Raw genomic sequence first — 144179 nt, 5'->3', positions numbered from 1 at the left:
TATTTTTTATTTATTTCAACTTTATTTAACTGGGTAAGCCAGTTGAGAACAAGTTCTCATTTACAACTGCGACCTGGCCAAGATAAGGCAAAGCAGTGCGACAAAAACAACAGCAAAGGGTTACACATCGGATAAAACAACCATACAGTCAATAACAGAATAGAAAAATCTATATACAGTGTATGCAAATGTAGTAAGATTAGGGAGGTAAACTAATAAATAGGCCATAGTGGTGAAATAATTACAATTTAGCTTTAACACTGCAGTGATAGATGTGCAGATGATGTGCAAGTAGAGATACTGGGGTGCAAAAGAGCAAAAGAAATAGCAATATGGGGATGAGGTAGTTTGGTGGGCTATTTACAGATCGATTGTGTACAGGTGAAGTGATCGGTAAGCTGCTCTGACAGGTGATGCTTAAAGTTAGTGAGGGAGATAAGTCTCCAGCTTCAGTGATTTTTTGCAATTTGTTCCAGTCATTGGCAGCAGAGAACTGGAAGGAAAGGCCGCTAAAGTAGGGGTTGGCTTTGGGGATGACCAGTGAAATATACCTGCTGGAGCGCGTGCTACGGGTGGGTCCCAAAACCAAAACTTTTTGGAATTTGTGCTACAGGATGCAAATTTCTGTTTGAAAAAGCTAGCCTTTGCTTTCCTTAGTGACTGTGGATATTGGTTCCTAACTTCCCAGGAAAGTTGCATATTGCTGGGGCTATTCGATTCTAATGCAGAACACCACAGGATGTTTTTGTGCTGGTCAAGGGCAATCAAGTCTGGAGTGAACCAAGGGCTATATCTGTTCTTAGTTCTACATTTTTTGAATGGGGCATGCTTATTTAAGATGGTGAGGAAATCACTTTTAAAGAATAACCAAGCATCATCTACTGATGGGATAAGGTCAATATCCTTCCAGGATACCCGGGCCAGGCGATTAGAAAGGCCTGCTCGCTGAAGTGTTTTAGGGAGCGTTTGACAGCGATGAGGGGTGGTCGTTTGACCACGGAATCATTACGGACGCAGTCAATGAGGCAGTGATCGCTGAGATCCTGGTTGAAGACAGCAGAGGTGTATTTAGAGTGCAAGTTGGTCAGGATGTTATCTATGAGGGTGCCCATGTTTACAGATTTAGGGTTGTACCTGGTAGGTTCCTTGATCATTTGTGTGAGATTGAGGGCATCTAGCTTAGATTGTAGGATGGCCCGGGGTGTTAAGCATATCCCAGTTTAGGTCACCTAACAGTACGAACTCTGAAGAGAAATGGGGGGCAATCAATTCACATATGGAGTCCAGGGCACAGCTGGGGGCTGAGGGTGGTCAATAACAATATGAAGGAGAGTCTCAATTCGTTAATACTGTAGGTGAACGGAGGAGTTTGTCCTCTCCTTAATTGCCTCCTCCAGCGGATGATACACAGGTGTATCCTACTGCAAGAGTTTTGAAATCTGCCACACCCCCTTTGAATCAGATGTGGTTTTCACAGAGGAGAAAAGTATGCACACATAAAAAAATGATAGGCTACTAATCCTTTGATCTATACAATGTCTAGTATAACTATCTGCATTTCTTTTAAACACTTGTACAGTATTTTGGGATTCCTCCTCCGTAAACATAAATTGCCTGATAAAAAGCTAGTGGACAAGGAGAGTCATTTGTTTCTTCTCCTCGCCTCCTCTCCTCATTTACCTTAGACCTTTTTCAAAAGGAGGCAACAAGAGGACACAAGGAATCAAGCAAATCCAACTGAGATTTCCCCTAAACTAGTATCTTGACTCAACACTGTCTTTGATCAAATTCCAGAGTCGATTGATCTTCTGCAGTCCTTTGATTGGATATGGATTTTGGAGGATTTAATGCTGACATTGCCAAAGAATACCCTCAACTTCCCCTCTTCAAGATCGAGGCTTGTTTAGTATTTTTTTGTGTGTGGTCTTTAAAAAATTGTTTTTATTCTTTGGGATTCTTTCATTATGCAATTTCTGTGTACATTTTTATTTCGATTTTTGACTTGGCAATGAAAATATGGAATAAGGGTATACCGACATTTGATCGTTAAGTTCCCTTACAATATTGCCTTCCACAAATGTTTGGACTTTCAATAAGTGCAAGCCAGAAGATTCTGGACATTGCTAAATAATCAGATAATGTTTTGTACAAATCTAACTATCCCTTTAAACTAGAATAAAATAATAATAATACTTCCACCTGAACAAGAAGTTGGAGAATCATAGGAACGTATGTGGAATTAAAGATTAGCACCTTAATTATCAATAAACTATGATTAGTTTGGGTTTGTGAGTAACTGCTTTGACCTTGTCGTGTTGCTCAATAAATGACAATAAGTTCATCTTTGCATCTATTTTTGACAATGCGTGAATCTACAGTGGGTATCAAAAGTATCCCACACCCGCCCACCCTTGGATTTCTTCACATTTATTGTATTACAAAGTGGGATTAAAAGTTATTTCATTGTAACTGTTTGTCAATGATCTACACAAAAATACACACCAATAAAGATTTAGGAAAAATAAAACAATGTCAAACACATTTGGCAGTGATTACAGCTGTGAGTATTTCTGGGTAAATATCTAAGAGCTTTACACACATGGATTGTGCAATATTTCCCCATTATTCTTTTCAAAATTCTTCAGTCGGTCAAGGTGTTGGGGATTCATGGCTGGACAGCTATTTTCAAGTCTTGCCATAGATTTCCAAGCAGATTTAAGTCAAAACCAACTTGGCCACTCAGGAACATTCACTGTCTTCTTGGTAAGCACGTCCAATGTAAATCTGGGCATGTGTTGTAGCTTATTGTCCTGCTCAAAGGTGAATTCCTCTCCCAGTGTCTGGTGTAAAGCAAACTGAAGTAGGTTTTCCTCTAGGATTTAGCTTGTGCTTAGCGCCTTCCCATTTCTTGGTATCCTGAAAAACACCCCAGTCTTTGCCAATGTCAAGCATACTGTACACATACAGTTCTTCATAAATGTGGTGTATTTGCCAAAAAACACAAGGCTCTGCATTTAGACAAAAAAGTATATTCCTTTGCCTTGTTTTTTTGCAGTATTACTTCAGTGTTTTATTGCATACAGGATGCATGTTTTGGAATCTTTTTATTCTGTACATCTGTATTCTTCCTTTCACGCTGTCATGCAGGTCATTATTTTGGAATCACCACAATGTTGTTGATCCATCCTCAGTTTTCTCCCATCATAGCTAGTTAACTGGCTTCATGAAGACATTCCTGAGCAGTTTTCTTCATGTCCTGCAGCTCAGTTCAGAAGGATGACTATCTTTGATGTGTGTGTGGGTGGTTTAATACTTCACACACAGCATAATTATTAACTTGACCATGCTTAAAGAGATATTCAATGTCTGATTTGTTATTGTTACCAATCACTGCCCTTATTTAAGAGGCTTTCGAAATGCTCCCTGGTGTTTGTAGTTGAATCTGGGCTTGAAATGTGATACTTGACTGAGGAACCTTACAGATGTATGTATGTATGTATGTATGTATGTGTGTGTGTGTGTGTGTGTGTGTGTGTGTGTGTGTGTGTGTGTGTGTATGTATGTACTGTATGTGTGTACTGTATGTACTGTATGTATGTATGTATGTATTGTATGTATGTATGTGGGACAGAGGAAAGGGTAGTCATAAAAAAATCATGACAACCCCTATTATTTCACAGAGTGAGGCCATGTAACTTCCTGTATTAAGTGATTTGTAAAGCCACATTTTACTCCAGAACAACTTTAGGCTTACCTAAAAAAAGGGGATGAATACATATACAACTATATTTTAGTTATTAAATTAGTTCCACACTCGCAAATCTGCTCTCTTCACACAACGGTTGTCGAAGGTTAAATTAGTACCACTCACGCCGAGTTTCCATCTATCGAAATGGCCTTCATTTTGAAACGCTAAATACAGTGGGTATCATAAGTATTCACCCCCCTTGGATTTTTTTCACATTTTGTTGCGTTGCAAAAGTGGGATTGAAATATATGTAAATGTGATTTTTTTTTGTCAGTGATCTGCACTAAATACTCCATAATGTCAAAGTGAAATTACGTTTTTTTTTCTTCAAATTAATATTTTTTTAACCTTCGGCAACCGTTGTGTGAAGGGAGCGGATTTGCGAGTGTGGTACTAATTTTAAACCTTCAACAACCGTTGTGTGAAGAGAGCGGATTTGCGAGTGTAAATGAGTGCGATAAAGGAACCGTGAGAAGGGGGGGGGGGGGGGGGGGGAGCAAAGAAGAAGGCGCAAAAGGGTGTGAGTGGTTGGAACCATGTAGAACTGAGTGTAAGAGAGAGTGGGAACTCTGCCAAGCTCAATGGAATAAATGACATCACTCAAGAGGAGCTGTGCCCACCTGCTGCGGTAGAAAGGGGTGAGGCACGACATCAGACAGACTCATTACACGTTTAAATTGTGTTATTTTTCCATTAATCAGTTTGAGGGGCAAGATAAAGTCTATTTTGTGTGAGAAAATGTCTATTACTGTCAATATATTAGCAATCTTTGGTAAAATTAGGATTTTACAGGACTAACTGTGGAGTGGATAGTGTTTTATGTCATTATGAAATATCCAGCTGTTGCATTATTGATGTGATAGGATGGTTCTATATTCATTGTCCAGGATTCAGCTCACACACCTTCTGTTCTTCGATGATATTTGATTCATGGTCCTCATGTTGTAAGAATGTATTTCTGGAATCTTCACTCACCAACAATCTAATAACTCTCCATTATAAGCCCCCCCCCCCCCCACACACACAACAGTAAAAAATAAAATAAAAAATACGCACTCCCGACAAAAGGCCCCCGTTACCATGGAAACCTGGCTCCACTGCTGAGCTTTGCACTAGAGGTGGTTGCCGTGGTTGCGAGACGAGGGAGCCACAGTTCCTCTAAAATGTGTCAGCTGCATAATGTAAAAATCAAACAAACCATAAAACCCAAGGAGCTTTACAATCTAGAAATGCATTACCCTTAATGTGACCCCAATAGGTGATGCAAGGTCACATACATAAAGGACATCATGATTAAACAAATAGAAATTGTTGGCCTATGGGCCTTTTTTGGGCCTTTCTAGTAGAGCAAATCCTTTCTGTGTACATTACCAGCAACACCTGGATAGCAGTTTTGATTGAATAGGGAGAACCCTAATGTGAAATCAAATACAGGGAAGACCATACACTTCCACTGTTGGTTTCCAACGTTAAGAATGTGTCAATGTGGCTGCCGTTCAAGTTTCTGGGGTGCAACGTAGTCTAATAGTGTGTAGCTCAACAGGCCCAGTGGATAAGTGGGCTTTACCTGAAAATAATCAATACCGAAGAACACAGCACACTTTTTCCCCATGACTTCATTCCTCAACTGATAAGAAAATACATCAGTCAGCAGCATTTGCTGCTCAATCAATACCAATAGCCTTAGCGTGGAGGAGTTAGAATGCTGCCACTGACTGACTAGTGTTCCATCAGCAACCTTTTAGGATAAACTATCCATCTCCTCTAGCAACCAGCCTCTGTCAGTACTAAGGACGCTCACTTACAGTGTAATGCATGTACTTTAGGGTGCATCTTAATAGTCGACAGTGGCTTCCTTTCCTTATCTCCTTTACACTCATTTGGAGTCACAGGATAGGTGGAAATATTGTGGATGCCTATCAGGAAATAGCTTTCACTTAAATCTGCTTTCACCATCTTTCATCATTACAGATGAAGGAGATGAGAGGGAGCAACCGAGACGACTTGCATCCTCTGTGTTTGAATGGGTTGAAAGACATTACAGAAAGATGGGAGTAAGGTATATCTAACCAGGAGTGCATGCAAGCTTGCCCCCTAGTGATCATGTTTGTGCTTCACATCATGAGAGGAGCAAGCCAGGCATTTCATAAAAACATGACCATTTTAGGCTCTCTTTTAAATCAGAGAAATAAGAGTTTAAACCATTTTCAAATACAGAAACACAAAATACAACTATTAAAAGGGAAAAGATAACTTTGTGTACTTGTATCCTGTATGCCATTTAGCCTACAGCATTTGTTTGTATACTAACATTCCCTTTCACAAATGGGCTAGTACCTTATAACTTGCTATGAAAGATACATTACATTTATTTTAGGTTAAATACACTGAAAGCTACATCCAATGTTTATCTTTTAAAGAATTATACATTGCCTTCAGAAAGTATTCACAATTTTCTTTGTGTTACAAAGTGGAATTAAAATGGATTTAATTGTTTAAATCTATACTAAATACTCTAATGTCAAAGTGGAAAAAAAAATTATACTACTATAGCTTGATAAGATACAGTAAAACACACATTTGGCAGTGATTACAGCTGTGAGTCTTTCTCTAAGAGGTTTCCACACCTGGGTTGTGCAACAATTGGCCATAATTATTTTTAAACATTCTTCAAGCTCTGTCATATTGGTCGTGGATAATATTGAAATATAATATTTTTTTAACCACTTACTATATAGGGCGTTAATGTATTCTTTTGTATAGATTTTTTAAACTGTTGTCTAAACAAGCTAGGAATATACATACAGTCCCTTCAGAAGGTATTCATAGCCCTTGACTTACATTTGTGTTACAGCCGGAATTCAAAATGGGTTAAACCTATTTTTTTCTCACCCATCTACACACAATACCCCATAATGGCAAAGTTTTAAATTTCTGCAAATTCATTGAAAATGAAATACAGAAATATTTAATTTACTCAAGAATTCACACTCCCGAGTCAATACATATTAGAATCACCTTTGGCAGCGATTACAGCTGTGAGTCTTTCTGGGTAAGTCTAAGAGATTTGCACATCTGGATAGTACAACATTTGCACATTTATAATTTTTTTCATTCCTCAAGCTCCGTCAAGTTCGTTGTTGATCATTGATAGACAGCCATTTTGAAGTCTTGCCATAGATTTTCAAGACGATTTTGTCAAAACTGTAACTCGGCCACTCAGGAACATTCACGGTCTTCTTGGTAAGCAACTCGTGTAGATTTGGCCTTGTGTTTTAAGTTATTCTCCTGGTGAAAGGTGAATTAATGTCCCAGTATCTGGTGGAAAGCAGACTGAACCAGGTTACCCTCTAGTATTTTGCTGGGCTTAACTCCATTCCGTTTATTTTTTTTTATCCTGAAAAACTCCCCAATCCTTAACGATTACAAGCATACCCATAGCATGATGCATCCACCACCATGTTTGAAAATATTGAGTGGTACTCAGTAATGTGTTGTATTGGATTTGCCCCAAACATTAAACTTTGTATTCAGTACAAAAAGTGAATTGCTTTGCCCCAACTTCACCATACTCAAAGTGATATGCAATGTCTGCTTTTAAAATGGTTTAATTCACTGCTCGACTGAGAGGTCTTACAGATAATTGTATGTGTGGGGTATAGGGATGAGATAGTCATTCAAAAATGTTAATGTTTATTATTGCACACAGTGTGAGTCCTTGCAACATATTGTGACTTGTTAAGCAAATGTTTCCTCCAGGAACTTATTTAGGCTTGTCATAAGGGGTTGAATACTCAGGCTCAAGACATTTCAGATTTTCATTTAATTTGTACATTTTTCCAAAAACATAATTCCACTTTGACATTAAAGGGGTATTGTGTGCAGGCCAGTGACCAAAACATCTCAATTTAATAAATTTAAAAATCCGGCTGTAAACAACAAAATGCGGAGAAAGTCAAGGGGTGTGAACACTTTCTGAAGGCATTTATTCTTGAAGAATACAACCTATGCACTTGTTGGATTCAATTGTTTGTAAACAATGGCATTGTAAGCAAACAATTTATAGCTTCAGAACTGTCAGTCCTTGCATCTGGAGCACTGTCTATGCATTCAAGTGGGGTTATATTTTCCCATTCCTTGGCTGTATACCAAAATAAGTGGCAGGATGGATTTTGTAGTTTTCCAATTGCAGATTGTAGCTTTAAAAAAGTTGTAAGATGACTTTGTTAATATATTTGTTTTATCTATGTACATTTCTTGAGTAATTTTGAAATCCACCATTCTCTAATATGTTTAAGAACCTTTGTTTAGCATTGATAAAGCATATTCGGAAATTGAACCTATTGCAAAGCAAAGTGTTCATCTCTCAAATGACACACAGTGATACTTTGCAATATCTTCTGATGGGCGTTTTACACCAAAAGCGACAAGCCAGGTCATGGAAGGTTAAAGGGACACTTCACCACTTTTTAACCAGAATATAGTATGCTGATAAAAAGTAGAGAAGTGCCCCTTTAAAACATGTTTACAGAGTCATATGGATGTGTCCCAAATGCCTCTCTATATAGGTAACTGTCCTATGGGCCCTGGTCAAAAGTAGTGCAATACATAGGGAATAGCGTGCCACTTGGGACCCATCCATAGTGTTAACCTTCAGACTCAGGGAGGCTATCAAGTCTAGCTACAAATAAATCCCGCATTGAGAAACAGCAGTAATAATTATAAAACATGAGACTTGTAAAGACACTGTAGCCCAGCCCATAGGATTTAATGAACCCACATGTCTATGGACAATACAGTTTCAGTCCATTTATCAGGTGCCCAAAAAGGGCTGTAACATTCAAAGGCCTATATTACCTCACTTCACCATTAACCAGTACACACAAGGCAGATCTTTGTTTTTATTTAAGCAGTATGTCAGTTGGTGACCAACTGCTCGTGTGTTCGTCACGAAACCACACCCACACTACTCACGCTAGAAGTTCAGAATGAGAATGTACGGCTGCATGCGATTTATACTAATGCGAGTATGTGCAGCCAATGGCAATGTCCACGATAGGTATAATCCTGGGAGACCCTTGTGGATTTGACAGCTCTAACCCAGTTCTACCTCCGACACCTTAAAAACAACAGCTATGAGGGAGTCGGCTAGCGTGAATCTGATTGAATCTAGCCTGAAGTCTAGTTAAAGCATAATACAAAACACCATTCCAAAAGACTAACATATTCTTTGTTTCTTCATATTATTTCCAGTCAATATGACAGTGCCGGCACACGTTATGAGGACTTCAGTGCATTTACACCGGAAGTCATGTACCTGGTGTAAAATGGTTGGAGATGACAAGAAAAATAAGCTGTGAATAAGCTTCTAGAATTGAACTAGAACCATTTGGCATTTAACCATAAGGAAAAAATGTAACCAGTGTTGGTAATGTTTCCTAGGTACTTTTCAAACCAATTACAGACAGAAAACTGTGGATCTTGTTCAAATAAAAAAGAAAGGTATTAAATTGATCAAATATTCAGTTGGAAAGGTTACACCAAAATCTGCCACACTTGTATTAACAGCAGTAGCAGTAGCAGTGGGGGGAGTTTGTTTTGGGTGGGTAGTGATTTCATCAGGACCAATGGAATGGTCTAAAATGAGAAAAAAAAACTGCCTACCAGGGGAACCGGTGTGGTGATACTGATGGTTTCTATGGTTAGAGTAGCGCATTTTTGCTCAGCCTAACCTTAACCTAACTGTCCTAACATTTCACATTTTAGTAATTTAGCAGACGCTCTTATCCAGAGGCACTTACAGGAGCAATTCGAGTTAAGTGCCTTGCTCAAGGGCACGTCGGCAGATGTTTCACCTAGTCGCTCGGGGATTCAAACCACCGACCTTTCAGTTCCAGTGCCAACATTCTTAGCCACTAGGCTACCTGCCGCTAACCTGTAAAGTTAATTATCCTAACCTACTACTAACTATCCTAACGCAACCGTAGAAGCCATCAGTTCCGAGAAACCATTAGTGTACCACACTGGGCCATGCAAAACTAACTCGCCCATTGTTAATGGACATAAGTCACCTAGACAAACCCAGAGCATGTATAATGCTGATAAAATATCAAATACATAAAAAAATATAGATGTTTGCATCTATTGATAATGACAAAGTTTGGAATGTAATGTTATTTTTGATGATAGAATGGAATGCAATGTTTTATACAAATAATTTGTTTGACAATTCAAATGTCATTTTCCCTAAGCTGCTGTGCATCTAAAGTTGCATGACATTTCGCATTCTGATTTTAAAGCCACGTTTATACCTTGCGCTAACATGCGGACACTGGACGCATACAGTGGACGGATAAGAGACCAGTTTTAATACCATGTGTGTACACCACGAACCTTGATCAGATAGTGATCTGATCATCTTGATTGGATGACGCCCACATGTTAATGCAAGGTGTAACCAGGCCTTAAGAGGACTTGCATGTCCATTGAGTCCAACTGTCAAAGACAAGTACTCATTAAGAGATGCCTAAAAGGTTTCTCAACAGCAGCTGTTTGGTTTGGTTTAAGAAACATCACTAATTCAAAAGGACAGAAAAAAGACATTACGATAATCAGTAGCAGAAAAACCTGGCTAAAAGTTCATAAAATATACCATGAGAACGCCTTATTTCTTCAAACATTGAATTATAGTGACATCTTTTCAGCTGCAGTTGTTGGAGAAAGTAACATCATCAGTGTTGTTGATGAAATGGCAAAGTTGAAAGGGGCGAGGTTATGCCTAAAATGGCTGCCGTTCACATAATTTTGGACATCACACATACTCTGTCATAGATGACCTGACGAGCACACACACATTCATAGATGCAGTGAACACGCATGCATTCTTTCTCACAGTCGTAGATTCACAGACATGTACACATAGTGCTCACACACACCTTTTCGAAGCGATGGATTGTAGGCTATTCTGGGGCTTAGCTACTGTTCCTTATCCTGGGCATGAGCTAGGGCTTTCTCGTCACTGGACGAGCACTCGAAGCGCTGTGAGGCGATGGCCGCTTGGAGGGACATGCTCTTCCTCACTACGTCCCCCCTCCTCCACAGAGTGATCTCCTAGAACAAGGCAACAAAACAGGGTAGCGTTAATGAGGCATCAAATGGACAAAAACAGAAGGAAACAGGGAGAGACTACCTGAACTTGTCCAGTAAGAATGTTTAATATTAATTTTCTGTTGCGCTAATCAACACATCCCAGGTAACACACAACCAACTAATATATAGTGGTGTACACCTCATGTTACGATGCAGCATGGTGTGATACAGGTATGATAGGACCTCCATTTGGTTTCCTTTCGTTACATCCATTATACAAAATCAATGAATTGTTACAGTCTTACTCTTACACAGCACCCATGCACAGAGTTGAAATGAGCAATGTGCCGACCTTGACTATTGAGATGTACCACAAATTAGACACCAATCAGACCAAATAGAACAACCGTGTAGAGCATTATGAACCAACACCTACCCATCTTCCATTCTGTCTCTACCACGGATCTAGTGTTTGTACTGTCTCTACCGTGTGTCTGCATGTACCTGCTGTTTGAAGTAACGCCTCTCCTCCTCGTCTATGAGCACCAGATTGAGGTAGTACCGCACAGAGTACTTCTTGTTGATGTCCCTCATCGTAGGAGTGATCTCATAGCCAGCCAGAAAAAGTCGAATAGGGATGGACTCCCCTGAAAGAGACAAAACCCATATTATTAAAGTGATAGTTCACTGTAAAATCCAAAAACGTTGTTTAGATGCTTTCTGTCCACATCCCATGCCCAGTGTGTAAATCCAGCCTTGTCAACTGTGCAGGTTGGTAGAAGAGGAAATCGGAGGACGGGCTCATTGTAATGGCTGGAATGAAGTGAATGGAAAATTATCAAAACATAGTTACATTCCAGCCATTACAATGAGCCCATCCTCCGATTTCCCCTTCTACCAGCCTCCACTGGTTGTCAATGCCACTGACCTCTCACTGGTGCTCCATCCATAATCTCGTACTTGGCTATGGTGTCGTTCTCATGGTACACGTTTGTGCCCGTGCCAGTCGTCTCTCGCTTGATGATATTAATCTCCATGTGTCTGATCTTGATCCGTACCAACAGGAAGTAAATCTTCCCCACGATGACATCTTTTAGGTGGTACCTGCATTAAAATGACAGTTCTACGGTCTATGGACAAGGACAGACTGAAACCCAAACTGGTTTTGTTTAACTAGTCACTTCAATCAAACGCTAATAAACAGTGCTGAAAGAAGTTGTCATAAAAACAAGAACTACGACATTGTTTCACTCCCCTCAAACCGGTCAGTGTTTATATAGAATTGCGACAAAAGCTACTTCAAAATGTTCTATTATGTTCAGGTGGTTTTTCCCTCACAAATCATATGATTTATTATCATGGGAGTTTAGGGAAGATCAACCAGGGAGACTGAGGTTTCACTAAAGCTCTGCTATCTCGCCCGCCATTCAAAAACAGGAATATCGCAAGCCTTCCAATCAATGTATATGATAAACCATGGTAATAGGAGTCATACTTAGACTTGTTGTACTCAAACTCGATGTGCAGGCAGTCTTCGATTCCCACTTCCATCTTGATAGACGAGTTGAGTTCTGGGAACATACTGAGCGTGTGCACAACAATGTCCATTTCTTTACTGATGTCGTTCAGTCTCCGGCTTACAGTTACCCGCAGAAAGTAGCTGCAATATTTTTAAAAAAGAAAGAAAAAAGAAAAGAGTCAGAATATCAACTAATCTATTGGGTAATAATACAGGATGCACAAAAAACAATTCAGAAGGTGTCCAATAACGCTGATAGGAGTCACATTCTCTCCATAAAGACCACAAATAGTTGGTGAGACATAGTAGAAATCAAGTGAAGTCTGAGCAATGATGCATATACAGTAATATCAAGGCAAAGACCAACAGACTCTTAAAGGGATACATCGGGATTTTGGCAATAAGGCCCTTTATCTGTATTCCTAGAGTCATATGAACTCATGGATACCATTTTTATGTCTCTGTGTCCAGTATGAAGGAAGTTAAGAGATAGCTTCAGAGCCAATGCTAATTAGCATAAGCGCAGTGACTGGAAGTCATTGAATCCCGAAGAATCCCTTTAAAAACAGCTTTCATCCCATGGCCATAAGACTGTTACATAGCTAACAACTACTGCTCCCCCTCACAACTACCCTGCTGCTAAAATGATTTGATTTATTACTACCACTATGCTGCTGTTCATTCATTGCAATTACCATTAGTACCCATTTAATTATCCTGCTACGGTCACTATTACTCCTGTTTACACTAGTATATTACCATAGGTATGTATATATTCCTGCTACCAGTCACTTTTCAGCCCTGTTCACACTTATTTATTCTGCCATCAGTCACTTTTTCCTAATCCCCACCTACATATCTACCTCAAATACTGAAGTATCCCTGCACATTGTACATTTGAGAATAACTCAGTGCCACAGACTCTGCCCGCTCCCAAGGACTGGCTCTCATTCTCTGTGGCCGAGTAGACATTTAAGCGTGTTAACCCTCGTAAGGCTGCCAGCCCAGACGGCATCCCTAGCCACATTCTCAGAGCATGCGCAGATCAGCTGGCTGGAGTTTTTACGGACATATTCAATCTCTCCCTATCCCAGTCTGCGGTCCCCACTTGCTTCAATATGTCCACAATTGTTCCTGTACCCAAAGGTAACTGAACTAAATGACTATCGCCCTGTTGCACTCATTTCTGTCACCATGAAGTGCTTTGAGAGGCTAGTTAAGGATCATTTTCCCTCTACCTTACCGGACACCCTAGACCCACTTCAATTTGCATGCCACCCCAATAGATCTACAGATGATGCAATCGCACTGCACACTGCCCTATCCCATCTGGACAAGAGGAATTCCTATGTAAGAATGCTGTTCATTGACTATAGCTCAGTCCTCAAAACCATAGTACCCTCCAAGCTCATCATTAAGCTCGGGACCCTGGGTCTGTACCCCTTCCTGTACAACTGGGTCCTGGATATCCTGACGGGTCGCCCCCAGGGGTGTAGATAGGAAACAGAACCATCCCGCTGATCCTCAACACAGGGGCCCCACAAGGGTGGTTGCTCAGCCCCCTCCTGTACTCCCTATACACCCATTACTGGGCCGACTCTTTTCTCTGTATATATCAACGATTCCCTGATCCACCTCTACGCAGACGACACCATTCTGTATACTTCCGGCCCGTCCTTGGACACTGTGCTATCTAACCTCCAAACAAGCGTCAATGCCATACAACACTCCTTCCGTGGCCTCCAACTGCTCTTAAACGCTAGTAAAACCAAATGCATGCTTTTCAACCGTTCGCTGCCTGCACCCGCACGCCCGACTAGCATCACCACCCTGGATGGTTCCGTCCTAGAATATGTGGACGTCTATAAGTACCTAGGTGTCTGGCTAGACTGTAAACTCTCCTTCCAGACTCATATCAAACATCTCCAATCTAAAATCAAATCTAGAGTCGGCTTTCTATTCCGCAACAAAGCCTCCTTCACTCACGCCGCCAAACTTACTCTAGTAAAACTGACTATCCTACCGATCCTCGACTTCGGTGATGTCATCTACAAAATGGCTTCCAATACTCTACTCAGCAAACTGGATGCATTATATCACAGTGCCATCCGTTTAGTTACTAAAGCACCTTATACCACCCACCACTGCGACCTGTATGCTCTAGTCGGCTGGCCCTCGCTACATATTCGTGGCCAGACCCACTGGCTCCAGGTCATCTACAAGTCCATGCTAGGTAAAGCTCCGCCTTATCTCAGTTCACTGGTCACGATGGAAACACCCACCCGTAGCACGTGCTCCAGCAGGTGTATCTCACTGATCATCCCTAAAGCCAACACCTCATTTGGCCGCCTTTCGTTCCAGTTCTCTGCTGCCTGTGACTGGAACAAATTGCAAATTTTATTTTATTTTTAATGTTTTGCTGAAGTTGGAGACTTTTATCGCCCTCACCAACTTCAAACAGGTGCTATCTGAGCAGCTAACCGATCGCTGCAGCTGTACATAGTCCATCGGTAAATAGCCCACCCATTTTTACCTACCGCATCCCCATACTGTTTTTATTTATTTACTTTTCTGCTCTTTTGCACACCAATATCTCTACCTGTACATGACCATCTGATCATTTATCACTCCAGTGTTAATCTGCAAAATTGTAAATATTCGCCTACCTCCTCATGCCTTTTGCACACAATGTATATAGACTCTTTTTTCTACTGTGTTATTGACTTGTTGTTTACTCCATGTGTAACTCTGTGTTGTCTGTTCACACTGCTATACTTTATCTTGGCCAGGTCGCAGTTGCAAATGAGAACTTGTTCTCAACTAGCCTACCTGGTTAAATAAAGGTGAAATAAAAAATAAATAAAAAAAAACTGAGTGGTCACGCAAGCCTTGAACTCAATCATCAAGCTTGCAGACGACAAGTGGTAGGCCTGATTACTAACAATGACGAGACAGCCTACAGGGAGGCTGCAGGCCCAGACGGCATCCCCAGCCGCGCCCTCAGAGCATGCGCAGACCAGCTGGCTGGTGTGTTTACGGACATATTCAATCAATCCCTATCCCAGTCTGTTGTTCCCACATGCTTCAAGAGGGCCACCATTGTTCCTGTTCCCAAGAAAGCTAAGGTAACTGAGCTAAACGACTACCGCCCCGTAGCACTCACTTCCGTCATCATGAAGTGCTTTGAGAGACTAGTCAAGGACCATATCACCTCCACCCTACATGACACCCTAGACCCACTCCAATTTGCTTACCGCCCAAATAGGTCCACAGACGATGCAATCTCAACCACACTGCACACTGCCCTAACCCATCTGGACAAGAGGAATACCTATGTGAGAATGCTGTTCATCGACTACAGCTCGGCATTTAACACCATAGTGCCCTCCAAGCTCGTCATCAAGCTCGAGACCCTGGGTCTCGACCCCGCCCTGTGCAACTGGGTACTGGACTTCCTGACGGGCCGCCCCCAGGTGGTGAGGGTAGGCAACAACATCTCCACCCCGCTGATCCTCAACACTGGGGCCCCACAAGGGTGCGTTCTGAGCCCTCTCCTGTACTCCCTGTTCACCCACGACTGCATGGCCACGCACGCCTCCAACTCTATCATCAAGTTTGCGGACGACACAACAGTGGTAGGCTTGATTACCAACAACGACGAGACAGCCTACAGGGAGGAGGTGAGGGCCCTCGGAGTGTGGTGTCAGGAAAATAACCTCACACTCAACGTCAACAACAAAGGAGATGATTGTGGACTTCAGGAAACAGCAGAGGGAACACCCCCCTATCCACATCGATGGAACAGTAGTGGAGAGGGTAGTAAGTTTTAAGTTCCTCGGCATACACATCACAGACAAACTGAATTGGTCCACCCACACAGACAGCATCGTGAAGAAGGCGCAGCAGCGCCTCTTCAACCTCAGGAGGCTGAAGAAATTCGGCTTGTCACCAAAAGCACTCACAAACTTCTACAGATGCACAATCGAGAGCATCACCGCCTGGTACGGCAACTGCTCCGCCCACAACCGTAAGGCTCTCCAGAGGGTAGTGAGGTCTGCACAACGCATCACCGGGGGCAAACTACCTGCCCTCCAGGACACCTACACCACCCGATGTCACAGGAAGGCCATAAAGATCATCAAGGACAACAACCACCCGAGCCACTGCCTGTTCACCCCGCTATCATCCAGAAGGCGAGGTCAGTACAGGTGCATCAAAGCTGGGACCGAGAGACTGAAAAACAGCTTCTATCTCAAGGCCATCAGACTGTTAAACAGCCACCACTAACATTGAGTGGCTGCTGCCAACACACTGACTCAACTCCAGCCACTTTAATAATGGGAATTGATTGGAAATTATGTAAAATATATCACTAGCAACTTTAAACAATGCTATCTAATATAATGTTTACATACCCTACATTATTAATCTCATATGTATACGTATATACTGTACTCTATATCATCTACTGCATCCTTATGTAATACATGTATCACTAGCCACTTTAACTATGCCACTTTGTTTACATACTCATCTCATATGTATATACTGCACTCAATACCATCTACTGTATCTTGCCTATGCCGCTCTGTACCATCACTCATTCATATATCTTTATGTACATATTCTTTATCCCCTTACACTTGTGTCTATAAGGTAGTCGTTTTGGAATTGTTAGCTAGATTACTTGTTGGTTATTACTGCATTGTCGGAACTAGAAGCACAAGCATTTCGCTACACTCGCACTAACATCTGCTAACCATGTGTATGTGACAAATAAAATTGGATTTGATTTGATTCACACCACTTGACTTTTTCCAAATGTTGTTGTTACAGCCAGGATTTAAAATTGATTCATTTGAGATCGTGTCACTGATCTACACACAATACCAAATAATGTCAATGTGGAATTTTGTTTGGAATTGTTTTAGAAATTTATTTTTTTAAATGAAAGCTGAAATGTCTTGAGTCAATAAGTATTCAACCCCTTTGTCATGGCAAGCCTAAATAAGTTCCGGAGTAAAAATGTGCTTAACATATCGAAAAATAAGTTGCATGGACTCATTCCATGTTCAAGGATAATGGTTAACATGATTTTTTCAATGACAACCACAGCTCTGTACCCCACACAATACAAGTATCTGTAAAAGGTCCCTCAATAGAGTAGTGAATATCAAGTACAGATTCAACTACAAAAACCTAGGAGGTTTTTCAATGCCTCGCAAAGAAGGTCACCGATTGGTAAACGTGTCAAAATAAAAAAGCAGACGCTGAATATCCCTTTGAGCATGGTGAAGTTATTATTAGGCTTTGGATGGTGTATCAATACACTAAATCCAGGCTGCAACAAGAAATTGTAGATTCAGTCAAGGGGTTTGAATACTTTCTGAAGGCAATGTATATTTTTTCCATATAGATATTTTAATAGTGTGTTATATTGTAGCATTGTATTGATGTTAATTGTTTTCTGCCCAGGGAATACAGATGAAAATGAGCCATCTAATTAAATCTGATGCAATGGATTGACCATGGTACATGGTCCCTGACAAATAAATAAAAAATATGCACTTCACTTAAAAGACAAATACTTCTCTAGAGTTAACATATTTTATGTATGTACAGCAGTTAAGAGACTGTAGATATGCACTGTACTGGATACATGGAAAGTGGCAACTCTCTAGACTAGGCTCTAGTCTAGTCTGTCTATTTTCAGTTTCTATTAATCCTGTTTCTACTTCCTTACTTCTGTTTCTATTTGTCAAGGCAACAATTCTGTTTTGTTGAATGCAAAACTCTTAAAATGGCACTCTGGAGGTGAATCCATTCAGACCCAGGCATTTTTACCACAGACAATCAGCTTTACGATGCTTTAAATGGTTACGTTTTACGAAATGGCCTAGAATCACATGCAATCCATTGACAATTACCTGTTACCAAAGACAACAACTAGAATGCACTATTATTAGGCGATAGAAATGTCGTGGCTGAATCAGAATTAGTTCGGTAACATTCATAAATAAGATGTTTTATTTACATAATAATGCTTGTGAGATATTTGTCATTAGGATGTTTTCTTTTGGATAATACTGTTGGCAGTTTGCAGTTATCCCTTCTCTGCTAGGGCTTAGTCACTAGGGGCCCAGAGAGGGGAGAGGTCAGGCTCGTCTTCATATGTCAATGTATCTGTTAAACTATGTGAACCACTATGAAGAATATCAGAAGGGGAGGACAGAATGGAGGCTTGTCTTTTTATGGGAATGTGTCTAACTATCACATGTCCCCTCTGAGGTTGCCCTTATCTTGATCTAGTACATGACCTAAGAGGCTCACTGTCTTTTCTGATCTTGTCCAGGAGGAGGTGTATTTGAGATGGAAGTATCTAGAATTGACAATTGATATATGCCATTGGATGAGGTAATGGTTTGGTACTATGTTGTACCAACAATGAGATAAGAACTTCGTTTAGGAAACCAAACTGAACTATAATTTATAGCTAATGCTATCTAGCTATGGGATAGTCCTCTTTCAAGTAAAAGGTTCTTTGTGTAATGTTCATAAGATCTGTTATTCGTCATGTGAGTTGAGATGGGTGTGTCTTGGCTATAAATGATACTAAGAACTGTTTTGTAAGCACTCAGAGAATTCATTTATAGACACTGAATTGATCTGAGAGTCACAGGGCTATGGTGAAGCTCATATATAATTAAAGTTGACTTGATAAAATAACTGAGTTGTGTGTGGTTTGCTGTCTCAATGTTTAGTAATACAGGACATTTCCATGACAGTCTTCTGCCTCAGTTTGTATGATCGCAATTTGCATATACTCCAGAATGTTATGAAGAGTGATCAGATGAATTGCAATTAATTGCAAAGTCCCTATTTGCCATGCAAATGAACTGAATAAAAAAATCCTCTGCATTTCAGCCCTGCCACAAAAGGACCAGCTGACATGTCAGTGATTCTCTCATTAACACAGGTGTGAGTGTTGACGAGGACAAGGCTGGAGATCCCTCTGTCATGCTGATTGAGTTTGAATAACAGACTGGAAGCTTCAAAAGGAGGGTGGTGCTTGCATTAATACGTGTCACATATCAGTTTGCAAACAATTTTTAAATATATATAATTGTGTTAATATAGCTGCATACAAACATGGTCTCTTTGTTTTCTTGAGTAAGGCAGCTCCAAAATGCTGGTGTTTCAGCCTTGCTCAGTGCTTTCTGTGGTGGTGGGGCAAGCCAGCAGAAAATAAGGAGCGTTAGGCCGTGATTGGCTCAGTGTTCTGTCACTCATGGGGACACTACGTCACCACCAAATCTAAGGGTAGACCTCAAATTTGAGCCCCTTGGGTGCTGCCATAGAGTTACATTAGAAGTGCCCATCCAAGAAGGCTCAAGGTCATTGGCCACAGATAAATATACGTCAAATCACTCGTAGCTTTGATTGGACTGATCATGTCAACATCATACTTTCAAAATCTTAGCTAGCAAGCTAGCATTCATAATCATGAATCAAGTCAACAATCTACTGGCAAATACTTTTCAATCCTTGTCATATGAAGAGAAATTATAGATAAAACGTATCAGTGCTAATCAGCCATTGGACATAAACATTACACAACAAGTTGGAAATCACAAATTCAACAATTGAGTGGTGTGGAAGGAATCAGTGACAGTGGCTGTGTGGTCACAAATCTGGGATTAAGGGGCTATTTTCCAAGTTTAAAATGATAAACATTCAAGCTAGGCCATGCTATCAATGAAGCATGATTTGTGCCACGCTCAAAACAACTTAACTCGGAACTGCGAAAACTTGACTTCAGTGAGTTCAAGACAACTGGGAAGTCGGGAATAAACGAGCTCCGACTGGGAAAATACATTTTGAACTGTCATCCAACTCCGGTCTCTTTCTAGAGTTACGACCTGAAGATCAATGATGTCATCATGATTCAACCTTGTTTTTCCCCCCCAAGAGTTCTCAGTTGTTTTGAAAGCACCATAAATCCAGAGAAGAGAGAATTCCTGATTTTGATGACAAAATGTGCACACAAAGGACTGCCGCGCCAAATTCCTGTGAGCACAGCACAACAGGGGAGTTCAAAAATGTATTGTATGCTGCTGCATAAATTATGTAATATGCTAGGGAGATATATATACTGTAGCAAAGAAAGTAGTACTAAGTGTATGTTGTGTAGTAAGACTAATAATTTGATCCATTTACCCCTCTTAATTTCACCTACATGTGGTGCACATGTAGCCTATAACCTGTTTTAGAGAAATGTAATCATTGAATATTGTAAGAGCTTATATGCCCACTTTATTTATCCTACGGTTCTGACTTGGTGTACAGGGAGAACACTAAGAACGACCCATGTTCTGGATTCTGTCGCTGTACATTTCAAAAGTGATAAACAAATGGCTATATTGACTATGTCCATCCTAGCTCCTTCATTACTGTCTTAATCGAAATTGCCTCTTATCCGCTTGTCGTCCCCTTATGATATAGTTTGTACATCTCTAGTGTCAGTAGAAACCACATTTGTTAAGGCAAGTCAGCCAGATCACCTATGTTTTTTAAAAAGCAGTAAATGAGGCTGGATGAACTGTTTCGCTGCCAGACAAGGCTCCACTGATGACCAGGTGTAGCAGTGGTAAGATGTTGAGACTGCTGTATGTAGGCACCATTTGTCACCCGTATAGCACAATTCATGTATTGTTTAGTGATGTGTTGGGGCTTTGCTGGCATGCATCCCACTTTTATAATTTTTTGCCCCACCAAGATTTACATGCTAAAATCGCCAATGTATGTAACAGTCCTATTGTGCTGTGAAAATGTTTCATGCATGGTTTGTTTAGTCTTGCCAGATGCTTACCGTAATTTGACATTCTGGCCCGTGTAGGCCTCGTATGGTTTCTCCACATTTGTGAACTCAAAGTCGAAGGTCCGGGACTGCGTTAGCTCTCCCGGTTGGGCCAAGTCTTTAACCAGAGACACAAACTCATAGTTGTTTCCCCTGTCGTAGTAGAGCTCTAAAAAGAGAGAAATGGTTGTTGGTATCACCAGTTTACAGATTACTTTCTAATCTATCCCTTTAAAAAGGCATTACAAGTACTATAGAGAGAGATTCAAGGTAATGCAACAAAATTACAACTGGTTACTGCATCTTACAAGGGTGTAAAAAATGTACATTTTATTAGTCACAAACACATTTTTAGCAGATGTTATTGAGGGTGTAGCAAAATACTTATCTAACAAGTTATCTAGTAGTATCTAACAATTCACAACAATACAGACAAATCTAAAAGTAAAAGCTCAGTCCGATGATGCTGTGACACACCAACCCAGACCAAATCAATCCCGCTCTAGAGTACAGGCCTCGGTGTAATGCTCATTCGTTCGACAATAAGCGCGAATCCGAACATCACCCCTGGTGAGACAAAACCACGACTCGTCAGTGAAGAGCACTTTTGCCAGTCCTGTGTTCCACAGGTATGATGTTCGGATGTACCGATCCTGTGCAGGTGTTATTACACATGGTCCGTGGTTCACGCGGATTGTTACACATGGTTCACGCAGATGAGCAGGGACCCTGGGCATCTTTCTTTTGGTGTTTTTCAGAATCAGTAGAAAGGCCTCTTTAGTGTCCTAAGTTTTCACAACTGTGACCTTAATTGCCTACCGTCTTTAAGCTGTTAATGTCTTAACGACCGTTCCACAGGTGCATGTTCATTAATTGTTTATGGGTCATAGAACAAGCATGGGAAACAGTGTTTAAACCCTTTACAATGAAGATTTTTACTAATTATCTTTGAAAGACAGGGTCCTGAAAAAGAGATGTTTCTTTTTTTGCTGAGTTTAGTTGGTTTAGCCAAGGAATAAGAAAGGGAACCTTCCCGCTAGCCATGATTGGCTGAGATAGAGGATCAGCTGGACATGCCGGGAGATGAGTTTGGATTGGTCTGCCTCGCCGTTTTTGAAAGATATAACAACATTAGCCATCGAGAACTACAAAAGTTGCAACTTCTCAACAACATTGATGCCCTGAATTTAACAGGCGTTATCGACAGATCAGTTGGAAAAAATTATGGGCTACGTTCTGCACACGCCACGGTCAGTGTGAACCAGAGTGCTTGAAACAACACTGGCCAAACAAGATGTAGCCACAAACAAAACGGAGTTAAATAGTTCCAGTCTGACGTGAAGCATTCATCCATGTAAGAGTCTAGCTATAGTTTCAGATATAAGTAACTCATTTTGTCAGAATGTCATTCACATTGTAAGTTAAAGCGTACTGTTAGCTAGCTGGCTCACTAGTTAATGTTACGTGTATGATCTGTGTAGTAATATTATTTGAATCAGAAACCCATTTGTATTACTAGTTATAGCCTAATGTTAGCTAGCTAAAATTTAATCTAATTTGTTAGCTTTAGCTACCTGCAGATTCATACTACAGCTATGATAATGTTTGCATTGGTGGTAGTAGTAAGAGTTGGGATTATGCCGGTCCATTGTTTAGCTAGCTACATGTCTAAACAAAAGACTCCACTTCGGCCGGATTAATACATGACCCATCAAAGTAACCAGGTGTGTCTGGGGGTGATTACGGCCATCTATTGTATTTCATGAACATGTGTACATGTCTAGAGAATAGTGACCCATTCACTAAGCTAGATGTGGCTTGGGGGGTGGTTATAGCATTTCCTTCACATGACCCATCAATTTAGTCAAGTGTCGGGTAAGCGTCTTCTAATAATGACAAAAATATTGTATCTGGACACTTTCTGTTTTTGATATTGCTACCATGCAAGTAACTACTTCACTGTACTGTTTACATCTTCTGTATCCTGTGCATGTAACAAATAAACTTAAATTTGATTTGATACAGGGTGTGTTTTCCACATGGCCTCGCATGTGAATACTTGAAGAGATGGGTAGGGCTAAAGCTTAAGAGGGTGTGAACGATGCTGAATGGGTGTAGACAAAGAGCTCTCCAGTAAGTGTACCAAAACATCCAAGGGCCTTTTTCTCAAAAGTGGAATTTATCAACTTTCAAAGCAGAATCTCTTTCTCGTTGTTCCGCAACTGCAGTGTATGATATAAGATTTTCTAGCGCCGAGTCGCTACTTTTAGCCAATGTAAAAATTTAAAATAAACATTCAAATGTTGCTACACAAGACCGAATCGAGGTAGTGGACACATATGTGGTTTCCAGTTTGCATAAAGTTCAGTGAAGGCCGTCGTGATTTTGGCTTGAGGGGGAATATACACAGCTGTGACGATAACCGAAGATGATTATCTTGGGAGGTAATCAGGTCGGCATTTGGTTGTGAGGTATTCTAGGTCGGGGGGACAAAAAGACTTGAGGTTCTGTATGTTATCACAATCACACCATGAGTAGTTAATGAAACATTACACCACCAGAGAGTTCTTTATTCCTGTCTGTGCGATACGGATAACGTTTATTACAATGTAGGCCTAACTATAAAAGGGCATGATACAGACCAAGTGTAACTGACAGGTGAAGTTAGTCTCATGATTTTCATATCTTAACTTCTGACTGGTTAAGTTAACCTCATGATTCTCACACTTTTTTTACCAGGTAGAATATACTGCAGGAGAGTTTCTGTGGCACAATGGGTCTTCTGTTGATCACTTCCAGTATATCACATAGCCCACCACAGGTCACAACGCTTTAACCATGCAGTGCAGTGAATGAGCATGGCATGGCTACGTGTTGCGTCACTGTTCAATCAATGGACACAAATAGCTAATTTGATCAGCCTGGCAATTAATTAGGATTACAATATCATTCATAGAGACGTGTTAATGTTTTGCACCATGGATAATTGTGTAGCTTATTTAGTTATTTGGGCAGTGACAACACAAAGATGGGTCTGTGTCACACTTACCAATTTTCCCAATAAACTGGATTTTGATGCCTTGATGCTCGAGTCTTTTCCCTGGATTCTTCAGTGTTACGTTGACTTTTCCAGATACTGTATCGCCATCATAAAACAGAAAATATTGGTCCTTTTTCCCATCTTCGGTCTTATGTTCGGCTTTCTTTCTTGTCTCAGCGTCATTCAAAACTATATCGATTTGTGCACTTTGACCAAAACTAAAAAAGCTCATCACTGCACCTTGATTCAGAGCCTTTGTAGATTCTGCATGTACAACAACAATCCTACGTTACTGTATTTCAAATCCTTGCTACAGTAACGAGTGATTTCTTCCGAAATTTAGTTTGTGCTGTACTATGCCACTACCTAAACTAAATAGGGCAACTGTTGATGAAGCAATGTCCAATGTTGAGCTTCCTCTTTAAATGCGCATGCGTGTAAATGCAGGGTGCGTTAGAAAAACAGATATTCAACAGATAGAAAAGAGAGTGCCAGAAAAGTATGATATTCTAAATAAATGAAATAAGATAGATATGTCAGCTTCAGCCAAAGCTGTCAGTAGAGACCGAAGTAGTGACACATCCCACTACCTCGTTTTTTCTGGTTCAAATACTCATATACTGGTTCATATACAGTCAACGCACTTAGTAGACAAGTCCCCGCTGCCTTCGAGAGAGCCACCCCTTAAGTAGAACGGAATCAATGGTAAACGGCCTGAGTGGAACATTTTTAATTTATCCAATATCTTTGCTGTCAACGTCAGATTTTGCGCGATTTCAACCCAACATTTCTGGTGCGAAAAAAACCCGCTGGTGACGTAAAACAAGTGATCAGCGCCGCGCCTGCAGAGTTGGGTCACAGATTTTTTATAACTAATTCAAGATAGACCACAGGCTGTCGTTTCCAATGGGAACATATGGGCAGAGCCAAATACGAGCGAGCGAGGTCCTATTGGCCCGTTCTAGCATACATTTGCATATTTCTGTTTGGGAACGCATACTGTGAAATGCACGTGTGCAATAACTCAAACAATTTTGCACTCCTAAACAACGCGGTTTTTAAATACTTTGACGAAGGCTAAAGTCTACAAAACGTAGTCCACTCAGTTCATAACATATTCTAGTTTTGGGAACATAAAACTGTATTGAGATCAAATGTTTCATACGTGCGTTGACTGTATATGAACCAGTACATTACTATTTGAAACAGACAAAATGAGGAAGTGGGATGTCACTTCTTCGGTCTCTGCTGACAGCTTTGGCCGAAGCTACATATCTATCTTGTTTCAATTTGCAGAATGAAGGCCAAAATCTCCTTCCACCTTCTCCCAAAATCAAATCAAATTGTATTTGTCACATGCGCCGAATACAACAGTTCTAGACCTTACAGTGAAATGCTTACTTACAATCCCTTAACTAACAATGCAGTTTTAACAAAATGCAAAAAAGTAAGAATAACAAGTAAAATAAAAGAATAACAAATAATTAAACAATAGAGGGGCCATATACATTGGGTACTGGTACAGAGTCAATGTGCGGGGGCACTGGTGTCAATGTAATTGAGGTAATATGTACATGTAGGTGGAGTTATTAAAGTGACTATGCATAGATAATAACAGAGAGTAGCAGCAGCGTAGAAGGGGGGGGGGCAATGCAAATAGTCAGGGTAGCCATTTGATTAGATGTTCAGGACTCTTATGGCTTGGGGGTAAAAACTGTTTAGAAGCCTATTGGACCTAGACTTGGCGCTCCGGTACCGCTTGAGAGTGGTAGCAGAGAGAACCGTCTATGACTAGGGTGGCTGGAGTCTTTGACAATTTTTAGGGCCAACCTCTGACGCAGCCTGGTATAGAGGTCCTGGATGGCAGGAAGCTTGGCCCGGGGATGTACTGGGCCGTACACACTACCATCTGCTCTCGATGGTGGAGTTGTAAAAACTTCTGAGAATCTGAGGACCCATGCCAAATCTTTTCAGTCTCCGGAGTGGGAATAGGTTTTGTCGTGACCTCTTCACGACAGTCTTGGTGTGCGTGGACCATGTTAGTTTGTTGGTGATGTGGACGTCAATGAACTTGAAGCTCTCAACCTGCTCCACTACAGCCCCGTCGCTGAGAATGGGGGAGTGCTCGGTCCTTTTCCTGTAGTCCACAATCATCTCTTTTGTCTTGATCACATTGAGGGAGAGGTTGTTGTCCAGGCACCACACAGTCAGGTCTCTGACCTCCTCCCTATAGGCTGCCTCATCGTTGTCGGTGATCAGGCTACCACTGTTGTGTCATCAGCAAACTTAATGATGATGTTGGAGTCGTGCCTGGCCGAGCAGTCATGGGTGAACAGGGAGTACAGGAGGGGAATGAGCACGCAACCCTGAGGGACCGCCGTGTTGAAGATCAGCGTGGCGGATGTGTTGTTACCTACCCTTACCGCCTGGGGTCAGCCTTTCAGAAAGTCCAGGATCCAGTTGCAGAGGGAGGTATTTAGTCCCAGTGTCCTTAGCTTAGTGATGAGCATTGAGGGCACTCTGGTGTTGAACGCTGAGCTGTAGTCAATGAATAGCATTCTCACATAGGTGTTCCTTTTGTCCAGGTGTGAAAGGGCAGTGTGGAGTGCACTAGAGATTGCATCATCTGTGGATCTGTTGGGCGGTATGCAAATTGGAGTGGTTCTAGGGTTTCTGAGATAATGGTGTTGATGTGAGCCCTTACCAGTCTTTCAAAGCATTTCATGGCTACAGACGGGTCGATAGTCATTTAGGCACAGGCACTATGGTGGTCTGCTTGAAACATGTTGGTATTACAGACTCAGACAGAGAGAGGTTGAAAATGTCAGTGAAGACACTTGCCAGTTGGTCAATGCATGCTCGGAGTACATGTCCTGGTAATCCGTCTGTGAATGTTGACCTGTTTAAAGGTCTTGCTCACATCGGCTGCGGAGAGCATGATCACACAGTCGTCCGGAACAGCTGATGTTCTCATGCATGTTTCAGTGTTACTTGTCTCAAAGCGAGCATAGAAGTTATTTAGCTTGTCTAGTAGGCTCGTGTCACTGGGCAGCTCTCTTGATCTTAGTTCTGTATTGACGCTTTGCCTGTTTGATGGTTCGTCAGAGGGCATAGCGGTATTTCTTATAAGTTTCCAGGTTAGCGTCCCACTCCTTGAAAGCAGCAGCTCTAGCTTTTAGCTCAGTGGAAATGTTGCATGTAATCCATGGCTTCTGGTTGGGGCATGTATGTACAGTCACTGTGGCGACGACGTCATCAATGCACTTATTGATGAAGCCAGTGACTGATGTGGTGTACTCTTCAATGCCAGCAAAATAATCCCAGAACATATTCCAGTCTGTGCTCGCAAAACAGTCCTGTAGTTTAGCATCTGCTTAATCTGATCACTTTTTTATAGACCGAGTCACTGGTGCATCCTGCTTTAATTTTTGTTTGTAAGCAGGAATCAGGAGGATAGAATTATGGTCAGATTTGCCAAATGGAGGGTGAGAGAGAGCTTTGTATGCATCTCTGTGTGTGGAGTAAAGGTGGTCTAGAGTTTTTTTCACTCTGGTTTCACATTTAACTTGCAGATAGAAATGAGGTAAAACTGATTTATGTTTTCTTGCATTAAATTCCCCGGCCACTAGGAGCGTCGCCTCTGGATGAGCGTTTTTCTGTTTGCTTATGGCGGAATACAGCTCATTGAGTGAGATTTTAGTGCCAGCATCAGTCTGTGGTGGTATGTAGACAGCTAAAATAGAGATAGTTTGGTCTACAGCTTATCATGAGATACTCCACCTCAAGCGAGCAAACCTAGGGACTTCCTTAGATATCTTGCACCAGCTGTTTGTTTACAAAAATACATCGGCCCCACCCTTTGTCTTACCAGAGGCTGCTGTTCTATCCTGCCGATAGAGTGTATAACCCGCTACCTGTATGTTATTAATGTTGTCGTTCATCCACTATTTCACAGCCTTTAATGTCCCGTTGGTAGGATATATACGTGCTTTCAGTTCGTCCCATTTATTTTCCAGCGATTGAACATTGGCTAACAGTACGGATGGCAAAGGCAGATTAGCCACTCATCGCCTGATCCTCACAAGGCACCGCAATCTCTTCCCGAGAAATCTCAGTTTCTTTCTCCAGCGAATGACGGGGATGAGGGCCTGTTCAGGTGTTTGAAGTATATCCTTCACGTCCGACTCATTAAAGAAAAATTCTTCGTCCAATTCTATGTGAGTAATCACTGTTCTGATGTCCAGAAGCTCTTTTTGGTCATAAGAGACGGTAGAAACAACATTAGATACAAAATAAGTTACAAACAATGCAAAATATCTAAAAAAAACAGCACAGTTGGTTAAGAGCCCATATTTGGTAGTGAGTGGAAATGTCAAGCGGATGCTACATATTTATACATCCAGTGAAATATATGTCTCATTCTTCTATCGGTTGTTGGGTCGTCACTAGTTACATATGTTTTGTGGCAACGGAAAAACATAATCTAGCAACTTTTAGCGACAATTCAAGGAACCAAGGAAAAATCAAGTCAGTCAGTCTTGAATTCATTGTTCAAAAGAGTTGGGGTCAAGTAACTTGCTAAAGAGTTGAAATGTGTTCATTGTTGGTGTTTTTGTGCAAGGGTGGGATTTTGAATTCACTGAAACTGGATACTGCCATTGTCATAAAAAATGGATCCGAGGAATTGAAAATGTTGTTACCCTATGTGACTGAACCTGAGGTGTCCACTGTAAGAACTGATCGCACATCACAAGTAAGAACTGTTTTATGAAGAGTGTAACTTGCAAATTGCATCGTCTTTTCTGTTTAGCTGACCTTAACCTCATGTACTTGTTTGACACAAGTAGCATACCCCTTTAAAGCTGGAATCCTTAATGGTGAAACAGCCACGTCCATTTGGGAAATTACAACAACAAAGAAGTTACTGCAAACAACGAAACACTGTTTTTTCCCTCGGACATCATTGCATGAGTGATAGAAAAGCACAAAATGTACAGTTTCGTCCATAAAATATAACAGTGCTGCGGGCAGCTGAGTGAAAATGGAGGAAAACTAAACTTCCAGGGGTCCTATCATCCTTTCACTCCCTCTCCTCACCCTTATTTCCCTCTGTATCCACAGCTAAAGCTACTTTCTACCACTCTAAATTTCAAGCTTCTGCCTCTAAACCTAGGAAACAATTTTCCACCTTCTCCTCCCTCCTTAATCCTCCACTCCCTCCCTCCCTGTGGGTGACTTTGAAAACAAGTTGTCATCTTTCTCCTTTCTTTCTCCAGATGACATCCTGCGACTAGTGAGGTCTGGCCACCCGGTAACCTGCCCACTCGACCCCATGCCCTCCTCCCTTCTCCAGACTATCTCTGGAGACTTCCTCACTAACCTCATTAACTCATCCCTAACCACTGGCTGCGTACCCTCTGACTTATAAATGGCTGGAGTTTCTCCCCTCCTCAAGAAAACAATACTCTACTCATCTGACGTCAAACTATAGACCTGTATCCTTTCTTTTCTTTCCAAAACACTTGAGTGTGCTATCTCTGCTCAACTTTCTCGTTATCTCTCTCAGAACGATCTTCTTGACCCTAACCACTCAGGCTTCAAGACGGGTCACTCAACCGAGACTGCTCTTCTCTGTGTCACGGAGGCTCTCCGCACTGCCAAAGCTGACTTTCTCTCCTCTGTTCTCATCCTCCTAGATCTTTGACACTGTGAAATATCAGATCCTCATCTCCACCCTCTCAGGGCTGGACGTCTCAGGCACTGCACACTCTTGGATTGCATCCTGCCTGGCAGGCCGCTCCTACCAGGTGACGTGGAGAGGATCTGTGTCTACACCATGTACTCTCACTGCTGGTGTCCCCCAGAGCTCGGTTCTAGGCTTTCTTCACTCTATACACCAAGTCACTCGACTCCGTCATATCCTCACATGTTCAAATGCTACACTCAACCCGATCACTCTGTTCTGCCACCTCAGGTCTCTTGGCCCTCCCACCCATATGGGAGGGCAGCTCCCGCTCAGACCAGTCCAAGCTCTTCTCTGTTCTGGCACCCCAATGGTGGAACCAGCTTCTCCCTGCCCATCTTCCCGAAAATATCTGAAACCCTTCAAACAGTATCTTAAATAATCCTCCTCCTCAACTTGAATGTACTTTCTATGCCTGTGATATGTAGTTGTCCCACTTAGCGATCTTACGGTGAATGCACTAACTGTAAACCGTTCTGGAAAATAGTTCAATGCTAAATGACTCAAATGTAAACCTAGTGGCCGAAGGAAAATAAACAAACTGAAAATGAGTAGAAGTGACACTACTATGCTACTATGACTGGATTGTGATATGATTCAAATGTATCAATACCATCTTCTTGAAAATGACTGTGCCTTCCTAAATGTTATTAATGGCCAATGTAACCCTGGAAATACACTGCCGTTCAAAGTTTGGGGTCACTTAGAAATGTCCTTGTTTTTGAAAGAAAAGCACATGTTCTTGTCCATTAAAATAACATCAAATTGATCAGAAATGCAGTGTAGACATTGCTAATGTTATAAACGACTATTGTAGCTGGAAACGGCAGATTATTTATGGAATATCTACATTGGCGTACAGAGGCCCATTATCAGCAACCATCACTACTGTGTTCCAATGGCACGTTTTAGCTAATTCAAGTTTATAATTTTAAAAGGCTAAGTGATCATTAGAAAATCATTTTGCAATTATGTTAGCACAGCTGAAAACTGTTATTCTGATTAAAGAAGCAATAGAACTGGCCTTCTTTAGACTAGATGGGTATCTGGAGGATCAGCATTTGTGGGTTTGATTACAGGCTCAAACTGGCCAGAAACAAATAACTTTCTTCTGAAACTCGTCAGTCTATTCTTGTTTTGAGAAATCAAGGCTATTCCATGCGAGAAATTGCCAAGAAACTGAAGCTCTCATACAACGCTGTGTACTACTCCCTTCACAGAACAGCACAAATTGGCTCTAACAAGAATAGAAAGAGGAGTGGGAGGCCCCGCTGCATAACTGAGCAAGTACATTTGAGTGTCTAGTTTGAGCAACAGAAGCCTCACAAGTCCTCTACTGGCAGCTTCATTAAATAGTACCCACAAAACACCCGTCTCAACATCAACAGTGAAGAGGCGACTCCGGGATGCTGGCCTTCTAGGCAGAGTTGCAAAGAAAAAGCCATATCTCAGACTGGCCAATAAAAAGAAAAGATTAAGATGGGCAAAATAACACAGACACTGGACAGAGGAAGATTGGAAAAGTGTTATGGACAGACGAATCTTAGTTGAGGTGTTCGGATCACAAAGAACATTCGTGAGATGCAGAAAAAATGAAAAGATGCTGGAGGAGTGATTGAGGCCATCTGTTAAGCACGGTTGAGACAATGTGGTGGTCTGGGGGTGCTTTGGTGGTGGCAAAGTGGGGGATTTGTACAGTGTAAAAGGGATCTTGAAGAAGGAAGGCTATCACTCCATTTTGCAATGCCATGCCATACCCTGTGGACAGAGCTTAATTGGAGCCAATTTCCTCCTACAACAGGACAATGACCCAAAGCACAGCTCCAAACTATGCAATAACTATTTAGGAAAGAAGCGGTCAGCTGGTATTCTGTCTATAATGGAGTGGCCAACACAGTCACCGGATCTCAACCATATTGAGCTGTTGTGGGAGTAGCTTGACCGTAAGGTACGTAAGAAGTGCCCATCAAGCAATCCAATTTGTGGGAGGTGCTTCAGGAAGCGTGGGGTGAAATCTCTTCAGATTACCTCAACAGATTACCTTTGATGAAAGCAACGTTTGAAGGACACAATTATTATATCAATGAAAAATCATTATTTATAACCTTGTCAACGTCTTGCAAAATGAATTGGAAATATAGTCAACTAATTTCATGTATATTTTCATGGAAAACAAGGACATTTCTAAGTGATCCCAAACCTTTGAACGGTAGTGTCAATATACTTGGGATTCCTATTCAATGCATAGGACTGTCTAATCCTATTTCTAATCCTATTTTCTGTCTAATCCTCCCAAATGGCGCAGCGCTCTATAGCACTGCATCTCAGTGCTAGAGGTGTCACTACAGATCCTGGTTCGATTACAGGCTGTATCACAACCGGCCGTGATTGGGAGTTGCATAGGGCGGCGCACAATTGGCCCAGCGTCGTCCGGGTTAGGGTTTGGCCGTGGTAGGCCGTCATTGTAAATAAGAATTTGTTCTTAATTGACTTGCCTAGTTAAATAAATAAAATAAAACAATTCCTACACCTAAATTCAACTTGCCAAAGCCACAATGTAAAAATGTTCCCAATAAACCTGTCACTGTGAGAAAGAGTGTAAAGAGTGTAATGATGAATCCTGCCTATCGCTGTTTGTAGGAGTTTGTCAAATGGAAGGGCTCGCTGTTCTTCCGTTTCGTTGCCGTGCTAGTGGATCCTGACCCTATTATCGCTAGGTAAGTGATGATCATTCATCAGTCACCAGTTCCAATAAAGAAATAACCTAATTAACTGAGGGAACTGTTAAATAAATCCCATCCCCGGTCCAACTCCTGCTCCAGAAGAACCCAGTGAGATTCTCGCAGCACTTCATCGAGTGCATCTTCCACTTCAACTACTATGAGAAATACAAGACCTACAACTAATTCCCTCAAAAGACCAGGTATGATTATGCTCCTATTTTGGGTTTAAAGAAGTTTCATACTTGGTACCAATTGCTTTCTACAAGGAAGGTAATAAGGACTATTCGAAGTCTGTGATTTTCAACCTGCACGCTGTCTTTGGGATATTGCTGACCAGCCCTTCATGGTTAGATGGTCAGAGATTTGCGCAGTGAAAATGTTTTATATTCAGTGTATGAGTAGTATAAATGGGTTGGTTGCTCAAGAAGCCAGTGTTTGGAGGATATATTGGCACGGGTGTTGTTAAGCCGAGACAAAGTTGATATATACTCCAAACACCGGCTTCGAGGGCATTATCACTTTTATACAACGGGTTACCAACATATTCAAATAATAATTGACATATTTTCATTAAAATTATTTTGATTATTTTATTCATACTATTTCATCCTTCCACAAGATATAGTCCAGACACAAATCTAGGGTTGCTATCCAAGCCGGCTGGTCATTTGTTCTATTGGTTCTGTTGCCAGAGACGCGACCCAGTCCATAAGTCTTTTTATTCTGTATCTATGGACGCGACCCAGTCATTCGTTTTTAATATTCCATTGTCATACTGGCTGGCAACGTTCTTATCCCTTGCTTGCTAGCTAGCCAACTACGGCTAACTTACAGTCACGTCAAACGTCAAAAAGAATAACAATAGCCGCATTTGCATTTGTTTAAGCTGTTTTCTAGTGACATGTATTCGGATACATCCATAACAATGCGCTAATGAGGCCTCCTGAGTGGCGCAGTGGTCTAAGGCACTGCATCGCAGTGCTAGCTGTGCCACTAGAGATCTTGGTTAAGGTCCAGGTTCTGTCGCAGCCAGTCGCGAACGGGAGACCCATGGTGCGGTGCACAATTGGCCCAGTGTCCTCCGGGTTAGAGGAGGGTTTGGCCGCGAGGGATGTTCTTGTCCCATCGCACACTAGCGACTCGTAGCGGGCCGGACGCAATCAATGCTGACACGTTCGCCAGGTGTACAGTGTTTCCTCCTTCACATTGGTGTGGCTGGCTTCCGGGTTAAGCGGGCGTTGTGTCAAGAAGCAGCGCGGCTTGGCTGGGTTGTGTTTCGGAGGACTCACGGCTCTCGACCTTCGTCTCTCCCGAGTCCGTACGGGAGTTGCAATGATGGGACAAGACTAACTACCAATTGGATACCACGCAATTGGGGAGAAAAATTGGTAAATAAAAAATGTATTAAAAAAAGAAAGAAAATGTCCTTACTCGTCAGGACTGACACTGTTGGTCAGAGGCGCTAACCTAATCACTTCAAACTGAAGCTGGAAAGACTGCAAACTAGCTGCACTTCATTTCACCTTTTTTTAAAGTACATTTCTTTGTGTATGTATATGTATATATATTTTATTATTATTTATTTTATTTATTGATTTAAAAAAACAAATATATATTCTTTTTGGATATATCCATAAAAATGATGCCAGCTGATTCATGATTTCGACTTGCTGACAAACGCTGCCTGCCCTGCTGTCTGTCTCGTCCCGACGTCCCGATACGTTCATTACTATTGGACAGCTGGAGATCGAATTTGAATATTAAAACAAAGTTGCAAATGTCAGAGAGACAGATGGCAAGGTTTATACAAATCTCTGCTGTTGAAAACGAAATGTTAGTCTAAAAGAAATGTGAGATAATGTCTAGATGCTTTTTATAGTGGAGATCAAATGTATCATTTGCCTGGCAGGGTTAATGAGACAGTGGATTGCGCAGTCAGATGGAACAGAGTAAATAGGCATTTTAACGTCATACATTTAGCCGGTGGTAATTTGTGGAATAGACACTGGCTGGAATGCGCTTTTAACCAATCAGCATTCAGGATTAGACACACCCGTTATATAATTCGCAACAAAACTGAAGTGTGCGCAGTTTTGGGGCCAAACAGACGGGTTTGGTTTAGATTGTTGACAACATGTAAGATATATTTAGTCACCAATGTTTATTGAAAACAAATACATTTGCACAATGAGCACGTGTCTGTCAAATGCATCGTTACAGTTGTTGGTTAGCTAACTAACTAATTTTTGCCATATTAGCATTGACATGAAATCAGTCAAAACAAGGCATGGTATCAAGAACAAGATGAAACGAGCCACTTACGTTTCCCCACGCGCCATGTGTTACAGAGTACATATGGGTGCCATTATGTTCAATAGCAATTATGTTGCTAGCCAGTACCTGGTCCTTAACAGGTTGGAAAACACTGTTGTAAATGTCTGATTATTTGTTCTCCCCGAAAGGAGACCAGAACAAAGAGAGGAGGGTAAGGATCTATAAGTTCCTGCTGGAGCACTTTAGACACCTAGGGCTTTAACATCACCATCAAGATCAGCTAGAACATCCTAGGTAAGAGCAACAACTGTGGTACATTGCAGGGTTCTCTCCAAAGAATGTAAGAGGGGCGATGTGCCACCTTCTGGACTGGCTGCATCACTATGTAAATACAAATATATATATATATATATAAATATAGCATTTTTTACTTGATTTGTTATCATTTAAGGACATTTTGTTTCCTCTACATTGCAGGAAATGGCAGTTAGTTGCAAAATACGAGTTCAAATTTATGCTTTGTGGATGGGGAGCTGCCCAGTGGAGGGGCGGTGGTGCCTGCCAAGACCTTTGGGATCCTCAGCCTCAAGGAGATCAAGCCGCCAGCGCTGAGTGGGGCAGCAGGGGCTGGTGGCGACGAGTAGATTGCCATGGCCAAGGTGGACCAGAAGAAGATAGTTTCATAGGTACGTTAAACTTTGAATATTGGTACTAGTAAAAATAGATTATGATAATTGTACTTGTAAATAATACAAAAGGGTACCACTTGGTTGCAATTGAAGCTTTGTTTAATTATTTACTTTTACAAGCAACATGTATTAATAGTACACACACTGTTTTATTATAAAACAATTGTTGTAGTAGTGATAATATCACTCTTTATGTCATTTATATCCAGTGACTTACAATAAACATGCACTTGTACCACACAGTACTTAAAACCACAACTTGTGTTCCAAGCCACTAGAGGGCGCCAACGGCTAACTAACAAACCCCCATCCATCCTTTCGTCCACCCACATCCAGAAGAAAGATTTGATCGATAACATGATTCCCATCATCATCAATCTGAAGAGCATGCTGAAACAGAAGCGCTGGCCAGTTCTGAAGGACATCATGGGCTCCCTCCAGGTAAGGGAGAGAGAGAGAGAGGACAGCCACCATCATGACATGGAGTCCATTGTCAAGGATAATGTCCCTGATAATGACCTTAGAAATTATACTGAACAAAAATATAAAAGAGCAATTTCAAAGATTTTACTGAGTTACAATTCATATAAGGAAATCAGTCAATTGAAATAAATAACTGAGGCTCTAATCTACAGATTTCATTCACATGACTGGGAGTACAGTTATGCATCTGTTGGTCACAGATACCTTAAAAAAGGTAGGGAGACATCGGTGGCATTGTGTTGTGTGACAACTACATATTTTAGTGGCCTTTTGTTCCCAGCACAAGATGCACCTGTATAATGATCATGCTCTTTAATCAGCTTCTTGATATGACACACCCATCAGGTGTATGGATTATCTTTATAAAGGTGAAGTGCTCACTAACAGGTATTTAAACACATTGAGCGAGAAATAAGCCCCCCCCCCCCCCCCCCCACACACTTTGAGCTATGCAGTCTGCAATCCCCATTCTGTTCGCCTCACATAACTCATGCTGTATTTGAACAACTATACATTCTAAAAACATTTAACAAGACTAGCTAGGCCAACGAAAGAGGACATGGACATTAACATTTTAAATGTGGCATTTTAAGAATATTTAGCTCTTCCAGCTGACGGACCTCCACATGGGGTCTGTGGTGTACACCACCGTTGGGTTCTCAGAATAGCAGTGGATACCTCTCCTAGAAACTGGACAGGAACATCAACTAGGCTATACTCGGATTCAGGTTGATCACTGTAGGTTTTAGCCTGATTCATTACGTAGAATAGAGGAGCACGTTGTGTTTACAAACACTGATAAAGCTTAGCTAATCAATTTGCATGTCCAAGAACACGCTACAACGCGCAGGGCGTTCTGTTCACAAACGCCGGGGAGAAGGCTTGCACTCCTAGCAACCCCACTATCTTACCTGGTTACCCAAATCCCTCCGCACTACCTGTTTTTGTTGCAGGCTGCTTCACCCAGCAGCGAACAGCAACCTCCCCCTTTTAAGGTGAGTGCAGTGCGGATACTCGCGAAGCCTATAAGCCTAACATTCATCAAGACCTGCCTGAGCTCTCTGCTGTGCCTTATCAGTTTGAGTCTTGCAAGCAAAAAGTTCATGATTTAGTGACATCATCCCTTACAGCTTCCCACAGCTTCACCACAATATTTTGGTTGTTTTTATGTGTTCTAAACCCAGAGGCACAACATCGCCATACTTACAGGAACGCTTTCGAAATAGACCAAACAGACCAGGCCAAGGTTTTAGGTTTGAGAAGTCAGTGAGAGAAGTGAAAGGTTCTTCCTTAGTTGTTAATTTTCTCAATCTAAAAGCACAACCTAGATTCAAGCCCATGTCTGAAGTAGTTGAACATGTTACTACTCCAACCTCGTGAAAGTGACAACCTGACGTTTTAATTTGTCAAAAACAATACATTTATGGATTCTTTCAACCCGACTGCCACCCACACAAGGTTTCAATCCAGACAACGTTGCATGACCCTAAACCTGCCTGGGGCTGCAGGCTATGAGTCAACATGTGCATCACTAATACATCCTAAACAGGGCTGAACAGTGACTGGTAGCAGGAATATATAACTACTTATGGTAATATATACATGTGAACAGGAGTAATATTGACCAGTAGCAGGATAAATACTAATGTTAATGGAAATCAATTAATGAACAGCAGTGTAATGGAGTAATACATCTAATCAATTACCATTTTAGCAGCAGGACAGTTGTGTCTGAGTGGGTAGAGACCTGTGGATGGGCATAGAATCTGTTTGGATAGTCTGAGGGAGAGCAGTAGTTTTGATCCATTTAAGTCTGTTTGTCTAGCTGAACCTTGATGCACCGGTACCGCCTGCTGGACAGGAGTATGGAGAACATACAAGGGTCACCAGCATCATCTCATCTCTCGTTTCATGATAAGCATATGGACACATGTAGCCCACGTGGAGGGTTTTTTATGTACATCCAAAACGGAAGCTGGCGAAAATCATGTAGGCCTACACAATACCTAGATAAAAAAAGCACTGTTTTGCTGCTTCCAAATTTGATCTTTTAATAAAGCTTGGGTGAATTTTCAAAGCAGTCTCAAGAGTCAAAATGTTTATTGCTAGGCTTGGCTACTTGTCGAACGCAAGTAGCCTTCATTGAGGGAGGGGTTTTAATCAAATGAAAGCAAATGGTGAAAAACATGATTTTTTTCTGTTTCTTAATACTTAATAGTATATGGGGCTTTGGTGACAAAACAGATGGCACTGTGATAGACTGCATCCAATTTGTTGAGTAGAGTGTTGGAGGCGATTTTATCAATTACATCGCCGAAGTCGAGGATCGGTAGGATGGTCAGTTTTACGAGGGTATGTTTGGCAGCATCAGTGAAGGATTCTTTGTTGCGAAATACGAAGCCGTTTGAGCGGTTGTTGGGAGCTAATCATAACTTCTGTTTAATTTTCACTTGGGGATTTATTTTCAGCTGCTGCTACAGCGGCACAAGTGCCAAACACACATTGTTTATTCCATGTGTAACTCTGTGTTGTATGTGTCGAACTGCTATGCTTTATCTTGGCCAGGTCGCAGTTGCAAACGAGAACTTGTTCTCAACTAGCCTACCTGGTGAAAAATAAATACACAAAAAAATGCTGTTTTTATTCAAATATAGAAGTATCTATCCCAACAATGCAGTTTTAAGAAGAAAAATAAATAAGTAAAAAATAGAAAATAAAAGTAACAAATAATTAAAGAGCAGCAGTAAAATAACAATAGTGAGGCTATATACAGGGGGTACCGTTACAGAGTCAATGTGCGGTGGCACCGGTTAGTTGAGGTACTATGTACATGTAGGAGTTAGTGACCATGCATAAATAATAAACAGAGTAGCAGCAGCGTAAAAGGGGGGATGCAAATAGTCTGGGTAGCCATCTGATTAGCTATTCAGGAAGCTGTTCAGGAATCTTATGGCTTGGGGGTAGAAGCTGTTAACAAGTCTTTTGGACCTAGACTTGGCGCTCCAGTACTGCTTGCCATACGGAACACGAGAGAACAGTCTGTGACTAAGGTGGCTGGAGTCTTTGACAATTTTTAGGGCCTTCCACTAACCCCACCTGGTATAGAGGTTCTGGATGGCAGGAAGCTTGGCCCCAGTTATGTACTGGGTCATACGCACTACCCTCTGTAGTGCCATTCGGTTGGAGGCTGAGCAGTTGCCATACCAGGCAGTGATGCAACCAGTCAGGATGCTCTCGATGTTGCAGCTGTGGAACCTTTTGAGGATCTGAGGACCCATGTCAAATCTTTTCAGTCTCCTGAGGGGGAATAGGCTTTGTCGTACCATCTTCACGACTGTCATGGTGTGTTTGGACCATGATAGTTTGTTGGTGACGTGGACACCAAGGAACTTGAAGCTCTCAACCTGCTCCACTACAGCCCTGTCGATGAGAATGGGGGTGTGCTCGGTCCTCCTTTTCGTGTAGTCCACAATCATCATCTTAGTCTTGATCACGTTGAGGGAGAGGTTGTTGTCCTGGCACCACACGGCCAGGTCTCTGACCACCTCCTTGTAGTTAAAGACCAAAAAGCTAATTTCCCAACATAATATCCTTGTTACATGTTACACAGGTAACATAAACTAAGTTACATTCGGGAAAGGAGTCAGCACCATCTTCAGTGACCGGAGAACAGGTATGCTACATTTTGATCTTTCGACAGATGCCATTTGATCATAAGAACATTGTGATAATGTGTTTGGTTTGACTGTTTTTTTCTTCTTCAAATCAAATCAAATCAAATTTTATTTGTCACATACACATGGTTAGCAGATGTTAATGTGAGTGTAGCGAAATGCTTGTGCTTCTAGTTCCGACAATGCAGTAATAACGAACAAGTAATCTAACTAACAATTCCAAAAAACGACTGTCTTATACACAGTGTAAGGGGATAAAGAATATGTACATAAGGATATATGAATGAGTGATGGTACAGAGCAGCATAGGCAAGATACAGTAGATGATATCGAGTACAGTATAACATATGAGATGAGTATGTAAACAAAGTGGCATAGTTAAAGTGGCTAGTGATACATGTATTACATAAGGATGTAGTCGATGATATAGAGTACAGTATATACGTATGCATATGAGATGAATAATGTAGGGTAAGTAACATTATATAAGGTAGCATTGTTTAAAGTGGCTAGTGATATATTTACATCATTTCCCATCAATTCCCATTATTAAAGTGGCTGGAGTTGAGTCAGTGTCATTGACAGTGTGTTGGCAGCAGCCACTCAATGTTAGTGGTGGCTGTTTAACAGTCTGATGGCCTTGAGATAGAAGCTGTTTTTCAGTCTCTCGGTCCCAGCTTTGATGCACCTGTACTGACCTCGCCTTCTGGATGACAGCGGGGTGAACAGGCAGTGGCTCGGGTGGTTGATGTCCTTGATGATCTTTATGGCCTTCCTGTAGCATCGGGTGGTGTAGGTGTCCTGGAGGGCAGGTAGTTTGCCCCCGGTGATGCGTTGTGCAGACCTCACTACCCTCTGGAGAGCCTTACGGTTGAGGGCGGTGCAGTTGCCATACCAGGCGGTGATACAGGATGCTCTCGATTGTGCATCTGTAGAAGTTTGTGAGTGCTTTTGGTGACAAGCCGAATTTCTTCAGCCTCCTGAGGTTGAAGAGGCGCTGCTGCGCCTTCTTCACGATGCTGTCTGTGTGAGTGGACCAATTCAGTTTGTCTGTGATGTGTATGCCGAGGAACTTAAAACTTGCTACCCTCTCCACTACTGTTCCATCGATGTGGATAGGGGGGTGTTCCCTCTGCTGTTTCCTGAAGTCCACAATCATCTCCTTAGTTTTGTTGACGTTGAGTGTGAGGTTATTTTCCTGACACCACACTCCGAGGGCCCTCACCTCCTCCCTGTAGGCCGTCTCGTCGTTGTTGGTAATCAAGCCTACCACTGTTGTGTCGTCCGCAAACTTGATGATTGAGTTGGAGGCGTGCGTGGCCACGCAGTTGTGGGTGAACAGGGAGTACAGGAGAGGGCTCAGAACGCACCCTTGTGGGGCCACAGTGTTGAGGATCAGCGGGGAGATGTTGTTGCCTACCCTCACCACCTGGGGGCGGCCCGTCAGGAAGTCCAGTACCCAGTTGCACAGGGCGGGGTCGAGACCCAGGGTCTCGAGCTTGATGACGAGCTTGGAGGGTACTATGGTGTTGAATGCCGAGCTGTAGTCGATGAACAGCATTCTCACATAGGTATTCCTCTTGTCCAGATGGGTTAGGGCAGTGTGCAGTGTGGTTGAGATTGCATCGTCTGTGGACCTATTTGGGCGGTAAGAAAATTGGAGTGGGTCTAGGGTGTCAGGTAGGGTGGAGGTGATATGGTCCTTGACTAGTCTCTCAAAGCACTTCATGATGACGGATGTGAGTGCTACGGGGCGGTAGTCGTTTAGCTCAGTTACCTTAGCTTTCTTGGGATCAGGAACAATGGTGGCCCTCTTGAAGCATGTGGGAACAGCAGACTGGTATAGGGATTGATTGAATATGTCCGTAAACACACCGGCCAGCTGGTCTGCGCATGCTCTGAGGGCGCGGCTGGGGATGCCGTCTGGGCCTGCAGCCTTGCGAGGGTTAACACGTTTAAATGTCTTACTCACCTCGGCTGCAGTGAAGGAGAGACCGCATGTTTTCGTTGCAGGCCGTGTCAGTGGCACTGTATTGTCCTCAAAGCGGGCAAAAAAGTTATTTAGTCTGCCTGGGAGCAAGAAATCCTGGTCCGTGACTGGGCTGGATTTCTTCATGTAGTCTGTGATTGACTGTAGACCCTGCCACATACCTCTTGTGTCTGAGCCGTTGAATTGAGATTCTACTTTGTCTCTGTACTGGCGCTTAGCTTGTTTGATAGCCTTGCGGAGGGAATAGCTGCACTGTTTGTATTCGGTCATGTTACCAGACACCTTGCCCTGATTAAAAGCAGTGGTTCGCGCTTTCAGTTTCACACGAATGCTGCCATCAATCCACGGTTTCTGGTTAGGGAATGTTTTAATCGTTGCTATGGGAACGACATCTTCAACGCACGTTCTAATGAACTCGCACACCGAATCAGCGTATTCGTCAATGTTGTTATCTGACGCAATACGAAACATCTCCCAGTCCACGTGATGGAAGCAGTCTTGGAGTGTGGAGTCAGCTTGGTCGGACCAGCGTTGGACAGACCTCAGCATGGGAGCCTCTTGTTTTAGTTTCTGTCTGTAGGCAGGGATCAACAAAATGGAGTCGTGGTCAGCTTTTCCGAAAGGGGGGCGGGGCAGGGCCTTATATGCGTCGCGGAAGTTAGAGTAACAATGATCCAAGGTCTTTCCACCCCTGGTTGCGCAATCGATATGCTGATAAAATTTAGGGAGTCTTGTTTTCAGATTAGCCTTGTTAAAATCCCCAGCTACAATGAATGCAGCCTCCGGATAAATCGTTTCCAGTTTGCAGAGTTAAATAAAGTTCGTTCAGAGCCATCGATGTGTCTGCTTGGGGGGGGATATATACGGCTGTGATTATAATCGAAGAGAATTCTCTTGGTAGATAATGCGGTCTACATTTGATTGTGAGGAATTCTAAATCAGGTGAACAGAAGGATTTGAGTTCCTGTATGTTTCTTTCATCACACCATGTCACGTTGGCCATAAGGCATACGCCCCCGCCCCTCTTCTTACCAGAAAGATGTTTGTTTCTGTCGGCGCGATGCGTGGAGAAACCCGTTGGCTGCACCGCTTCGGATAGCGTCTCTCCAGTTAGCCATGTTTCCGTGAAGCAAAGAACGTTAGTCTCTGATGTCCCTCTGGAATGCTACCCTTGCTCGGATTTCATCAACCTTGTTGTCAAGAGACTGGACATTGGCAAGAAGAATGCTAGGGAGTGGTGCACGGTGTGCCAGTCTCCGGAGTCTGACCAGAAGACCGCCTCGTTTCCCTCTCTTTCGGAGTCGTTTTTTTGGGTCGCTGCATGGAATCCACTCCGTTGTCCTGTTTGTAAGGCAGAACACAGGATCCGCGTCGCGAAAAACATATTCTTGGTCGTACTGATGGTGAGTTGACGCTGATCTTATATTCAGTAGTTCTTCTCGACTGTATGTAATGAAACCTAAGATGACCTGGGGTACTAATGTAAGAAATAACAAAAAACTGCATAGTTTCCTAGGAACGCGAAGAGAGGCGGCCATCTCTGTCGGCGCCGGAAGTATTCACAGGTTCAAAGACTGGGGAAGATGTCACCTGATCAGCAGCAAGTAAAAAATGTAAAGCGTTAAACCATTTTAAATGGGTTGAATGTTTCACCTGATTATTCTCTTGTATTTTCAGAACTCGTGTCAAGGTAATGGAACTTGCAGTCCCCACTCAATAATAAAACAAGACAAATCCAGCAAAAGTTGTTTATTTTTCTCTTTTTCATGTTCTCTTCTGTCCGCACTGAACACACTCAATGTCCTATCTAATATTTTCTGCTTTTATTTTTGTAAATGAAAATCCACTGCACATGTCAGAATATTAGAAGTGAGTTTTATTATTCATAGACATACGGTTTAAGAATTCTCAGAGGATTTGTACCTGGCCTGAGATGGGTGTTACATGAGTTTGGTTCAGAAAATGTCATCAATAAATTAAACATGTGAACACTTGAAAAGCTTGAACCTTGACATGACTTCAATGCCAACATCCAGCATTGGAGAAATTAGAGGAAGATTTTCAACACACTGATTTTCATGATCTTTGGATTGGAGGAAACGTGATTGGCAGTTAGTACACAGAACATGTATTGGAATACATCTTTCACTGTGTATTTACAACTAAATTGTAGGTTTTAAAGAAAGGGCTTGTAAATAACATCTATTTTCAATGCCTTCGAAGTTGCAGGTGTTTTCTGGCTTTATGGTAAATGTAGGCCACATGCTTTTGTGTTTCTCCATCCATTTAGTCTGTTCAACTTTGTATATGTTCTGTTTGTGTACTAGTGCTGTGTCTACTCTTTACCAAAAATAATTCCCACTATATTTAGGCACTAATACATCTCTATTTCTACTCCAATGGAAACGAGTTTAATCCTTCAAAGAATGTAAAACGAGAATCTATTTACAAAGCAAAGCAGATATGTACAAATTATTTGGGTGGGAAAATGTTACACTATGCCTTAAGAATAGGTGGCAATGTCATCATTCCTCTCAAACGCTGTTTGTAGAGTTAATGCCATTAAAGTTTGTTTAAAAAAAGTGTTGAAGCTGATCTATTGTTGTAATGGCAGAAGGCACTTAAAAGGAATGATCTTTATCAATGTACAAATGAAAAACTTCAGTACCTGTTTTGTGAAAAACTATTTGTGTATCAGGCAATTGTTGTGTATCTCAGAATGTTTTGTAACTCTTGGAAATGTCTGAAATGAATCTGGGAAAATGTCAAATACCATTTGTCTAAGTCGTTTACTTCAATTTTCTATTTCAAATGGAGTTTTCAGTTATTTTTGCCTGGAGTAGAGATGATTGAACAGTATTGATATCTTCCTGTGTAAACATTAGGCAGATCAGCTCTACCATGACCATGTCTTTTTCAAACCATGGAAAGAGTTTCATATTGCCTCCTTTTGGTAGTTTTATATCTGATTATTCTCCAATGTTTTTCACCATAGTCTCGATTGGTGGGGGTGGGAGGGAACAAACTATTATCTATATACAATCAGTACAATTGTTAGCCAACATCAACCCTGTATTATTACAAATACTGAACATGTTCCTCACATACAGCAAAAAAAACAACCTAGACAGTATATTCAAAATATACAAGATAAACAGAAAGCACAGAAGGACACTTAAAATCAAGGATATGCACCACTGATTGTGTACAGTGTTTCCTAGCTTTTGGCTGGTACTCTTTGAAGCCTCCTACTGTCTAAGACTATATCTACAATACAAACATCAACATGTAACTTTCTTTCAATATTAACATGGAAATCCCAGCAGTGAATAAAATATCTAAGACCATTCTAGAGGAAAACCTTGATATGCTAGGTTTTGTAATTACATATTTTTTTCATGATCAGGAAAGGTGACTGTTTACAGCTGAATATTGAGTGGTTGAAACTTAGATATTTTTCCCAAAACCAAATTTAAAAAAACGGTTAGTATTTTACAAATATTTTAAAAAGTAAACCTTTATCTATAGGCGTTTCAAAATATATTCCATCAAAAATAGTCTGACATTTTGCTGGTAGAAAAAAAAAGCTATAAATGACAAAGGTTTTTGAAGCAAATGTTTACAGTAGAAATGTGTTATGTTAGATTTACTTCAGAACTTAGCTAAATACTTTTTTCCCTCCTAGCAGAAGATCCTACATAAATGTTTTTTCCCCCCCGCAGATGATGTTAAATACCTTTTAAAACATGCAATAACTAACTTAACTCCATAATTTAGCAAAATAAGTTGATTGGTGATGAAAGCAGTCAACAAGTTGGTTTCAAAACTTGTCTGTAACAATGGCTAACAGTTCTATATAGATGTGAAAACTTGTCTGTAACAATGGCTAACAGTTCTATATAGATGTGAAAACGTGTCTGTAACAATGGCTAACAGTTCTATATAGATGTGAAAACTTGTTTGTAACAATGGTTAACAGTTCTATATAGATGTGAAAACGTGTCTGTAACAATGGTTAACAGTTCTATATAGATGTGAAAACTTGTCTGTAACAATGGTTAACAGTTCTATATAGATGTGAAAACTTGTCATCTTTGGCAAACTTGAATCATTTCAGACATGCTGAGAGCTCAAGGCACGTACTGTGGCAGCTCACTGGTCATCTCACACACTTAATGAGTTCCTTCCAAAGTACCACACCTTTCACTTCCATGCCCTTCGTCTTTCTCTTCAGATGACAAACGAAGATTTGTGTCGGAAGTCGCCCTGGAATAAAAAGGAAGAGCAAGTAAGCTAAAGTTGAAGGACTGCCTAGTTGAACTTTTTGGAGTTAAAAAAAATGTTCTTTACGCACCTCGTCCTCGGCTCTGACGTAGTCCACTCCTTCTCCTTTGGCTGGTGCTTTGTAACTGTGAAACACAACGGAGACATGATCAGAAGGCATTATGCTGTTGCAAAAACAACACATTTCTAGAAAGAATTGTTCCATGCATGTTATAAAACCTTGGGCTGTAAGTTAACCAGGTCAAGTTGTGAGGTCAAGTTTGTTCATAAAGTCTAAATTGGCAAATGTTAAACCTCAATGAGCCATGACCCATCCCTATTGCCGCTCAAGAGGAAGTTTCACTCACTTGTTTCCAGTCTGTTTCTGGCTGGCGAAGTAGCCACGCTTGTACGCAAAGCAGAGGCCCACTGTTATGCACAATAGCACCACCACCAGCACTCCCAGGATGATCCTGGCGATATTGATATCATCTGGGGAAGAACAACAGGAAGAATGAAGAATTGATGTTGAGATACCTTCAACTGGCTCTTCATGAATTGAACACGGGACTACTGGGATGACATGCTTCAACAAACAACATGTGTCTTGTGTACAAATTTGTCAGCTGTCAGACAGACTTACAGATTTCCATTGTCTGCGGTCCACACTCTGAGTGGCCCGCGTCGTTCTTTGCTCGGCAGAAGTACTCTGCTGAGTCGTTCATTCTGACAGCACTGAATTTCTGCAGAGGAAAAACCAACAGCAGCAAGTCTCAATTACACTCCGTATAAACGGAGTCCTTTCATTCTGGTGTATTTACTGCATGTGGGAAAGTGCAGGCTTTATAACGAGGTTCAATTTGAATTACATTGGGGGGTGGAACTGTCCTGAAAATGAGTTGCTTTACTGTTCAACAGATATCCCTTCAGTTCTCGTTGTATGCTGTCTCCCATCGGATTTTAACCCACGTTAATGAAGGTCTTGTCCTCTAATTCTAGTCCTGTTACTAATTAGTTAGCTTTCAGTTGGATATGAAAAGCAGATTTGGCAGCATGTGCTGGTGGTCTTCAAGGACAAGCGGCCAATATGAACAGTAGTAGGGTGTGACTCCCTGGAAGTAAAGTATGTCAGTGACAGCCAGGCCAAACTTTAGAAGCCAGTGTAAAGGTTGAGTGGAGTGAAAAGGCCGAGCCACTGACTATCTGGCTGAGCAGGGGAGAGAGAGTTCAGGAATGTACCAATGAGGACAGCAGATTCCCCTAATGGCTCAAGCCCCCTCACACCATCAACTGTCACCCCAAAATATCTGCCCCTACCGCTGGGGGCAAGGCCACCACCCCCGCAGCCTTGCCTTGCACTACAGTGGCCCCTTCCCTCCCAGTCACCGCATACAAACAAACACTCACCAGGGTGCCTGTTTCGGCATTGAGCGTGTAGGAGGAGTTGATGAACTTAGGGCTGGTCTTGGGGTCATCTGGGATTTCCTCCTTGTTGCGGAACCATTGGTACTGAGACTTGGGGAAACCTTGATCCTCCACGCATCGCAGCTCTGCCGCCGTCCCTACAGGCACCGATTTGGGGACAGCACATTTCGGCACCACTGGCTTCACTGTGGACACAATCACACATTTAGCAATGGCAACATTCAGCATCTGATTGTGTCAAAAACAGCATAGCCTATGATGCACACTGAATTGTAGTTACTAAGCCAATGAATGATCTCGGAGGGTGGGTATGTGTTTTTTGCCCCGTGCCAAACCCTGCCAACACTTTCCATCTTTAGCACTGCGATTTAGCGAGGGTGCAGTTTCAGAGGTTTCCCCATATAGCTCAGAACACGCCTTTGGGGCAGGGACGGGCCTGTCAAAAAGCATCCTCATACAGTACGTGTGCCAAAAGGTTGGCGTGACCTAAAACACGGTTTCAGCTTACAGCATCGATAGTTGTAACCACTAATGCAGCTCCGTTTTAGTAAAACAGGAAAAACGAGTCCCTGTAAACTGATATGGCTGTTTTAGGTACAAAGACTACATGTTCATTGTGTTTTGTATGTTATGTTTCATAGCAACTTTCAAAGCTTCAAGGTTTAAGACTAACGGCAAACATTTTAGCAGGGAAATTATGAGATGCATTAAATCATGATGAGATGATGAGATGCATTATTGCAACGCAAATGACTGATGGCAAGGTAGCAGCAATGCTCCATTCCCCAAACATGTCATTTCAGTCATAGCCACAAGGTGATGCATCTTCGTGTGGGTGTATATTCTTGAATTTATTCTGGTTTCAATATTATACCACAGTTTACTGTAGTAATACAACTAATGATGTGCTTCTGGTGCAAGAGGCTGATGATGATGTGTTGAGCAGATGTGAAGAAATGTGGCTGGGTGGGATGATAGACCTACCTCTTACGACGAGGTTGATCAAAATCTCATCAAAGGATTTAAGGTCAGTCTGGGCGCTGACCTCGCAACGGTAACTGGCTGAGTCTGATCTTGTGGCGTTGGTTATCACCAATGTCGCAGGCTCTCTGATCATAGCTCTGCCCTCCAAATCTCCTGCAGGATTAAAAAACATGCTTTAAGTTGACATTGATTTAATACAGGAATAATTCATGATGAATATAAAACAGAATGTCGTTCCCTCATTAGTCCAAGTTGTTTGTGTCTGTAAGAAGATTTGAACATTTTTGGGGGGGTTTTGTCACTTTGATATTGATGTTGAAGATATTAGTGAAGAAGCCATTATGACAAAGCACTCTGTTGAGTCTGTTACCTGAGATTTTCTTCTCAAAGTAGACATAACTGGGCTCCCCATCCTTAATTTTCTTCCATTCGATTCTTGGGTTTTTTGTGGAGATGGACTCTATCAAACAGGACAATTCGATAGCTGCCAGAGGAGACAAGAGGGAATTAGATTTAAGGTTTTTTTTAAAGGAAAAAGCGTCGATGTTATCTACTTCTGGTTCCTTAGTGTCATGTCAAGGTCAAGCAGGAAATGTCTGTAACTGATTGTCATGTTGGTGTATATATTACGACATCTCTATTGGCTCTTACATTCAAACTCATTGGCCCATGGCGCATCATTCGTTGTTTTCAGTATTACTGCCAATACGTTGAAGTAGCCTGCAAAACAGGAAAGGAAAAAATATGAGCCTTACTAACAAACGTTGCTATTACACACACGTGCAATGTCCATTGGTAGCTGTTTGCAGTGCTGTGGTACGTCAGCTGGCTGTTATGCCTGCATTAGGGATGTTTCTAACCAGTCAGTTCATCTAAAATTCCAGAAACTCAATTAACATCAACCCCTCCATCCCCTTGCCCCCAGTCTACCACCCCACCCAGACGCATTCTTCATTCTTTCCAGCGTACCATGACCTGGATCTGTTACCTTCCATTTTTAGTCTGGCGGGGCGAACCAATGCGGACATACGCAAGGCGAGCTCAGTTTCTGCGCACGGTGGGTAATTGTGCAGGGAGACGGGCGCCCTTCTCGGTGCGAGCTCTCCCGTGCCAGTGGCAGCCTAGCCGCCTGCCCGACCCCTCTCTTTCTTTCTCTCTCTCTCTCTGCTCCTGACACGTGTGCCCATGTAGCAGTAATGGGCCATGAGTGCCCTGGAAACACGCCCGCTTTGGTCTATGACAGAGGGATGTACTATAACAAGTTTAATTGAAGCCATCTTAAATGTGTTTTCTTCTGAACAAACTAAATTATTTAACATCAATGGCAGATAATTTCACTTCTTTTAACGAAAAAAATACACAGGGTTTTCACATATGTAGACACTGGTTTGGTCCTGGAAATAATGAATATGAGGTTGAAAAGTGATGGAGTTGCAAGTCATTTATCTTACATGTATTTCAAGATATTTTACCTTAAATCGTCTTATCTTTAAATGAGATAAATTACTTGCAACTCCATCACTTTTCAACCTCATATTCATTATTTCCAGCACCACACCAGTGTCTACATATGTGAAAAGGCCGGGCTTCTATGATCTGTGGTTAAAAAGATAAAGAGTCCTAAAAAATGCTTCTCTGTGACATCACAGGGTGGGATTAAAAGTTTTTTTTAAATGATTTTCAAAACCTGCAACAAGTTTTTAGCCAGAGGGGGGTTATTTTCTTGCTCCCTACATCACCGTGAATCTCATAGTGTTTGAAAATCACAGTTTAGAACTTTTTAACATTATTGTTTTCTACCAAACATACAAATGTAGAGACACTGGTTTGGTGCTGGCATTTTTTAGGTAAAAAAAGTATCTGCCAATGATAGTAGATAATTTAGCTTGGTAAGAAAAAAACACTCATTTTAATAAAAGAATTATCACTCATTATTAGATATTCATGCTTGATTAGATTTCACTTTTTGCCGTGTGCTCTTCAGAATCATACAGAAAGGCCATGCTCCCACACATGCATCCCAACCCAGTCATACACCCATGAATAGTCTCCCTGAGACTAAAGCTTAGGCTCAAGTAGCTGCTAGAGGCCTAAGCCCCCCAATCCATTAAAAAGACAGGAGCCCGTTTAGAGTCTTTTACTGTTTTAGAGTTCACCAGGCCTCTGCTGACACAGTGAATTAGCAAAGCACCACACAGTTCTTTCACACAGTAAGGCAAGTCGGTGACCTGAAGAGACAAGTCTTTCTGAAAGTGTAAGGTCACGGATCCTTTGGTAGACCATTCCCCAGGAAATTCTACTCACACCCAGGCATTAAAGTAGGTGTGTTTTCTGTGACACTCAGTTCCCACACCCAGTTCCTAGAAAGTCAAGGTCAGCTTGCTTTGGTATCATACCAGTTGCCTGCTATCCAATGCACTATCCAATGCACGCATGGTTGAGGGAGCTGGCTGGGGTTGCCTTCTAAAGCAGACAGGGTAAGCTGCTTACCCTAATGTCTCTGAGATCATTACTAGATCACAGCTTGTTTACCTTATGTCGTCAGTTTAAACACCATGCTATACATTGTCCCACGTTTTGAAAAAGGTGATTATCCGCCCTCTTACATTCATCTTATATTGAACAATTAATGAGATGTAGTAAGGGAGTGATCCGTTTACCCTCACTTCTTGGACAGACCAGAGCCTTAGATATGCAGTTTTAGAAACTGTTCTTCGTCCTGTCAGCATTACATGGCAATACAGGAATTTTGATAGTGCACAGGGCTGCGGGCCAGAAGGTTGTAGGTTGGCATACCAATGTAGACAAGAGTAGAGGTGGAAAGATCGCCTTTATGGTAAAAACATTGCATGAATCTATCATCGTATTTGCAGGTCAGAGAAAAAAATGGCCTTTTAGAAACATTTCACGCAATTGTACTTAATTTGACATATTAGGAGATTATTTTTTAATACCACACAAATGACTGAAATTGCAGGCTAATGATGGACAGAGCAATAGGCCTATGTTTTTATCTTATCATATTTCTGCAATTCCAAATCAGTGTGTCTTGTTTGCAACAAACCTGTCACTGTTTGTAAACATTTTGATCTGAGCGTGGTACTTTCAAAAGTTAGGCCTACCTTTCCACCATAGGCCGACCAACACAGAAAAATGTAAGCTTTAACTGCTGGCTACTCTTCTTCTGTGGCTTAACCCAACAAAAAAAGGTCACAAGTGTTTACCGAAAAGCTGTCTGGGATTAAACAAAAACATTATATTGTACCGAAAGTGAATAGCTTAATCAATTGATAGTGACAGAATTAGATTACTTCTCAAGCAGTCTATTTTTTGTCTCCTTGGTTAAAGGTTGTAGCTCAGCCTCTGAATGTCAAAGAAAATTAAACAATGAAATCCCCATATCCATCGGAGTCACATCTTTCCCTGTCACGCCCTGACCTTAGTATTCTTTGTTTTCTTTATTGTTTTGGTTAGGTCAGGGTGTGACATGGGTGATGTATGTGTTTTTTTGTACTGTCTAGGGGTTTTTGTAGGTTTATGGGGTTGTTTATCATCTAGGTGTTTACATATGTCTATGGTTGCCTAGATTGGTTCTCAATTAGAGGCAGGTGTTTATCGTTGTCTCTGATTGGGAACCATATTTAGGCAGCCATCTTCTTTGGGTATTTCGTGGGTTATTATCTATGTCTAGTTGCATGTGTCTGCACATTTAGATTATAGAGCGTCACGTCCGTTTGTTATTTTGTATAGTTTGTTTAGTGTCCGTCTTCATTCATGAATAGAACATATATTCATATCACGCTGGCCTTGGTCTCCTCTTTACGACGATCGTGACATTCCCAGTATTTTACAACTTGTTTCTAGCGTAAAGCATCGCCGACCAAAGCACTGTTATAGATCAGTTTATATAATCGGGTTCCATTTTATTTTCTTCAAAATGTTTAGCTAACAAGGGGTAGGCCTGTGCTTTTTGACATACTTATTTTCCACCATAATTTGCAAATAAATTCATTAAGAATCCTACAATGTGATTTTCTGGAATTTTTTTCTCTCATTTAGTCTGTCATAGTTGAAGTGTACCTATGATGGAAATTACAGGCCTCTCTCATCTTTTTAAGTGGGAGAACTTGCACAATTGATGGCTGACTAAATACTTTTTTGCCCCACTGTATAGCCGGATGTGGCAGGGGCTACAGTCCATTACGGATTACCAAGGAATACCCAAACATGATCTGCCTAACGATGCCTCTCTACCAGATGAACTGAATGCATTGTATGCATGCTTTGACAACAACTATCGAGCCAGGTGTGAGGGCCGTCAACGACCCAAAGGATTGGGTGATCGTGCCATCTCTGAGGCCGACGTGAGAATAGTCTTTAAATCAGGTCAACACCCGCAAGGCCGGGGACTCCGACGGTATTCCAGGGAGCATTCTCAGAGTATGCGCAGAATAGCTGGCAGGCATATTCACGGTAATTTCTAACCTCTCCTGGTCCTAGTCTGTAATCTCCACATGTTTTAAGATAACCACAATCATTCCAGTTCCTAAGAACTCTAAGGCTTCATGCCACAATGACTACCACCCTGTAGCTCCGGAGCAACAACTTATCCCTCACATCAGCAAGACCAAGGAGCTGATTGTGGGTGGGGCGACGGGGCAGCAGTGGAGCAGGTAGACGGCTTCATGTTCCTCTGTGTTCAAATCACTGAAGACTTGAAATGGTCCAAACACACACGCACATTTGTGAAGGCACGACAGTGCCTCTTCCCCCTCAGAAGGTTGAAAAAAAATTGTTTTTTTTTCAAAAGGTTCTATAGATGTACCATTGAGAGCATATTGACTGGCTGCATCACTGCTTGGTATGGAAATAGCCCTGCCCTCCTTCGCATGGCGCTACAGAGGGTTGTGCGGACAGCCCATAACATCATTTGGGGCCGAACTCCCTGCCATCCAGCGCCTCTATATCAGGCGGTGTGAAAAGAAGGCCCAGAAAATGGTCAAAGAAATCAACCACCCAAGCCATAGATTATTATTTCTGCTGCAGCACGGCAATTGATCACTCCAGTATGTAAATGTGGTATTGGACCTGACTTTTTAAATATTTCCGGTATATAGTATGCTTCGTTACTTATAAAGTTTTTTATATTTCTTAATCTTATTTCTTGTGTTTTTTTTCTAGTACATTGTCATTGATTATTGCACTGTTGGGTTTTGAGTTAGCAAGAAACACATTTTACTGTACTTGTCCATGTGACATTAAAACTTGAAACTTAATAAGCAACTAATTCTAAAACACTGAAAAATACAGAAATGGAATCAATTACAAATTACATGATCCTCCCATGGACTATGTTTAAAAAATACTTAACCCTCCCCTTGACTGAAATTGAAAAAGCATGACCCTCCTCCATTTTCCTCCAGGTAACCATTATGTAAATGTCGATCCATTGCTAAAGTTGAGGAGTGGGAGCGATGGAAAGGAAGGACTATGAGTAATTCTTTAGTGTAGGCCTTTGAAACTTTAATGTTCCCCACATTGCTAATGTTAATGGCTATGAATCTTTAATAACAGTATTTTGGGCTTTGTCTCTCGAGATGTGATCCATTTAATACAGTTCTAGTTCAGACAGACAACAAAAGTTAGGCCCTGAGAGGAAAAAGTTATTCAGTTTGCCTTTTAAAAAACACACAAGCATAAGAAGTGACAAGGCATAAAAGCAGTATAAAATACAGTATTTTGTTAATACTGTAACAATGCTTGACTGAAAAGCTAATTTACTATATTTCTAAACTGAAACATCAAATTGTTTTATCAAAGCCTGAAACATATTCACATATTCCTCTATTCCAGAATATCAAGGGACAAGAAGACATGCCCTTGGTTATGAAAATAGAGCTCTTTGGCCATGCACACCAGTGGTGGGTTTAGCATCGAAAGAAGGATGCATATCCAATAAGGAACCTCATACCTACTGTAAAATATAGAAGGGGAAAAGGGATACCTAGTCAGTTGCACAACTGAATGCATTCAACCAAAATGTCTCTTCCATATTTAACCAAACCCCTCTGAATCTCTGAAGGGGGGCTGCCTTAATCGACATCCACGTCATCGTCACCCAGGGAGCAGTTGTTGTGGGGGTCAACTGCTTTGCTCAAGGGCAGAACGGAAGATTATTCCAACTTGTCAGCTCGGGGATTTGAACAAGTAACAAACCGCTAGGCTACCTGCCGCCCCAGGTAGTTGTGAATCTTTGAAATTATGGGGCTATTTTGCATCCACTATTTTGCTTCCATCTTTAAGACAATAAACACATATCAGCTTGCCTAAATATATTACTAAACACAATAGTATTTTGTCTTTGATTTCACCAAACAGCTTTATTAAAAGAAATTACTTGCTAAAATAGTAGCTAAGACTGTAAATAAGACAGTATTAGTGCATATTTAGTGCTTAAGTTAGCTTGAAACTCCAATAAAAGTTTGTGAGGTCTGGCCTAGAAACAACTGTCCAGGACAAAAATTGCAAAAACTCCAGGAATAAATTCCCATCTACATCCAGAGCATACTCTTTGGGAGTGCAGAAGGCAGCTTTTTAAACAACATACTAAATACTGTGAAAATATACTGTCCTCAACGAGTCCCGACGTTTGGTAATTTACACACAAAATAGTCTAGTCTGCAGGCAGGAAGTCTGAATTCCTAATCATTTCCCTGGTTTGGCAGGCGAGGCTAGCTGAACAATACAAGAGATAGAGCGGACCGAGCAGGCCAGGCCCTTGCTTGAACATACATCCTCTTAACAATGACATCCTCCTTAGCATTTGCACAGCAACAGATGGAGCTTTCCTGATGGGGGGCATTAGCGGAACGGCGGCACTGGCCAGTAAAGCATTCGGAGTCTAGGCGGCAATGAGGAAGTGATGACTGTGCACTGTGGGACAGGTATCTCCCGTCTCTCTTTCCCTGTCTGCCACATCCTGCCCAATGACGCCTGTCTTCCTGTCTATTCTCTCTCCGCCTTGCTCTGGGAGAGACTCTTCCCAGTGCCATGACGCAGCCCCTGACACCTGGGCCTGAGAGGCTGCTCTAGTGTTTCCCACTGGGTTCATATACAGTGGACGGACAGATCTTTGCAGTGTGTGTGCCTTTGTGTGTGTAGTTTAAGCCCTCAAACCATAAAGGTGCTCTGTGACCTATATTAACCTGTCTTTCCTTCTCTCTTTCCCGTCTTCCTGGCAGGGCACATCTGTGTGCGATCTGGCAATTTACATTCATGTTTTTTTTTTTATATCCCTCGCCCACCTCGAGAGGGAAGGCTGGTTCTTCTTGATAATCTTAGTGTAATGCCATGATAAAATCCCAGGCGTAGCAGTGCTGAATAAAACAATAGCAGAGCAACTGGAGAAAAAAGCCATCCCTTAGCTTCATTTCAAATTATACATGCAGATGACATGGAGCGATGGTGATTGAACTGATGACTAGAGAAAGGATGCCTGCATGTGAATTGGATCCTAGCTTTCTATGGTGTTTTCCTATTGGGAATGGCACAAATATTTCCCCTTCTGGTAGTAAAAGAAAATTATAGAGGAGTGTGAAGTCATAAATGGAGGGTTCCAATTAAGCTTCCCAGTGAAATCCCTAAGTGACAATGCTGCCTAGCACCTCAGCAAGATACTCCCATGCCCCTTTGAAAACCCCAGACATTTAAGTACCTAGTTTGCGAAGTATCTTCTAGTTGCTGTCTTCAAATATTTTTTTGAGTAGTGCACACAAACACGTGATTAGAAATTTGACACATCTCCTCAGTGAACATTCAACAGCACGTGAAGCGGATAATATTCCTCGTTATTTTTAAACTGCTCCATTGGTTCAGTTCACCCAGGAGGAGGAGGCTGTGTTCGCTGAGCAAGTGGTGCCCACAGAGCAATTCATTATCCTCCTTAGTTAGCGATGGCATTGGATGGGATGTGTTTCTGTGCTCTGCTACTTCCACTCCATATGTGGATTGTGTTAAACTAGGCTCTACCCCAGTGCGAAGAAATACTGTCCAGTACAACACTCCTCAAGACTTAAGCTCTCTTCTCCCTCTACTGCTCTTAAAAGTTCTGCATGGCTCCCTGTTGGCCAAGGTGTGGAAAAGGTCACACATTCTCCAATTCAGCCACTCGGGTAACTGCACTTCTGTACCGCCACAGTGTCTTGGCCTGCAGAGAGTTTAACTTGTAGCCGAGGGAGGCTATGTGAACACTCGGAATACCCCAAAGAGAGTAAATATTTATCTTCGCAAGCAAAACTAGGTTACAGATTTTGTCACCACGTACAGTGAACTACAAAAGTATTGGCACAGTGACACATTTTTTGTTGTTTTGGCTCTGTACTCCAGCACTTTGGATTTGAAATGATGCAATGACTATGAGGTTGAAGTGTAGACTGATTATGGATAATGCTGAATGTATCATGAATAATAATGAGTGAGAAATTTACAGAGGGTATTTTCATCCATATCGGTTGAATCGTTGAACCACTTTTTGTACAGAAGTAAGTAGCCTTGCACAAGCCTTGGCGTGTGCAAGCTGGAATGGATCATAGGAGCATGAGCCTATCTCCAGTTTCTGTAGTGTGAGGCAGCTTGAAGTACAAGTACAACCCCTGGACAGGACCCTCGTCTATCGCTGGCCTTACCCCCAATCTATCTACGTAATGCTGCGTGCCAAGCAGAGACGCATCGGTTTCCCAGAGATGCATCTGGTTGGCATCAGATCTCATTTTTACAGTCTCTGGTATGATTCGGCCGGATCGAACTCACAACCTTCCAATCTCAGGGTGGACACTAACCACAAGGCCACTGAGTTGGTCATAGTCCCCCCATTTTAAGGAACCAAAAGTATTAGGACACAATTCACTTATATGTGTATTAAAGTAGTAAAAAGTGAAGTATTTGGTCCCATATTCATAGCACGCAATGACTACATCAAGTTTGGGAATCTCCACATTTTTTGGATGTATATGCTGTTTGTTTAGCTTGCGTTTCAGATGATTTTGTGCCCAATAGAAATTAATGGTAAATCATTTATTGTGTCATTTAGGAGTCCCTTTCATTGTAAATTAGAATATAATATGTTTCTAAACACTGGATGCTACCATGATTACGGAATAATGAATAATGATGAGGCATAAATACCCCCCCCCCCCAAAAAAAGAAAATATTAAAAAACCATTTGCTAACCTCCTTATTGTAATGGTGAGAGGCTAGCATCTTGGGGGAATGTTTATTCACAATTCATTCAGCATTATCCATAATCATGGTAGCATCCACATTAATGTAGAAGTGTTTAGAAACATATTCTATTCATATTTACAATAAATGTGACCCCAAAATGACACAATACTCTATTTACCATTAATTTCTATTGGACACAAAATAATCTGAAACAACCAAAACAAACAGAAAATGTATCACATTTGTAGAGTAACAAGCTTGATGTAGTCATTATGTGCTATGAATATGGGACCAAATATACATTTTTGACTACTTTAATACACATAAGTGAATTTGTCCAAATACTTTTGGTCCCCTAAAATGGGAGGACTACATGTATGTACAAAAAGTGCTGTAATTTCTAAACGGTTAATTCGATATGGATGTAAATACCTTCAATTTAAAGCTGACAGTCTGCACTTTAATGTATAATTAATGTGTATAATTAATGTATAAGTCAATGTATAATTTCAGTTCCCAAGTGCTGGAGTACAGAGACAAAACAAAATTGTCATTGTCCCAATACTTTTGGAGCTCACTGTACTTGACCACTAGCTAGGTTTCCATTCAATTGGTGACAGGTTTTTATGTGAATATTCAAAAAAGTGCATAAAACAATATGTACATTTACACACCAGAGATGTGTTTTCATCAAACTGATTTATTGCGGATAAAAGGCTGTGCGTGATGACGTAGTGTACGTAAAAAAAAACTTGTTTTATGTACCGAATAAAAAATACATAAATGGGTTTCCATCACATTTTCAACTATACTGATGGTTTAGTCAGAAAAACTGTTGCATTACAGTATATAGCCAATGTGCCCACTCTGGTCTTGGCACGTACTCTAGCCAACAGCTCGCAGATACAGCGCGGGTAAACTACCTACACGATGAGATTATATTTTTTTATTTGTCAAACGGCAGCCAAGCATCGATCAACATGTCACCATAATAAGACCCTTGATTTTATTGGAAAGGAGCATCAAGCTCATCACCATGCACTTTGACCACCCTGTGAAGTTCATCATCAATTATTTAATCTGTAGCCTAATAAATTGCAGGGTATCCTAGTGGTTAGAGCGTTGGACTAGTAACCGGAAGGTTGCAAATTCAAACCACCGGCTGACAAGGTAAAAATCTGTCTTTCTGCCCCTGAACAGGCAGTTAACCCACTGTTCCTAGGCCATCATTGAAAATAAGAATTTGTTCTTAACTGATTTGCCTAGTTAAATAAAGGTAAAAAATACAAATTCGTAGGTGGAGGACCACACATCAATCACTTAACTCCAAGTTTACTTTGATATGATGGTAATTGTATCAATATTTGCGCATAAAGGTGTTTCCACCGCCATTTCTCGAATAATTAATTTTACTGACACAAAAAGATCCAACCATGTTGAACAAATTGTCGACATTTATAAAATTGTCCCAGCATTTCCTGTTTCTGTCTGTCCGGTCGTGACTTTTTTCATATGTCAGGTAATTCATTCGCATGGAATGGTTGGCTAAAAACCTGGTTACAGAGAGGCTGTTTTCTTTGGTCGGTGCTGTGAGAAATTTACTGGGAGGCCCTTCATGAAATGTGCAGGCTAAACCACATTGTGTTTTGAGTTACTTTTATCCCACTAAAACCAAATGCTTTCACAATACTGTTAGACAGGATAGTGTTCAACAGAAGTAAAATGAAAATAGCCTATAATCTCAGTGGCATGCTTTGCTTTCTCTCAAAAATACAGATCTGATTTGTTTTACCCCTAGCAGATGCCAATTCCCACTTAGCTTAGCTGCAAATATATACACTGTGTCTGGACTCAGCCAGACTAATGAATTCATGAATTGACATTTATATTCCATATAGAATAAACTCGTTTCTAAGAAAGGATTAGCCCTGACCCCAAAACAAAGCATGTTCCAGTTTCCACAGTTTCTATATCAAAGCATGCAAATATCCCTTCCCCCACCAGTAACCAGGAGCTCTGGTTGTCAGGGTTGGGGAGTAACTGAATACAGTTCATCTCTTACATGTAATCTGATTACAAAACAACTGTAAATTGAATCTGTTACCAGAAAAAAAAGCATTGTAATCAGATAACAGATACTTTTGAATACTTTTAAAATTCAGAAAGAATGTTTGCGAAAAAAGACAGACACATTTCTGTTTTCTCAATGACTTTAAATTAGGCATTGAAAAAAGGTGCAAGTTTAAGTTTGTTCCACCTGAGGGAATCTGACCACAAGTCAAATGCGTTTGATGGATAATTTGTGTTCTTTCCTGCCTCTTGTGGGGAAAGTAATCAGATTACATTACTGAGTTTGGGTAATCCAAAAATTACGTTACTTACTGATTACTACACAAGGTAAAAATCTGTCGTTCTGCCCCTGAACAAGGCAGTTAACCCACTGTTACTAGGCCGTCATTGTAAATAAGAATTTGTTCTCAACTGACTTGCCTAGTTAAAGAAAAGGGGAAAAGAAAAAAAAGAAAAAAATACAGACTACATTTAGAAAGTAACCTACCCCCAACCCTGCTGGTGGTGGCCCACCTTTTTTATGAGCTGGGGGGAAGTGGCTAAATGGGGGTTTTCCATTACAGCACCATTGTGTTGCCAGTGATTATGTTAATATTTTATATAAAAAAATATTTTACATTTATTTAACTAGGCAAGTCAGTTAAGAACAAATTCTTATTTTCAAAAGTACCAGTGGCCTGGGCTTGGCCCCAGGTTAGACCAGGCCCGCCGAAGCAATGGCCCATAAGATGGAAACAGCCTTTTGGGGAAAACACTGGTGGTAAGTCCTTAGTAGAAATGTGCCAAACTGACCTCAAGTGTTCAGTGAAAATAACAACAACAATAGTTGGGATCGGTTTTAGGGCAAAGCTTGCAGGCCGTGTGACCGCAGGTTGTGTTGTCACAGCTAAGGTCATCCAGCAGTGTCAGTGACCTCCAGTTCCTCAGTGGAGGTCACTCTCGACAGCTGACTTGACCAGGTCAAACACAGTTTAACATTGTTGTGGGGATACATAGTGGCGAGGGCACACTGAAGCCTCTTTATATAAGAAGTGAAGATTACCACCATGGGCCGACTAACACCATTACCAGAGGTATTTAGTTGAATTTTCATCCTGTTTCGTGGACGATAAGCAAAATCGCCCACCATTTGCTTTCGTAAAGTGCCACTTCTCTTCTTATTGGATGATAGAAATAACCTCTGGTTTCAATCAAACACTGGATCCATCTGTTCATCCTCCAAGCTTCAGCTCTGACAAGATATTCTGAAACGAAAGGTTTGTCTGCTGTCACAGATGGGCACAAATGAAACCCGAGGAGCAATATAAGCATCTGCGCGTAGGCGGCAATGAAATACAATGAACAAAAATATAAACGCAACATGTAAAGTGTTGGACCCATGTTTCGTGAGCTAAAATATAAGATACCAGAAATGATCCAAAAGCTTATTTCTCTCCAATGAAATACACTCCGTGTTAGTGAGCATATATCCTTTGTCAAGATAATCATTCACCTGACAGGTGTGGCATATCAAGAAGCTGATTAAACAGCATGATCATTACACAGGTGCACCTTGTGCTGTGGACAATAAAAGGCTACTCTAAAAGGTGCAGTTCTGTCCCACAACAGAATGCCACAGATGTCTCAAGTTGAGGGAACGTGTAACTGGCATGCTGACTGCAGGAATGTCCACCAGAGCTGTTGCCAGTGAATTGAATATGCATTTCTTTAGCCGCCTCCAACATCGTTTTAGAGAATTTGGCAGTATGTCCAACCAGCCTCACAACCGCAGACCACATGTAACCACGCCAGTCCAGGACCTCCAGATCTGGCTTCTTCACCTGTGGGATCGTCTGAGACCAACCACCCGGACAGCTGATGAAACTGTGTTTGCACAACCAAAGAATTTCTGCACAAACTGTCAGAAACGGTCTCAGGGAAGATCATCTGCTTGCTCGTCGTCCTCACCAGGATTTTGACCTGACTGCAGTTCGGCATTGTAATCGTCTTCAGTGGGCAAATGCTCACCTTCAATGGCCACTGGCACGCTGGAGAAGTGTGCTCTTCACGGATGAATAGCGGTTTCAGCTGTACCAGGCAGATGGCAGACAGCGTGTATGGCTTCGTGTGGGCGAGCGGTTTGCTGATGTCAACGTTGTGAACAGAGTGCCCCATGGTCTAGGTGGGGTTATGTTATTGGCAGACATAAGCTACAGACAACTAACACAATTGCATTTTATCGATGGCAATTTGAATGCACAGAGATAACGTGACGAGATCCTTATGCCCATTGTCGTGCCATTCATCCCATCACCTCATGTTTCAGCATGATAATGCTGTCGCAAGGATCTGTACACAATTCCTGGCAGCTGATGTGTCACACTGCATGAGGCAAATGGTGGTCACACCAGATACTGACTAGTTTTCTGATCCACGCCCCTACCTTTAAAAAATTATCTGTGACCAACAGATGCCAGTCATGTGAAATCCATAGATTAGGGCCTAATTTCTTCCGTGTAATTAACCCTAGGCAACTTTAACATTTGACCACTATTGCTATGCTTGTGATTGCACAATATGTTGTGATAGTACCCTAAGAGTCACACATCATTTTTGTGCCTCATCTCCTCGAATCACAGGGTGTCGCTGGACTTGCCTTGCCATTGCTGTTTTCCTCTCTCTTTTCAGTATTGGGTAACAACTGAATATGGCACCAGAAGAAAGTCCTTTTGTATCCAGGATGCTGGGGTTGCTAGTGGATACCAGATCAGGGAAAGTCCTTTTGTATCCAGGATGCTGGGGTTGATAGTGGATACCAGATCAGGGAATGACGTCACATTGGTTGCATCTATATGATGATTGAAATAGTCACGGGAGGAATGTTAACTCCTGTCATAAAAGGATTTGATATCTAATGGTAATGCATACAGGCAATCAAATTCCAAGTTCAGAAATGTACATGGGCTTTGTGGTCTTCCCTCATTCCATTGCGACTAAATATAGTGCAGTTCAAGCAAAGATAACGCAAGCCTCTCAAAGAAAATACCTCGGAGTCCTTCAGCTGCCGAGCAAATGTCACCAGGCTTGATATGGGAGAGGAGGGCTGAGTGTTGTAACAGTGCAACAGAGCAGCAAACTTCAATTGTGTATGCAATCTTTAAATGATAATGCCCAAGAAGTCCGTGTTTGGAGGATATATTGTCATGGGTGTTGTTGCAAACCGTGCCATGCAAGGGGTTACCAACATATTTCCATTAAAAACATTGCTAGCTAGCCAACTATAGCTAACTTAGTACATCAAACTGTGCAGCCAGAAAAACAGTAGTAAGTAAAGACAGAAAGCTAGCTGCATTTCATTTCATTTTACCTGTATATATATCTATAAAAATGATGCCAGCTGATTCATGATTTCAACTGTCAGAGAAAAGCTGCCTGCCTGTCTGTTTTGTCCAGACTCCCGACATGTTTATTACTATGGGACAGCTGTATATCGAATTTCAATATTGAAACAATGTTGCAAATGTCAGAGAGACAGACAACAAAGTTTATCCAAGTCTCCGCTGTTGAAAACCAAATGCTAGTGTAAAAGAAATGGGAGATAATGTCTGGATGCTTTTTATAGTGGAGATCAAGTTTATAAAGTGCCTGGCTGGGCTGATGAGACAGTGGATTGCGCAGTGCCAGTGAGATGGAACAGAATAAATAGGCATTTCAACATCATAGATTTAGCCGGTGGTAACTGCTGGAATGCAGTTTTAACCAATCAGCATCCAGGATTAGACCCACCCGTTGTATAACATGCTATATCCAGTAAGATACCTACTGCTGAAAAGAAACTGTGTGCACTGTGTGTGTATAATGGTCTCTGATTAGAAGTTGTGGTTGGGAATCAGTAGTAAGCTCATTTACATTCCATCTTCTCCAGGTCGACTCTGGCAGAGTTCAGTTTTACCCGGAAGGGCTCTTTGCGCATTCATTTATTCTGCATTTGCATGTGTGGCTGCGATAAGCCCCGCTTCAGGGCAGCCCCCTGTGCTTTTACGGCAGGGAGGGGTCCTCTTGATCTACGCAGGTCAAAGAGTAGGCCTGACTAGAACCAATGAGAGAGTGGAGGGGTTAGGGGGCGACGGTGTCACCGAATGCCTGGGAACCTGTCACTTTGCGTCAGCGTTTTCATCTGGCCGCTATCACTTTGTCCTCCAGCTGAGTAGTTACTAACTCACAGGCTGGTCCACAAAACTTCACTCTTCACCTTTGGTGGCGCAGCCATACCAGTTGTGATCTGCACTCGCTTAACATTAGAATACAGGATGTCAAAGTGCTCCAAAAATGTGCTATTCAATTGAATTATTAACTAAATGCAAAACATTTCTGAATGGTCTTTGAGCAGAATATTGCCGTCCCCATTCATTGAGTCATGTGCAGCGTCTTTGCATGATAAAATCTTGTTCCTGGATTAAAATAGTGCTCTTGTTTGGTGTCCTACTGGTGGTTCACAGGGTCCAGGCCCTCTTGCATGCCAATTGAGACCATTGTTTTGTGACACAGTTTTAGGCAGTAGGAGTGAGTGAATGATAAATTCAACTGAACAATTGTCGATAGCCATTGTGTGCCAGGAATAATGGCATTCCAGCTTTACCCAGTAGAAAAGCATAACTAAAACTTGCATCCCCCGGCCTACAGGCCTAACTGAATTAAGAGGTCCAGAGATATGCCTGACCAGATTTACATTTGTAAAGTTGTTTAACAGAAACATTGCTGCATTAACTCCTATAAAGACATTAAATATTTATGTTAAATTCAAGGTTGTTAAGATAATCATGTTGTGATCATTTAATGCAGTCTTTATTCCTCTTGACTTAATATGATATCAGATCTCAACACTCAATATTACCTAGATGTAAAGAAACAGGCACTTGATTCACAGTATGTTGCATCACACTTATCTGCACCAAACAGACCCCTCTGTATACATAGACTTTACAGTCAGACATCAGTCCTACTCATAATTAACCAGCATTTATCCTTACTTTTCTCCATAAACTATTCTGCTGAGCTACAGAGAAAAATGTCATACTGTGTGCTACCTACAGTGCATTTGTAAATTATTCAGACCACTTGACTTTTTCCACATTTTGTTACGTTACAGCCTCATTCTAAAATTGATTAAATAAAATGTTTTCCTCAATCCACACACACACACACACACACACACACACACACACACACACACACACACACACACACACACACAAACACACACACAATGACAAAGTGAAAACAGACCTTTACAAAGTATTCAAACCCTTTGCTATGAGACTCGAAATTGAGCTCAGGTGCATCCTGTTTCCATTGATCATCCCTAAGATGTTTCTACAACTTGATTGGAGTCCACCTGTGGTAAATTCAATTGATTGGACATGATTTGGAAAGGCACACAGCTGTCTATATAAAGGTCTCACAGTTGACAGTGCATTTCAGAAAAAAAAACAAGCCATGAGGTCAAAGGAGTTGTCCGTAGAGCTCCAAGACAGGATTGTGTCGAGGCACAGATCTGGGGAAGGGTATCAAAAATGTCTGCAACATTGACGGTCCTCGAGAACACAGTGGCCTCCATCATTCTTAAAAGGAAGAAGTTTGGAACCACCAAGACTCTTCATAGAGCTGGCCACCCGACCAAGCGGGGGAGAAGAGCCTTGGTCAGGAAGGTGACCAAGAACCCGTTGGTCACTCTGACAGAGCTCCAGAGTTCCTCTGTGGAGATGGGAGAACCTTCCAGAAGGACAATGATCTCTGCAGCACTCCACCATTCAGGCCTGTATGGTAGAGTGGCCAGACGGATGCCACGCCTCAGTAAAAAGGCACATGACAGCCCTCTTGGAATTTGTCAAAAGGCACCTAAAGACACTCAGACCATGAGAAACAAGATTCTCTGGTCTGATGAAACCTGAATGCCAAGCGTCACGTCTGGAGGAAACCTGGCCCCATCCCTACGGTGAAGCATGGTAGTGGCAGCATCATGCTGTGGGGATGTTTTTCAGCGGCAGGGATTGGGAGACTAGTCAGGATCGAGGGAAATAGGAATGGAGCAAAGTACAGAGAGATCCTTGACGAAAACCTGCTTCAGAGCACTCAGGACCTCAGACTGGGGCGATGGTTCACCTTCCAACACAACAACGTACCTAAGCACACAGCTAAGACAACACTGGAGTTGCTTCGGGACAAGTCTCTGTATGTCCTTGAGTGGCCCCGCTAGTGCCCAGACTAGAACCTGATCGAATATCTCTGGATAGACTTGAAAATAGCTGTGCAGCGACGCTCCCTATCCAACATGACTGAGCTTGAGAGAATCTGCAGAGAAGAATGGGAGAAACTCCCCAAATACAGGTGTGCCAAGCTTGTAGAGTCATGCCCAAGAAATGTGATATCTGTTTTTTATTTGTAAGTAATAAGGAAACATTTAAAACACGTGATATACGTTTTTTTTATATACATTTGGAAACATTTTTAAAAACCTGTTTTTGCTTTGTCGTTATGGGGTATTGTGTGTAGATTGATGAGGGGGAAAAAATATATATAATCCATTTTAGAATAAGGCTGTAACGTAAGAAAATGTGTAAAAAGTAAAGGGGCCTGAATACTTTTCGAATGCACTGTAGTCTATTCCCCGTGTTGTATTAAATGGCAAGCATACTGTTTATATTACTACCTCTTAGGTAATCTCTTTTTACTTGCCAAGGGCAACATGAAATTCAAAACAGCCAGTGCTATAAGTCTGATAACACCAATAGAATTATGATAGGGTGTTCTGATAACAGGTAAAAGAATCTAAGCTTGGAACTGCTAATCTACATATTTATATCCAGGCACATTTACACAGGAAGCATTATAAGTTATGCACATTTTAGTGGGTATGAAATCGACATTCTGCTGTGCATAAAGGGAAGCCACCATGCTATATGGGTTGTGCATAGCTTTTTCTGGAGTCAATACTGTACATTAAGTGCAGGTTAGTGGTGATGTGGTGGACAATCAGCAGTAGCGGGTCTGGTAGGGTGAGAACAGGTTAGCGTTTGAGAAGCCTTGCAGCTATAGTGGCCCCCATAGTTTGCTAAATGGTTGCACTCTCAAGTAAGCATAGCAGCACTACGTTTCCTGATATTTTACAGGCAGCTGGGGAAGCCTTGACCATCCTCCCTTAAGATCAATAGGTGGCTGATTTTTCAACCCCCGGCTGGCCCGTGTAAGATGCTGAAAACACCTTCTGTCAAGGCAAATTGAGTGGACGGCGCCCCTGATGTAGCACTCCGGTGTTTACAATCTGACATCTCGCACGTCAAAATACATTGGGGAGCCCCCTCAGACCGTGGTAGGGGCTTAAGAGATCCATGGGCCTAATTCAGCTCATCACAGAGTTTTGGCAGGGGACAGAGTCAATCCCGTGCTCGAAGCGAAGCTCCTACAACAAAAATCTGTGTTAAATCGTGTTGCTCTCGGGTGCCAGAATTAGCTGCTCACAGCACTCTGCACAGATGGCATCTGCCCTGCTCGCTGCAAATGCCTCACATTCTAGTCCAAGCAGACTGACCTTTTCCTAAATCCTAATTAGGAATGTAATTTCCATCCCAGCCTTTCCCATTGCAACGAAAATAAAATGTCTATGCTTTGTCGAGAAAGGGAAAATAGCTTTTTTGTGGGTTTAAATAGGTTCCTTGGCCAAATATTATGGTCAAGTAATGTGATTGTGATGACATTTTGAAAAAACTAAACAAGCAATGGGGTTGAAACATGGGTGTTGCTAGTTCACTCCATAACCCCTGACAGTGTTCATACACAGATAGATAATACTATTGCGGTTAAATCTCTAGACAGTCCCTGAGAGTAAGAGCTAAATATGTATAACATCATCCTATAATAATCCCAGCTTCCACAGACATATGCACAACCCCCCACATGTACTTCTCATCCTTCAACTGCGATAATAACTCTTTCCTAAATCTTTCCATTAACAAGATACAACTCCTTAATAATTCCTCACGAGCATAAAGAGATACCAATGTGTGAGTTTCCGGAATGTCGCCTCAGGGTATAGTTTACGTCGTAATGGCCTATTTGGCCCGATACACTGGGGTAGGTTCGGCCACATTGGCCTGAGCTACAGCGATAAGCGGCCATTGTTGAGAGTGCCAGCCGACGTATGCAGCAGACACCGGTGAGCTAAGGCTTGTCTGACAGCTGAATAATAACGCCACACTGCTAGCAGAGACGTGTTGATTTAGTGGGGGCAAAAGCCTTAATCCGCCTCACTTCCTGGTCCAAAGGATGCTCGCTGTGCTCTGAAAAACGGCTGAGTTGACAGGGTGTCCCGTGTGACACTGCCTCTGGGGACAAGGCCATTGGCCAGACTTCACTGGCTCGCTTGAGCTTTTCACAAAACTGAGACTTTTCACAACCTACATATCTAAATCTAGCAAAGTGGTTTGGCTTTATCTATTCATCTCTCTGTGTTTCCCAATGGAATTGATCTACTACGTAGGCTTAGATCCTGTTGGAAGTGAGTGGAACAGGCCAGTTTTCTATTGGACAATGTGACAATGGCTGAAACACATTGTAGCACAGCCAGAGATAGTCACTTACTGAACTCTTTAGCCACACAATCATGGTGTTCACAGGGCAGAGTCTGTGAGAAGGCAGCAGGAAGCTCATGAAGTCTCTATAATGGGCCTCCCGGTAGCATTCAGTCCACTCATCGAGATGCTATCAGCCCTGGAACAGCAGCCCAAGCACAAATCCCATCGCCCCCACTGTCTTCCTCTCCAGCAGTGCCCCCCCCCCCCATAGCCAATCCCATTAATTGCCTTTTGTTTGCACTCCTGAACAAAAGCCATCTTGTGCAGTGGGACAGCAACTTCGAATGCCTGGACAGTTAGGCTAGTTGAATGGATAAATAGCCTATACATCCCCCTAGTCACCTCTCTATTCTGGACACTGATAAGTGGTTTCTTTTTTCATGACATGTCATGGTTGTCAACAGCCATTTTATTTGATGAGATAGTGTGTTGCAAGGTATGCCTTTTAGAATGTTATTCTTAATGGCATTAAAAGAAAAATGAGCTAGCACTTCTATATAAAGAATAGTGAAGGGTGGGGGGAGGGAATTGATACAGTTACATATTGCAATGACATTTTGGGACGATATGTCTATATTCGACTCAATTTGTTAAAAATAAATATACAGTGCCATCAGAAAGTATTCAAACCGCTTGACTTATTCCACATTTTGTTGTGTTACTGTCTGAAATCAATATTGATTAAATTGTTTTTCCTCACCCATCTACACACAATACCCCATAATGACAAACTGAAAGCATGTTGTTGTTTTTTTGCACATTTATTGTTAATGAAATCTCATTACCTAAGTATACACACCCCTGAGTCAATACATGTTAGAATCATTTTTTGGCAGCGATTACAGCTGTCTTTCTTTCTGGGTAAGTCTAAGAGCTTTACACACCTGGATTGTACAATATTTGCCGATTTATTCTTGAAAAAATTATTCAAGCTGGGTCAATTGGTTGTTGATCAATGCTAGACAACCACTTTCAAATCTTGCAATATATTTTCAAGCAGCTTTAGGTCAAAACGGTAACTCGGCCAACATTCAGTCTCCTTGGTAAGCAACTCCAGTGTAGATTTGAACTTGTGTTTTAGGTTATTGTCATGCTGAAAGGTGAATTCATCGAACCAGGTTTTCCTCTAGGATTTTGCCTGTGCTTAGCTGCATTCCATTTATGTTTTATCCTGAAAACCTCCCTAGTATTTAACGATTACAAGCATACCCATAACATGATGCAGCCTCCACTATGCTTGAAAATATGGAGAGTGGCACTCAGTAATGTGTTGTATTGGATTTGCCCCAAACATAACACTTTGTTTTCGGGAGAAAAAGTTAATTGCTTTGCCACATTTTGCCTTGTTGCAAACAGGAAGCATGTTTTGGAATAAAAAATATTCTGTACAGGCTTCCTTTCCGCTCTGCCAATTAGGTTAATATTGTGAGGTAACTTCAATGTTGTTGATCCATCCTCAGTTCTCCTATCACAGCCATTAAACTCTGTACATGTTTTAAAGTCACCATTGGCCTCCAGCAAATAAATGAGGAAGGACGCCTGTATCTTTGTAATGACTGGGCATATTGATATACCATCCAAAGTGTAATTAATAACCTCAAATGGATTTTCAATGTCTGTTTTATTTTACCCATCTACCAATATGTGCCCTTCTTTGCGAGGCATAGAAAACCTCCCTGGTCTTTGTGTTGAAATGTGTGTTGGAAATTCACTGCCCGACTGAGGAACCTTAAAGATGTATGTTTTGGGTACAGAGATGAGGTTGTCATTAAAAATGTATGTTAAACAATGATTGCACACAGTGAGTCGATACAACTTATGTGACTTGTTAAGCAAATGTTTACTCCTGAACTTATTTATGCTTTCCAAAATAAAAGGTGTTTTATACTTATTGACTCAAGACATTTCAGCTTTAAAATGTTTAATTTGTATACGTTTCTCAAAATATAATTCTGCTTTGACATTCGGGGTATTGTGTGTAGGCCAGTGACAAAAACATCTAAATTCAGGCTGAACGTACAAAATATTTTGCTACTGAAAAGTAGCATTAGCTAGCGCTAGTTGGCTGAACCTGCACCCCCACAAAAATGTTTCATCCTATAGCGTGTTCTCCATCTTCTTTTTAAATAGTGGGCCAACATATTTCCAGAACTTTTATTTCCCTGACTGATTAAAACTTGTTTTTCTCGTGCTCTCTCAGCAGCAGACATATCGTGAGAAATATGTTTGGAACATCAAATCGCAATAAAAATGGCAGTAGTGAATCGCAATACATATAGTGAGAATTGCAATATATTGTATCGGCACCTAAGTATCGTGACATTATCGTGAGGTCCCTTGCAATTCCCAGCCCTAATCAAGACATATCTACACTTAATTCTACACAGAATTAAAACAAATTTTATTTGTTACATGCTTTGTAAACAACAGGTGTAGACTAACAGTGAAATGCTTACTTACGAGTCTTTCCTATAAATGCAGAGAGAAATAATAGAAAAATAATAAATACACAATGAGTAACGATAACTTGTCTATATACAGTACACTGGATACCAGTACCAAGTCGATGTGCAGGGGTACAAGGTAACTGAGGTACAGTTCATTGTAAATAAGAATTTGTTCATAACTAAAGTTACACACATATGTACATATAGGTAGGGGTAAAGTGATGAGGCAACAGGATAGATAATTAACAGTAGCAGCAGCGTATGTAATGAGTCAAAAGAGGGTCAATGTAGATAGTCCAGGTAGCTATTTGGTTAACTATTTAGCAATCTTATGGCTTGGGGGTAGAAGCTGTTCAGGGTCCTATTGGTTCCAGACTTGGTGCATCGGTACCGCCTGCCCTGCAGTAGCATAAAGAACAGTCTATGACTTGGGTGGCTGGAGCCGTTGACAATTGTTAGGGCCTTCCTCTGACACTGCCTGGTATAGACCCAGCAAAAGGGGACGCCCTGAGGACATTCGGCGACGTTCCCATTAGGTCCCTTAAGGGTTTTGGGCGCAATGTTATCCCACTGACGTTCTGAGACGATTCTAAGTTTGTTGCGTGATGGTCTAGGGCAGGACTTGCCCACCAGGGTGTACACACAATGCCCCTGGGGGTACGCCAAATAAACATGTGATTCACATTGCTTTAAATATTTTAAAAATAAATACCTTTACAAAAAAAGTTAAACAATTCTTCACGATTTCAAACAGTCCATTTAGTAAGGCTCTCGTCCATAGAGACACATACCAACTCTACTGGTAGTACTGCTACTACCAGCAGTACTACAGCTGCAACTGTCGACGACACAAGTTGTTCTACTTCCACGAGCACATCCAATGCTAGCATCAGTAATTCTACATGTTGTTAACCCAGCTAGCATGGACACTGACAGTTGTGCATCTGATGCAGCCGAAGAGCTACTACCCCTTTACCAGGGAAAGCACAGAACAACAGACAGGGACGTTGGACCATCGAAGAGGTGCAAATATGATGAGAACGACATTGATTTGGGGTTAATTTATATTGCCTTTTCTCAGCCACAGTGTGTTATATGTGCAAAAGTACTATCTCACAACTCAATGAAACCTCCACTCTTGCGTACATTTAGTAATGTGTGTGCATTTACAAACAAAAACATGCCCATTTGAAAAATAAGCCACAGGATTTTTTTGAGCGAGAATTAAGACGACTTCAGAGTAGTAAGACATGTATAAAAGCAACAGATACCATTAATAAGAAGGGGCTAGAAGCATCTTATATGGTGAGTTACCAAGTGGCTAGGACAGGCAAGCCCCATACTATTTTGGAAGACTTAATTCTTCCTGCTGCTGAGGATATGGCTGAGACAATGCAGGGGGAAAAGGCCAAAAAAACTATATAGACAATGTCTTGCAGGAAATCATGCACAGAATGAGCAGTATGGCTGGTGGCAGTGTCATGTCAGGATGAGCCTGCAGGAAGAGTACCACATGAGGGAGGAGGATGTCTTCCCTGTAACGCAAAGCGTTGCGATTGCCTGCAATGACAACAAGCTCTGTCTGATGATACTGTGACACACCGCCCCAGACCATGACGGACCCTCCACCTCGATCCCGCTCCAGAGTACAGGCCTCTGTGTAACGCTCATTCATTCGACGATAAACGCCAATCCAACCATCACCCCTGGTGAAGAGCACTTTTTGCCAGTCCTGTCTGGTCCAGCAACGGTGGGTTTGTGCCCATAGGCAACGTGGTTGCCGGTGATGTCTGGTGAGGACCTGCCTTACAACAGGCCTACAAGCACTCAGTCCAGCCTCTCTCAGCCTATTGCAGACAGTCTGAGCACTGATGGACGGATTGTGCGTCACTGGTGTAACTCGGACAGTTGTTGTTGCCATCCTGTACCTGTCCCGCAGGTGTGATGTTTGGATGTACCGATCCTGTGCAGGTGTTGTTACACGTTGTCTGCCACTGCGAGGACAATCAGCTGTCCGTACTGTCTCCCTGTAGCACTGTCTTAGGCATCTTACAGTACGGACATTGCATTGTATTGCCCTGGCCACATCTGCAGTCCTCACGCCTCCTTGCAGCATGCCTAAGGCACGTTCACACAGATGAGCAGGGACACTGACCATCTTTCTTTTTGTGTTTTTCAGAGTCAGTAGAAAGGCCTCTTTAGTGTCCTAAGTTTTCACAACTGTGACCTTAATTGCCTACCATCTGTAAACTGTTAGTGTCTTAACGACCGTTCCACAGGTGCATGTTCATTAATTGTTTATGGTTCATTGAACAAGCATGGGAAACAGTGTTTAAACCCTTTACAATGGAGATCTGTGAAGTTATTTGGATTTTTACTAATTATCTTTGAAAGACAGGGTCCTGAAAAAGGGACGTTTCTATTTTTGCAGAGTTTATTTGTGGCCTGGTCCTATTAGAGCTCTTTGTCACTTCCCACGAGCCCGGTTGTGACAAGAACTCACACTCATTCTTATGTTTAATAAATGTATGGGAAGCACTGGTCTAGGGGACCTTTGTCTAGTTCCCTGCATGTTCCCAGGATGTCACTGAGGACCATGTCAGGACGTTCTCAGGATTTTCATTTTACTAGTTCTTAGGACGTTGCCTGATGGTCCCAAGGGAATGTTCTCTGGGGGACCTTAGTCTATTTCACAATTTGTCCCGGGGACGTTTTAGGATGTAATCGGGACGTTGTGTCATGATCCCCTGAACGTTCTTTGGACATTGTGTCATGGTCCCCTGAACATTCTTTGGACGTTGTGTCATGTTCCCCTGGAACTTTTTGTCATGTCATGGTCCCAGGTGTTCCAAACCATTTTAAGTAAAATAATGAAATGGTATGGGGGTTAAGGTAAGTGGTTCGCTGTTCAGCTAAGGTAGTCAAATCTTTAAATCAATGGCAACATGATTACATTTGACATGATCACTTAGTACTTTGGACGAACCCACAACCTCTGGATTTGAGGTATGCTAATCTTTCTGCTGCGCAACAAAAACTGTTGAATTTCATAAGTCCCCAACACATTCATTACCTTTAATATCTCTCTGTACTTAGCAAAAGAGTGCCATCTGCACTACTATTTTAGTTATCAGTTAATCTGACTATTCTCTCATTGATTTCATTGACTTATTTCAGCAATATTAGTTTGGGTTTTCAGTATAGTTATTATGCTGTTTTAATGTTACTTCTGAATCCCTGAGCACGGTTACATGCACACAATAATGCGATTATTGTGGCTATTCGGGTTAATATAGTTTGTTTAAAATGTTTACATGCTTTGCAAGAAAAATGATTTCCCTAATAATCCTGTTTACACGGACACATTTGAAATCAGGCTACTGATGGGACTTTGATAAATGCAGAAAATCGGCAATCAAAACAAACGTTCTACCACAGAGACTATTTTTGTGAATACCATTTGATTTATGAGCTCTGACATATAAAGTTTATATGTCAAAACTATTTATAAGATGCATAATTTCAGTTTTTCAAACGTTAATTCACTCGCACATTAGATGGAAGCTTGCACTATCCGGGGCTGGCACATGCGCAAATTAAATACACCACTGGAACGCTGATTAAACTGAAAACCATATGTTTACTTCGATTATGACCTTACGCCGATTAAGACAAGCAGAGTAAGGTGTTTACATGACTAGTGCCATACTCGGTCTTCTGCCATAATCAGTTTAATATCAAATTATTAGTGTGCATGTCAATTTACTCACTATGATATAACTATGATAGTTTTTCTTCGGTTATTTTTAACAGCGCTGAAATGTACTTTGAAGTGCAAAGTGTATGAATAGACCTACAGGTGAAATACGCCATTGATACAGACATGGTGACGTAACAGGATGGAATGCCATAAACCAAGAGGTTGTGAGTTCAAATCCCAGAAGAGGACATGTTAAATAATCATTACCGTATGAATAAACACAATGTAATCATGTATGTCAAAGTGTGTCAAAAATGTAAGTTAAAAACACTATGTTAAAAGCCTTGTGTGTGGATGTCCCTAGCATTACCAAAAGAAAAAGAGCTGTGACTGAATCAGTGGTTCACCAATCAAGACCTTGATGGGCTTGGAAACAGTAACAAGGGCTGATGTGTAATGAAACTAGGGTGTGCATGCCCTGGCTATTTTTCTTTGCACCCATCAGGTGACGTCCCTGGGACAAACAGGGAGCTAGACAAAAAACACCAGGGGACCATGACAAAACATCCCAAGAACGTTGTAAAAACGTCCACGGGGACATACCCGGGACCAACAAGGAACTAGACAAAACCTCCAGGGGTACATGACACAATGTCCCGACGAAGGCTACCATTTAATGAGGTCCCAGGGACGTCCTAGCGACTCATTGTTTGCAGGAGAGGTCATGGATGGCTGGGAGCTCGACCCCAATGATGTACTGGGCCATACACACTACCCTCTGCAGCGCCTTGCAGTCGAATGCAGCCAGTCAAGATGCTCTCAATGGTGCAGCTGTAGAACGTTGAGGAACTAAGTGCCCATGCCAAATCTTTTCAGCATCCTGAGGGGGAAGAGGTGTTGTTGTGCCTTCTTGACTGTATTGATGTGTGTGGACCATGTTAAATCCTTAGTGATGTGGACACTGAGGAACTTGAAGCTCTCGACCCGCTCCACTACAGCCTGTCGATGTGGTTGGGGGCGTCCTCGGCCCTCCATTTCCTGTAGTCCACAATCAGCTCCTTTGTCTTGCTGACATTGAGGGAGCGGTTGTTGTCCTGGCACTACACTGCCAGGTCTCTGACCTCATCCTTATATGCTGTCTCATCATCGTTGGTGATCAGGCCTACCACCGTTATGATGTCAGCAAACTTAATGATGATGTTGGATTCATGTGTGGCCTCGCAGTCATGGGTGAACAGGGAGTACAGGAGGGGACTATGCACGCACCCTGAAGGCCCCCGTGTTGAGGGTCAGCGTGGGGGATGTGTGGTTGCCTACCCTCATCACCTGTGGGCGGCCGGTCAGGAAGTCCAGGATGCAGTTGTAGAGGGAAGTGTTCAGTCCCGGGGTCCTGAGCTTAGTGATGAGCTTGGAGGGCACTATGGTGTTGAACGCTGAGCTTTAGTCAATGAACAGCATTCTCACATAGGTGTTCCTCTTGTCCAGGTGGGAGAAGGCAGTGTGGAGTGCAAAAGTGATGGCGTCATCTGCGGATCTGTTGGGGAGATATGGCAATTGGAGTCGGTCCAGAGTGTCTGGGATGATGGTGATGATGTGCGCCATGACCAGCCTTTCAAAGCATTTCATGGCTACAGGTGTGAGTGCTACACATCTTTTTTTATGACTCAAAGATGAAAGGTTCGCACCGCTGTATATTTGTAGGTAAAAAATAACCCCAGTTAAGTGTTTTCATAAAAGTTGTTATTTTAAAATATGCTGGTCATGCAGGATAGTGCTCAATGAAAAATGGGTCCTGGCAACAAAACCCATTTTGATGAATGACCCATGAATAGACTCCTGAAAATGATTGAGTGTTATGAACGACTGTACTCAGAAAACAACTAGCATGAGGAGAGGTTGGAAGATGTAGGCTACCTAAACATTGTCTGAGGCATTCATACTATTCAGACTTTGCTTGTTTTCTTTTTAACTTATTATTTACTGACAAAATAGTAGTGTCAACACTTTTATTCCGGTGGGGAGCTGTCCACAATCACTACTATCGACTGAGGGACTTAGCGGCCATACAAGTTATATACTGCTTCAGCTAAGAATATATATTTTGACCAGATTTTAAGTAGACCTGGACTCAATAAATAATGTTATATATTTTGTGAAATGCTGTAGGCAGCAGTTCTGGCCTATTTCATTGTTCCTTAGTAAGCAGTTAATGTGGAGTGAGTGCGGAGGAGTGTAGAATGTGAGGTCACCCAAAGCATTTGACACAGTGGGGACAACCGGTCACAGGTGATGCAGATGTTTTGACAAGTGTGGACAGGGACAAGGGTCCCTTTTTAAAACGCACCCACACTCTACTCATAGACTTTCAGTGGGAGAAAGTCCTTCCAGGACAAGGTCAAGTAATGACAACAATCATAACTTCCCCCGTTATTGTGTTTACTGTCCCTTTTTTAGAATCCTCGCTTGTTAGTGTGAATACCCATATAAAAAGCTGATTCAAGTGCCTTGCTGAGGCAAATACATTGCTCTGCTGTGATATATTCTATGTAGTAAATGTTAAAGTCTTCACTACAGTAGGGTTTGTATTTTCATGTTTATTGACATCACAGCTGACCCCATTTAGTCAACTGGTCAATTGTTTGGTTGATAGACTGTTGGTCGAGATTTTTTTTTGTCGAGCAGTGGCAAGTGTATAAAAACAAAATGATGGCACACGAGACATGTCGGATTCATGCCTGTCTGAGTGGACTAATCCATTGGAGGCCGCAAGTTTGGCACACCAGTAGTACATTTACAGTTAATTCACATAACTTCTAATCTGCAACATTTATTTGGTTACAGTCATTTCTGTAAATGCATTCAACATATTTTTAGTTTTATCGTGGTCATTGTAGGAGTGGACACCTTTGCAGAGTGCAGAACCTAGGCTACGCTTGTTTTTTTCATTTCATTTAGGAGTTCTCAATTTATTCATTGGCTTTTGCTTGGAGCGCTCCTGTCAATCTTGATTAAGGACACACACCTGATTACGCATATAAAAGTAGGACTAGTCTACCTGGCCGGCTCGCAAATGTAGGCCTACAAATGTGCCCATTTGGAGATCTGATACTATTGCTGATGGTCTTAACTCACCATCACTGCAGAGCTTCTCAAAGTATTTTTTTCTTCGCTTCAAACAGCAAGTCAACAGTCTGTTTTTACATCCATTGAGCATGACAATAGTTCCTCAACGTAGCCTATTTAAAAAAATATTTCCAGCTCTCTCCCTTTTGACTACCACTCAGCATAAAAGGGGCCTACCTGATGACTTTTTATCCCTTTCACATCCTACAGCTGTGTCTGTCTGTCCGGAGCTCACTGGGAAACTCTGAGGACCCTGAATATTTTATTAAATGTTGCAAGTTTGCTATCATGAGCTTCGGGCAGGACCAAGTTAATACAATGTTTCCAGTTTGTTGCAGACAGGCCATGTGTAGCCAATGTGATTTATAGGATATTTATTTTCATCAGGATATTTACCTGCGGGATGCAATATTTTTATTTGTTGGCTTTACAGTGCATTCGGAAAGTATTCAGACCCCTTGAATTTTTCCACATTGTTACATTACAGCCTTATTCTAACATTGATTAATAATGGAAATTGATGGGAAAAAAATGTATCACTAGCTACTTTAAACAATGCCACTTAATATAATGTTTACATACCCTACACTACTCATCTCATATGTGTATGTATATACTGTACTCTATATCATCTACTGCATCTTGCCTTCTTTATGTAATACATGTATCACTAACCACTTTAAACTACGCCACTTTGTTTACATACCCTACATTACTCATCTCATATGTATATACTGTACTTTATCATCTACTGCATCTTGCCATCTTTATGTAATACATGTACCACTAGCCACTTTAAACTATGCCACTTTGTTTACATACCCTACATTACTCATCTCATATGTATATACTGTACTCTATACCATCTACTGCACCTTGCCTATGCCATTCTGTACCATCACTCATTCATATATCTTTATGTACATATTATTTATCCCTTTACACTTGTGTGTATAAGGTAGTAGTTGTGGAATTGTTAGGTTAGATAACTTGTTGGTTACTACTGCATTGTCGGAACTAGAAGCACAAGCATTTCGCTACACTCGCATAAACACCTGCTAACCATGTGTATGTGACAAATAACATTTGATTTGATTTGATTGTTAGTTTTTTCCCTCAAGCTACACACAATACCCCACAATGACAAAGCACCTTTTACTCAGTACTTTGTTGAAGCACCTTTGGCACCGATTACAGCTTTGAGTCTTCTTGGGTATGACGCTACAAGCTTGGCACACCTGTATTTGGGGAGTTTCTCCCATTCTTCTCAGCAGATCCTCTCAAGCTCTGTCAGGTTGGATGGGGAGTGTCGCTGCACAGCTATTTTCAGGTCTATCCAGAGATGTTCGATCAGGTTCAAGTCCAGGCTCTGGCTGGGCCACCTAAGGACATTCAGAGACTTGACCCAAAGCCTCTCCTACGTTGTCTTGCCTGTGTGCTTAGGATTGTTGTCCTGTTGGAAGGTGAGCCTTCACCTCAGTCTGAGGTCCTGAGTGCTCTGGAGCAGGTTTTTATCGAGGATGTCTCTGTACTTCTCTCTGTTCATCTTTCACTCGATTAGTCTGATTAGTCTCCCAGTCCCTGCCGCTGAAAAACATCCCCACAGCATGATGCTGCCACCACCATGCTTCACCTTAGGGATAGTGTCAGGTTTCTTCCAAATGTGACACTTGGCATTCAGGCTAAAGAGTTCAATCTTGGTTTCATCAGACCAGAGAATATTGTTTCTCATGGTGTGCAAGTCCTTTGGGTGCCGTTGGGGATAATTCAAGAGGGCTGTCATGTGCCTTTTACTGAGGAGAGGTCTCCGTCTGGCCGCTCTACCATAAAGGCCTGATTGGTAGAGTGCTGCGGAGATGGTTGTCCTTCTAGAAGGTTCTCCAATCTCCACAGAGAATCTCTGGAGCTCTGTCAGAGTGACCATCGGGTTCTTGTTCACCTCCCTGATCAAGGCCCTTCTCCCCCGATTGCTCAGTTTGGCCGAGCAGCCAGCCCTAGGTAGAGTCTTGGTGGTTCCAAACTTCTTCCACTTAAGAATGATGGAGGCCACTGTGTTCTTGGGGACCTTCAATGCTGCAGGCATTTTTTGGTACCCCTCCCCAATCTTTTCCCTCGAAACAATCCAGTCTTGGAGCTCTACAGACAATTCCTTCAACCTCTGGGCTTGGTTTTTGCTCTGACATGCACTGTCAACTGTGGGACCTTATATAGACTGGTGTGTGCCTTTCCAAATCATGTCCAATGAATTGAATTTACCACAGGTGGACTCCAATCAAGTTGTAGAAACAGCTCAAAGATGACCAATGGAAACAGGATGAACCTGAGCTCAATTTCGAGTCTCATAGCAAAGGGTCTGAATACTTATGTAAACAAGGTATCTGTTTTTTTATTTTTAATACATTTGCAAAAATGTTTTTTTTAAACTGTTTTTGCTTCGTCATTATGAGGTAGTGTGTGTAGATTACTTGGCACTCCAAATGGAAAAGGTTGCCGACCACTGGCATAGCCTATTACCAGCGACTTCAGGAGAGTAATGGCACAATCTGCAAAGACCAGCAGCAGTGGGAAGCGGGAGGAAGAGGATCAGGAACAGTTTTTTTTCTTCTTCTGCTTAGGCTATATTTATCTCTGGCTCCCTCTTTAGTCATTTGTGTCTTAATTTTTTGAATGCAGTGCTTAAAGCATCAGACAAGCTCAGTAGTCTACATATAGGGTGTGTTATACAGTATATGGAAAAATGCACATTTAAACATTTTGACCAATTGATTGGTCGAAAGAACAGATGACTGTCGATTAAGTGTTTTTATTTTTTCAGGGACAGCCCAAATTGACGTCCCAGAATTTCTGTGTTCTGACTTTTCTGGTGGAAAAAGCGTTCTTACCACCCACTCTCCAAACTCTAAAGTCTCCCAAATTCCACAGCATAAGGTACATAACTTAATAAATCAAGACTATTTCAGAACCATTTCCAGACTAGACACTAACACAATGCTCTCATATAACAAAAAAGACTTGAGACTTCAAAGTGCGCAATTCCCCGGTGAGCAATCCCAGCGACTGACCCAGTGAGCAGTCCTTCAGAACAACACAAAGGCATACTCCAGACTGAAATAGTTAGCATAGGCCGTCTGAGGAGCAGGACAGGGAATGTTACCACTGACCTTCCCTACAATACCCATTTCCATCACCTGCTCGGGAGGAATTCCCCACAGGTTTCTATGGGGAATGCCGGATAAACGTGCTGCATAGCAAAACCGCTGAGCGCTCCGTGCCCCCCATTCCATGGCTGGCTTTAACGCTAGAAATGCAATCACTCGCATGCCGTTACAGGAAGTAAGACATACTGTACAATGTTACAATGCAACCTGGATGTTGGGACACAATGGTCAGCCACGGAAGTGCTTTCATGGCAAGAATAGAGGACAGCTGTTGACCTTTGTCACCTGCCAGGTCTTTGCTTACATCAAACGTAAGTCCTCTGTGGTGTTCTGTTTGATAAACAAAAGTGCTCCACCGTCAGTAGCCCTCCTTTATGTTTAGCCTCAAACATAACGGAGGAAAAAGGGGGAAACATCAAGATTAAAGTCGCATACAAACGTGAAATTCTGGCACAGTTGCCTGGTAGGGACTTCTTTAAATAAACAGTATGCCTTTCCCTGAAGATCTGAAAGACTGAATGATATAGTTGGCAGATTAAGCATTGTTTACATGTCAAGACAGAGTCACAAAAAAGATCTGGACCTTTCTAAACCCGCAGGTAATCCTCATTATTTATTCACTATACAGATGTGCAGTGCACCGCTGAGGTGTGTACATAACCCAACCTCCCAACCAATGAGAGCAATCAACTGTCTGAGGGTTTCTTGCTATGCTTGTTCTCATCTTCTGTGTCTCATGCAATGGAGAATTCCTTTGCAGATACACTTTAATGATACAGTTTAACCTATTATTACAGTACTAGCTGAGTAATTGTAGCATGACTCAGCTAACCGAGGGGGGGGGGGGGGGGGGGGAAATTGCCCTTTAATGGGAAATAATTATGGTCAAGCTCATTAGTCACACTGAGGAGAATATCCCCAGTAATTGAGAATATCAATTACTGGGGAGTGCCACTGGTCTGCATATTGCTCTGAGTATTCTTTTTATTTATTTTTTCAAATATGATTATTTATTTGTATATTGTATTATGCATTGTTGGGAAGAGCCCGTAAGTAAGCATTTCCCTGTTAGCCTACACCTGTTGTTTACGAAGCATGTGACAATTAAAATTTGATTTGATTTGAATGTCCAGATTCTGATGGACTCTTTGCACCTGCAATTACAGTAGCCTCACGGCCGATAAGTGATGTCTCCAACTGATTGGCCAACTGCTGCCTGATCTCTAGTCAAGCGCCCAGCTAAACTGAGAGGAAAAAAGTCAAATTGAGTGGGTATCAGTATGTTTAACCTACTGTACATACAGTACTCTACACTACCTTCATTGCTCAAATCTGGGGCCTCCTGTAGATATATGCTTAATCACAAGGCCTTCCACGAGGCCTTCCAAGCTCTGTCATTCCCAGCACAACGGAGGTCGGTCTCAAAACATTGCACTAACAATCTCCCTGAAACCACGGGATGCTGCCCACGGACATATGAGGGATGATCCTGAGTGTTGATGATCTGAAATAAAACTGCATGGTTGGCCAGTTCCGCATGAATGACCATCAGTGCGGGGAATTAATTACACTGAGCAGGAGGCTGTTTAAAAGGGACTCGTCAGCCAAGAGATATACTGTAGATTCCCTCTGAAAGTGTGGTGAAAATGCACAAACCCATAAGATCCTTATTGTGGCTCAAACCGGATAGTTAGATAGATTACTCGTTGGTTATTACTGCATTGTCGGAACTAGAAGCACAAGCATTTCGCTACACTCGCATTAACATCTGCTAACCATGTGTATGTGACAAATAAAATGTGATTTGATTTGACAGAATGGAAGAGTCCGAGGAAGCTGCGGTTCAACTTTTGGGGGGCGAGAAACTTTAGTTTTTCCTCTTTTCATCCAACAGACACACTTTTTGAGGCCCCGTGTGAGCGCTAACATAACTCGTCCTGCGTAAAAAGCTTTTGTTCTTGTGTTTTCTACCGTTCTTATTTATTCAATCAATAAATGATGCGTGTGCTCTAGTCCTTCTCTCTGCTGTTTTATGCGTTGAATATTTCAGGAGACGCACAGCTGTGCTCGCATTGTTCTTTCGGGAAAGACTAGAAGTCACGTCTTCATCATACCAGCAGTGCATACTGGAAATGAAGAACACTGGTCAAGCCCCTGAAGACATTTGACTCTTTTCTTTCTCTATTACTGCTATCAGCTCAGTGTCTTAACTCTATTGTTGCAGGTTGACCAGATGTTCCATCAGGGTCATAGTATGTTAATCTGATTTTACAGGACTGTCAGGATATATCTCTCAAAAGTATTTAATTTCATGGTTTGTTATCAATATGCTACCTTGCAATGCAGGCAGTCTTTGTTTGAAGATCGGGGTTTGTACAGTGAGGGGTGTTATTTCAACCAATAACAATCTCACAACTGATGACATTTTGGGATTTAATAAGCCTATATAGGCCTGCAGACTGACTCAACATGGGTCTGACAAGTCACAACACAATTGTGTCAGGGATTCAGGGCAACTCAAGTCTGCAATGGAAACCAGTGGGTGGATGGACGAATCCGAAGTTCTATATTAATCTTAGCTTTAATCCATGCAGAGACTATAAGGAAATGGGGAGGATATGACAGAATGATCCTGTACAGCTTGCAGATAATTGTGACTGTGTGTGAAATGTGCATTCGTGCATAGAGGGTCTTATAATCAATCAATGATATAGAGCATTGATTTTAGAAAGGAATATTATTCCAGTGGAGTAGAACTAGAAAATATGCCATTTTATATCACAATCTATTGTAATACTGACTTCAAAAGCATTATTGTTGCTTCTATTGGGATTTTTATTTTTTTTTAATTTTTATTTAACCTTTATTTAACCAGGTAGGCTAGTTGAGAACAAGTTCTCATTTGCAACTGCGACCTGGCCAAGATAAAGCGTAGCAATTCGACACATACAACAACAAATAGGTTAAGGGGAAAGTTTGGGGGCCTTCGCGCTTCAACAAACAAAGGAAAAAAGGGGTTTTAAGAGGGACAAATTGAATCTGTCTTTTGTCTCACCTCCCATGTTGCTTTGCTCACAAGAAGTCGTCATTTCTATATCTCAGACGTTCATCTAGTGGTCTTGAATTCCTTCCAGCGTTACTCTTCTCGTGTCCAACCTACATGGCTATCTATGGTGAATGTACCAGTATCTTTGTTGTGGTATCTTTCCACGTTGTGAGGATCTCTTTTAAGCCACATAATCCCCTCCAATAATACTGTCTGATTATTCTGCCTGTGTAAAACCCTTCCAAGGTCTTGGTGGCTCCTTTTAAGGTAATCTTGTAAGCATTGATCATGACCATTGTGTAAACATGTTCAACTCGGGAAGTGCGACTATCAGGAGGAAATGGCAGATGAGATAGCGTGGTCATTTTGGGATGTCTCCGTTGCAGTTCACATTAGAACAATTTAGTTTAATTACAACCTTCTTGCTTTAGAAATCGGGAAATGCCTGAGCTAAATGTGACACATTTGATGACAGTTGTCTACTTTCTTCACTCCTATTCGCTTTTTCTTTCCCCTCCTCATCCCTGGCTGATGCAGCAGTGTTTATGAAAATGTATCCAAATGACTGTGCACTTCCATGCGTCTGTCTTTTTTTTTTTTACTTGCCAATGTCACCAGTTCAGGCAAGCACCCTTATCAGCCCACATAAGCTCTGCTACTAAAATGGACTCTTAAGCAAGCTTCACACATGACTGATTAAACCCTCTTTCTCCAGCTCTGAGGCTGCGGCCTTGTCCAGCATCCGGTTACAGACATGACAAATGTCAGCCAAAGCTCTGTTGTCACAATGAAAATCACCCAAATTGTTATTATTTTTCTATAGCTTGCTGTAACATGGTTGACAGGCAAATACTACAGAATATACACCCTGTACCGGAGCTCAGTCGAGGGCCACCATGGTACAAACTCGTCAACAATTTCTGGCATGTCGAAAAATATCTCAGGCACTTACTTACCCAAGGTATGCACTCACACACGTGTGGCAGCTGTACTGTGTGCATACTGTATCTGGGCTTCTACCGTGTTCTCATGCACAACTCATGGCAAACCTGAAAACATGGGTCGCCTACGTCCCTGTGATACATACTGACAGGATTAGAAAATGCCATTAATGTCGCTGGAAATCAAACATGTCAGTGCTCATTAAGTATTTACTGTATATATACTCTGTCCGAACACTTTTCTCAGGCTTTTTTCCCCACTTAACTGATGAGGTTTTAATGGATGTGCTCCAGACTAGGTCAGTTGAAAGCCATCGTGAAGATATTATTACTGGCTATACTTACAGTCCTGTTTCTGTCTATATTTACCTGGTATGTACTAATGAAATTATGTGATGACAATTAATACTTTTGGTCCATAATTCAAATAAAGCAATACTTCAAAACACTATTACCTGGGCCCAAATGCTGGTGCTTTTTTCAATGAATCCCAAATAAACCAAACAAAGTTATTAAGCTATTATTGATTATTTATTACCATTTCACCATGTAATTTCTAAGTAAGTACTAGGTAACTAGCATACTGTAATATAAAGAGTATCCGTGTTAAGAGCATTAATAGGACAAAGTCATTACTGAGGTCATACTTGCTGAGTTACATTGCGGCATACCTGCCGCATCAAATCATCCTTTTTACCAGTTAATACTGTAGCCCCTAAGTGTACCAGTTAATACAGTAGCCCCTAAGTGTACCAGTTAATACAGTAGCCCCTAAGTGTGCCAGTTAATACTGTAGCCCCTAAGTGTTAGCCCTAATGCCCGGACACCATATGGTCTGGTTACAATCTTCCAACACTATCTGACCAGTCAGCTAAATTAACATTGCAAGTCTGATGCTAATGGTGGATTTTCAACAGTAAAAAAAAGAAAAAGGCTATTGATTCTAATAAGGCCTTCCTTTGTTTAACACAAATCATCAATATTTTCTTGTAGCTTTGTCTGTTCGCTGTCGCCTATTCACCATCATTTTAACATTTAATGGAGATAGGCATTATTTAAGCAATAAGGCCCGAGGAGGTGTGGTATATGGCCAATATACCACGGCTAAGGGCTGTTCTTATGCATGAAGCGTCACGGAGTGGTAGGACACAGCCCTTAGCCGTGGTATATTGGCCATATACCACAAACCCCCGAGGTACCTTATTTCTATTATAAACTGGTTACCAATGTAATTAGAGCAGTAAAAATACATGTTTTGTCACACCCGTGGTATATGGTCTGATAAACCATGGCTGTCAGCCAATCAGCATTCAGGGCTCGAACCACCCAGTTTATAATGTGAAATATAGTGTGTGTTTGTAAATTCAATCTGGAGTGCCAGAGTGTGCTTAGAGTGCGCTCGTAAATTCAGAGAGTTGCCAGATTGTCAGTTCGTAAATTCAGAGCGTTTCACTCTCTGAGCGTTCAGAGCGCTCTGGGCTCACAACGGTCGTCAAGCCAACTGGCTAACGTTGGCTAGCTACTTCCAGACACAAATGAGAGTAAAATCTCACTCTGACCATTTTATGTTATCACTATTTTATGTGTTTTCATGTTATCCAGATCATTGGTGACTGTAACCGTGCTGCTGGCAACAATTGAAGTATGCTTTTTTGCCGACGTTAACTGACACAGGCCATATTCAACGGGTGTTGAGGGTTCGTAAATTCATCAGTTATTCTGAACTCTGGCACACTCAGACGAGAGTGCTCTGAAATCGGGGTAGACAACCAGAGTGAATTTACAAACGCATCCATATTCAATTGGAAACTGTACTGTAGTTGTAGGTTATAGGCCTACTTATCAGCTGCCCAAATACAGGGCTCGATATACAGGGCTGCCCACTGGCCCGGGGAGATTTTGGAAACTCTCTGGGCCAATCAGTGGCCCACTTGGGCCAGTAAAAAGAATATGGTAATAATGCGATTTTTAATCTAGGCTATATAATTGATTAAAAAAACAGATTCCCAAAGCTGTTATTTCGTTTTTCTCGGTTATTTATTCACCAACACGCCGTACTCATATAGTAGGCCTATATCTGTCGGGCAGAGAGAGCATGCAGATCTAAAACAGCTGGTTGTTGCATGGAGTTATGATCTCTACCAGTAAATGGTAAGGCAAGAATGGGTATGCAAACCAGGTATTTAAAAAGTTCAATCTGTTGGTTGAATATGTGCAATGTGCAATTCAGTTATGATGTAATTGCCTACTTTGAAAATCAGACAGCTCTGAGGCGGATGATGTTGGTGGGATTTGGAGGATGATGGAGGCAACAGGGGAAAGGGCCTCAGATCCACATCCAAGTCCTTTCCACCAGGTGGCTGATGAGATTATGTAGTTAATTATTCCTTGCCCACGAACATTCAACCACCCATCAGAGATGATTGCAATACAGTCTGCTTTCTCTATGATTTGCTTGTCCTTCACTTGAACTCTGTTGAACTCTGCATCCAGCAAATTAGTAGATTAAGCATGTCTGGTTGGAGGGGTGTATGCTGGGCGAAAACCATTCAGAAATATCTTCCAACTCACATTGCCTGTGAGCATCAGAGGTGAACCTGTTGTATACACAGCTTGAGCAAAACATTCATCAGCATTTCTCTGACTACGTTCCTCCATTGAGTCAAAAAAACATCTGATTCCAGGAGGACCATGAGCTGTTGCTATCGATAAGGTGTCTGATTCATTATTTTCACCTGCGAACCACTGCTTTTAATCAGGGCAAGGTGACCGGAAACATGACGGAATACAAACAGTGTAACTATTCCCTCCGCAAGGCAATCAAACAAGCTAAGCGTCAGTATAGAGACAAAGTAGAATCTCAATTCAACGGCTCAGACACAAGAGGTATGTGGCAGGGTCTACAGTCAATCACGGATTACAGAAAGAAAACCAGCCCCGTCACGGACCAGGATGTCTTGCTCCCAGGCAGACTAAATAACTTTTTTGCCCACTTTGAGGACAATACAGTGCCACTGACACGGCCCGCAACTAAAACATGCGGACTCTCCTTCACTGCAGCCGACGTGAGGAAAACATTTAAACATGTCAACCCTCGCAAGGCTGCAGGCCCAGACGGCATCCCCAGCCGCGCCCTCAGAGCATGCGCAGACCAGCTGGCTGGTGTGTTTACGGACATATTCAATCAATCCCTGTCCCAGTCTGTTGTTCCCACATGCTTCAAGAGGGCCACCATTGTTCCTGTTCCCAAGAAAGCTAAGGTAACTGAGCTAAACAACTACCGCCCCGTAGCACTCACTTCCGTCATCATGAAGTGCTTTGAGAGACTAGTCAAGGACCATATCACCTCCACCCTACCTGACACCCTAGACCCACTCCAATTTGCTTACCGCCCAAATAGGTCCACAGACGATGCAATCTCAACCACACTGCACACTGCCCTAACCCATCTGGACAAGAGGAATACCTATGTGAGAATGCTGTTCATCGACTACAGCTCGGCATTTAACACCATAGTGAACTCCAAGCTCGTCATCAAGCTCGAGACCCTGGGTCTCGACCCCGCCCTGTGCAACTGGGTACTGGACTTCCTGACGGGCCGCCCCCAGGTGGTGAGGGTAGGCAACAACATCTCCACCCCGCTGATCCTCAACACTGGGGCCCCACAAGGGTGCGTTCTGAGCCCTCTCCTGTACTCCCTGTTCACCCACGACTGCGTGGCCACGCACGCCTCCAACTCAATCATCAAGTTTGCAGATGACACAACAGTGGTAGGCTTGATTACCAACAACGACGAGACGGCCTACAGGGAGGAGGTGAGGGCCCTCGGAGTGTGGTGTCAGGAAAATAACCTCACACTCAACGTCAACAAAACTAAGGAGATGATTGTGGACTTCAGGAAACAGCAGAGGGAACACCCCCCTATCCACATCGATGGAACAGTAGTGGAGAGGGTAGTAAGTTTTAAGTTCCTCGGCGTACACATCACAGAGAAACTGAATTGGTCAACCCACACAGACGGCATCGTGAAGAAGGCGCAGCAGCGCCTCTTCAACCTCAGGAGGCTGAAGAAATTCGTCTTGTCACCAAAAGCACTCACAAACTTCTACAGATGCACAATCGAGAGCATCCTGTCGGACTGTATCACGGCCTGGTACGGCAACTGCTCCGCCCACAACCGTAAGGCTCTCCAGAGGGTAGTGAGGTCTGCACAACGCATCACCGGGGGCAAACTACTTGCCCTCCAGGACACCTACACCACCCAATGTCACAGGAAGGCCATAAAGATCATGAAGGACAACAACCACCCGAGCCACTGCCTGTTCACCCCGCTATCATCCAGAAGGTGAGGTCAGTACAGGTGCATCAAAGCTGGGACCGAGAGACTGAAAAACAGCTTCTATCTCAAGGCCATCAGACTGTTAAACAGCCACCACTAACATTGAGTGGCTGCTGCCAACAAACTGACTCAACTCCAGCCACTTTAATAATGGGAATTGATGGGAAATTATGTAAAATATATCACTAGCCACTTTAAACAATGCTACCTAATATAATGTTTACATACCCTACATTATTAATCTCATATGTATATGTATATACTGTACTCTATATCATCTACTGCATCCTTATGTAATACATGTATCACTAGCCACGTTAACTATGCCACTTGTTTACATACTCATCTCATATGTATATACTGCACTCAATACCATCTACTGTGTCTTGCCTATGCCGCTCTGTACCATCACTCATTCATATATCTTTATGTACATATTCTTTATCCCCTTACACTTGTGTCTATAAGGTAGTAGTTTTGGAATTGTTAGCTAGATTACTTGTTGGTTATTACTACATTGTCGGAACTAGAAGCACAAGCATTTCGCTACACTCGCATTAACATCTGCTAACCATGTGTATGTGACAAATAGAATTTGATTTGATTTGTAAAGAACTAGAGGGACATTTGTCAGTGGTTGCTTGTTGTGAGTGCTAAGGGAACTTTATGCACTCGGCCAGATGATTCTGCATCTTTGTTGCATTCTTCACATATGATTTAGCACAGTATTTGCAAATGTACACAGCTTTTCCTTCTACATTAGCTGCAGTGAAATGTCTCCACACATCCACACCGTGGCATTTTCCTGTAAAGATTAGAAAATAAACGAGTAAGAATATACACTTCCATGTACAGATTAATAGTAAAGTAGTTAGATTAAACAACTACTTTGTAAAATAAATGTTTTAAAGTGAAACATGTTTGGAAGCTGGTGAATTAACACCCCTCAGTTAGCAGGCTCAAGCAAACTAAAACCCACATGGTAGCAAACACTATCAGAAATTGTTAACATGTTAGAAATGATTTAAACACACTTTGCTGTAGGCTACTATTTACTAGTTAACAAAAAATCATGCATGTCAAATAAAATATATTCACCCCACCCAGTATTGTAATCAAAACTTACCAGAAAGCATGTATTCCTTGGCTCAGACAGTGTAGTAGTGTGGGCTCAATAGCATCTCATTAGTGTGCAAGATCTTGAGAATCAGCTGTGCACTTGCAGAGATCACTGCACATGTGATGGAAGAATGCACTGTGCATGCAGAGCGTTGCAATTCCATTGAATTGGGGATAGTTTAACCAAAATATACCACAAGATCTAGAATTTCCTTGTGTGTATCCCACAAAAAAAGGGTCACTGTTATAAGCTAGCTTTTTTTAATGAATTTAAGCAAAATTCCCCAAATTCCGGGGCTTAATTTCCCATAGAAGATTTCCCTGAAAGTTTCTGACCCTTCGCAACCCTAGTGGTAATGCATACATTTGAGAGTTTTTTTTTCCTATAGTCTATTAAAACAATTCATAGAAATTTGGTAATTGAATTAGAATGAAGTGCTTAAAAAGGTTACAAATCTTTGAATTTGACTTGCCACTGTATGTATGCCAGTTGCCATTGGCCTGTACCTGAATGTCGAGCCCTGTGAATAAGAACCTCTGGACAAAATTACGAAAACTGTGTAATACCAAACTTTGATGGACCAAATCTGATCAAAAATCTCATTTGCGATGGGATGGTAGTCTGCAGTAGACTACTGTACATTTCCTGAGCTTGAGATGGTCGTAAAGAAGGATTTCTCCCTGATGATGAATAATTTGTGGCAAATGTGTCACTGGGTGGATAAAGCATCTGGGCCAATTACCTTGGATAGAAACATAAAGAGAAGTCACAGTAAACTCCCAACACTCCCTTTGGATGAACACAAACATTTTTGCCAGGTCTTATAGCGCAAGAATTGCACATCCCTCCTTGGAGGCCGTACAACCATGGCTCTTGCACACTGACCTTTTTGGGTAAGGCACTACATCAAGAGAACGCCTCAGCGTGGATTAGTTACGGTCAACAAAATGATTGGAATGTATTTTTTTTATTACAATTCTGGTGTCGTATGCCCTTCATATAAGACACTTAAGAACACTGCTCTAAGGGATTGGAGTCGTCGTCACACCTACAATTCACAGGAAGGAGAGTGTTTTGACTGTCAGCTTAGCTGTTGGTGATAGACTTGTTTTCGGGGCCAAACACCGCTCTCTCTGAAAGAGCCAAATTGCATTTTCAGGAGGGTAGAAAAGCAGTGATGATGGCGCTGAAGCTAGCCAGTTGTCGTCAATGTGTCTTTGATGAATGATTTTTTTGGTCAAGTGGAATTTCTAATATGATTCAAATCTATTTTCAAAATCTTCAATTCTGTCTGATAATGCCAATAGTTTCTATAGTAGTTATATTATGGTTTACATGTCAGCACTATGCATATGTTTCAAGTTGAATCATATATTTAGAGTTGCTTGATTACAAGCCCAATGCTTTGGAATAAACAGTGTTCAAACACCTGAGGGTGTCTCATGATTCTGGCATCTGGCTATTTATAGAGAGAGTAATTGCCTTTGTAACAGTATGGTAAATAGAGGAGGAATCCAAAGCGATTATCTGGCTATGACTCCCAGCATGTAGCTCAGCCTTCCCTTGCCTTTTCAGACAGGCAGTTCTTCAGCAGCATTCACTTCATTATCTGAGGACTGTCATCAATTATTCTGTAATAATTTCACCAATTTGACAGCATCCCATTGTGTGATCGATGGCGGTTCCTCCTGACCTGTTGATGTGCTGGCTCTATCTGAATCCAGTGACTGAACACAGGGAGTAAAAATCCTCTGGTGCTTCCTCCCCTAGGGATCATGCGACCACAGATTTCCCAAACAGGAAATCAGCCATGCACTGCTCAGACAGCCGATTGAAGAGAATGTCAAAGATTATCCCGCAGACACAGAATAAACATAATAATGTCTTAATAAATCAAACAGCCTGCTATAGACAAGGGGAAATATCTCTTCCAGACGTAATGTTGACATATCTCACGACAGACAAAAGTGCAAGAAAGAGAAATTCCATGAAACTACATTGAGGCCTACAGTACCAGTCAAGTTTGGACACACCTACTAATTCAAGGATTTTTCTTTATTTTTACTATTTTCTACATTGTAGAATAATAGTGAAGACATAAAAAAATATGAAATAACACATATGGAATCATGTAGAAACCAAAAAAAAGTGTTAAACAAATCTAAATATATTTTATATTTGAGATTCTTCAAAGTAGCCACCCTTTACCTTGATGACAGCTTTACATACTCTTGGCACACAATGTAGAAAATAGTAATAATAAAGAAAAACCCTTGAATAAGTAGGTGTGTCCAATCTATTGACTGGTACTGTATATATATATATATTTATGGTGGGGTTTGGCCAGTACTTCAGTTTATACAGCCAGGCACTAGGCCTATTCTTTTTATCAGCGCTTCTTCCACATGATAGTCTTATTGACATGTGAAGAATGTACATGCTTGCCATTCCTGGAGCGCACAGTAAGCATGTCATTTTCAACTTTCCCCTCAGCATCTGCCACTACTTACCAAGAGGAGATTTTTTTTTAAAGCATGATAGCGCCGACTTCAATAACCTTTCAAGCTCTTTGTGTGAAGTTCATGTGGATTTGTATCTCATGAAAGACCATTCAATTTTTTTATCCAGCTTTTATGTGTAACTCCTCCAGCTAACACAACTGTTATGCTTTCTTTCTTAGTTAACTCCCCTTTCATTTTCATTAAGCCCAATTTATCCGCAGGTGTTTCCTTCTATCTCTTAGCAAAACAGGTCAATCAAATCTAATTGTATTTGTCACATGCTTGCTTCGTAAACAACAGGTGTAGAATAACAGTGAAATGCTTACTTACAGGCTCTTCCCAATAATAAAAGAGAGACATTTTCAAAAAAATTATAGAAAGAGAATAATATGAGGAATAAATACACAATGAGAAACAATAACTTGGCTATATACACAGGTACCAGTACCGAGTCGATGTGCAGGGGTACGAGGTAATTGAAGTAGATATGTACATATAGGTAGGGATAAAGTGACTAGGCAACAGGATAGATAATAAACAGTAGCAGCAGCGTATGAGTCAAAAGGGGGGGGGGGGTCCATGCAGATTGTCCGGGTAGCTATTTGGTTAACTATTTAGTAGTATTACGGCTTGGCGCTAGAAGCTGTTCAGGGTCCTGTTGGTTCCAGATTTGATGGATTTGTACCACTTGCTTTGCAGTAGCAAGAGATCAGTCTATGACTTGGGTGGCTGGAGTATTTAACATTTTTTAGGGCCTTCATCTGACACCACCTGGTATAGAGGTCCTGAATGGCAGGGAGTTCGGACCCAGTGATGTACTGGGCTGTACACACCACCCTCTGTAGCGCCTTGCGGTAGGATGCCAAGCAGTTGCCGTACCAAGCGGTGATGCAGCCAGTCAAGATGCTCTCAAAGGTGCAGCTGTTGAACTTTTTGAGGATCTTAGGTCCCATGTCGTGCCTTCTTCACGACTGTGTTGGTGTGTGTGGACCATGTTAATTCCTTAGGGATGTGGACACCGAGGAACTTGAAGCTCTCAACCTGCTCCACTACAGTCCTGTTGATGTGGATGGGGAGCATGCTCGGCCCGCCGTTTCCTGTAGTCCACGATCAGCTCTTTTGTCTTGCTGACGTTGTTGTTGAGTGGGAGAGGTATTGTAATTCTCTGTACATTAGAATGTCCCCCCCCCCCTCCGTATGCTTTTGATTCAGAATGCCATATGTGCTAACATACGGCGTCTGAGGTTTGGGAGGGACGCCACAGATATTTCTGGTCACCCATGCATTCACACCAAACACCTCCACCCACTCCTGCTCAGCTGTTTCAGGCCATTCCAGTGTAGGAGGTATTTGCTGCGCTGCCTTTTATCCCACGCATAGACCTTTGTAGCGCAGTTATCATCTTGTTGTTGTCCATGGATTAGCTTCAACTTGAGTATAACTTCTAAATGCTGAAATTAATCTGCATGTTTCGTGCACATCACATAATTCAAAATTACATTTCAGATTGTTGTCAAAACCTAACCCAAGAATAGGTCAACTGTAAACCGCTTTACATGCAAAATAGAAATGTAGGCTAGAGCTGCAAGCCTTATTACAGGAAATGGATACCGTGCTAGTTTAAATGGACAGTGGGTCTACCATTCTCACACAACCTCTGTCTGTTGGGAATAACTCTTAACTTTTTAAACAAATGAGTGCTGAGTGGGCAGCAACTCCTCTCAGAGCGTGCTATTCCCTTTTTCCCTGCCATTTACTGTCTTTCCACTAAAATATCAAGCTGGATGTGACTCGCCGGGAAGGGTCCAGCATGCCATTTAAGGAGTGCTCCAAACATTTGCTCACAAGCTGTGGGTGGGAGGGGAAGCACCTGATAACAAGCAACCTCCTGGGGGAAGAACTAACTGCACTTTCCCTGGGGCTCACTAACTCCTGCCTACCCCAGTAATGTCACACATTTCAGACAATGAAGAAAGCACCTGTCATCTGGCACTTGTTTAAATGGATGCTTGTAGTGCTTAAAGTCGTCAGCATGCTTCAGTTCGGGTGGCGCCTAGCCGGGCTCAGCTAGCAGAACCGAACGGGTGCGCTCGCATACTCCCTTAAAATACCATCGCTTGAAAAGAAAAAAAGCAGCAATAGTACTGTTTGTCAATTTTGAGACGCCGTAGCCAGTATACATTTTCTCACAATAGTCTGAATTAATCTAAGATAAAATGAATGACAGATTTCTTGAGTTAATGGTTTTGAAGAGATCTAAGGGCTCCCGAGTGGCGCAGTGGTCTAAGACACTGCATCTCACTGCAGTATCTGGTTCGAATCCAGGCTGCATCACATCCGGCTGTGATTGGGAGTCCCATAGGGCGGCGAACAATTTGCCCAGCGTCGTCCGGGTTTGGCAGGAGTAGGTCTTCGTTGTAAAGAAGAATTTGTTCTTAACTGATTTGCCTGGTTAAATTAAAAAAATTGTAGTGCAATTTTGCATTTGACTAGGATGTCTGGTGCAGTATTTCTCAAGTGAAAAAATGTGCATAAGGACGTCGTCTCTCGTTGAATGACAACAGGCACTTCATTGAATAATCCCTACTTTTGACCAATCACCGGCGAGGGGGGACGGAGACTTTGGCTACCATCTTCGGTTTTACTTCGGCTACTGTCTTCGGTTTGCCTCGAGAAAAAATGTTGTGTGCCTAAACAGCCGAAAAAAAACATTGCCAAAGTCCAAAACATCACAAAATGTCATCATAGTATACGCACAAACTGTTCCAAACTGTTTTGGCTGGAAAGCACTCGGACGCCTTAATTCAATACTTACATTATCTCCTCAAATAAGGGACTTCTCTTCTCACCCAAAGAGGCATAAGGCTTAAGCAGACTTTCTGTGAGCTGCCATAGAGCAAAAAAAGAACTAGACCAGAGTCAATCATTTCAGTTGGCCAAGCCTCCACGAGTAGCCACTTATTTGCTAAAAGGTCATTTATCAAGTCTGAAATAACATTTGCCACAACCATGCTTTTAAGAAATACATGGTAGATTGTAATGCATGTTTCTTTCACATTTATTCAGACTGGAAACATGTTTTATTGCAATCAATGTACAAACTTGCATTTTAGAAAACGATAATTTTCGAACTTCAAATAGGAGTGACTGGACCTAATAGGTTGTTTTGCCCAGGCGCTTTTTCCTATCAAGGAAAGATCAACGTTTATATTGGCTTGGCACTTTTCCACTTAGAGCATTGTTCAGCTCCCACATATCTTGGCACTTCTAAGTATTGGCAGGAGTACTCAGGCAAAATGCGTTCCTGAGTGCTTACACCTTTCTTAGGAAATTTGATGTAAAACAACTTATGTAAATCCAACAGTGAAATATCAGCCTGTTCTCTAAGATCTGTGATGGATACATACACAATAGCTACATTTCTTATAACTATTCAAAATATATATAAACATGACATGAGATCAAAACAGTTATTTGACAATGAACAAACAAGCCAATGATGAGTTAGCCTAAAACAAATTAAAGAATATGCATAGCAAGAGATCTAATTAATTTTAGATTCAAGCAACAAAAATCAATTAAAAAGTGTTTAAATGTACAAAGCTGATTAAAGTTGTTTTCCTCAGAAATGTTTAATTATGTTTTTCTTTCAGAACTATAGTTGTGGTAAACAGTATTTCCAACAACAATCAGGGTCAACCAGGTCTTACTATATAGCCTACAGACAATAACAACTGGATAAGCTGTAAAATAATACACCACTAAATCACACTAAAACAGATTGTCAGTAGGCCTAAATCCAGAGCAACAGAAAAAGACATCAGCAACATATTAGGAAGCAGCCTTCTTGCTATTCCTAATTAAATCCACATAGAATTAAGCCAATCCACACACTTGGATGATCAGAGGGGTTGAAGGCACAATGAGGTCTGCCCCCCCCCCCCCCCCCCCCCCCCCCCCTTTCTTGTGTGTGTCTGTCATCATGAAGGGTTCAACCAGGCTTAAAGAACACCAGGAAAACAGTTAAGTCAAGCCCTTGCTCAATCAAAGCAAATGAGCACCACCAGTCTATCACATGTGGTGCTGTTTAATAGCATCCTGCTATGATCTAGTCTTATTTATTGTGTATGCGAGTAGCCTTACCTTAGTTATCATTAACTTTTGTGATTATACTTCTCATTACAATACACACAATATCAATTTGACATAGGCTATACTATAACACCTGCTACAGGCTATTAGGAGCCATTTGGGAACAATTCTAAATATTCTGGTTAAATTTTTTCTTAATCTGAGTTCTATTTTGTTTCATTAAGCATCAATGACAACAGTTGTGAAAGTTGATACAAACATAATTCTAAAATGTCAACATAATGATTAAACGTTCTTTCCGAGGAGGATCTGACCATGCATGAGCTGTCTAAAACACGTGGGAACACTTTTCCGGAACAAATTGCATCATACCCTTTCAGAAACATAGCCCAATCAAAACATGAAAAAACGCCACAATTTGGCCAGGTGCAGAGACAAATCGCTTGATCTGAGATGGCTAATAAAAAGTTACAAATCAACGTTTTAGAACCGATCTTCAATGAGTTCTCAACGCTTGCAAAGCGCGCTGCATGCTGCTTTCAGGCAGGCTCCTCCCGCGGACTGTCTTTATTCCCGAATGGGAAAAACGCTATCTCGCATCACTGAATATTGCCAGTCTGAACTTTTATCAACCACAATTCAAACACGTTAAAAAAAACGTTTGAGAAAACCTATGTTACTATCAAATACGTATTTATTCAACACAATAACACATTTAGAGTTGAATTGATAGTTGACAACTTTTGAAAGTAAGACGGACAAAAGGGACTCGACTCATCCCGTTGAAACAACACGCCTCTAAAATAATTTATACATTTTATATCTTCTTGCTATTTCATAATGTAAAGTTTGTAGCAAATAAACATGCGCTGTCGATAACTAACTGTATGTAGAGCAGTTTGCGGGGCTTTCTATCTCTGAAGAGTTCGAGAAGCTAGACATGCCTCCAAATGCCATACAAATAACGGTGCACTGTCAGGCTCGCGACGGATCAAACATTCCAACGCTTGAGCCTCGTGCGTTACCAAACGATTTCCTACTTCTGGTCTTCGATTGCTTCCTTTATACATTAATATATCTCCATTTAATCAGAACATCATCCGTGAATAACACGATAGCTGGTTGACTATAGCTAGTTTTCTGAGTTTAGTTAGGTCAGGAAGAATCACTTAGGTTATATCCTAACGCAGATCACATTGTAGCTCGAAAATGTCAAAGTAGCTAATTCCGAATAACAATAGCGAATGTCACGTCCAGAATGTATCTGAGCTAGGGAAATCAAGCGTGGTCCTCATGCATTTACTTACAGTGAGTTGAGAGGAGGACCAGAATGCAAGCCAGACGTGTTAACGCCATCTTGGAGTCGATGCAATGTTCAGTTTGGCCGTACATGCGCAAAGTTAAGAGCTTTTCAGTGGATGGAGAGAGGAGGACTGGCCGGGGAGAGAGAGGCGGGGGTGAATCAGGTTTCGGTGAATCAGGTTTCCATGGCTACCAAAAGCATCACTCACACAGTCAAGAATTAATGGTTGACAATACGTGGAGGACCATACGTTTTACAACGGTGGAAGCTGTGATTGAAGACTACTGTATTAGGCTACCCATTCTACCCATTCTATTATATCAGACAAACTCTGCTGTGAGATTAAGTTAAGATACAAATTACAAATGGATGATAAAAATTTTAAAAACAATAGGCATCCTTCCTAAAACAAATGACTTTGAGATGTTGTGTTGACTATTCATGTTGTGTAGAGTAAACACGGGATTAATGTGCATTGATTGGAGGCTCTTTTTACTGGCCTAATCTTGTCAGTGGTAACGGCTCTTAAATAGGACCCCACAACTGTATCATCAAGCAAATCGTGATTGAAGGAATCTGCTACTTATCCTAGTCAATCTCAATTGAGGTTGCATGCAATCACTATTGCTTTTAGATAGCTCAGCCAACCATTGGAATAGTGTCTGCTAGAAAGTATTTGATTGGATGTGTGTGGATTGCGTGAATGTGTGTGCATGTGCGTGCGTGCTTGTGTGTGTGTGCATGCTTGTGTGTGTGTTGGTGTGTGGACTAGGAAACATTGTCTGGATTGTGGTGTAAACACCTTAAGTATGATTTTTATTCACACTCATTTAGGTGCCTCAAATATATTGCTTGCAATTTTATTGCGACAATATCAGATTAAATGTGTGTTGCTTTGATGAACTGGAGGGTATAAAAACTATTAATTGCATTTTCGGGTTGTCAGGGTGGCTTCCCCCTAATGAGTTCGTATGGTTTTTAAATATCAGACCATGTAAGTACTAGGTAGTAATACAGACAATGGAACAGTACTGGTCATTTTACTAGTAGTTTAATGTGTTCCATGTTGTCAAGGTCCACTCTGAATAACGCTCAAATGTAAAATGCATTCCCAATATTGTAACGATTCTCGTCCTCCTCTTTTGAGGAGGAGTAGTAAGATGGATCGGAGGACCAATGCGCAGCGTGGTAAATGTCCATATTGTATTTATTATATGAATACAAAACAAAAACAACGAGAACGAAACAAAACAGTCCTGAACGGTGAAATACAAAACACCAGAACAGAAAATAATCACCCACGAAACACTGGTGGGAAAAGGCTACCGAAGTATGATTCTCAATCAGAGACAACTAACGACACCTGCCTCTGATTGAAAACCATACCAGGCCAAACGCAAAATACAACATAGAAAAACAAACATAGACTGCCCACCCCAACTCACGCCCTGACCATACGACAACAAAGACAAAACAAAGGAACTAAGGTCAGAACGTGACAGTACCCCCCCCCCCCCCCCCCCCCAAAGGTGCGGACTCCGGACCCAAAACCTGAACCTATGCTGAACCTATAGGGGAGAGTCTGGGTGGGCGTCTGTCCACAGTGGCGGCTCTGGCACGGGACGTGGATCCCACTTCACCATAGTTTTTCTCAGTCTCTTTTATCCGCCTCCGTGGCCTCTTAAAAATGACGACCCTTGCCGCCGACCTCTGACTGGGGACCCTATCCCCAGGTCCCGAATGGACGGGAGATTCCGACAGCACCGGACGGACGGGAGACTCCGGCAGCTCCGGAGTGAAGGGCGATTCTGGCAGCACCGGCGTGACGGACGGCTCTGGCAGCTCCTGGCTGACTGACGTCTCTGGCAGCTCCTGGCTGACTGGCGTCTCTGGCAGCTCCTGGCTGACTGCCGGCTCTGGCAGCTCCTGGCTGACGGGCGGCTCAGGCAGCTCAGGACAGACGGGCGGCTCTGGCAGCTTAGGACAGACGGGCGGCTCTGGCAGCTCAGGACAGACGGGCGGCTCTGGCAGCTCAGGACAGACGGGCGGCTCTGGCAGCTCAGGACAGACGGGCGGCTCTGGCAGCTCAGGACAGACGGGCGGCTCTGGCAGCTCAGGACAGACGGGCGGCTCTGGCAGCTCAGGACAGACGGGCGGCTCTGGCATCTCAGGACAGACGGGAGACTCTGGCAGCTCAGGACAGACGGGAGACTCTGGCAGCTCAGGACAGATGGGAGACTCTGGCAGCTCAGGACAGACGGGAGACTCTGGCAGCTCAGGACAGACGGGAGACTCTGGCAGCTCAGGACAGACGGGAGACTCTGGTAGTGCTGGGCAGGAGGAAGACTCTGGCAGCACTGGACAGGCGGGAGCACCTGTAGGAAGGAGACGGAGAGACAGCCTGGTGCGGGGGGCTGCCACCGGAGGGCTGGTGCGTGGAGGTGGCACCGGATAGACCGGACCGTGAAGGCGCACTGGAGCTCTCGAGCACCGAGCCTGCCCAACCTTACCTGGTTGAATGCTCCCCGTAGCCAGGCCAGTGCGGCGAGGAGGAAAAGCCTGCACTGGGCTGTGCTGGCGAACCGGGGACACCATGCGTAAGGCTGGTGCCATGTACCCCGGCCTGAGGAGACGCACTGGAGACCAGATGCGCTGAGCCGGCTTCATGGCACCTGGCTCGATGCCCACTCTAGCCCGGCCGATACAAGGCGCTGCTATGTACCGCACTGAGCTATGCACGCGCACCGGGGACACCGTGCGCCTCACAGCATAACACGGTGCCTGCCCGGTCCCTCTCTCCACGGTAAGCACGGGGAGTTGGCAAAGGTCTCCTACCTGACATCGCCACACTCCCCGTGTGCCCCCACCCCAATACATTTTTGGAGCTGCCTCTCGGGCTTCCAGCCGCGCTGCCGTGCTGCCTCCTCATACCGCCTTGGGGTCGGCGATATTCCCCAGCCTGTACCCAGGGTCCTTTGCTGTCCAGTATCTCCTCCCATGTCCAGGAGCCCTGAGATCGCTGCTGCTGCTGCTGCCCGTTACCAAACTGCTTGGTCCTTTGGTGGTGGGTGATTCTGTAACGATTCTTGTAGTAAGAAGGATCGGTGGACCAATGCTCAGCATGGTAAGTGTTCATATTGTATTTATTATATGAACACAAAACAAAAACAACGAGAACTAAACAGTCCTGAATGGTGAAATACAAAACACAGAACAGAAAATAATCACCCATGAAACACTGGTGGGAAAAGGCTACCTGAGTATGATTCTCAATCAGAGACAACTAACGACACCTGCCTCTGATTGAAAACCATACCAGGCCAAACACAAAATACAACATAGAAAAACAAACATAGACTGCCCACCCCAACTCACGCCCTGACCATACTAAAACAAAGACAAAACAAAGGAACTAATGTCAAAACGTGACAAATATGCACCTAATGCACCATGCTTTTTGATGTACAGTGTTGGAAAGTAACCCTTAAATCCCCCTACCCCCATACACACACAAACAATATGTAACAGCTTCTTTTGTTTCCATTGTTTCTCTTATCTTTTGAATAATAGAGGTGCCTTGAGTCATTTAGAGACTTCCTGAATTCTCAGGTTTACTTTCAGCACTTAAGACAACAACATTCTTCGTTGCCATCCACTTTAAGTCCAAGCTTTTGGCTCTGAGCCCATATTGTATTCACGGTCATCATTCTTATCCCTGGGTTCGTCTTTCAGGGCATGTTTTAAGCAGAAGGGACGTATACAGTCAGACTGAAACTTTGACTTGCATGTTTGTTTTTGTTTTTTTACATCTGTATTTTGCCTTGAAGCCCATCTCTCGCAAGTATACAGATTTCTTTTATTTTTATATACTCATGGCTGTTGCTCCAAGTCACTTATGTGGCAGTCAGCAAGGTCAGGGGAATGAGGCGGCTATCTAAGAAGTTCACAATGAATGTCCTCCCATGAAGGTTTAGACGCTTTCTATTTATACTGAACAAGAATATAAACAGAAACATGCAACAATTTCAAAGATTTTACTGATTCACAGTTCATATAAAGAAATCAGTCAATTGAAATAAATTCATTTGGCCCTAATCTATGGATTTCACATTACTGGGAATACAGATATGCATCAGTTGGTCACAGATACTTTAAAGAAAATGGGCCTCACAATGGGCCTCACAATGGGCCTCAGGATCTTGTCACAGTATCTCTGTGCATTCAAATTGTCATTGATAAAATGCAATTGTGTTTGTTGTCCACAGCTTATGCCTGCCCATACCATAACCCCATCACCACTATGGGGCACCCTGTTCACAACGTTGACATCAGCAAACCACTCGCCCAGATGACGCCACACACGTGGTCTGCGGTTGTGAGGCCAGTTGGATGTACTGACAAATTCTCCAAAACAACGTTGGGGGTGGCTTATGATGGAGAAATTAACATTCAATTCTCTGGCAACAGCTCTGGTGGATATTCCTGCAGTCAGCATGCCAATTGCACGCTCCCTCAAAACTTGAGACATCTGTGGTATTTTGTTGTGTGACAAAACTGCGCATTTTAGAGTGGCTTTTTATTGTCCCAAGCACAAGGTACACCTGTGTAATAATGATCATGCTGTTTAATCAGCTTCTTGATATGCCACATTTGTTCAGGTGGATGGAATATATTGGCAAATGAGGAAGGCTCGTTAACAGGGATGTAAACCAATTTGTGAGAAATATGTTTTTTGTGCCTATGGACACTTTCTGAGATCTTTTATTTCAGCTCATAAAACACGGGACCAACACTTTACATGTTGCGTTCATATTTTTTTTCAGTGTACTTTGTTTATATACTGAGTATACAAAACATTTAGAACACCTGCTCTTTCCATGACATAGACTGGCCAGTTGAATCCAGGTGAAAGCTATGATCCCTTATTGCTGTCACTTGATAAAACCGGTTCAATCAGTGTAGGTGAAGGGGAGGAGCCAGGTTAAAGAAGGATTTTCAAGCCTTGAGACAATTGAGACATGGAATTGTGTATGTAGGCCATTCAGACGGTGAATGGGCAAGACAAAATATTGAAGTGCCTTTGAACGAGTTATTGTGGAAGGTGCCAGGCCCACCGGTTTGTGTCAAGAACTGCAACGCTGTAGGGTTTTTCATGCTCAACAGTTTCCCGTGTTTTTCAAGAATGGTCCACCACCCAAAGGACATCCAACCAATTTAACACAAACTTTGGAAAGCATTGGAGTCAACATGGGCCAGCATTCCTGTGGAACGCTTTCGACACCTTGTATAGTCCATGGCCTGACGAATTGAGGCTGTTCTGAGGGCAAAAGGGCCGGGGTGCTACACAATATTAGGAAGGTGTTCCTAATGTTTGGTATACTCTGTGTATCTTCACCATTGATGTTGAAATGTGTAATGCGTCAGGTTAGATTTTACTACTCAGCATTGTTACAGCCATCGTCAGGGATTGTTACATGGATTTATGCATTTCCAACGGCATCTAAGTAATAATACTAGTAATACCCTGATTTAACTTTCATTGTTAATTTGTTTATTTTTCATGGAAGATTCTTTATCAATTAAATGAAGTGGGCAGAGAACAATCCCCTCTTCACATGATTTAAGATATCATTTAATAAATATAATTTGAAATTATCTGTAAATGTAAAAACAAAAAAGCAATACGCACAATAAAACGTTTTGACAAATTGAAAATGTATCTCGGTATGTAATACCTCTGTCTTGTTAGGTTTACAGTGCCTTGCGAAAGTATTCGGCCCCCTTGAACTTTGCGACCTTTTGCCACATTTCAGGCTTCAAACATAAAGATATAAAACTGTATTTTTTTGTGAAGAATCAACAACAAGTGGGACACAATCATGAAGTGGAACGACATTTATTGGATATTTCAAACTTTTTTAACAAATCAAAAACTGAAAAATTGGGCGTGCAAAATTATTCAGCCCCTTTACTTTCAGTGCAGCAAACTCTCTCCAGAAGTTCAGTGAGGATCTCTGAATGATCCAATGTTGACCTAAATGACTAATGATGATAAATACAATCCACCTGTGTGTAATCAAGTCTCCGTATAAATGCACCTGCACTGTGATAGTCTCAGAGGTACGTTAAAAGCGCAGAGAGCATCATGAAGAACAAGGAACACACCAGGCAGGTCCGAGATACTGTTGTGAAGAAGTTTAAAGCCGGATTTGGATACAAAAAGATTTCCCAAGCTTTAAACATCCCAAGGAGCACTGCGCAAGCGATAATATTGATCCACTTCATGATTGTGTCCCACTTGTTGTTGATTCTTCACAAAAAATACAGTTTTATATCTTTATGTTTGAAGCCTGAAATGTGGCAAAAGGTCGCAAAGTTCAAGGGGGCCGAATACTTTCGCAAGGCATGGTGTATATATATGAATAAATAAAAATAATAATAATATTAATACTAGTACATGGACATTAGATTGGCGACCCAACTGCAGTTCAACCGCAACCCAATTGCAGATCCCCCGAGGAGTCGCGACCTTGGCTTTGAATGCCACTGCTGTAGGTGGATGGATAACATCTCTTGTATCATAGTTTGTAAAATCCCTCAAGGCACATGTCAAATGAGCAAATAATTATTTACACCGAGTGTATAAACATTAGGAACACCTTCCTAATATTGAGTTCCACGCCCTATTGCCCTCAGAACAGCCTCAATTCGTCCGGCATGGACTTTACAAGGTGTCAAAAGTGTTCCACAGGGAAGCTGGCCCATGTTGACTCCAATGCTTCCCACAGTTGTGTCAAGTTGGCTGGATGTCCTTTGGATGGTGGACCATTCTTGATACACACAAGAAAATGTTGAGCATGAAAAACCCAGCAGGGTTGCAGTTCTTGACATACACAAACCGTTGCGCCTTGCACCTACTACCATACCCCGTTCAAAGGCACTTAAATATTTTGTCTTGCCCATTCACCCTCTGAATGGCACACATACACAATCCATGTCTCAATTGTCTCAAGGCTTGAAAATCCTTCTTTAACCTGTCTCTTCCCCTTCATCTACACTGACTGAAGTGGATTTAACAGGTGACATCAATAAGCGATAATAGTTTTCACTTGGATTCACCTGGTCAGTCTGTCATGGAAAACGTGTGTGTTCCTAATGTTTTGTACACTCAGTGTACATAATCATTTCAACAGTTCCAGTGTAAAGTAGTTGGTTCGGTGAGTAACCTCGCCTGAGACTCAACATTAGCTCCCAGAAATGACACCTAGACTTAGTAATGGTCGGTTTCGAATAACAAATCCTCAAAGACAGTAGAAGAGGGAAGGAGAAAGGAAAAGTATAATCAAATAAAAAGAGACATATCTGTCCCTTCCAATGATATATATAAACACTGTATTGCTATGTATTGGCCAATGAGAGGCTTTGAAGTCACCGATCAGCCATATTGGCACTCCTCAGAAAAGCAGTCTTCCATAGAAATTAATGGAATTCTACAGTATTTCATTTAAATGTTTCAAGGACATAATTACATATATTTAAGTATTTTGTTGTTGTAGTGGTGATAGTAACATTAGTAATTTCAAAAAATGATACTTTAAGGGAAATGTTTTATGTTTAGCTTACATAATATAATTTAAAAGTATGCACTAAGGTGACTGTAATAGAATAAACGTTACAAAACAAATGTAGACATTTATAAATGCATTTCTATAGCTTCCAAAATATGTTTTACAACAGTGGGGGGAGTACCAAGATGGCGGTGCAGTGGCTTCAAAACAGTGCCCCCTGTAATTAATCTAGTGTGTATATAAATAATATGTCCCCTCGGTCTTGGGGTTCAGCAGCAAAGCCATTAGATTACCCTGCTGATGTGCGAACGTTACAGGCTTTCGTCATTTGAAGCCTTTATCAGAGTCAAGGACGCTCAAAGGAGAAATCTGAAAACCGTCACAACACTCACTACTCAGACGGATCTCCAGTCTCCACAAGGGGCCGTGGAAGCAGGCACGCAATCAGGGCCCAATGTGACAGTTTATTGGTGAAGGGTGGAGACAAGGGTAACAAGTCAGTCAATGTATTTATATCCCCGATGTTTCATGTGTTATATTTAGAATGTGATAGACAGGACAACTGAAAGCTTTTGTCATCCAAATTATCTTCAGGGATCTCGTATAGAAAAACAAGTACACCCAGTATCATACATAACACGTTATGACACGGTCATAACCATGTCATAATATGTCATAACGGCTGACATAACTTATCCTAACCTGTCATAATATGGTCATAACACTGTGATAACACATATATTTACACCTGTTGTAACATATATTGCGTTATTTTATGGCTGGTTATGACTCCTACGTTTATAAAAATATTTTTTTTCCCCGCTAAGAAGTTTAATTTCATTTGAAAGTCTGTTTCTTAAATCATTTGTTGTTGTAATGAATTCTTTACAGTAATTTTTTTTCATCATATTTTACATAACTTGTAGAAAATACTGACATGAAGCATTATGACCATATTGTGTCACTTTACTTGGTCTAAGAAAATACACTTTATGACAATGTCAAGAAGCATTATTACCATCATAATTATAAACTCAGCAAAAAAAAGAAACGTCCCTTTTCAGGACCCTGTCTTTCAAAGATAATTCGTAAAAATCCAAATAACTTCACAGATCTTCATTGCTTAATGAACCATATTTTTTAAATTTTATTTTACCTTTCTTTAACCAGGCAAGTCAGTTAAGAACAAATTCTTATTTTCAATGACAGCCTGGGAACAGTGGGTTAACTGCCTGTTCAGGTGCAGAATGACAGATTTGTACCTTGTCAGCTTGGGGGTTTGAACTTGCAACCTTCCGGTTACTAGTCCAACGCTCTAACCACTAGGCTACCCTGCTGCCCCAAAAACAAACAATTAATGAACATGCACCTGTGGAATGGTCGTTAAGACACTAACAGCTTACAGATGGTAGGTAATTAAGGTCACAGTTATTAAAACTTAGGACACTAAAGAGGCCTTTCTACTGACTGAAAAACACCAAAAGAAAGATGCCCAGGGTCCCTGCTCATCTGCATGAACGTGCCTTAGGCATGCTGCAAGGTGGCATGAGGACTGCAGATGTGGCCAGGGCAATACATTGCAATGTCCGTACTGTGAGACGCCTAAGACAGCGCTACAGGAAGACAGGAAGGACAGCTGATCATCCACGCAGTGTCAGACCACGTGTAACAACACCTGCACAGGATTGGTACATCCGAACATCACACCTTTGGGACAGGTACAGGATGGCAACAACAACTGCCCAAGTTACACCAGGAACGCACAATCCCTCCATCAGTGCTCAGACTGTCTGCAATAGGTTGAGAGAGGCTGGATTGAGAGCTTGTAGGAATGTTGTAAGGCAGGTCTTCACCCAACAGCACCGGTAACCACATCGCCTCTGGACCAGAAATGACTAGCAAAAAGTGCTCCTCACTGATGAGTTGCAGTTTTGTCTCACCAGGGGTGATAATCGGATTCACGTTTATCGTCGAAGGAATGAGCGTTACATCGAGGCCTGTACTCTGGAGCGGGATCGATTTGGAGGTAGATGGTCTGTCATGGTCTGGGGTGGTGTGTCACAGCATCATCAAACTGAGCTTGTTGTCTTTGCAGGCAATCTCAACGCTGTGCGTTACAGGTAAGACATCCTCCTCCCTCATGTGGTACCCTTTCTGCAGGCTCATCCTGACATGACACTCCAGCATGACAATGCGACCAGCAATACTGCTCGTTCTGTGGGTGATTTCCTGCAAGACAGGAATGTCAATGTTCTGCCATGTCCAGCGAAGAGCCCGGAACGCAATCCCATTGAGCACGTCTGGGACCTGTTTGATTGGAGGGTGAGGGCTAGGGCCATTCCCCCCAGAAATGTCCGGGAACTTGCAGGTGCCTGGGTGGAAGAGTGGGGTAACATCTCACAGCAAGTACTGGCAAATCTGGTGCAGCCCATGAGGAGAAGATGCACTGCAGTACTTAATGCAGCTGGTGGCCACACCAGATGCTGACTTTTACTTTTAATTTTGACCCCCTCCTTTGTTCAGGGACATATTATTCCATTTCTGTTAGTCCCATGTCTGTGGAACTTGTTCAGTTTGTCTCAGTTGTTGAATCTTGTTATGTTCATACAAATATTTACACATGTTAAGTTTGCTGAAAATAAACGGAGTTGACAGTGAGAGGACGTTTCTTTTTTTACTGAGTATATAAGCCAGATAGGCCTATCACGTACATGACCTTATGTCAGTCTTCAGTCAAGAAGAGGGTGTCTTGTCCTCAGCCTGAAATCTGCTCCTACATTCTTCCCAGTCATCAGCAACAGGGCATTGGGGTACGTGCATGTCTGACATTAATTTGTGCGGAACAATAATGATAGTTTCATTTGGTCAATTTAAAACAAATATATATATATATATATTACTATATATATACTGTTGGCATGTTGGCTATGGTGTAATGGAGTGTTTTGCCATGTATGGTAGGCTTTGTGGGTTTTAACACTCTTATGTAGGTGTCATAACCAACCATAAAATAACTACTGTGAAAGGTTTTTGTGGGTTTTTACACTCCTATGTAGGTGTCATAACCAGCCATAAAATAATGCAATATATGTCACAACAGTTCTAAATATATGTGTTGACAGTGTATTTATTATCATATTATGACAGGTTATGACAAGTTATGTCAGCTGTTATGACATATCATGACATGGTTATGACCTTGTCATAATGTATTGTGACACTGGGTGTCAAGTAAAGTGTTACCGAAAGAAAATAGTTGTGAAAAAACACTGGCGTCCCGAAAATGATATTTTAGATTAAATGGTCTGTAATATTGTCCTCCTTTCATGCTCGTTTACAATTTCCACTTGGAACTGGCTTAAGGGAGTAAAAGGATCGAGGAAAAAAATAGAAAGCTATTGAGAATCCAGATGAAACAAATGGGGATTTTTTTCCTAAGGGGATGCGACGTGTCTCAAGTAATCACTTATTATGCTCTGGCAATCTGTCACGGGCATATTGAGGATGCTACCATACAGTTATCATTACAGTTTAACTTGGAATGACTCTCAACTCCCAGGCACATAATGCTTAATAGCACTGTAGATATTCTCCCTGCTATCACTAATTACTCACAGCAAACCCATATAGCACAAACCTTAGAAGAAACAAAGCACAGGTCTCTGCTAAAGTGTTGAAGCCTTACACACATCAGAGTAGGAATTCACAAATGTCATTTTTCTAATTTGTTTTATTTAGTTGCGCTGCTGAAGCTGTGCCTTGATTAACAGAGGAAACCTAAAGTTGTAATTGTGCAAATTGTGTAAAAAACGGTGAGTAACTTTAACAAATGTATTTATGTATTTATTTATTTAACCTTTATTTAACCAGGTGAATACTTCCAATAAATGAGTTCAGAACTATAGGAGAATACACATTCCACTGCTTTAAAACAGCCAGGCATTGAGCATGATTTCATCGTACACTAACAGAAAAGCTTAGTTGTTTGTTTGTCTGTTGGTGCATATAATGAAAAGAAAACAGACCAAATACCAAACTATTTGCACTCAAAACAGACAAAAACCAGAGATGGATAAATGATTGACTTAATAAATCACAAGTACTGGTGCACGGCATAAGGTGCTACCGAGGTGAATAGTGGGGAAGCGCTTTTCGGTGCTTCACACAAAATCAAACATAAAAGAAAACGGATCAAATACGAAACTATTTGCACTCAAAACACCCATCCAGGACATCTAGTTGAAACGGTGCCTGAGGAAGTCCCATCATCAAGGACCCAACACAACTCTAGCCACGAGCTGGTCTCTCTCTTACCGTCGGGGAGACAGTGTTGGAGCATGAGGTCTGATACCAACAGGCTCAGAGACCGTTTCTATCTAAGCCATCAGACTGCTTGTCAAGTTCTGACCTTAGTTTTTTTAGTTCTATAGAAACACCCACCACCAAAGGACCAAGCAGCGTGGTAACAGGCAGCAGCAGCAGCAGCGGCCGAAATCTCAAGACTCCTGGACATGGGAGGAGATTTTGAGCGGAGAATATCGCTCAGCCTGGAGAATATCGCTGCCCCAAAGCAGAACTGGAGGCAGGAGAGCTGAGCGGCATTGGTATGAGGAGGAAGCCCAAAAGGCAGCCCCAAAAATGTATTGGGGGGGGCACACAGGGAGTGTGGCGAAGTCAGGTAGGAGACCTGAGCCAACTCCCCTTGCTTACCATGGAGACAGAGGGACCGGGCAAGCACCGTGTTATGCTGTGAGGCGCAAGGTGTCCCCGGTGCGCGTGCATAGCCCGGTGCGGTACATAGCATATCGGCTGGGCTAGAGTAGGCATCGAGCCAGGTGCCACGAAGCCGGCTCAGCGCATCTGGTCTCCAGTGCGTCTCCTCGGGCCGGGGTACATGGCACCAGCCCTACGTATGGTGTCCCTGGTTCGCCAGCACAGCCCAGTCTGTCCTGAGCTGCCAGAGTCTCCCGTCTGTCTTGAGCTGCCAGAGTCTCCCGTCTGTCTTGAGCTGCCAGAGTCTCCCGTCTGTCCTGAGCTGCCAGAGCCGCCCGTCTGTCCTGAGCTGCCAGAGCCGCCCGTTAGTTCCTTTGTTATATCTTTGTTTTAGTATGGTCTGGGCGTGAGTTGGGTGGGTGGTCTATGTTCCGTTTTCTATGTTGCGTTTGCGTTTGGCCTGGTATGGTTCTCAATCAGAGGCAGGTGTCGTTAGTTGTCTTGAGAATCATACTTGGGTAGCTTTTTCCCACTTGCGTTTCGTGGGTGTTTATTTTCTGTTCAGTGTTTGTATTTCACCGTTCAGAACTGTTTTCGTTTCGCTCTCGTGTTGTGTTGTTTTTGTTTGAGTATTCGTTTCCATTAAAAGAGAATATGAATACTTACCACATTGCACCTTGGTTCTCCTCTCTCTCTCCCAACGACGAACGTTACACTGCTGAACACTTGAACTGGACTGAGCACCTGCACTGACCTTAGCACACATGCTCTCACTCAGACACTCACAGACATACACACACACATATACAGCACATTCATGCTACAAACAACATCACAACTGCTGCTACCAGTCTCTTATTTATTATTGCTAATACTGCACAATTTAAACACCTGCCGCCCAATCCCCCATTTCCTGATAAATGTCTAAATATTGGACTGTAAATTGTGCTTTCATGTATTATACTTGTGCTAAAATGTTTATTCTATTCTACTTAGCTATTTACTTAGTTTTCGTATTCTTATCTTTTAGAATGTCCTATTGTTGTTGCGAAGGAAGCTACAAGTAAGCATTTAGTTGGACAGTGTATACCACGTGTATCCTGTACATATGACTAATAAAACTTGTGAAAACTTGAACAGATGGCACTCTTGGTAGGTGCTCAGCGAGGTGGGCCCTGGGGAGAAAGTATGTGTGAACCCCCCATCCCCTAAGAGGTGACATAAGAGAGAGAACCTCATCGCAAAAAAATCAGGGGAGGATCTTCTTTTCAACAGGCAAAATAATATATAACTAGTGAAGCAGAAAGTATATTGATAAAGGTGTCATCTGAACAGGGGGAAGAGGTTGGTGGGTTTTTTTAAAGGCAGGAAACAAGAGGAAGGAAGCTGGTTGCATGGGTGCCCTTACAGGATATATAGAGGTTAGTGTTCTTAGTCATAGAATGGAGCTCAAACAAACTACAATTTGTATCTACACCATGGTTACACTGAACTTGTCTATTGGCTTTGTAACTACCATGTACTGACCAATTTTTTTAAATATTGTTTGGTAGACGTAAATAGAAAGAATCTTACATAAATGGTGTGTTCGTGAAGAGTATTTTAAGTCTTGAAAAAAGGCAGAACACCTTAAAAGCTGATAAAAGGGATAATCTATTCATGAAATACGCTTTTTAAACCTTAGTTTTCAGATTTTTTGTTTAGTTTTTTTCAACCATGTCAAGTTACTTCAGTAGGCTATCAGTCTACCTTTACCATTATGCTAACATGTTAATATGCTATCATCCACTAAACTATATTATGACATACTGAAATCACTCCTTACTGTAACATACTGCCAGTGCCATGTGGCTAATTTTAGCTGAATGGCTTTTTAAAGGGATTATGCTGTTGTAATGATAGTCAGGACAGTGGATCCCTAACTGGTTGATGAATACATTCATTGAAAAATGGCAACAGATGTCTGGCTAATACACAAGTGATTAATTTCTTTCTGCTGAGGCGAGCGCTTTGCCCGCACATAATCAGCCATTGGATTCTGGCTGGATGTATGCATTTATTAGTCGGGTAAGGGTCTGTTTTGCTGTATCTAGCATCCTGTAACACTTCAGGGGTTTGTTTGCACAGACAGGGTGGACAGGGACTGGGGGCATGCCCTTGTTTTGGTATGCCTTCTCTCGTGCAGTCTTTCCTGCTTTTCTGAAGGGACACCTATCCAAGATGGCTAACGACATGGACTTCCTCACTGGCACAAGCGATAGCTCCAACTTCCCTTCCATTGGAAACAACATGTTTTTCACAGATCTCAGGAAGTGGTCTTTGAGGTGTGTTTTGTATATATCTTATCATCAGACAGATGTTTTTAGCTATTAAGCTACACTTTTGAAGTTACAATTAACAAAATCATTTTGGGGATATTGTCAGAGAAATTCGTTTTGCTGAGGCATTATTTACAGTTAATTTCATTGATATAGTGGCAGTTTAGGCCTATGTCAATGAAAAGAGAAGACACATTGTATTGGGTGAACTTTAAATGAGATGGTGTTTTCTTCTTTTGCCAGAGTATGTAGGTCACTAGGTCTCATCACAACAGGTCACACATGTATTCTTTCTGCAAACCAAAGTGTCAAATATCAGTCACCCTCCTATTACTTTAACTGTACACTATCAGGATGGAATAACTTTATCTGGTCAAAGCAACACTGTAAATCAGCTAGCCATAATATGATTGTTCCCCACTAAGGCAATCTTGTCTCTCTAGCCATAAGAGAAATGGCCTCAGTTTCCTCCAAGGTTTTCAAGGGTCTCCAACAATCACCCAATCCATTTTATGCCAAACATGACATCAGTCTGCGCCCATAGAGATAGACAAACTTGTTCCTGTTAAGGAGAAGGAAACATGTTAATGGAGAGGAAATATAAAGGGAGAATCAGCCTCATAGCCTCCTCAAACCTTTTCTCCAATTGTTTGTATGTTGTATTCGGCACATGTATGTCATATGTTGTGCCGAATACATGTGCCGAATACATGTGCCGAATACAACAGGTGTAGTATACTTTACTGTGAAATGCTTACTTACAAGCCATTAACCAACAACGCAGTTCAAGAAATAGAGTTAAGAAAATATTTACTAAATTAACTAAAGTTTAAAAATAAAAAATGTATCAAAACGTAAGAGAAGAAAATGACATAACAATAATGAGGCTATATACAGGTGGTACCAATACCGAGTCAATGTGCGGGGGTACAAGTTAGTCAGGGTCATTTGTAAAGTGACTATGCAGCACGGTAAAAACAAATGTAAATGTATTTAGTTCGAGTGGCCATTTGATTAATTGTTCAGCAGTCTTATGGCTTGGGGGTAGAAGCTGTTAAGAAGCCTTTTGATCCTAGACTTGGCGCTCCAGTACCACTTGCCGTGCGGTAGCAGAGAGAACAGTCTATGACTCGGGTGAAAGGAGTCTTTAACAATTCTTTGGGCCTTCCTGACACTGCCTAGTATATATAGGTCCTGGATGTCAGGAAGCTTGGCCCCAGTGATGTACTGACTGGGCCGTACGCACTACCATCTGTAGCGCCTTATGGTCAGATGCCGAGTAGTTGCCATACCAGGCGGCAATGCAACCGGTCAGAATGCTCTCGATGGTGCAGCTGTAGACCCTGATAGTTTGGACCCTGATAGTTCGTTGGTGATGTGGACTCCGATACGTCGATATTAATGGGGGCCTGTTTGTCCACGATCAGCTCCTTTGTCTTGCTCAAATAGAGGGAGAGGTTGTTATCCTGGCACCACACTGTCAGGTCTCTGACCTCCTCACTATAGGCTGTCGCGTCATTGTCGTGATCAGACCTACCACTCAATCAATCAATCAAATGTATTTATAAAGCCCTTTTTACATCAGCCAATGTCACAAAGTGCTATACAGAAACCCAGCCTAAAACCCCAAACAGCAAGCAATGCAGATGTAGAAGCACGGTAGCAATGAAAAACTCCCTAGAAAGGCAGGAACCTAGGAAGAAACCTAGAGAGGATCCAGGCTCTGAGGGGTGGCCAGTCCTCTTCTGACTGTGCTGGGTTGAGATTATAACAGTACATTGCCATGAATGTTCAAACGTTCATAGATGACCAGCAGGGTCAAATAATAATAATGAAGTAATAATAATCACAGGGATTGTAGAGGGTGCAACAGGTCAGTACCTCAGGTCAGTAGGCTTTTCATAGCCGAGCATTCAGAGTTAGAGACAGCAGGTGCGGTAGAGAGAGAGAGTCGAAAACAGCAGGTCCGGGACAAGGTAGCACATCCGGTGAACAGGTCAGGGTTCCATAGCCGCATGCAGAACAGTTGAAACTGGAGCAGCAGCACGACCAGGTGGACTGGGGACAGCAAGGAGTCATCAAACCAGGTAGTCCTGAGGAATGATCCCAGGGCTCAGGTCCTCCGGGAAGGGAGGGAGAGGGAGAGAGAATTAGAGGGAGCATACTTAAATTCACACAGGTCACCGGATAAGACAGGAGAAATACACCAGATATAACAGACTGACCCTAGCCTGCCGACACATAAACATTTGCAGTCTAAATACTGGAGGCTTTGACAGGAGGGGTAGGGAGACACTGTGGCCCCGTCTGACGATACCCCCAGACAGGGCCAACCAGGCAGGATATAACCCCACCCACTTTGCCAAAGCACAGCCCCCATACCACTAGAGGGATATCTTCAAACCACCAACTTACTGCCCTGAGACAAGGCTGAGTAGAGCCCACGATGATCTCGCCCACGGCACGAACCCGAGGGGGGTGCCAAACCCGGACATTGTTGTGTTGTCAGCAAACTTTATGATGGTTCACCACGTAGTCGTTGGTGAACAGAGAGTACAGGAGGGGACTATGCACACACCCCTGAGGGGCCCCAGTGTTGAGGATCAGCGTGGCAGATGTGTTTTTGCCTACCTTTACCACCTGGAGGCGGCCCGTCAGGAAGTCCAGGATCTAGTTGCAGAGGGAGAGGTTTAGTTCCAGGGTCCTTAGCTTAGTGATGAGCTGTGTGGGCACCATGGGGTTGAACGCTGAGCTGTAGTCAATGAACAGCATTCTCACAAGGTGTTCCTTTTGTCCAGCTTGGAAAGGGCAGTGTGGAGTGCGATTGAGATGGCATCATCTGTGGATCTGTTGGGGCGGTATGCGAATTGTAGTGAGTCTAGGGTTTCCAGCATGATGGTGTTGATGTGATCCATGACCAGCCGTTCAAAGCACTTCATGTCTACCGACGTGTGTGCTATGGGTCTGTAATCATCTAGTCTTGTGTTCCGTGTCCGGAACAGCTGCTGCTCTCATGCATGCTTCAGTGTAGCTTACATCGAAGCGAGCATAAATGGCATTTAGTTCATCTGGTAGGCCCGCGTCACTGGGCATCTCGCGGCAGGGTTTCCGTTTGTAGTCCGTTATAGTTTTCAAGCCCTGCCATATCCAATGGTACGGATGTTGCCTGTAATCCACTGCTTCTGGTTGGGATATGTACGTATGGTCACTGCGAGGACGACATTGTCGATGCACTTATTGATGAAGCCGGAGACTGAGGTGGTATACTCCTCAATACCATTGGATGAATCCTGTAACCTATTCCAGTCTGTGCTAGCAAAACAGTCCTCTGACCCATTCCGTATTGAGTGAATCACGGGTGAATCACGGGTACTTCCAGCTTGAGTTTTTGCTTGTAAGCCGGAATCAGGAGGAAATAATTATGGACAGATTTGCCAAATGGAGGGCAAGGGAAACCTTTGTATGCGTCTCTGTGTGTGGAGTAAAGGTGGTCTAGTTCTTTCCCCCTCTGGTTGTACATGTGACATGTTGCTAGAAATGAGGTAAAACGGATTTAAGTTTCCCTGCATTAAAGTCCCCGGCCACTAGGAGCCACGCTTCTGGATTTTCTTGTTTGCTTATGGCTTATACAGATCGTTGAGTGCCGTCTTTAGTGCCAGCATCGGTTTGTGGTGGTAAATAGACGGCTACGAATAATATACATGTGAACTCTCTTGGTAGATAGTGCGGTCTACAGCTTATCATTCTACCTCAGGCGAGCAATACCTCGAGACTTCTTTAATTTTAGACATTGCGCACCAAAGGTTATTGAGAAATAGACACACACACCCGCCCCTCGTCTTACCAGACGTAGCTGCTCTGTCCTGTTGATGCACGGAGAAGCCAGCCAGCTCTATGTTATCCGTGTCGTCGTTCAGCCACGTCTCGGTGAAACATAAGATATTATAGTTTCTAATGTCCTGTTGGTAGGATAGTCTTAATGTCCAGAAGCTTTTTTCAGTTATGAAATACTGTAGGAGCAAAATAATGTAGAAATGAGTTGCAAACAATGTGAAAATATAAACAAAATAGCACAGTTCTTAAGAACCCGTAAAACAGCAGCCGTCCCCTACGACGCTAATGTTAATGCCCCAAAGATATGGAGGAGGAGGGAAGGGTGAAAGAATCATTATTATCCCCCCAATGAACATGCTTCCTTTCATGTTAGTGCTCTTGTTTCCCTACAAAGCCTGTCTTCAAACACTTTGAAATATGGGTCATGTTGCCTGTAGTTTTCTGTCAAAGTTAATAGATATTAATGAGCTGTTTCGAATCCATTTCATGTAAAGGCCTATCTATAAAAAGAGTGACACGTAATCTGCCAGCCAAACATTCCCATCATTGTTCAAAAACATATTTTTAGTAACTGGGTTGGTTGAGGGGATACAAATAAAACTAAGTACTGGCAACTATTTCTGCACAATTACTAGGACTCTCATTTTGATGCCAAACCCACTACTGTTGTGCGTGGCCAAAGAGCTTTATTTTCATGTCATCTGACCAAAGCACCGATTCCAATCCAAGTGCCAGTGCCGTTCAGCAAACTCCAGGCATTTACATTTGTTGGATGACATGAAAATAGAGCTCTTTGGCCACGCACAACAGTGGTGGGTTTGGTATCGAAATCAGAATGAGCAGAAAATAACCCCATCCTACTGAAAAATATGTTGTTGTATCTTTGATGTTATGGGGCTAATTTGCTTCCACTGGTCCTGGGGCCTTTGTTAAGTTCAACAACATCATGAACTTGACCCAGTACCAGAACATTTTAGCCAAAAACCTGTTTGCCTCTGAGGTGAATTTGAGGCAAAGTGTGCGCTGGAGCCCTGAACACCTCCACCAGTAGTGCAGTGCAAGCAAAAACCCGGGAAAACTGCATCTCAATACCAATTAGGTAATGGGATCTGACAGCGGGTCGCCGCACCCAGGCCGAGACACAGCCAGGAGAGGGGAGAGGGGGCTGCAGCGGGCTCACACCCCCTGTCCTCAAAACCCCTAGGGGAGGATAGGGGGAGGTAAGAGGTGCATCAAAAATGAATAGAGCGAGAGGGATATCAAGAAAATGACACAAGAGAATTTGATAAATTGTGTGAGAGTGAAACGACGAGAGAGCACAGAGAGAAACGTTGTGAGTGAATCTAGAGAAGGGAATGAATATCAGAGTGAGGTGGCTGTTGCAACAGATATGGAGGGAAAGTGAGAAAGGGGAGAAGAGATAAATGGAGAGAGTGTGACAGAGAGAAGGAGAAATTGACAGGAGAGGACTCATGAGAGTCATCTCCTGTTCGAATCTAGTTGCAGGCCAACTTAACAAGGAGAGAATCAATTCCTTAATTAATTTGGGTGGCAGGGTCATGGGAACATTAAGCCCTTGTTGTTTACGTACCTAAATTAAGCGGGATTAAAGGGAGCTGATTCAATGTGATGCTCTGTGCTTTGTGACATGGCGGTGCCATCAAGGCTCTTATGCAGTAATATCCAAGGACATACGAATAGCTTTCTCCAAAGAATTAAAGGCCTAAACCTCTTACACCGTTCTTCCTAAAGCTCTTAATGTGAAGCAGGGATTGTTTCTGGATTTTTCTCACATCACTAAATGAAAGAAAGACGAATAACGTTTAAGTAGTCTGTCCGTGTGTTGTCCTTGAAGGAGACGGCGCAGTAGAAAAAAGGATTCTTTGGCTCATGGAAGTTTGAACTTGTCTTTATGGCTCAAAACCGGAATGCTTCTTTTTATTTCAGCAGTTGTTTAATCTCAGTTGACTTTCATTTTCACCTTATTTTACAGTATCACTCAAAACAAATGTTCAGACACTGTCATGTAGTATAATACATTTTCTGTCAAAGGGGGACTTCCTTCAAAGTCATTTATCTATTAGCCCCAAGCGGCTATCTTCCAAGCCACTGACTTTACTCACTTTCAGGCATTAGTAACAAGTGGATTATCAAGTAGCCAGAGCTGCCATGCCTGGGATTTCTGGCACGTGATGTAAGAGCGAGGCTCTGGCCAGGGTGGCCCGCTCACCCCTCACACATGTGAGCCTCACCCGGATGAGCACTGCCCACCTGTCCCTCCCGGCCTGCCACGACTGAGCGACTGTCTCGCCATCTGCCCCACCATGCCATGCGTGCACTGGGCCAGTCTGCCCAGGAGGGAGAGCTGCCATTGGTCGGGAGGTTGTGTACTGTATCGAAGCGATGGCATGTAGTCCCTGTACCCTCCCCTCCCATGGCGGCGCACGGACAGATTTCAGGCCGCCCTCTTCCCTCCCAGGGCTCGTGACACGCTAACATCTGCACAGAGAGGAGAGTCGGCTGGGGGGAGAGAGGAGGGTCTGGCCCCCTGCCTTGCTTGCAGATGCTCCAGTACAGGATGTTAGGCTAGAGCAGGGCTTCCCAAACTTTTTTGCCTCGTGACCCACCAATTGAGGTGTCTTTTGAGTCGCGACCCACCATAAGGGTTGAGCAGTGAAAAAACATACACAGAAAAAGTAGAACATAGATGAATAATACCATCTTCTTCAAAACATTTAACTGAATGTAGATTTGAGTAAGGGCTCTTGTAACCAATTTTAAGAAATGTACTATAAATATGCAATTCTTTGTAAAAATTCTGAGAGATTTGGTGGTGCAAGTACAAGGGGTGTGGCAATGGCCTGAAATCTGTCTGGGCCCTAGACAATAATATTTGAGGCTCTCATCTTGGCACAGGAGAGAACATTTTGCAATGTTAAACCTAATTTCATGCAATTCTACACATTTTTCAATGGAGCTGAAAGAAAATGTTGCAGTTTCCTAATTTCCTACAATTCTACACATTTTGACATGATATACTGTGTTCTTATGCTCAAACATAACACAATCAATGGTGGCCTGATTGTCTACCTTATATTTTGGTGATTGTAAGTTCTCAAAGATATAAAGGCTATTGTTAAAAAATATATAGGTCCACTATATTTTCTACATACTTTCTATTTGGTTTTAGTAGTTCAGTTTACACTGAAATCGTTTTTAAAAGACAGATTTTTTAAATGTATTTTTATGCACAGAAAATATCATCCCGTGACTCACATGGACCCCTTCCGCAACCCATAAGTGGGTCCCAACCCACAGTTTGGGAACCAATTAACATGGATTGGGTTTAGATAGCCTCACTCTCATCGGAGTGGATAGCCAGAGCGAATTTACCAGCTACGTCTATCAACAGTTGTCACAGTGGCATTCTATTGAAATGGATACTTGCATAGTGGAGTATTTGGTTTAGACATATAGCTAGCTAGCTAAACAATTAACCTTAATCCCAACTCATGATGTTACTACCCTGCATGAATCTGCAGGTAGCTAACCAACCAAGTTCAATGTTAGCTAGTTAACGTTAGGCTATAACTAGCTAAGCAAAAGGCTCTAAAATACGAATAATAAGATCATACACGTAACGTTAGCTAGCTGGCAAATAGTACACTTTAACTTGATATTGAAAACAACTTTGTATGAATTAGAAACGTGTAATATCTGAAAATGTAGGTAGCTAGACTGTCTTATTGTCACGCCTTGGTCTTAGTGTTTTGTGTTTTCGTTATATATTTTGGTCAGGCCAGGGTGTGACATGGGTTTACGTGTTGTGTTTCGTATTGGGGTTTTATAGGATTTGGGATTGCTTGGTTTAGGGGTGTGTCTAGTTAGGCTTGGCTGCCTGAGGCGGTTCTTGATCAGAGTCAGGTGCTTCTCGTTGCCTCTGATTGGGAACCGTATTTAGGTAGCCTGAGTTTCGCTTTGTCTTTCGTGGGTGATTGTTCCTGTCTCTGTGTAGTGTTCACCAGATAGGCTGTATTAGGTTTCACGTTCCGTTTGTTGTTTTTGTATTTATTAGTTATTTCATGTATCGTCATTTTCTTCATTAAAGACATGAGTAACCACCACGCTGCATTTCGGTCCGACTCTCTTTCAACAAACGAAGAACGCCGTTACACTTATCTGTATACATCATTGTTGGACGCTTCTCCCCGTCACGGATGCCATAGTTGCCCTTAATTTGAAAATGTAATCTGGATACGTGTTTTCTCCTTCTCCTTAGTTATCATGCTCTAATTCCACTGATTTCAAAACTCAGTCCTTTAGAAAGTGGAGAGCAACACTTATGCAGTTCTACAAAGCAATATATATATATATATATATATATTTATTTTTAAAGTTGCGTTAGACAGGATTACCTACACATACTAACCAACTCAAATAGACAGTAGCGTGCTATATGGCAAACCAATCCGAACTCATCTCTCGGCATGTCCAACCCACTCTTATCTCAGCCAATCATGGCTAGTTAGAAGGTTGCTGGCTTTTTCTGTGGCTAAACCAACTAGGCTCGAAATGTAACAATTGTATTCGTATTTACAGATGGCATACAAGTTTGTTATTAATGCACATGAAAGTTCACATGTTCCAGAAGGCATTTCTGCCAAAGAAACGCATTTAGATAAAAAAATATATATACACTATCGTTCAAGAGTTTGGGGTCACTTAGAAATGTCCTTGTTTATTAAAGAAAAGCATGTTTTTTTTGTCCATTAAAATAACATCAAATTGATCATAAATACAGTGTAGACATTGTAAATGTTGCAAATGACTATTGTAGCTGTGGAAACGGCAGATTTTTGATGGAATATCTACATAGGCGTACAGAGGCCCATTATCAGCAACCATCACTCCTGTGTTCCAATGGCACATTGTGTTAGCGAATCATTAGAAAACCCTTTTACAATTATGTTAAGACAGCTGAAAACGGTTGTTCTGATTAAAGAAGCAATAAAACTGGCCTTCTTTAGACTAGTTTAATATCAGGAGCAGCGGCATTTGTGGGTTCGATTACAGACTCAAAATGGCTAGAAACAAAGAACGTTCTTCTGAAACTCATCGGTCTATTCTTGTTCTGAGAGATGAAGGTTATTCCATGCGAGAAATTGCCAAGAAACTGAAGATCTCGTACAACGCTGTGTACTGCTCCCTTCACAGAACAGTGCAAACTGGCTCTAACCAGAATAGAAAGAGGGGTGGGAGGCCCCGGTGCACAACTGAGCAAGAGGACAAGTACATTAGAGTGTCTAGTTTGAGAAACAGACGCCTCACAAGTCCTCAACTGGCAGCTTCATAGTACCCACAAAACACCCGTCTCAACTTCAACAGTGAAGAGGCGACTCCGGGATGCTGGCCTTCTAGGCAGAGTTCCTCTATCCAGTGTCTGTGTTCTTTTGCCCATCTTAATCTTTTCTTTTTATTGGCCAGTCTGAGATCTGGCTTTTTCTTTGCAACTCTGCCTAGAAGGCCAGCATCCCGGAGTCGCCTCTTCACTGTTGACGTCGAGACTGGACATTTTCTCTGTTCACCTTTTCTATCCTGATAGGTGGGCCTACCTACCCAAGTCTTTATGAGGCTGTCAGTTCTGTAAAGCTGGTCGGTCCAAGTCGTGTTCCTTCCGTAAGACAGAATTCGCAGAAGTGTGCAGCAAACCTGGTGTCCAGATGGTGAGTGCATAACACTCCACTCACTGGTTAGCTTCACTTTTCATTTCAATTTCATCCTGGTTTATAGAAGAAATCAACTAGTGAGCCATTTAAGCAGTGCATTTTCAATTGTTTGGTTACGGTAATAACATGTGCTGGTTCTCTTACACTAAATGAAAATGGAGATGACAATACTTTTTTTTTTGTCTGGAAAGAGGCCAGTTTTAAGAAATGTTTGCCCTGGTATAATAATATACATCTTATCCATGAAATAGCACTCGTATCCAACAAAAACGTCAATGGACTTGAAACTTGTTTTTTTGTGTCTTGCTGTAGGCTGAATGTGTACCATTAACCACTGCAATTAAAATGAATGGAAATTGATTCACCTCTGAATGTAAACCCCAAACGCACACAAAACCACAGAAGTCGTCTGATTGTTAACTATGTATGCTCCTCTGCTTCTTGGAAAGCTATTTTCTGTGCTAAATTCAGCACATCGAGTTATAAATGTATGCATTTAGCAGTAAACGTGTATGCTATAGCGCTAGTAAGAGACTAGGAAAAGGTGTGGCTCTCTGGTCAACACCACTTTAGTATCCACACCCTAGTCGTTTGATGCAAAGTAATAATATTTGAAATAATTGTGGATTAGGAAAGACAGTCTATGGCATTGATGTAAGTTTACTATGCTGGATAGTTTGAATATGACTGTAAGTCACTCTGGATAAAATGTTCATGGCTGTGCCCAGTAACTCCTCTCTGGTTTTGAAGAAAGTGTAGCATCCAGTTTTGCAAAGGAGAGTACTCTTTATCCTGGCAATCTTCAAAGTGGTATGAAAACAACATCACAGACCAATAAAAATGGATATGGTGTAAACCAATCCCACAAAACTCCCACTTGCATTCCAATTGTGAGTACAGAGGATATTGGAATAAAGTTAGATAATACCATGCTGTGTTAGAACTAAAATTATAATCTGAGAAATACAAATTCATACAATTTAGCTAATGCCACTCAAGTCAGTCTTTTGGCTCCTTAAAATGCTATAACTGTTGGCCGTACCTATTTTTCAGGGTAAATAAATTGGTAAATTGATAAAAACATTTTATTGCACTCACAACTGTGAAAGAAAGGGATGGGATGAGGGACTGAATGAGAAAGAGAGAGAGCAAATGTAGAGGGAGGAGTGTGAGATTATGGTGGAATACTGACAGTCCAGGTGAGACCCATAACAGCTCTGGAGCCACTATGGACCACTACATGATTTTACACACAATTTTTAGCTCCATGACACAATATGCAACTCCACATTCTTTTCTCTCTGTCTCTCCCCACTGGGCACAGACGTCAGTTCAACAACTAGTTTTGATGTACATTTGATTAAGTTGTCAACTAACGTGAATTCAACAAGAATCAACAAAAATGTTCAAAGTTGGGTGGCAAAAATCCCCCAAATATTTTTTTCACGTTGACTCAATGTCATCACATTGAATTTTGTGAACAACGTTGATTCAAGCAGTTTGTGTGCAGTTTGTTCTCCTTCTCAGTCACACCCATCCATCGCTCACTCACCCCATCCTCTCTCACCAAGTTATTCACAATGACACCGCCCTGTCAGAAGCACTTCTTCTCTCATGCCAAGCACATTTTAATTATAGAAATGAAGTAAAAAGAGAATAATTGAGAAGTGGAATGGCTTCCATTTTGTGTCATGAACTTAAAAGTATGGATCTAGGCTGTATCACATCTGGCCGTGATTTGGAGTCCCACAGCGCGGTGCACAAGTTAAATAAAGGTTAAATAAAACATCAATAAAATAAAAAGTATGTCAGCGTCAGGCACTGTGTCCAGAAAAGGGGTGGTGTCAGAAGAGTGGGCTAAACTCCATTAGATGCTCCCTGCTACCCAGGGGTGTAAAAAGTACCCAATTGTCATACTTGAGTAAAAGTAAAGATACCTTCATCGAAAATGACTCAAGTAAAAGTAAAAGTCATCCAGTAAAATACTACTTGAGTAAAAGTCTAAAAGTATTTGGTTTAAAAAAGACTTAAGTATCAAAAGTAAATGGAATTGCTAAAATGTACTTAATTATTGAAAGTAAAAGTATACATTTTAATTTTATTGACGGATAACACTCAGACATAATTTACAAACGAAGCATTTGTGTTTAGTGAGTCTGCCAGATCAGAGGCTGTAAGGATGACCGGGGTTGTTCTCTTGATAAGTGAGTGAATTGGACAATTTCCTGTCAAAATGTAACGAGTCATTTTGGGTGTCAGGAAAAATGGAGTATGAGTAAAAAGTACATTATTTTCTTTTGGAATATAGTGAAGTAAAAGTAAAAGTTTCCCAAATATAAATAGTAAAGTAAAGTACAGATACCCCCCAAAAATACTTAAGTAGTACTTTAAAGTATTTTTACTTATGTGCTTTGTACCACTGCCACTACCAAAGTCAAAATGCCATGTAGTACAGAAAGGTGGCATATTGCCTTAAACAGAGGGCACAGTTGAGGATTCTCCTTTAGTCTACTGTGGTGTGTCCTATGCATTGTCGTCAGAGGTAGTCTGAACAATCTAAAATGACAGGCTTCTGAGAGGCAGAATGACACAAGTGAAGGCCATTCACCACACACACTGACTTAATCAGGCATGCATAACCTATTTTCCCTGTCTCCCTTTAAATTAACTGTATTTTAATGTAATTAAGTAATTGCTTTGTCAGACTGCCTCCTGCCTTTACAATGCATTTCAATGCATGGGAGTGCAGCCACAGTGTGAATCATTTCACTCAACTGCTGCTGAGAACAATCGCAACATACGAGGTCAACAAATTTCCCACCCTATATTTTGGTCACTTGTTGACGTCCATTTGTTGGGAGTGTAGCGCGTGTGAAATCATCTCAAGCAATCTCGAGTTCCATGCTTTTGCTATTTCATAAACATCATTGCCCCCTATGGTGGCGGAATGGAAAAGGAGAATCTAACATGATGTCATCACTATCCACAACAACATTACATCACTATTCCTCACATGTGCCCCACGTGTGCAATATTTTTTTTAATGAGCGAATCCCATACAATTTCAAATACTTTCTGTGCTTTTAAATATCAGTATTGCGTTCATGAAACTTGTCATAATGAGACATATTTTCCTCTAAAGTACTTTGTCTATTTTCTCCTTTCTGTTACTCATACCGCCCTGGATTCTAGCGTTTTTCACCATGGATCTTTATGTATTTTCAGAATGAGCCTATTGGCAAGGCCATAACCCTTTGGGTGGTTCAACTAATTTCTCCCAGCCCCTCGCGGTTGTAGTAGCACCAACACCAACACAATGCCCCCCTCCCTCCCCTCCCCTTAGAGCTCCACCCAACCTCTTATTTTTGCTAAATGCTTTAATGGCAGCCTAGCCTAGGGAACTCTGGGAAGGTGATTTAATTTCCCTGTCAGGTCACCCTGTACAGCTCACAGTGTACCTGTTAGTGGAAAATACCTGCCCACAGCAAAGTCACTTAAAGTCAGTCCTCTGTGAAACAGGCAAAGGGCCCACTAAATTGGCCTGACAGCGGAGGAATCATAGAGCAAAATGCCAGGCTCCAGTTCGCTGGCAGCCGAAGCTTTTGACACACAGTAATAGCCCCTAGATGTATAGAGCTGCCTGTCTGCATTCTCCCTTTTTTTCTTCTTCATGTGGGATTGCTCTCTAGTGTTTCGCTTCAAAGCGCTACTGCATTAAGCCTACGTTGTCTTTTAGAAGTCTTTCTCAGCTTCTCTTCCTGACACACACTTCTTTTCTCATATTACTTTTTTTCACTGGCTCAAACGTTTGTTTACCATCGGCTTAGAGCCTATCAGGCATTGCATTCACATTGACAAACAGAAAAATGCATTTGAAACTGATCTTTCAAGAAATCAATCTGATCTTTCTCTATACAATGAGTATACCAAACATTAAGAACACCGTCCTAATAATGAGTTGCACCCCCTTTTGCCCCCTTTTGACACCTTTACAAGGTGTCAAAAGTGTCCCACAGAGATGCTGGCCCATGTTGACTCCAATGCTTCCCACTGTTGTATCAAGATGGCTGGATGTCCTTTGGTTGGTGGACCATTCTTGATACACACGGGAAACTGTTGAACGTGCACTTCTTGAAACCCAGCAGCGTTGCAGTTCTCGAAAACACTCAAACCGGTACACCGCCTGGCACCTACCACCATACCCCGTTCAAAGGCACTTAAATATTTTATCTCGCCCCTTCACCTTCTGAATGACACACACACACAATCCATGTCTCAAAAAAATCTTTAACCTGTCACCTTCCCTTCATCTATACTGATTGATATGGATTTAACAAGTGGCATCAATAAAGGATCCTAGCTCTCACCTAGATTCACCAGGGCATTCTATATAATGGAAAGCAGTTCTTAATGTTTTGAATACTCAGTGTATAACCAACAGTCCAGCTGTTGGGCCCCCACCTGTACCATCCTGTGTCTGCAAACTTGATGGCCAAACTTTCTTGATACACTGTCTGGCCCAGATGTTTAATTGGCCTTACCTGGCCAATCCAGACCGAAGATGGGCTACCACGCCAGAGTCTGGTGCCTCACAAGGTTTCTTCCCATATAGAGTGTGTTTACTTGCCGCTGTGTCTCTGTGTGTTCTTTGGATGTTTGAGGCAGAGTTTCAGTTTTGTACTTTGTCAGATAAAATGTGACTGATAATTTTTTGAATCTTTCAGAGAAATGTCACCGATTTCAATGGAAAATTGCAAACAGACACTTGTGTGTGTCCCTTATTACAGTTGTGTCCTCTTTATGGTGAAATTCTGCCCTCTTGAGGCTAGACTGTAACCGTATTCCTTGAACATCAGGGCTTTTCAATTACAGTCATGGAGGACCAAAACATTTCGGGTTTCTTTCTGCTGATCAGGGAATGATTCAGTCATGGGATAGACCTACCAGGCTAGCGAGCTCTGATCAATCAGTGACATTGAGGGCTGGATTTGAATAGCCCTGCAGTGGCTTATTATAATTTACATGAAGAATATGTGTATAGAATGAATTCCTATATTTTAATACTGTGTCTCAAAGAAGGTCAGTGTTTATCGTAAAAAAAAATCTTATTTACCATTAATATTTTTTTATTTTAAATTCAACCCCTGGTTGTGGTTATTCGGAATGTTTATGACCAATATTTTAAAAAGTCGAATTCCTCCATTCCTCCTTTGTTGTGTGGTGTATGTATAATTGACTCTGGGATAAACAACAAAAATCATGCCTTTTCAGCAAATAATGGCAACCCCATAAATGGCAATAAATGAGTGCATATTGTTATGAGAGCGGTTTTTATCTCTTATCTACACTAGAGGGCAACCTTTGTTAATGATTATTGGTGTACTTGCTCAGTGGATGTCTCTGCTTTTGTTTCAAGCCCCACATTAGTTAGTTAGATCCTGTGGAAAAGATGAAAGGAGTAGGTATGAGCCTAACCACTGATTCAAGGCCAGATATTGTTGACTCCCCCTGATGGTGAAGGCTAGAACTATCTGATCCTAGATCAGTCAACATTTACCCTTAGTGTGGAAAAGTGTGCAAATTATTGTAAGAACTATCAATATCATTCATAAATTCAGTTCTAATAGCAAATCTCATGTCAAAACCACATCTTTCCCTCTTTGTATTTGTGTTCTATCAATTGGAAACAGTATTTGTTGTTACATTTTTCGTTGATTACAAAGGCATTTTCCTTTATATTGATCTAGGAATTGGTTGCAAGGAAAGTGTGAGGAAAGAGACCATCATAAGCGGCGGATGGCTAGATGGCCATTGTTAGTACGAAGAACCAGGTTAGGAATTTAGCAGGGACTTCAACACATTCCAGGTGATCTTGAATGATCATTGAGAATCAGGACCTACTTTGAACTGCTGGAGGGCCCCCTTTGCAAAGAAGTGTGTCCAACCGCTGTCCTGGAGCTTTAGGGTCTCATTAGCTTGTCCACAGGCTTTCCCCTCACCTTCAAGAACAATGTGATTGAAGCCTGGAAGGCGAGTCTAGGGTACAGACCAAATTGAGGAGTACCCACTATATGTGACTGTAAAGAGTACAGATGAAATACTGTAGCCTATGAACTCGAGGTTAACGTTGTCAGTGAATCTGCATAGCAAATATATGATGGAATCCCATTGTGTAGTCTCAGTCAGCAGGTGACAGTAATCTGTGTTGATAAAATCGCAGTGCCAGAATCACAATGAATTTTAATGAGGTGCCAGCCTGCCACCCAGAATACTTCTGAAGTGTGAGAATGAGGCACAAATTTTGGTGACATCATCGGTCACATTCCCATGTAGGGAGTAGAGGCGCTGTAATGGGTGTAATGCTTTTTTTTTAAAGTCTGTAGTGAGAAATCTCCCTTGCCCAACCTCTTGCTTCTCAGAGTTCTTGGAGTTATTATCCCAGGGTGGATCAGTGATTTAGCACTAGCTACTAATCTTTAGGTGTGATGTCATCCACAATTCATTTTAAATTACCTCCAGTACATGTACACACCAGTGTATGGTGTCCATATTAGGACAGCCTTAGCCTTAGCATACTCAAGTTTTGGGGATGCCGAACCTGTGCTCAGAAACTTTGTTTGGATGATTTCATGCATGTAGTTGGTTCCACTTTACAACAACAAACAAATCTTAGGTGAGAGATTTCAAGGATCATCATGGCACTTGAAGTCTCCGTAAATCTGTTCAATAACAGCTTCTTACTGAAGTTACATTTCAATTCTCTAGGGGTTAGGGTTAGGGGTTAAGGTTAGGGTTAAGGTTAGGAGCTGGGTTGAAGGGTTAAGGTTAGGGGAAGGGTGAGCTAACATGCTAAGACGTTACAAAGTAGCTAAAAAATTATAAGTAGCCCAGTGGAAAGGTTGCTAATGAACGAAAATGCTAAAGTTGTCCGTGATGAGATATGAACATGTACCCTTTGGGTTGCTAGATGTTCACATTATACACCCACCCATCCACTCCAACCAAGCACCATCCTTTCCATTTTGCTTTAAGTAACCTTCTACACTACATGACCATAAGTATGTGGACACCTGCTTGTGGAACATCTCATTCCAAAATCATGGGCATTAACATGGAGTTGGTCCCCCCTTTGCTGTTATAACAGCCTCCCCTCTTCTGGGAATGCTTCCCTCTGGGTGTTGGAACGTTGATGTGGGGACTTGCCTCCATTCAGCCACAAGAGCATTTGTGAGGTCGGGCACCGATGTTGGGTGATTAGGCCTGGCTCGCAGTCGGCGTTCCAATTCATCCCAAAGGTGTTCGATGGGGTTGAGGTCAGGGCTCTGTGCAGGCCAGTCAAGTACTTCCTCATCCAATCTCTATAAACCATTTCTGTATGGACTTCGCTTTGTGCATGGGGGCATTGTCATGCTGAAACAGGAAAGGGCCTTCCCCAAACTGTTGCCACAAAGTTGGAAGTACAGAATCATTGTATGCTGTAGTGTTAAGGTTTACCTTCACTGGAGCTAAGGGGCCTAGCCCGAACAATGAAAACCAGCCCCAGACCATTATTACTCCTCCACCAAAATGTGTAGTTGCCACTTTGCATTGGGGCAGGTAGCGTTCACTTGGCATCCACCAAACCCAGATTCGTCCGTCAGACTGCCAGATGGTGAAACGTGATTCAACACTCCAGAGAACTCGTTTCCACTGCCCCAGAGTCCAATAACGGCGAGCTTTACACCACTCCAGCCAACGCTTGGCATTGCACATGGTGATCTTAGGCTTGTGTGCAGCTGCTTGGCCATGGAAACTGCTCATGAAGCTCCCGAGGGACAGTTATTGTGCTGACATTACTTCCAGAGGCCGTTTGGAATTCGGTAGTGAGTATTGCAACCAGGGACAGATGATTTTTACGCGCTATGCGCTTCAGCACTCAGTGGTCCCGTTCTGTGAACTTGTGTGGCCTACCACTTCGCGGCTGAGCCGCTGCTGCTCCTAGACGTTTGCATTTCACATTAACAGCACTTACAGTTGACCGAGGCAGCTCTGGCAAGGCAGATATTTTATGAACTGACTTGTTGGAAAGGTGTCATGATATGACGGTGCCACGTTGAAAATCACTGAGCTCTTCAGTTAGGCCATACTACTGTACTGTCAATATTTGTCTATGGAGATTGCATGGCTGTGTGCAACGGGTGTTGCTGAAATAGCCAAATCCACTAATTTGAAGGAGTGTCCCCATACCTTTGTATATATAGTGTATCTTATGTAACCATACCATACCAAAAGTAACACATGATACTCATTTGAGTGACCCAGATTTACATTTGCTATGTTACGTCTAGTCTATGAGACCAGTCTGCAAACACATTCACACACCACACATACCAGGCATCATTGATAAATAAATCTACCCTGCTAACCCAAATATCATTGGGTCTTATGACATTGTGTAATCTCTCACTGTTATTCCAGTCCCTTAACCTGTAGTTAGTTGCCATTGCGGATATATGTTGCCAGGCAATGCAATCCCCCTGGATCCCACTGTTATGAATAGAGACTTATGACCTTTCTCTCTGGGGAAGCAAAGTGTTCAACTACACACTTGTTGTGAGAACAAGGTTGCCACTGAGTAGCTCCAAACAAAAGTCTCTTCATGTTCTCTTCATGTTGTTTTCCATAGGGCTACAACGGCTCTCACTCACTGTCAGCCACCATCCAATCGTCAATGAGACCTTGAACAGATCAATAAGAACAAGGGAGTGTTCGTAAAGTCAATCTGGAGTGCCCACTGGGCATTCATAAATAAAGAGCGTTGTCAGATTGTCCTTTTGTAAATTCAGAGCTTTTCGCTCTCGGAGTGTTCAGAGCGCACACTTGATCCGAGCATTCTGGCCTCACAACGGCAGTCAAGTACCCAAGCTAACTGGCTAACGTTGGTTAGCTTGCTAACGTAAACTCACCCCATTCCGTACAAATGTGCACAACCGCAACATTCAAATGAGGCTACAAAGAAAACTAATGGGACAGTAGCGTCTGTGTTGACTTCAAAATCTGGGGTGTGATCTAGGTTTCTATTCAAGCGTTGATCGACATGGTAATGGCTCTACAGTATTGGAGAAAAGTTGAAAAAACAGACCCTCCGTTACATCGTGGGGTGTCATGTCGTAATGTACAGCACGCATAAAGCAACTATTTCTGTCTTACAATCTCTCTCCACCAGGTGTAGCACTTCTCTCATCCTTTAAAAACAAGAAATGGACAGTGACAGGGGTAAGGGGGGGATACCTAGTAATTTTTGCATCATCATTGCATGCGATCATCATTCTCAAAGCCGCTGTTTGCATCTAAGATCACTTTAGCATCTCCCTAAAAACCCGATTCAAATTCGACACAAACCTTCAAATAGGTACGTAATGACACATTATATAAACTCTTTATAGTGTTTTATTTACATTTTAGAGGCGATAAGGTGATAAGTTGGACAAATTGAGTGAAAAAATTCAATTTTCCCACACGACATTTCTCCTTCTCACTATCATGCATTAGTTTCGCTTCCCCACCCGCCATTTTTAAAAAGACCCGACGGGGCTCATTGCCTGCTTGAATTATGCAGAAACGGGCAGTGTTTAGGTCATGTAATTAATTCTGTTGGAAAGGGGAGAAATTGTGCTTTACAATGGTATTGACATTACAGTTGATCTGGAAGTATTACGTTTTTGGGGCGCTAAAATAAGGGCAATTGTACGGATAAAGGCGATGTACGAGTTTAAGTGAGTTTACGTTAGCTACTTCCAGACACAAATGAGAGAACACCTCACTCTGATCATTTTACTCGCCCTAGCAGAGCTGGTTTGGCTGTTTATATGTTATCCAGAGCATTGGTGACTGTAACTGCTGTTGGCAACAATTTAATTACGCTTTTTTTGCCAACGTTTACTGACACTGGCCATATTCAATGGATGTTGGGCGCTCGTAAATTCACCTTTATTCTGGGCTCTGATACACTCAGACGAGAGTGCTCTGATGACTGAATTTACGAACACGCCCCAAGTGCTTAGTAAAGCAGTTTGTGTGAATCGGGGCTTTCTTCTGAGCATGGAGCTCACGACTCACATGGCTCTCCATTGTTAATGACGTTCAAAAGCGTAGACTCATCACTTTTCAGGAAGCACACCTCTACACATTTTTCAGGTTGATTGTACACACTTGAGTGTATGGCGTTGTGTGTGCGAGCGGTTTGCTGAAGTCAACATTGTAAATAGAGTGCCCCATCATGGCAGTGGGGTTATGGTATCATTATTGGCAGGCATAAGTTATGGACAAGGAACACAATTGCATTTTATCGATGGCAATTTGAATGCACATAGCTACCGTGATGAGATCCTGAGGTCCATTGTTGTGCCGTTCATCCGCCACCATCACCTCATGTTTCATCATGACAATGCACTGCCCCATGTCGCAAGGATCTGTACACAATTCCAGGAAGCTGAAAATGTTCCAGTTCTTTCATGGCCTGCATACTCAGACATGTCACCCACTGGGCATGTTTGGGATGCTCTGGATCGACGTGTATGACAGCATGTTCCAGTTCACACCAATATCCAGCAACTTTGCACAGCCATTGAAGAGGAGTGGGACAACATTCCACAAGCCGAAACAGTGCGTTTGTACAGTGTTTATACAATTGATGTTCTTAGCCGTGTTTTCCCTAAATGCCTTATTAAGACCACTAATCTGTGGACTCTGAGAGGATAGTGAAAAGAAAACTGCATGGAAAGTGACTCTTTCATGCTTCATTCCTCACTATGTGTCACGCCCTGGCCTTAGTATTTTGTGTTTTCTTTATTATTTTGGTCAGGCCAGGGTGTGACATGGGTATTTATGTGGTGTGTTTTGTCTAGGTTTTTTGGTTGTAGGTTATGGGATTGTGGTTTAGTGAAGTAGTCTAGGTAGGTCTATGGTTGCCTAGAGTGGTTCTCAATCAGAGGCAGGTGTTTATCGTTGTCTCTGATTGGGAACCATATTTAGGCAGCCATATTCTTTGAGTGTTTTGTGGGTGATTGTTCCTGTCTCTGTGTTCTGCACCAGTTAGGACTGTTTTCGGGTTTCCACGGTTTCTTGTTTTGTATAAGTATATTAGTCACGTTATCATATTTATTGAAGATGTTTATAAATAACCATGCTGCGTTTTGGTCCGCCTCTCTTTCACCGTAACACTATGACTGTAAAGTGCGTAGGGAGAGTTGAGTAGAGTCACCAACAGTGTGACAGTCATGACCTTTACCTCCATGATGTCACAAGATGACAAACATCGACAGTGGGGCCTGAGATTATTGACACCCTTGACAAAATTAGCAAAAATAATAAAATAAATGATTCACATAATGAACTATTTTGTATGCTCCAACAAATGGAGAAATTACCCTTAACAAAAATGCATTCAAATAAATTACTGTAACCAAAGTAGGAAACATTGTAGATTACAAATGAATGTGAAATGTACTACTGGTGTTCTATATAATGTGGAATTTATATAAATTTACAAAATGAAGTGATGAAAGAATGAATGTGCAGAAATTGGTGGGAGAGAGCGCATTCTGGAGAGATAAGTGCATTGTGCATCTGGGCACATGGACAAACTGAAGTCTGCATTGGCCATGCAGCATTTAAGCTGTAGACCACACTATTCACTAAGAGAGTTTCCATCTATATTCTTCGTAGCTGTCTATTTACCACCACAAACCGATGCTGGCACTAAGACCACACGCATTGAGCTTGCTGTACAAGATTAAGACCTATTCAGTCTGTCGACAAACAGGCTCTCAAAGTGCTTAATAGGAAGCCCAATAGCCATCATCACTGTTACATCCTCAGAAAGCATGAGCTCCTGAGTTGGGAAAATCTTGTGCAATACACCAATGCATGTCTTGTATTCAAGATCCTAAATGGCCTGGCTCCCCCTCCACTCAGTATTTTTGTTAAACAGAAAAGCCAAACATATGGCAGCAGATCCACAAGGTCTGCCATGAGAGGTGACTGTATAGTTCCCTTAAGGAAAAGCACCTTTAGTAAATCCGTTTTCTCTGTGAGAGCTTCCCTTGTCTGGAATACACTGCCTTCAGACACACATAACTGCACCACATATCACACTTTCACAAAATGCTTGAAGACATGGTTAAAGGTCATTCAGATTTGTGAACATGGTCCCTAGCTGTGTGTTGCCGCTTTCCATGTCTGTTGTCTGTAACTTGTGAGGTGTGGAAATACTTTGTTGCTTTTATGAATTTTGTCTTGCTGCTTTTTGTTCTATGTTGCTCTGTCTATGCTACGTCTTGCTTGTCCTATGTTGCTCTGTCTATGCTACGTCTTGCTTGTCCTATGTTGCTCTGTCTGTATGCTATGTCTTGCTTGTCCTATGTTGCTCTGTCTGTATGCTATGTCTTGCTTGTCCTATGTTGCTCTGTCTGTATGCTATGTCTTGCTTGTCCTATGTTGCTCTGTCTGTATGCTATGTCTTGCTTGTCCTATGTTGCTCTGTCTGTATGCTATGTCTTGCTTGTCCTATGTTGCTCTGTCTGTATGCTATGTCTTGCTTGTCCTATGTTGCTCTGTCTGTATGCTATGTCTTGCTTGTCCTATGTTGCTCTGTCTGTATGCTATGTCTTGCTTGTCCTATGTTGCTCTGTCTATGCTACGTCTTGCTTGTCCTATGTTGCTATGTCTATGCTACGTCTTGCTTGTCCTATGTTGCTCTGTCTGTATGCTATGTCTTGCTTGTCCTATGTTGCTCTGTCTGTATGCTATGTCTTGCTTGTCCTATGTTGCTCTGTCTGTATGCTATGTCTTGCTTGTCCTATGTTGCTCTGTCTGTATGCTATGTCTTGCTTGTCCTATGTTGCTCTGTCTGTATGCTATGTCTTGCTTGTCCTATGTTGCTATTATCTATATTGTAATTGTTTTTAATAACTTGACCAGGGACTGCGGTTGAAAATTAGCCGGCTGGCTAAAGCTTTTACTGAAACGTTGATTAATGTGCACTGTCCCTGTAAAAATAAAATAAACACAAACTCAAACTCAATGAGCTGTATAGGCCATAAGCAAACAGGAAAATGCTCATCCAGAGGCGGGGCTCCTAGTGGCTGGGGACTTTAAATGCAGGGAAATTTAAATCCGTTTTACCTTCTACCAGCATCTTAAATGTGCAACCAGAGGGAAAAAAACTCTGGACCACCTTTACTCCACACAGAGAGAAGCGTACAAAGCTCCCCCTCGCCCTCAATTTGGCAAATTTTACCATACTTCTATCCTCCTGGTTCCTGCTTACAAGCAAAAACTAAAGCAGGAAGCACCAGTGACTCAGTCAATAAAAAAGTGGTCAGATAAAGCAGATGCTAAGCTACAGGGCTGTTTTGCTAGCAGACTGGAATATGTTCTGGGATTCTTCCAATAGCATTGAGGAGTACACCACATCAGTCACTGACTTCATCAATAAGTGCATCAATAACGTCGTCCCCACAGTGTTTGTACGTCCACACCCCAAGCAGAAGCCATGGATTACAGGCAACATCCGCATTGAGCTAAAGGATAGAGCTGCCACTTTCTAGGAGCCAGACTCTAACCCCACTAATCCCGCTATACCCTCTGATGAACCATCAAACAGGTAAAGTGTCAGTACAGGACTAAGATTGAATCGTACTACACCGTCTGTAATACCAACATGTTTCAAGCAAACCACCATAGTCCTTGTGCCAAAGAACACTAAGATAACATGCCTAAATGACTACCGACACATAGCACTCACGTCTGTAGCCATGAAGTGCTTCGAAAGGCTGGTCATGGCTCACATCAACACCATTATCCCAAAAACCCTAGACCCACTCCAATTTGCATACCGCCCCAACAGATCCACAGACGAAGCAATCTCTATTGCACTCAGCACTGCCCTTTCCCACCTGGATAAAAGGAACACCTATGTGAGAATGCTATTCATTGACTACGGCTCAGCTTTTAACACCATTGTAACCTCATAGCTCATCAGTAAGCTAAGGACCCTGGGACTAAACACCTCCCTCTACACTGGATCCTGGACTTCCTGACAGGCCGCCCCCAGGTGGTGAGGGTAGATAACAACACATCCACCACCCTGATCCTCAACACAGGAGCCCCTCAGGGGTGCGTGCTCAGTCCCCTCCTGTACTCCCTGTTCACTCATGACTGCATGGCCAGGCACGACTCCAACACCATCATCAAGTTTGCCAATGACACAACAGTGGTAGGCCTGAAAACCGACAACGATGAGACAGTCTATAGGGAGGAGGTCAGAGACCTGGCCATCTGATGCCAGGACAACAAACTCTGCCTCAACGTGATCAAGACAAAGGAGATGATTGTGGACTACAGGAAAAGGAGGACTGAGCACGCCCCTATTATCATCGAAGGGCTATGGTGAACAGGTTGAGAGCTTCAAGTTCCTTGGTGTCCACATCACCAACAAACTATCATGGTGCAAACAAAACAAGACAGTCATGAACAGGACACGATAAAGCCTATTCCCCCTCAGATCCTCAAAATCTTCTACAGCTGCACCATCGAGAGCATGACTGGTTGCATCACCGCCTGGTATGGCAACTGCTCAGCCAATGACTGCAAAGGACTACAGAGGGTAGTGCGTACGGCCCAGTACATCACTGGGGCCAAGCTTCCTGCCATCCAGGACCAGGTGGTGTCAGAGGAAGGTCCAAAAAATGATCAAAGACTCCAGCCACCCTAGTCACAGACTGTTCTCTCTGCTACCGTACGGCAAGCGGTACCGGAGCGCCAAGTCTAGGTCCAAAAGGCTTCTTAACAGCTTCTACTCCCAAGCCATAAGACTCCTGAACAGCTAATCAAAGGGCTACCCAGACCCCTCTTTTACACTGCTGAAACTCTGTTTATTATCTATGCATAGTCACTTTAACTCCACCTACATGTACAAATTACCTCAATTACCTCACTAACCGGTGCCACCGCACATTGACCTTGTATATTGCCTCGCTATTGTTATTTTACTGCTGCTGTTGAATTATTTGTTACTTTTATTTCCTTTTTTTTACTCAACGCTTCTTTTTCTTAAAACTGCATTGTTGGTTAAGGGCTTGAAAGTAAGCATTTCACTGTAAGGTTAATTTGGCACATGTGACAAATACAATTTGATTTGATTTACAGTGACATGGCCTTAGCAAAAGGCAGGGCATTCATACTTCTTGCGCATCACGGAGCAGTGCAGAGCTGTTGTCAAGGAAGTGAGTTTGTATTTAAACAGGATGTACCGCCCCCACCTACCGTCAACCAATCATGTCAATGTGGAGCTACACAGAGCCCCCGCGTTCTTACAAAATCCGCAATTGCAATTGCGTCACACCCTCCATATGGACCACATTTTCGGATCAACAGTCTAGGACTCCGCAATCGATTAGTTCAGTGAGATGGACCCAAATATATATATATATATCGACTTAAACAATCTCGGTCGACCAACAGCCTAACAACCAAACAATTGACCATTTGACTAATTAGGGTCAGTCCCAAATGGAACTAAGGGGCCTAGCCCAAACCATTTTTCCTCCTCAAACTTTACAGTTGGCACTATGCATTCGGGCAGTTAGCGTTCTCCTGGCATCCACCAAACCCAGATTTGTCCGTCTGACTGCCAGATGGTAAAGCGTGATTCATCACTCCTGAGAACTTATTTCCACCACTCCAGAGTCCAATGGTGGGGAGCTTTACATCACTCCAGCCGATGCTTGGTATTGCGCATGGTGATTTTAGGCTTGTGTGTGGCTGCTCAGACATTAAATCCATTTCTTGAAGCTCCCAACAAACAGTTATTGTGCTGACATTGCTTCCAGAGGCAGTTTGGAACTCGGTAGTGAGTGTTGCAACCGAGGACAGACTATTTTTACTCACTGTCCCGTTCTGTGAATTTGTGTGGCCTACCACTTCGAGGCTGAGCCGCTGTTGCTCCTAGACATTTACATTTCACAATAACAGCACTTATAGTTGACCGAGGCAGCTTTAGCAGGGCAAACGTTTTACGAACTGACTTGTTGGAAAGGTTGCATTATATGACGGTGCCATGTTGAAAATCACTGAGCTCTTCAGTAAGGCCATACTGCTGTCAATGTTCGTCTTTGGAGATCGCATGGCTGTGTGCTTTCTACACCTGTAAGCAACAGGTGTGGCTGAAATAGTCAAATCCACAAATTTGAAGGGGTGTCGATATACATTTGAAAATATATTGCATCTGAGGTAACCATACCAAACGTAACAGTGACCCGGATTTACATTTGCTACGTCTAGTCTAGTCTATGAGACCAGTCTGCAAACACAGTCACACACCACACACACCAGCCATCATCAATAAATACATCTACCCTGCTAACCCAAATATCAATGGGTCTTATTACATTGTGTCTCTCACTGTTGTCCCAGACTCCTAACCTGTAGTTAGTTGCCATTGCCGATATGTGTTGCCAGGCAATGCAATCCCCCTGGATCCCACTGTTATGAATAGAGACTTATGACCTTTCTCTCTGGGGAAGCGAAGTCTTCAACTACACACTTGTTGTGAGAACAACGTTGCCACTTAGTAGCTCCGAACAAGAGTCTCTTCATGTTCTCCATTGTTTTCCACGGGGCTACAACGGCTCTCAAAGGGGAACACTATCAATCCCGACAAGCCCCATTGTTCATTCACTGTCAGCCTCCATCCAATCATCAATGAGGCCTTGAACAGATCAATAAGCTCAAGTGCTTAGTAAAGCAGTTTGTGTGAATCGGGGCTTTCTTCTGAGCATGGCGCTCACGGCTCACATGGCTCTCCATTGTTAATGAAATTCAAAAGCGTTGACTCATCACTTTTTAGGAAGCACACCTCTCTACACATTTTTCGGGCTGATTGTATGAAAATAGTAAGAATGTTGTAATTTGTATAGTGTTTATACAATTGACGTTCTTAGCTGGGTTTTTGCTATTGACACCCTTGACAAAATTTGCAAAAATAATAAAATAAATTATTCACATAAAATTATCTGTGCTATATTGTATGCTCCAACAAATGGGGAAATTACACTAAAATATAAATGCAACATTTATAGTGTTGGTTTCATGTTCCATGAGATTAAGTAAAAGATCTCAGAAATGTTCCATACACACAAAAATGGATCTCAAATTTTGCGCACAAATTTGTTTACATCCCTGTTAGTGAGGATGTCTCATTTGCCAAGATAATCCAGGTGTAGCCTATCAAGAAGCTGATTAAACAGCATTATCATTATATCTGTGCACCTTGTGCTGGGGACAATAAAAGGCCACTGTAAAATGTGTAGTTTTGTCACACAATGACACAGAAGTTTTGAGGGAGCATGCAGATGGGATGTTAACTGCAAGAATGTCCATCAGAGCTGTTGACAGATAATTCTTATTATTTATTTATTTTTTGTCAATTTTACCCCTTTTTCTCCCCAATTTTTGTGGTATCCAATTGTTGTAGTAGCTACTATCTTGTCTCATCGCTACAACTCCCGTACGTGCTCGGGAGAGACGAAGGTTGAAAGTCATGCGTCCTCCGATACACAACCCAACCAAGCGGCACTGCTTCTTAACACAGCGCGCATCCAACCCGGAAGCCAGCCGCACCAATGCGCCGGAGATAACACCGTGCACCTGGCCACCTTGGTTAGCGCGCACTGCGCCCAGCCCGCCACAGGAGTCGCTGGTGCGCGATGAGACAAGGAAACCCCTACCGACCAAGCCCTCCCTAACCCGGGCGACGCTAGGCCAATTGTGCGTCGCCCCACGGACCTCCCGGTCGCGGCCAGTTATGACAGGGCCTGGGCGCGAACCCAGGGACTCTGATGGCACAGCTGGCGCTGCAGTACAGCGCCCTTAACCACTGCGCCACCCGGGAGGCCCGACAGATAATTTTATGTTAATTTCTCTACCATAAGCTGCCTCCAATGTCATTTTAGTGAATTGGGCAGTACGTCCATCCAGCTTCACAACCCCAGACCATGTGTAACCATGTCAGCCCAGGACCTCCACATTAGAGGTCGACCGATTAATCGGAATGGCCGATTAATTTTTACACCTTTATTTAACTCGGCAAGTCAGTTAAGAACACATTCTTATTTTCAATAACGGCCTAGGAACGGTGGGTTAACTGCCTTGTTCAGGGGCAAAATGACAGATTTTTACCTTGTCAGCTCAGGGATTCAATCTTGCAACCTTACGGTTAACTAGTCCAACGCTCTAACCACCTGCCTCACGAGGAGCCCGCCTGTTACGCAAATGCAGTAGAAGCCAAGGTAAGTTGCTAGCTAGCATTAAACTAATCTTGTAAAAAACAATCAATCAATCATAATCACTAGTTATAACTACACATGGTTGATGATATTACTAGTTTATTTAGCGTGTCCTGCGTTGCATATAATCGATGCGGTGCGCATTCACGAAAAAGGACTGTCCTTGCGCCAACGTGTTCCTAACCATAAACATCAATGCCTTTCTTAAAATCAATACACAGAAGTATATATTTTTAAACCTGCATATTTAGCTGGGCCGCCTGGCTCATTGCGAACTAATTTGCCAGAATTTTACGTAATTATGACATAACATTGAAGGTTTTGCAATGTAACAGCAATATTTAGACTTAGGGATGCCATCCGTTAGATAAAATACGGAATGGTTCCGTATTTCACTGAAAGAATAAACGTTTTGTTTTCGAAATTATAGTTTCCGGATTCGACCATATTAGTGACCTAAGGCTCGTATTTCTGTGTGTTATTATGTTATAATTAAGTCTATGATTCGATAGAGCAGTCTGACTGAGCGATGGTAGGCACCAGCAGGCTCGTAAGCATTCATTCAAACAGTACTTTCGTGCGTTTTTCCAGCAGCTCTTCGCAATGCTTCAAGCATTGCGCTGTTTATGACTTCAAGCCTATCAACTCCCGAGATTAGGCTGGTGTAACCGATGTGAAATGGCGAGCTAGTTAGCGGGGTGAGCGCTAATAGTCCTCCAATAATCGGTATCGGTATCGGCGTTGAAAAATCATAATCGGTCGATCTCTACTCCACTTTTTCACCTGTGGGATTGTCTGACACTAGTCACCTGGACATCTGACGAAACTGTTGGTTTGCACAACCAAATAATTTCTGCACAAACTGTCAGAAACGGTTTCAGTGAAGGTCATCTGCATGCTCGTCATCATCTACTGGGTCTTGATCTGACTGCAGTTCGGCATCGTAACAGACTTCAGTGGGCAAATGCTCACCTTCGATGGCCACTGGCATCCTGGAGAAGGAGGCTACCTTCACGGATTAATCCCGATTTCAGCTATACCAGGCAGATGGCAGACAACGTGTATGGTGTTGTGTGGGCGAGCAGTTTGCTGATGTCAATGTTGTGAACAGAGTGCCCCATCGTGGCAGTGGGGTTATGGTATTGGCAGGGATAAGCTACGGACAACGAACACAATTGCATTTTATCGATGGCAATTTGAATGCACAGAGCCACCGTGACGAGATCCTGAGGTCCATTGTCGTGCCGTTCATCCGCCACCATCACCTCATGTTTCAGCATGACAATGCATTGCCCCAGGTCGCAAGGATCTGTACACAATTCCTGGAAACGTGTTCCAGTTCTTTCATGGCCTGCATACTCAGACATGTCACCCACTGGGCATGTTTGGGATGCTCTGGATCAGCATGTTTGACAGCATGTTCCAGTTCATGCCAATATCCAGCAACTTTGCATAGCCATTGAAGAGGAGTGGGACAACATTCCACAGGCCACAATCAAAAGCCTGATCAACTCTATATGAAGGAGATGTGTCACACTGCATGAGGCAAATGGTGATCATATCAGATACTGACTGTTTTTTTGATCCACACCCCTACTTTTTTTTTAAGTATCTGTGACCAACAGATGCATATGTGTATTCTCAGTCATGTGAAATCCATAGATTAGGGCCTGATGAATTTATTTCAATTGACTGATTTCCTTGAACTCGTGAGCCCCAAGTGGTGACATCGGAGAACCTTCCAGAAGGACAACCTCTACTCCTCCAATCAGGCCTTTATTGTAGAGTGGCCAGACGGAAGCCTTACTCCTCAGTAAAAGACACATGACAGCCCGCTTGGAGTTCACCAAAAGGCACCAAAAGACTCTCAGACCATGAGAAACAAGATTCTTTGGTCTGATGAAACCAAGATTGAACTCTTTGGCCTGAATGCCGAGCATCACGTCTAGAAGAAACCTGGCACGGTCACTACAGTGAATCATGGTGGTTGCAGTATCATGCAGTGGGGATGTTTTGCAAGACCCAATGGTTGATGCTTATTTATAAAACCCTCTTAGGCCTCACTCCCCCCTCTCTGAGATATCTACTGCTGCTCTCATCCTCCACATACAACACCCGTTCTGACAATCACATTCTGTTAAAGGTCTCCAAAGCACACACATCCCTGGGTCGCTCCTCTTTTCAGTTCGCTGCAACTAGCAAATGGAACGAGCTGCAACAAACACTCAAACTGGACAGTTTTATCTCAATATCTTAATTCAAAGACTCAATCATGGACACTCTTACTGACAGTTGTGGCTGCTTTGCGTGATGTATTGTTGTCTCTACCTTCTTGCCCTCTGTGCTGTTGTCTGTTCCTAATCATGTTTGTACCATGTTTTGTGCTGCTACCATGTTGTGCTGGGTTGTCATGTGTTGCTGCCATGCTATCTTAGGTCTCTCTTTATGTAGTGTTGAGTTGTCTCTCTTGTCGTGATGTGTGTTTTGTCCTATATTTATATATTTTTAATCGCAGCCCCCGTCCCGCAGGAGGCCTTTTGCCTTTTGGTAGGCCGTCATTGTAAATAAGAATTTGTTATTAACTGACTTGCCTAGTTAAATAAAAATAAAATAAAAGCTGTAGTTTCACGACTCAGGATATGGCCCAGATGCAGACACAGGATGCAGATAGTACAGTTCTCAGATCATTTATTATAAACACGGGCCAGTCAAAGGGCAGGTCGAGGACAGGCAGAGGTTTGTGATCAGGTCAGAGTCAGGCAGGTACAGGACAACAGGCAGGTTCGGAGTCAGGGCAGGCAGAATGGTCAGAACCGGGAAAAACTAGAAAACAGAACTCGAGAAACAGGAAGACAGGAAAGCACGCTGGTAAGACCTGGCAAGAAAAGACGAACTGGCAACAGACAAACCAAACAGAACACAGGTATAAATACACAGGGGATAATTGGGCAGATGGGAGGGGGGTGGATACAAGCACAAAGACAAGTGAAACAGATCAGGGTGTGACATGTAGGCTATTTGCGCCAGGGATAAGAAGCAGTGGTTGACTTTGGGCAGGAGCTCACTGGAGCTGAGTACCGACACATCAAATGTTCTATTGCTTGAGCGCCTGTTCCTCTTATAGAATATAAGCTCAAAAGTATTGTGGAGCTCCTGCACCTAAATATAAACAGTACCAACACCCAAAATGAGTACCGTAACCTATTTCAGTCCAAGTCAAGCCCTGATAAGAAGTAATCAGGTAGGCCAATTTTATGACGTTTCCACTGGATCAGGGCATGACATTTTCCCTTTCATGCTGAGTAGTTATGGAAAGGGAGAGAGCTGGAATGACTTTTCAAATACATTGAGGAACTATTGTAATTCTCAATGGATGTTAAAACAGACTTTGCTTGCTTGCTGTTTGAGGTGAAGAAAACATTTACCTTGAAAAGCTCCACAGGTCATTAGTGGTGGTGCATTAGGCCAATCAGAAATACTATCAGATCCCCAAATGGGCACATTCATATGCCTACTTTAACG

General features: G+C 42.3%; 2 protein-coding genes and 1 long non-coding RNA gene across 3 annotated transcripts; 1 reads left to right on the top strand and 2 right to left on the bottom strand.

Moving 5' to 3' along the window:
• Positions 1-8490: 8490 nt before the first annotated feature.
• LOC109892864 (vacuolar protein sorting-associated protein 26B-like) lies at positions 8491-25142 on the bottom strand. Its single transcript, XM_020485706.2, has 6 exons — positions 24263-25142; positions 21226-21382; positions 12333-12497; positions 11766-11941; positions 11342-11484; positions 8491-10858 (listed from the first exon to the last, which is right to left on the bottom strand). Exons 1-6 carry the CDS (start codon positions 24483-24485, stop codon positions 10724-10726), a joined length of 999 nt encoding a protein of 332 aa, XP_020341295.1. The 5' UTR covers positions 24486-25142; the 3' UTR covers positions 8491-10723.
• Positions 25143-34788: 9646 nt separating this feature from the next.
• On the top strand, positions 34789-35679 carry LOC116374400 (uncharacterized). Its single transcript, XR_004210315.1, has 3 exons — positions 34789-34855; positions 35182-35287; positions 35471-35679. It is a non-coding gene; the product is annotated as an uncharacterized LOC116374400 (long non-coding RNA).
• A 7884-nt stretch (positions 35680-43563) lies between these two features.
• Positions 43564-98288, bottom strand: LOC109892862 (junctional adhesion molecule C-like). The gene is made up of 9 exons (XM_020485704.2): positions 98177-98288; positions 49153-49221; positions 48872-48985; positions 48502-48654; positions 47500-47702; positions 46736-46835; positions 46461-46584; positions 46184-46238; positions 43564-46095 (listed from the first exon to the last, which is right to left on the bottom strand). The coding sequence occupies exons 1-9, from the start codon at positions 98259-98261 to the stop codon at positions 46060-46062; spliced, it is 939 nt and encodes a 312-aa protein (XP_020341293.1). The 5' UTR covers positions 98262-98288; the 3' UTR covers positions 43564-46059.
• Between the last annotated feature and the right edge of the window lie 45891 nt (positions 98289-144179).

Source organism: Oncorhynchus kisutch, linkage group LG6 (assembly GCF_002021735.2).
Source record: "Oncorhynchus kisutch isolate 150728-3 linkage group LG6, Okis_V2, whole genome shotgun sequence".
NCBI classification, from domain to species: domain Eukaryota; kingdom Metazoa; phylum Chordata; class Actinopteri; order Salmoniformes; family Salmonidae; genus Oncorhynchus; species Oncorhynchus kisutch.
The sequence above is the reverse complement of the archived record's forward strand: the minus strand, read 5'-3'. Positions and strand labels throughout refer to the sequence as shown.

What these genes read in the sequence shown, in the direction of transcription:
- LOC109892864 (XM_020485706.2), bottom strand. Translation starts at nt 24,485, where the DNA reads ATGAGCTTTTTTAGTTTTGGTCAAAGTGCACAAATCGATATAGTTTTG. An exon ending in GGCCAGAATGTCAAATTACG is followed by an intron (nt 12,498 to 21,225) that starts GTAAGCATCTGG and finishes AAAATATTGCAG; the next exon opens with CTACTTTCTGCGGGTAACTG. An exon ending in TTTGAGTACAACAAGTCTAA is followed by an intron (nt 11,942 to 12,332) that starts GTATGACTCCTA and finishes ATTTTAATGCAG; the next exon opens with GTACCACCTAAAAGATGTCA.
- LOC109892862 (XM_020485704.2), bottom strand. Translation starts at nt 98,261, where the DNA reads ATGTACGGCCAAACTGAACATTGCATCGACTCCAAGATGGCGTTAACA. An exon ending in GGTCCTCCTCTCAACTCACT is followed by an intron (nt 49,222 to 98,176) that starts GTAAGTAAATGC and finishes CCTGTTTTGCAG; the next exon opens with GCTACTTCAACGTATTGGCA. An exon ending in GATCAACCTCGTCGTAAGAG is followed by an intron (nt 47,703 to 48,501) that starts GTAGGTCTATCA and finishes TTGTGTCCACAG; the next exon opens with TGAAGCCAGTGGTGCCGAAA.